Raw genomic sequence first — 127,500 nt, forward strand, 5'->3', positions numbered from 1 at the left:
TATATCTGTCAACATACACTCCACAGCTTACAGGAAACACTCGTGGCGTGTGTGTGTGTGTGTGTGTGTGTTAGATATATCTGTCACCAGTTTTACCCTCTCACATACTTGTCTCACCCACCAACACATTAAGAGTTCTGTCATCTGTCGTCATGCCAACCTGTGTTCACCATCCTGGTCTGTGTGATTCTGCAGCTCTGATTGGTCGAGACCTGTCAGAGGGCCAGTCTGGCTCCACCCACTGTTACCTGGATTTTTCCCCTCTCCCGGTTAGGGTTTTTTTTTCACAAGTGTGTGAATCTGAGACTTGTTTGTGTTGAAAGACATGTTCGTGTTCTTCATCAGCGTCACACACACACTTGTGGCCTCTCCTCACGTCAGGGCTGCTGTTCCTCACCGCAGAGCTCCCACATGTTCTGGTCAGCATCAGCATCACCTCAGGAGGGTTTCTATCAGCTCACACATTCCTGCAGCTTCAGCACACAGACCCACATCAGAAGGTGGGCGGTGACATCACACTCAGGGGGAGGAGCTTAATCAATCACAACCCTGGTTCTATTTAAATGTCAGGGGGATCTGATAATAGTCCTCACACATGCACTCACACATGCATTCACACAAACGCCCTTACAATTGTGCTCACTCATGCTGTTTGTCACTGTTTTAATTTGAGGGGTCACCACTAGTCCAATAGTTTTTATAGTCTGAGAGTGACGTCAAACCTCTGAATTATTAACTGTTTGATAAAAACTGTGGTTGAATTATCTGACAACGTGCTTCTGTTTCTGTCTGCTCCTAGTTCTGGAACTTGACCCTGGCTTTGTGACCTCCCGACCCCACACGTTCCACTGATGTTTTTGTGTGTCTCGGTGTGTGTGTCTATGTCTGTGTTTTTGTGGGACATTCTAAAGAGAGAAGGTGGGTGTGGGAAAGACCTGGTCAGCCATCTCCAACCCTCCAGGACACACGCGGTCAGCTGATATCTAACTCCCCCAACTCTCCCAGCACTTCAGCTTTATCTGTATGTGAGCGTGTGTGTGTGTGCGTGTGTGTATGCACGCGTGTGTGTTTTACAATATTTACAGTTTAGCTGTAGCTCTGCGAACTACGGGGGATTATTCCTCCCTTGTTCCCAGGCTGGCTCTCCCAGGACGTTTGACCTGACATCATGCCCTCTTTTGCCCTCCTTCTGCCCCTCTTGATGCTTCCTGCCCCCTTCAGAAGTTACAACAGACTCCTATTGTGATGGAGCCTATGCCTCACACACACACACACACACACACACACACACACACACACACACACACACACACACACACACACACACACTCATATAGGGCACAAAGTAATCTTTTGATCAGAGTCATTTTGGCAGGTGAGTGCAGGTGTTTCACAGACATTCTTTTTGATTTAGTGGTCCTGTAACAATGAAAGTGGGGGAGAAGCACAAAAAAGGAAGTTGGACAAAAGGAGGAAGAGAATGAAGGAAAGAAACACAAAAAAGTGAGATTTAAGGATGATGGATGACCAAGGCAGAGAAAAGAAGGAAGGAAAGAAGTGTGTGTGCATTCATTTACACGAACAAGCTGGCTGGTTCAGAGAGAGTGAAGGAAGAAAGAGTGTTAGGCCAGTGCTAATGGAGGAGATGGAGAAGTTGAGGAGCGACCAAGACGGACAGGATCAGAATCAGTTGGACATTAGAGGAGGAAAAGCCAGAACTGCCAGTCATACGTGGGTAGAGAGGCCATAAATTCGAGAAGAGGATTGATAACATCTGCAACATCAGGATTGATAACATCTGCAACATCAGGATTGATAACATCTGCAACATCAGGAAGAAATCAAAAGTCATCCTTCAATACATTTTGTAACTGACAAAAGTTTTTGAACGGAGAAACGTTCTTTTTTATCAGCTGCAGCTTGCAGGACCCTAGAAAAGAATTGGCGGCGAGCGCCCCCTGTCGACACGCTCTGAGCCCTGCAGTGCCGCTGCCGTCCATTCCTGTCTACCATCCAAGAGGCAGGCTCAGCTTGGCTGCTTTTCACCGGAAGCGGAAGTGCCTTCTGAGTTCGCCGTTGTTTTCCGGAGCGATTGTTTTCCTCTGTTTTAACATGGAGTACAGGCTCATCACGGCGGTCTCCGGGTTCCCGTGTCTGTACGACCGCAGCTCGCCGACGTACCGAGACCTGAACATGCGGGGCGACGCCTGGAGGGAGGTTTCCCAGCTGGTCGGAGTCAACGGTGAGCGGATCGCTGCTGCTCGCAGCCCGGCCGTGTGGTTCCGATCGCTCCAAAAGCGAATATTAAACACGCCTGGCCTTTCATTCACTGCTGAATCCCCTTTTAATTGTATAAAACACTCTTTTTAACGGTGCTGCTGCGTTCGTTTATACGTGGTCTGTACATGGTATGTGGTATATACACGGTATAAACACGGTATATACGTGGTGTAGGCATGGTATATATGTGGTGTATATATAGTAAACACACAGTATATATGTAGTATATACGTGTTATAAACACGGTACATATGTGATATATACATGGTGTATATGTGGTGTATGTGTGGTATATACAGTATGTGTGTGTGTCCACCGAGTATATGCCATGTTTAAACACTGTATATACACAGGTATATATGTGTTAGAGAGTCCACTTGACTGTCTGCTGGACCTTAATGGATTACTATGACTCGGTTGGACAAGAACGTACATGCACTTTGTGTACGTGCATTAAACAGATTGTGTCAATTGAAATTCCTATAGAAATCTAACCACAGGATATTGTCGCTCCTTTGTATTTTTATAATGAAAATAAATGTGCTATATGACACCGTTGGCTTGATTAAAGTGGCGTCCGTTTTCTGTTCAGAGACGGACTGCAGGAGGAAGTGGAAGATGCTTCGGGACCAGCACCGCCGCGAACGCTACAGGGAGCGAGAGCGACGTGAGAGTGGCGTGGGTCTCCTGAACTATCGTCCATGGAGATACGCAGCCATCTTGTCCTTCCTGAACCCCTTCATTGATGCCAGGGCAGCTGGAACCAACGGCTGGGCTCTGGATCCGCGAACTCCTCAGCAGGACATGGTGGGCTGCAGCATGAACATGGAGATGCGCAGCGACGATGACGACAGCTATGGTGGGACAGGATCCAGCTGTGTTATATTCACAAGCTTCCTCTGGGATCTCAGTTTAAACGCTTCTCTTTTTTGTTGTAGAACATTTGTTTTAGAGGATATGTTAAAACCGGCTCCAGATTCTGAGATTCTGGCTCATTTCCATTACTCTCCTCTCTGCAGGGATTGCAGTCGCCGATGCTACAACCACGACAGCGTCGTGCTCGCCGGGGTCGATGTCAGAGTTTGTGCAGAGGAAGCGTTCATCATCTGTTGGTGCTGAAGATGCCAGACAGAAAGAAGCCCGGTTGGATCAGGGCGCCGTGGCCCCTGTGGTACAGCACATGCAGCAGGTTAATGTGAGGGAGCTGTGTGAGACCATGATGCAGGCGGTGACATCTCTCGCCACATCATTAGCCTCGTCACAATCAGATACGACTGCACTCCACCCCTCGCAGCTGCTTAAGACCGAAGAGCTGGAGGTCACAGATGCCGAGCTGTTGGACCCGACCGATGACGAATACGAGTCGCCCAGGTCAGTTCGATACGGCAGGAAGAACACTGAGGGTCTGCTGGAGGACTGTCCGAAGAGGGGGGACGCCCAGAGGGAGCAGGATGTGGAGCAGAGGGATCACGTGACCCTGTTCTTATTGAGCCTGGCGCCGGCCATCAGGAGGCTTCCTGCTGAGAAACAGTCATGGGTCAAAACCAAGGTTCAGCAGATTGTTCATGAGGCCGAGTTTGGACCCACCAGCTTCCAGTGAGATGCTGTTATGCAGAATTAGTAGAGTCACGCAGAATTTCAAGTTTAGATCATTTAGTTTGTTTGTAAACTATGTGCATACACTTTAGTTTAAAAAGCTTTTTTCTGGTTTACTGACCTGTACCTGAGTAATGGAAGTTGGGGAACAAACATCTGTATTGAACGGCACCAAAGCCTATTTTTAATGGGTCTTAAAGAAGCCCTGTTCCCCCTTTAATTTTGATGTGGAAGAGATGTTACCATATATGTAAGTTACCATAGTGACAAGATTTATGCTGTTTAATGGTGAACTACAGTTATTACAGTCAATGCTTAAATCACTCTTTAACTTCTTTTTACTGTATGTATAAAAAAATAAAAATATTCCATACAGTGTAAGCTTTTTTCTTTGTGTACAGAAGAACACTGACGTGGTCTGAGCAGTACCTCTTTGTATAAGTATGAAATGTTTTTATCAAGTCTATAGATATGCCATTTCTTTTGGGACATCTTTTGGGACAATCTTTTCCTCCCGGCAAAGATTTTGAAGCTGACTTCATTTAAATTTCGCTGTAAAGATGTATAATAAAGAATAATCAAAAGCGAATCTCTGCCTCCTGCTGTACTCGCGCAGTGGTGCAGCTCAACATCCGGGTCATGTTGGTCAGCTGATGAAAACACGGAAGTGTTTGGGTTGAAGTGGTCCGCGGGATGCTGGGGCTGCTGGAGCAGACTGGAACCACCTGTGTCAACTGTGAGTTCGTGGACCGAGTCAGAACCTTTGTGACATCACCGTGACAGTGACGTTTGACGCACAGTCGTCAGCTGTGAGTCCTCTTATCTCACTTTTAGTCAGTTCTGTCTCTCTGTTCGTCCGTCCAACCTTTAGAGCAGTCTACACTTGATTAACGCAAATGAGCAGAAGTTACAGAGAATTCTGGAAATGTAGTCAGGAGATGGTTGGGAAACGGGCCACTCGGGAGATAGGCCATCGAGGCATATACAGTATACCTGCACAGGCCCTGAGCACCAGAGCAATAGAGGCCAGGGTCTACCATACCAGACCAGACCCCAGGTGCAGACTGGGTGGAGATGCCCCTGAGACAGTCCAGCACATCACAGCAGGGTGCAAGATGCTAGCAGGCAAGGCGTACATGGAGCGGCAGAACCAGGTGGCATAGTGTACAGGAACATCTGCACTGAGTATGGACTGGAGGTCCCAGGGTCCAGGTGGGAGACACCCCCGAAAGTGATGGAGAACAAGCAAGATCCTGTGGGACTTCCAGATCCAGACTGACAAGATGGTGGTGGCCAACCAGCCTGACATAGTGGTGGTGATAGATGTAGCAATCCCAAGTGATAGCAACATCAGGAAGAAGGAACACGAGAAGCTGGAGAAGTACCAAGGGCTGAAGGAGGAGATGGAGAGAATGTGGGGCATGAAGGCAACAGTGGTCCCAGTGGTGATCGGGACACTAGGGGCAGTAACACCCAACCTGAGTAGATGGCTCCAACAGATACCAGGAACCACATCAGAGATCTCTGTCCAGAAGAGCGCAGTCCTAGGAACAGCTAAGATCCTGCGTAGGACCCTCAGACTCCCAGGCCTCTGGTAGAGGACCCGAGTCTGAAGGAAGGAGGCACCGCCCAGGAGGGCGAAGAGGATTTAAAAAAAAAAAAAATTGTATTATGTTATTGAATAATAGCATAAAAGTATTGTGAAGCTAGTTGACTTTATAACTTCTGAATAAGGTCATTCTGAATTTGGTTTTTACTTTCAGACTTAAACAGACTTCATTATCGATCATAACTTGAATATTGATCATCATGGATGATTACTTTTGATTAAAGAAAAATACCTCGTTACAATTAGAGTGGAGCATTTATCCGTTTATTTATTTACTGATTTTACTTGTGTTGGCCCAGAGGTTCAGTTGACCGAGTCCTGTCCTGTTACTGTCCAACTGTTGTAGTGACTCTATATTTCCAGCAGGCGGCGCTGCAGCCCGCTGACCATGGTGAAGGTTTTCCGCTGTCCAGCACGTCACGGCTACGCTGTGGAAGTTTCTCCATTCATTGCTAACAGGCTGGCCTGCTCTGCCTCACAGTACTACGGCATCGTAGGTGAGGAAGAGAATGGAATAATCCGGATTAAATTAGATTAGAACTTTTCGCCATAATAAACAGAATGAATGTGGATTTTTAGGCTGCGGCTCCTTGTTGGTTCTTGACGTGACAGAAACAGACATTCATCTGTTGAGACGGTACGATTCTATTATTTCCTCTGATCTGTCATTTGATCTCTTTTCCTCCTTTTCATCACTGTTGCCTCAGATGAGTGTGTTTCGTTGTCTTTGTTAAAGATTTCACTGAGCGTGTGTGTGTGTTTGTGTGTGCGTGTGCACACCTTAGCTGGGAATGGGGCGACGGTCTCTTCGATGTATCTTGGAGTGAAACCAATGAGCACGTTTTGGTGGCTGGGGGCGGAGACGGAAGTCTGCAGCTGTGGGACACAACCAATCAGAACGCTCCGCTGAGGGTCGTCAAAGAACACACTCAAGAGGTGCATCTCACACACACACACACACACACACAGGATGTAGAGACTATGTGTGTGTGTGTGTGTGTGTGCAGGTGTATTCTGTGGACTGGAGTCAGACCAGAGGAGAAAACTTGATTGTTTCAGGATCATGGGATCAAACCATTAAAGTGGTGAGTATAGTTTATATGGTTTATTTAGGTGTTGGCGGTGTCTTCCATTGGTTTATTATTTTAATTTTTAATTGTTTTGTGTGTTTGGCCGTCTGACGCCATGGTGGTTGGTGGTGGGGACCAGGAGGTGGCCCTGGTGACCCATGTCCAATTAGTCCTTGAATTTGGCCGCCCGGATGAACATTGTTTTGTTTGTGGCGAAGGCAGAGCAGGTGAACCGGCTGGTGGAGGCCGGTGTCAGTGTTGGTGGAAGGTTTGAGGCGGTGCTGCCTCTGAGCCAGCCGGCCACCAAAGTCTCCCTGTCCAACGTGCCCCCGTTCATCATGGACGGGCTTCTGTGTGGGGAGTTGTCCAGACATGGCAGGATCGTTTCTCATGTCTGGATGTAAATCTCCACTACTGAAACACAGCTTACATGATCCTGAATAACAATGAGGATCTAAATGTGTGTTTCAAAATGTGTGTTTGATTATGTCCTGTTCGCCTCATCGATGAACGAGAAGTGTTTTGGCTGTGGTGAAGCGGGACATTTAAATAAAATGTCTCCGTATGGAGCCAAATCGGCTGCGTAGGGCTTGGGAGAGCGGCCCGGGGCCACTGCTGATGGACCTGTCACCAGAGCCGAGGGTCCGTGGGTAGACAGGGCAGCCCCGGTGAATAGTGACAGGTGAGGGTGAACAGGTGGGGGAGACAAGGGAGGTGGGGGAGACTGGTGGTGTGTGTGTGTGTGTGTACAGGTGGGTGAGATACAGTAAGTGGCGTACCTGGCAGGTCCGTGGTAGACAATGTCTGCCTCATTCGGGATGTTTTGGTCTCCGGTTCAGTGTGTGGGGGGGTGAGTGTTGGTCTACTTTCTTTAGATCAAGAAAAGGCTTTTGACCGTGTTGAACACAGCTTCCTGTGGAGAACTATGGACAGGTTTGGGTTCAGAGCTGGTCTGATAGCCAAGATCCAGGTGCTGTACAGTGACATTGAGAATGTGCTGAAGGTCAATGGCAGCGTGTGCGCTCCTTTTAGAGCAGGGGTCGGCAACCTAAAATGTTGGAAGAGCCATACTGGACCAAAAAAACAAGAAACAAATCTGTCTGGAGCCGCAAAAAATTAAAAGCCTTATACAGGGCTTATAATAAAGGCAACACATGCTGTAAGTGTCTATATTAGCTGTATTAGCCTACTTTCCAAATGATAAGTGGGCTACAAATACATAATGAGCATTCATGATGAAATGTTTATTTTCCCTGCAGCGCATCCTGGAGAGAATGACGCACCACGTAGCCACTCTGCTGTACGATGACGCTTTAAGTTTAACTTCCGTTATAATGAGATGTTGAAATTAAATATTTACTATACACATTTATACAGCATTGGAAAACTTTAAGAATGTTTGTCACGTTTTTCCTCCTACAGAAATTATATTAAAACAATTACCATTTTCATATTTTTGAAAAAGCTCCAGGGAGCCACTAGGGCGGCGCCAAAGAGCCGCATGCGGCTCCAGAGCCGCGGGTTGCCGACCCGTTTTAGAGTGTGTAGAGGTGTCCGACATGCTCTGTGCGCTCTCCCTGGAACCCCTCCTCCATAAACTACATTTGAGTGTTGTTTTTACCTCTTTTTAATAGTGATGTGGTTTTATCTGCCTACGTTGATGATAGAAGAACTGGGAGAATGTTGTTGACAAGGTTGAGGAAAAATGAAAGAAATGGAGCTGGCTGCACTCGGAGATGTCGTACAGAGGAAGGGTGCTGGTTATAAACAGCCTGGCAGGCTCGCTGCTGTGGCTCCGTTTGGCCTGCTTAGAGCTGCCACCAGGCCGGCTGTCCCAGATCCAGGCTGGGACAGCTACCACTGGGTGGACCCTGGGTTCCATGCTGGGACTACGATCGCTGGTGGAGAGAAGTCAGGAGCTCTGTGGAGGCTCTCTGTGAACCGAGTTCGACCCCAGGGACACCTTCCCTGACCTCCAGCGGAGCCCTGGCCCCGTGGCCCTTTCCTGAACGTCTGCTACAAGTATAAACTGGGCCCCCGTGGAGCAGACAACAAGACTTTTTACTTGAATTAATGTCTGGGGCTGCTCAGCAGAGCTGCCCCTGGGTGGACAGACAGACTCGGGGGGACCCAGTAGCGGGCTCTGTACCAACCCCCCATCAAAAAAAAGACTGGAGACCTTCAGTGGAGGATCCTGAATGCTTTCATCTGTTTTAAACCGCAGCGTCTCCAACGTGTGTCCGTTCCTGGTCTGTCTGAGACAGGTTTTCAAGTTTTTACAGAGTGTAGCCGACTCAGGTTTTTTTTTGTGTGTGTTTTAAACGCACCAGGTGTCAGGTCCTAAAGTTTGTAATTGGACAGGCTAAACTCTTACCTGACACATAGGGACCAGATACAGGACGAGTGACGTGGTGGCCATGCGGAGGCAGAACATTAGAGCCAGACTGAGCCCGAGTTCTGCTTCTACAAGGCCACCATGAACCTGGAGGTGTCCCAGCAGCTGTCATGAAGGTGTCCTGTGTTCAGAGAGAACTGGAACTCACAACCTACACTGATTGAGTGATTCTTATGATACGTGTTTTATTCTGTTCATTATTGTAAATAAAAGTGGCGTCATAAGTCACAAAGTCACTCTCTGTCTCTCTAATCATCTTCCTGCTCCTCTCTCAGTGGGACGCTGCACTCGGCCAATCGCTGACCACGCTCAGAGGTCACGAAGGGGTCGTGTACAGCACCATTTGGTCCCCTCATATCCCAGGATGCTTTGCTTCAGTCTCAGGTGAGCCAATACCCAGACTGAGAGTTCACTCATACCTCTGGACACTTGGTGGCGCTGTTGGTGTGTTTCATTGCTGCAGCAGGAGCTCAGAGGGACTTTGAGCATCAGGTTGAGTCTCAGTAAACTTCAGTGTTTGTTTCAGTTTCATGTTAATAAGTAAACAAATCAGATAAAATATCTGATGTTTGTTCATTTATGTGCACAAAGTCTAATTTTCAGGGGGTCTTGGTAGATTTGCAGATGTATTTTCAGTTTAAATGATGCTTTTTAGAATATATTTCCAAATGTGAATTTTTAAAAAGCATGTGTAGCATCAGTGTTATAACAGTAAAATCAATCAGAACTTTAAACGCTGCTCAGAACACTGAAGGTGGGGATAAAAATCTGACTAAAGAGCTCATTGGGTCGAAATCCTGATGTGATTATTACTGCACTCGAGCTGCTAACATGGTAACATGCTAACTGTTAGCTTGCGGTTCACCTTCATCGTCTCACTCATCATCTGGAATAGTTCTGGAGATCATCCATCATCCACATTCATTCCTCCTCCACTAATTCTCTACAACTCTGATGTGCATCATTTCATTAAACTGTTTTCAATCCATCATTTCCCACCATTCTTCAGTGGACCGTCATTGTGCCTTTGAGCAAAAGGAGACAGAATGATGGCGTTTGGAGAAGGTGTTGGTGATGATCGATTGGTCCCGTCTCACATCTGATTGCTGCTGAAGGCAGAGAAGATGATCAATAATTCTGCTGTGATTGAAGTTTCCTGTGGTGTCAACAGCAAAGTTACACCTACATGCCTGTGTTGGCCGTGGATGGAGCTGGGTTTGAGCTGAGAGGTCAGCTGTTGGCCATGGGGGGGGTCTGCTATACTGAACTCAACCACCAGGGGGTGAAAACTAGAGAGCAGAGAACCCATCCCTGAGGAGCACCTTTAGACCTTTCTTCTCTGCAAAAGCTGTGTTTTAACATATGAAGCAGCTTTGCCAGAGGAAAAAAAGGTGTGTGTGTTTGTGTGTGTGTGTGTGAGTGTGTGAGAGAGAGAGAGAGAGAGAGAGAGAGAGTGAGTAAAGGCTCTTTGCAACACCTGCTGCCGTCAGCAAGTTTAGCTGGTGCACACACACACACACACACACACACACACACACACACACACACACACACACACTCCTCCACACTTGGCTGGGAAGTCAAGTGTGCGGGTAAAAGAACGAGTGAGGAGGAGGATGAATGAGAGAAGCGGAGGAGGAGGCAGGGTGAATGAACGAAGCAGGAGAATCTGCTGCAGACAGATTCAGATGTGTTCTCAGATGTTGACACGATTTCACCCTTTCACAGTTCCTGCTGCTCAGAGAGGATTTTAATCCTGTTAATCTCACCGAGGTTGGAGTTCCCCTCACCTTCATCTCATCTTTAGAACGCACAAAATGTTACCGTAAAAACTGCTGAGTTTCTGAAATGAGACGTTTGCCTGAAGACTCAACCCGTCTGCCTCTTTCTCCACTCTCATTTTGATATTAGTACATTTAATTTTTGTGTGCGTTCTTCTCTTCCTGGTTTGGGTCCAGACTTCTGAAAGAGGTGATGGATAGTTGGGAGGAAAGCGGTGGAAAAACTGCTGCCAGTGGAATAAAAGAGGAGAGAAGGAGGAGAGAGTGAAGGTTCTGTTTGTCGCAGTGTTGGCACAACCTCAAACATCATCCACGAACACACACTGACTCCAATATCTCCATCTTTACGGGGACTCTGCACCTTTTTCTGAAGGCATGAAAAAGTTGAAAAAAGCTTAAATGTTTCTAACACGATTTACATAAATTTACTGTAAAAATGTGCAAATCTTATCTGCAGGTCGGCTAATGTTAGCATGCTAAGCAGCTAGCTGTGTGTATGTGGTCCTGTCGCAGCATTTTGTGTGTGTGTGTTCCTCTCTTCTCTCTCTTTCTTCCCCTCCACTCAGCTCTCCACCAGCTGGAGGCTCCATCCAGTTGAGCCTTAAAAAACCTCTAAAATTTACCGAAGCTAATCGTTAAACTGGTCACCACTGGCGGTCCAGTTGGTTCTAGCTGTGGTTACAGGGTGGAACAGGATTATATTATATCTGTAGAACTGTCTCCATAGCTAATGGTTGCCATGACTACAAGATAAGACAGAACAAAAAGCAGCACTTTTCACCTCTGTAGAACCTCTGGACAGTCATTAATTTGGTTTCTATTTTTTTAGGTGACGGAACGCTCAGAGTTTGGGACGTGAAGAGAGCCGCGTGTCGATTGGCCGTCCCTGCGCACCAAGCTGAAATACTAACCTGTGATTGGTGCAAATATGACCAGGTAACGTCACCGTGAGCAACTGATATGGATTATTCTAATCTCAGAAAATTCGCATAATTCTCTAGAAGTGTGTGTGTGTGTGTGTGTGTGTGTGTGTGTGTGTGTGTGTGTGTGTGTGTTCAGAATATTATCGCCACAGGATCAGTGGACTGCAGTGTGTATATCTGGGACCTGAGGAACGTTCGACATCCTGTCAATCAACTGCTTGGCCACACCTACGCCATCCGCAGACTCAAGGTATACGCACACTCACACACACTCACACACTCACACACACACACACACTTACACACAAACAATACTATAAAGGACACTTTCTTCCTGGAATTTAGCTCAGACAGTGTGTTGCAGGGTTGACAGCATCAAAACACCCACTGAAATGGTTCTAATAAGATTTTACACACACACACACACACACACACACACACAAACCCTCATAGATTTATTGTTTGTGTTTAAGGTCAGTGATCAGATATCTGTCCCAGTCTAACCATCACATGTCTCTCCTGTCCCTTTATAACCATCACATGTCTCTCCTGTCCCAGTCTAACCATCACATGTCTCTCCTGTCCCAGTCTAACCATCACATGTCTCCCTGTCCCAGTCTAACCATCACATGTCTCTCCTGTCCCAGTCTAACCATCACATGTCTCTCCTCGTCCCAGTCTAACCATCACATGTCTCTCCTGTCCCAGTCTAACCATCACATGTCTCTCCTGTCCCAGTCTAACCATCACATGTCTCTCCTGTCCCAGTCTATCATCACATGTCTCTCCTGTCCCAGTCTAACCATCACATGTCTCTCCTGTCCCAGTCTAACCATCACATGTCTCTCCTGTCCCTTTATAACCATCACATGTCTCTCCCGTCCCAGTCTAACCATCACATGTCTCTCCCGTCCCAGTCTAACCATCACATGTCTCTCCTGTCCCAGTCTAACCATCACATGTCTCTCCTGTCCCAGTCTAACCATCACATGTCTCTCCTGTCCCAGTCTAACCATCACATGTCTCTCCTGTCCCAGTCTATCATCACATGTCTCTCCTGTCCCAGTCTAACCATCACATGTCTCTCCTGTCCCAGTCTAACCATCACATGTCTCTCCTGTCCCAGTCTATCATCACATGTCTCTCCTGTCCCAGTCTAACCATCACATGTCTCTCCTGTCCCAGTCTAACCAGCGCTCTGATTGTTTCCTGTCTTTTGAGCTGTACTGATTATTGATCAGCTGCTGTCCTCAGTTCTGTCCCTTCAGCAGGTCTCTGGTGGCCTCCTGCTCCTACGACTTCACTGTCAGGTGAGTCCAGACTCTGATCAGACCTTCAGGTCATTCCTTTGCTGACTGCAGATTGAAGTCATCAACAGGATTAAATTTGTTTTCTTACTCAACTTCAAAGATAAATGAGAATTATTTTCATATTATTGAGCCTTGACTCTTCAGTGAGTTTTTAATGTCGAGAACAAACACTCTTCTGATATTCTGTCATCACACTCACACAGGAGGTAAATAAGGGATGGCTGATGGACAGATGGCTGGATGGTGGACAGTTGGATGGATGGTGGACAGTTGGATGGAAGGCTGGTGGACAGATATATGGATGGATGGATGGATGGTGGACAGATAGATGGATGGATGGTGGACAGATAGATGGATGGATGGTGGACAGATAGATGGATGGATGGTGGACAGATAGATGGATGGATGGTGGACAGATAGATGGATGGATGGAAGGCTGGTGGACAGATAGATGGATGGATGGTGGACAGATAGATGGATGGATGGTGGACAGATGGATGGATGGATGGATGGAAGGCTGGTGGACAGATAGATGGATGGATGGTGGACAGATGGATGGATGGATGGAAGGCTGGTGGACAGATAGATGGATGGATGGTGGACAGTTGGATGGGTGGAAGGCTGGTGGACAGTTGGATGGATGGATGGTGGACAGATAGATGGATGGATGGCTGGTGGACAGATAGATGGATGGATGGCTGGTGGACAGATAGATGGATGGATGGCTGGTGGACAGATAGATGGATGGATGGCTGGTGGACAGATAGATGGATGGATGGCTGGTGGACAGATAGATGGATGGATGGCTGGTGGACAGATAGATGGATGGATGGATGGTGGACAGATGAACAGTGCAGTGGTGCTTGTGAGAAACTTCTTGCTCCATTGATCTTAATTGACCCGTCCTGTTAATAACAGGATGGTGCTGAGGGGGTCCTGCTTCATTTCTAATCTCTGAAACTGCTGATCAGGCTGTTGTTCACCATCACTTGGTAATGAGGGAGGGATGATGGAGGGAGGGATGATGGAGGGAATAATGATGGAGGGAGGATGGTGGAGGGATGAGGGAGGGAGGGAGGATGGAGGGAGAGATGGTTGAGGGAGGGAGAGATGATGGAGGGATGAGGGAGGGAAGGATGATGGAGGGAATAATGATGGAGGGAATAATGATGGAGGGATTAATGGTGGAGGGAATAATGGTGGAGGGAATACTGATGGAGGGAATAATGATGGAGGGATTAATGGTGGAGGGAATAATGGTAGAGGGAATAATGATGGAGGGAATAATGATGGAGGGAATAATGGTGGAGGGGATGTGCTGCCTGTCTCACCCTGAATCAGATCTGCTCCAGACTTGAACCAGTCACATGATGATCAGGTGACCTGGGTGGGTTTGATATGTGACTCTTGTCCTCTCTGATGGGCGGTGCTGTCAGTCATAAACATTCCCACCGGCTAAGCTAATGCTGCTATTTAAGTCATCAAACCAGCCAATAATACCAGAGCGGTGAACATACGGCAGCGCCATGGCGACCAGGCCGAGCAGAACAGTTTGAAAACAGCAGCTTTACCGATAATTTCTTCTCCTGAGAATTCTTCAGAAATCACTTTTCAGCTAATTTAAAGATAACGTGATGCTCGTGGAATCTTTAATTTAATCTCACGTTTCCTTTATTGGCTGCTTTACTGTCCAAGATAATCCTTAATCCGTTATTGCCAGGGCGATAAGACCGTTTCAGTGGATTTACTTAGAATGAGCTTGTCTTAAACACCTATTGTGGTGTGTGTGTGTGTGTGTGTGTGTGTGTGTGTGTGTGTGTGTGTGCCATTGATCATCACTGACAGCAGCTCTAATAACGTTATTAGCTGGAGTCTCGGGTCGTTAACGTTAGCATCTTTTCACTCCGTTGATCAGCAGCTTCTCTCCAACTCGTCGTCTCGGCGACTCGGGCGATCCAGATTTGTCTGGATGCACCTGTGGGTGTGGAAACACACCTGCTGCCGTCGGTCACAGGTCCACATTCAGCTGGAATCCACCTGCACACACAAAGAACATGACTCTTATGCAAATGTGTGTGTGTTCTAGCTGTCAGTGACGCACATTAATCCCTTTCATTCCCCATTTCCGCTCACGGCTGTGGTCATAATCTCTTGCGAGACCAGCTCTTTGAACTCTTCATGTCTTTGTCCTGGTGGAGCAGCAGTCCTCTCCACACTTCCGTGTGACCTTTGACCTTTCCTGGGCCCGCTGCAGGGACGTATCCCCTCAGCCCCTGGTGATGCCACCACCTCAATCATGTGTGTTCTGGTGCCCTCTGGTGGCAGTTTTCATAAAGCGAGGAAGAACCAGTGCAACAGCTCTTATCTGGGGAGCCTTCCGCTCCTTCACAGCTGTCCCAGGTGTCTTGTTGGCCTCCCTCTTCTTCTGAAGGGACCTTCAGAGACGCTTCATCATCAAGTAACTGTGACTGAATTAGAATTCAGCTTCAAAGGTCCAAATGTTCCAGCGGCGCCTCCGTTTCCATGATGGAAGAACAGCCTTTGTTATCAGCTCCGTGTTCATGTTTGAACTGTGGAGGCTGAAGGTGCACCCAGACCCGTGTTTCCTGTGTGAACCAGCAGCCTTCGTGCGCCGTGTTTGCTTTAGATACGATGTTCTTCCCTCCACACGGTCGTGTTTGTGAGTCTTCACACTCATTTCCTGTGAAGATTAGAACCATCAGTGACGTCCAATCACAGCAGGTCACATCTCTGCACGCCTCTTTATGTTCTCTTCTGTCACTATTCTGCAGCTCCGACTGTCTCCCACTCCTTTATCACACACACACACACACACACACACACACACACACACAGCTGACAGGTGAATGGACCGTTCCACAGAATGAAACACAATAGAACTAAATAATTACCTACCATGGAAACTCCAGACAAAAGAGTGCAGCCTTCATTTCTAGAAATAATGTGGTGTGTTTGTCTAACTGGGACACTCATCACCCCCCCCCCCCCCCCCACTACACACACACACACTCATTCACACACACATACTCATTAAAGTGTAATCAGAGTCACACAGACGTTCGCTCCTTCATGTACACGTTTTTTTGAATTTGTCTAAATTAAACCTGTGACGTTCTGATCGGCTAACGTTCATCACGCTAATCCACATGTTATTGGAGTGGGTCAGTGTTGTTGCCGCTACTCTCCAGCGTGACTGGAAGAACATTCTTTCCTTGCTGAATGTTTTTATTTTTTATTTCGTTGCTTCTGAAGCAGCAACTGGTTTTAAAAACGGCTGCGAGACGATTTCAGCCAAAGCAGCCTGAGCGTGTCGGCAGTAAATCACCTCGTGAAGCTAATCAAGGCTAGCAGCTCGTAGCTGCGGGATTATTGCTGCAGCCTTTCAATGCATCGATGTGACGCGACGCAGATGCCTTCGTTCCAGACGAGACTTTTTATCACTGCTGCATTTCATTAGCTGAGACGCTGCAGGAGAACGATCAGTCCCTTCAGGTGTCACAAACATCCTGAGAGCTTTGGCTTCTGTTATCTTTGGAACATTTGAAATCAAGTTGGCCCCCCCAGAATCAGTGTGTCCAAAATAAAACCTAATGAATGAGCTGATTTGGTAACTTTTATGTCGAGCAAGCAGCCGCCTTCGTTAGCCAGTTACAGCAACGCTGCAAAGAAAACTACAGTAAAACTGTAATTACATCCACTAACAGTTATTACACAGCAGTGTGTGTTTAGGCTGTTATTGTCTTCTGCCGGGTCTAATCAGTCCTGCCAGGATATTAATATTTAAGTCCACAGCTCCAACGTTAATGAAGCTTCTCCCCACAGAGTTCAGCTAGTTTGAAAACACGTTGGTTTCCCTCTCAAACGTCTCGGCAGAAGTTAAGGAATCAAATTAAACCGGTTCTGCTAATTAAAATAAACACACACTGAATATGAGCAGTTATTTACTCTAACAACTCGCTCAATACACAATCTCTCGCGATGCATGTCTCTCCCATAACTCACTCCTTGAGTGTGTGCATGCGTGCGTGTGTGCGTGTGTGTGTGCAAGAGTCAGAGTCTGCGGTGTTCTCTTCGAAAGTGATTTAATTACTTTTGTAAAGTGGATGAAACTGGTGGGAGTGTTTGCTGCGTCAGGACGTCACACACACGCACACACACACACACACACACACACACACACAGGTCTCCGTCAGGAGCAGGAAAAGAAACAGTCATTCAATTAGTCTGATTGGCTGCTGCTGCCTGAAGTCTGCAGGCTTTTATTTTATTGGTTCATTCTGTCTCTCTCTCTCTCCCTCGCTCTCCTCTCTCTCTCTCTCCCTCTCTCTCCCTCACTTTCTCTCTCCCTCACTCTCTCTCTCTCTCTCTCCCTCACTTTCTCTCTCCCCGCTCTCTCTCTCTCTCCCTCGCTCTCTCTCTCTCTCTCTCATTTCATCCAAATCTCTTTCTGCCGGTTCTCATCCCTCCATCCTTAAACATTTCTCATCTCTCTGGTGTTAAATGGTTTGAGATCATGTGATGCAGTAGATTTGATGTCTTTGAAGGTTTCTTTTATCTGCTAATCTCGTTAGCGTGTAACGAGGGGGCGTTCCTCAGATCAGAGCTAGAATAAAATCCACTCAGGTGTTTTTAAGGTCTGAATGAGATTATTAACAGCTCAGGTTTCAGATGATTGATTATTTTATTCTCTTTGATCAACATGTTCTCAGAGAAACCGTCTCAGGACATCTGGAATAGTGCTACACCTTTTTTGTTAAATCTTACAGAGGTGTGTGTGTGTGTGTGTGTGTGCGTGTGCGTGTGTGTGTGTGTGGTGTGTGTGTGTGTGTGTGTGTGTGTGTGTGTGTGTGTGTCTGCAGGTTCTGGGACTACAGCAGGGATCCACCTCTCCTGGACACTGTGGAACATCACTCAGAGTTCGTCTGTGGACTCGACTTTAACCTGCACATCCCCAACCAGGTAACACACACACCTGCATGTTTGTACTTCTATCTTTGTGAGGACTCATTTTCAGAACGAGTTCTTCAGCTCCTCCCCCTCTCACGCGTTGTGAGGCCCAGATGAAGCGTCCTTTCATGTTATCTCTCATGAAAATATAAAACTAACTGGTTAATTAGTCTTTTGACCCGGGGAACGACCCCTCCCGACGCCAATCGCCTCCATCTTCTTCTGCACTTCTTGAAATGAGGCCATCCGTCAATCCGTCTGCAGGCCGACCCACGCGGCCGCGGCGCTGTCCACGCTGACGAAGCGGCGAGCAGAAAAGGGCACTCATCTCTAATTTCTTTAATTCTGCTGATTGTGGACGGGAAGGAACAGGAAGTGTCGACCACGCCGGTCAGGCAGAGTTCAGCTGAATGTCATCAGACCAACGCGTGGGGGACGAGGGACGAAAACATCAGGACACTAGATCAGAAGGAGGAGACGTCCCGGTCGTCCAGGATGTCTCTTCAGGACGTTACCTCTGGTTTGAGCTGTCTTTGGAGGAGGACCGAGAACAGAGCCCTGTGGGACGCCACTCCAGGCTGAATGCAGAGTGGAGGACATCACGTCCCCATGGCTGTCCTGTACGTCACATGTTATTTCTCACGTAAACGCTGCAGAACAAGGGAATCAGCTGTTCTCATCCTCGATCTTTCCATCATTTAAACGGCCGAACAGAACCAGACGTACGCTTGCTGCGCTACGACTTTTCGCCCGCGGTGCCAGAGCGTGTTTCCAGGACGCTGATAATGGCGAGGTGGAAATGTGTACGTGATAACGTCCACGCGCTCGCGGCGTCGCGACAAACACGACAGCAACCAATCAGGCTGATGCAGTAGTGACCTGCAGCTGTGTGTGGGTGTGGTGTGTGTGTGGGGGGGGGGGGGGGGGGGGGGCTCTAACATATCTGATAAAGACAAACACTGACAATACAGCTCATTACCACTGCACACACACGTTCGGGACATTTCCTGTGATGTCACAGATCAGATCTCTCAGTTTCATCTCCACATCATCAGCCGTTTGAGTCAGGACAGTTTTGTCTGCGTGCGTACGTGTGTGTGTGTGTGTGTGTGTGTGTGTGCGCATGTGTGTGCGGGCGGGCGGACGACTGACAGCTGTGATCTACGGTTACTTTCTCATTGCCGTGATTGGCCGATTCAGCTCTTTCTTCTCCATGGAGACCTCTGGGCCGTGTCAGTGGGCGGTCACACGTGTGCACGAGGCGTGCGTGTGTTGAGTTTAAGTTGCTATTGCTGGTTTTTGTTTCACTTGCAGCTGTGTTACCACGGTAACAGTGATAACGGCACTTGAAGGCCATCCCGTCTGGTGACAGACAGTATTAATGTTCAGTCCCTTCCTCCTCCTCTTCCTCCTTCTCCTCCTCCTCTTCTTCATCTTCTCATCATCTTTCTGGCTCTTTGCACTTTACTGCAGTCTTGGCTGCTGTTCGCCATTTTCCATTAAAGTTCGGCTGTTAAAGTTAATCAAAGGCACGTTCGTCGTCTGGGACGCTGACGCACTTTCTCAACGATTTGCTGACTCATCCTGAAGTTCTGTTTGGCTCAAAGGTCCAATCAGCAGTCCAGAATCAGGCTAACACATTTGTGTACGACGTTCCTCGCGTCACCTGTGTGTCCATGGACACCTGTGACAATGCTAACGCTAAACCCTGGAGCAGATGGAGGCAGTGTGTCCTTCAGGTGGGAGCCAGGGCTCCTTCAGCCACCTGACCTGTGGCATGTAGATGGAGCCCCAGCTGGACGTGAGCTTCTGTTCTCTGCTGAAACCCATCAGACCTCTAATCTCAGGGAGGTGACGAAACCATCAGGAGCACCACGTTCTCACCTTCCAGCCTGAAAGTCCCGCAGAGGAAAAAGAAGAAAAACAGAAATAAAACTGAGGAGCAGGTTGCTGCTTTTACGACTGGTGGATCGGAGGCTTTTACCTGGATGGGCGGTGAGAGATGAAAGCTGGAGGTCAGATTGCAGAAAATGACGCTCTCCATCTCCCAGTCAACAGTCATCTTCTGTTCTTGTTCCTGAAATCTGCCGTAAAAAGCAGAAACTGGGCAGTTGGCAGTAATTGAAGTCAAACTCTTTGATCCCCGTCTGGAATGGGACGCCCTGTCTCACCGCCCAGTGTCAGCACTTCACCGCCGGTGACCGTTGGCATGGGAACCGTAGAGAACATCTGGGTGGCTGGTGGAGACCAGAGCTCCAGCTCTGTGAGAAAGGGATAATCCCAGAGTCCTGGGTTATTGCAGTACACAACTGGAACCTCGCTGTAGGGGGCAGCACCAAGTTCAGTCTATATAAACTAGTTTCCATGACAACCAGACATTCTAGAATGCAAGATGCAATACTCTTAAGGAACAAGGTAACAATGGTTAGGGGATCCACTTTCTGGTGGTGTGAGAACACGTTTAGAACGTATGAAGAACCTGGTTCTGGTTAAGGTCTTTGTCTTTGTCCTGCAGGTGGTTGACTGTTCGTGGGACGAGACGGTGAAGATCTACACGCCGCCATGTTTGTCTGCTGCCACGCCGTAGAGGCGCTCCCTCATCAAAGCGCTTCCAATGGCGACGCGAGGACCATCCGCAACCTTCACGGGACACACGCCGAGGCTTTTGTTTTGAAGGATGGCGGGACTTCCTGTTTCACTGTCAAGCTAACATTTAAATAAAGTTATTTTCATTGTGTTTCAAAAATTGGTTGACTTAAATTTGGGAGTAAACACACACACACACACACACACACACACACATACTAAACTGAAACATGAGGGGAAATAACTCATCTGTCAGTTCTGTTCATCACTGTCTCCTCATGGAATTCTACAAATGAACCCGAATCCCAGTCTGGTCCATAAATTACCAGTTTAATCTATAGAAGCTATATAATGGACGCATGCGTTCGTGTCTTCCTGCCTTCCCTCCTGCTGCTGGTTTAATTCCTCCGCTCTTAATCTGCCATGTTAATTGGAAGCTAACGGTCTGAGCTGGATAAGACCTGATCATCGTCCCTGCAGGCCTGGAAACTGATTTCCTGACGAACATTTCAATTAAAATGTTGTTGAGCCATTTTCACGGCCATTAGTGCAGATTCTGAAGTCCCCGATAAGAGACCCCAAAGGAAAAAAAGGGAGGAAGCAGATTTATTTTCACAAACATCTTAAAATAACGACTGGTTAGCCCAGGGGTGGGCAAACATTTTGATTCGTGGGCCACAATGGGTTCTAACATTTGACAAAGGGGCCGGACCAGGAGCAGATGGATGGATGGAGTGCTTTGGTAACCTCACCTCATTGGAGAAAAAATACACATCTTGGGATATGGAGAAAACATGTGCTTTAATTTCAAATGAAAATGAAGAAAATGTGCCTTTTTAAAAAAAATTAAAATGAATAACCATTTCTATTTTAAAGCACTGAAAGTTCTGTTATCCTTCAGGATATTACCATCACTCTCCTCCTGACTGTCTTTTTTCTAGTGGGAAAACACCAGAATTGCAGTGAAAATTTAACATTAACAAGGTTTATTCATTTAATTTTTCAAGTTTGGCGGGCCGGATTAAAACGTTTAACGGGCCGCATGTGGCCCCCGGTCCTTAGTTTGCCCATGCCTGGGTTAGCCAGTCAGGACTGTTGTTGATATTTACAGAGACAAATAAAATCAGTGGGTTTAATCGGGTTGTTTGTTTTACAATCTGATTACAGCTAATCTGGTCACACATTGCAGGAGATGCAGCTGAGTATCATCTGAGGTACAGATGAGAGGAGACTTGTGGGAGGCCTAAAGTGGAGCTCAGAACCTTCCGGATCAGAACCATCAGCCAATGAACAGCTTCGTTCCTCACAGATAGGATGAGGAACAAACCAGCTGAGTGGCTTTAACTTCCTGTCAACAGAAAATGGAACTTTAACATTTTAACGGTGAAAATCAGAGCAACAAAAAACCTCCCCCTCTCCTCCTTCTCTCTCCCTCCCTCCCCCCTCTCCCCTGCCCCCCTCTCTCCTCCCCCTCTCCCCCCTCTCCCCCCTCTCCTCCCCCTCTCCCCCCTCTCCCCCCCTCCTCCCTCTCCTTCCCCCCTCTCCTCCCTCTCTCTCGTCCCTCTCCTCCCCCTCTCCCTCCCCCCTCTCCTCCCTCCATCTCTCTCGTCCCTCTCCTCCCTCCCCTCTCCTCCCTCCCTCTCTCTCATCCCTCTCCTCCCTCCCTCTCTCTCCTCCCTCTCTCTCTCTCCCTCTCCCCCCTCTCCTCCTCCCTCTCCTCCCTCTCTCCTCCTCTCCCTCCCCCCTCTCCTCCCTCCCCCCTCTCCTCCTCCCTCTCTCTCGTCCCTCTCCTCCCTCCCCCCTCTCCCCCTCCCTCCCCCCTCTCCTCCCTCTCCTCCCCCCTCTCCTCCCCCTCCCTCCCCCCTCTCTCCTGCCTCTCTCCCTCCTGCAGCAGACTCACAGTCTCTTCTGGAGCTCCCTCAGAGGTCGACTTCTCTCTCTTCTTCTCTCTCTTCTTCTTCTTCTCTTTTATCTTTACATTATAATAAAAGTTAGGTCTGAACTCAGTGAGACAGTGAGATATTTTCTTTATTTTGCCCAGCTCATTCGATTTTTTCTCCCCGTGGGGAGCTGAAGTCCCGGGACTCTTCTCTCTGCTTTGTCCGGTTTGTGGAGCTCGTTTCCCGGCCACGGACCTCCGTCCCCGGCGTCCCCTCCTCTCGGACCCTCCGGCCGGAGCCCAACGACCCTCTGTGCCTGAACTGCCGGCTGCTGGAGGCGTGCCGCGGCGGCATGGACGTGTTCCGGAGCCGCCTGTTGGGGATCTCCGTGGCCGTGGCGCACGGGGTCTTCTCCGGGTCCCTGAACATCCTGCTGAAGTTCCTCATCACTAATTATCACTTTAACTTCCTGACTCTGATCCAGCTGCTCACCAGCAGCACCGCCGCCATCAGCCTGGAGATCCTGCGGAGGGTCGGAAAGATCCAGGTCCCGGCGTTCAGCGTGCAGCTGTGCAAGGTTGAGACACTTTGACTCTTTTCTCTGTTCTGATCTCATCTCTCCTTTAAAATATACGTTTAATGCAGAAAATATGTTTGGGTCAACTTTACATTTAGTTTTGATCCGTTTAGAATATTCAACATACACGTCTCTCTCTCCCCCAGTATAACCAGTCATTTACCCCCACTGTCCCAGTATAACCAGTCATTTACCCCCACTGTCCCAGTATAACCAGTCATTTACTCTCTCTGTCCCAGTAAACCAGTCATTTACCCCTCTGTCCCAGTATACCAGTCATTTACCCCCACTGTCCCAGTATAACCAGTCATTTACCCCCACTGTCCCAGTATAACCAGTCATTTACTCTCTCTGTCCCAGTATAACCAGTCATTTACCCTCTCTGTCCCAGTATAACCAGTAATTCACCCTCTCTGTCCCAGTGTAACCAGACATTTACTCTCTCTGTCCCAGTATAACCAGTCATTTACCCTCTCTGTCCCAGTATAACCAGTCATTTACTCTCTCTGTCCCAGTGTAACCAGACATTTACCCTCTCTGTCCCAGTATAACCAGTCATTTACTCTCTCTGTCCCAGTGTAACCAGACATTTACTCTCTCTGTCCCAGTGTAACCAGACATTTACTCTCTCTGTCCCAGTATAACCAGTCATTTACGCTCTCTGTCCCAGTATAACCAGTCATTTACCCTCTCTGTCCCAGTGTAACCAGTCATTTACTCTCTCTGTCCCAGTATAACCAGTCATTTACGCTCTCTGTCCCAGTATAACAGTCATTTACCTCTCTCTGTCCCAGTATAACCAGTCATTAACCCTCTCTGTCCCAGTGTAACCAGTCATTTACCCTCTCTGTCCCAGTGTAACCAGTCATTTACCCCCTCTGTCCCAGTATAACCAGTCATTTACCCTGTATGTCCCAGTGTAACCAGTCATTTACCCTCTCTGTTCCAGTGTAACCAGTCATTTACCCTCTCTGTCCCAGTATAACCAGTCATTTACCCCCTCTGTCCCAGTATAACCAGTCATTTACCCCCCTGTCCCAGTATAACCAGTCATTTACCCTCTCTGTCCCAGTATAACCAATCATTACCCTCTCTGTCCCAGTATAACCAGTCATTTACCCTCTCTGTCCCAGTATAACCAGTCATTAACCCTCTCTGTCCCAGTATAACCAGTCATTAACCCCCTCTGTCCCAGTATAACCAGTCATTAACCCCCTCTGTCCCAGTATAACCTGTCATCCACCCCTCTCCCAGTATAACCAGTCATTTACTCTCTCTGTCCCAGTATAACCAGTCATTTACCCTCTATGTCCCAGTATAACCAGTCATTTACCCTCTCTGTCCCAGTATAACCAGTCATTCACCCTCTCTGCCCCAGTATAACAGTCATTTACCCCCACTGTCCCAGTATAACCAGTCATTAACCCTCTCTGTCCCAGTATAACCAGTCATTTACCCTCTCTGTCCCAGTATAACCAGTCATTTACCCTCTCCCAGTATAACCAGTATAATTATGTGTCCCCAGGAGTTCGCTCCCGTCTGCATCTTGTCCACTCTCCAGTCCACCTTGACGCTCTGGTCCCTGCGGGGTCTCAGCCTGCCCATGTACGTGGTCTTCAAGCGCTGCCTGCCGCTCTTCACGCTCAGCATCGGCGTCTGCGTGCTCAGGAACGGCATGCCCTCCATCGGCGTGGTCATCGCCGTGGCGATCACCTCTGCTGGAGCAGCGCTGGCAGGTAAAGATCACCATCATCATCACCATCACCATCATCATCATTGTTCTGTTTAATCCTGGTGTTCCCCTCCTCCATTAATCCGTCAGTCATTCAGACTAAAATCTAATCATCTGAAGTTCAGTTTGGGAATTCTGATGTTCCAGAATGTTTCTGGATCAAAGCTGGTGTCCCATGTGGTTCCTCAGCCAGATTATCAGTGCAGATCTAATGTGATCTGACAGATCTGGATCAGGTGAAAGCTCACAGGTTCATCAGCAGGTACCAGCTCGTTGGGCTCACCTGGGCAGGTGATAAAAGGGGGCGGGGTTAAACTTCATCTGGGAGTTTGTGGTTGGAACCTTTTGTTGTTTCTCTGCTTCTCTTTTGTGAAGAGAAATATTCAGAAATATTCTAAAGGTTGAACATATTCACATTCATCTGAATGAAACAGGTTTTAAAAGACTTGCTGGCCCCGCCCACCAATGCCGAGAGGGCGGGGCCACTGAGGGTCACCTGGTCTCTGGGGGTCTTCAAACACCTCTGATGTGTTGCAAAATTCAACAGCGTCACAGCAACAGATGAGACACTTGACACTGCTGCTGTTTAAAACTACAGGTGGAGCACTGCACTCTGGGAAATGTAGGCCGGGCAGAACAGTGAAGCATGGTGGGAAATGACAGGCAGAAGGGTCATAAATGAGACAGAAGTGACGCCAGCAGATAATAATCAGGTTGTTGGTCCTGTTCCAGGTGCTGGTGACCTCACAGGGGATCCGTTTGGTTACGTCACCGGCGTGTTGGCGGTCATCATCCACGCCTCCTACCTGGTCCTGATCCAGAAGAGCAGTCTGGACAGCGAACACGGACCGCTGACGGCGCAGTACGCCATCGCCACCATGGCCTCGCCGGTCTGGATCAGTGCAGGTGATCAGAGGGGGATGTTGGAGGAACGGTTCTAACCAGTTCTGACGTTGTTCCTTCAGGTTCTCCTGGTGTGCTCCTTCATCTCCATGGACACCATCACCATGTGGTCCTATGAGGGGTGGAAGGACCCCCACATCACCGTCATCTTCGTCTGCTGCATCCTCATCGGCTGCGCCATGAACTTCACCACGCTGCACTGCACCTACATCAACTCCGCTGTCACCACCAGCTTTGTGGGCGTGGTCAAGAGCATCGCCACCATCACGGTGGGGATGCTGGCGTTCAACGACGTAGCGCCGACGGGGCTGTTTATCGGTGGGGTGGTGGTCAACACGGTGGGCTCCATCACCTACTGCGTGGTCAAATACCACGAGATGAAGAAGAAGAGCTTGTATGAAGACCTGGAGGAGGTGGGGAAGGACGGAGCGCTACCTGGTGAGCCCTACACAGAGAAGCCTCCTCTGCCCCAGGATGGACCGTCTCCAGGCAAAAGCGGCGAGTTGAGCGCCGACGGGAACCGGACGGCGCTCGCTGACGGAGACGTTTGGACAGGAGACCCTGGGGTCAGCTCTCAGGTTATGACAGAACAGGAAGTCCTGGAGATGCAGAGGGAACACCTGCAGAAGGAGAACTGCGCCTCCGCTCAGTCCGCCAGCGACAGCTACGTGGGCGTGTGGAGGTCCATCAGACACCTGCAGTTCCTGAAGAAGGAGCCCCTGATCGACAACATGGAGCAGCAGAGTCCGTAGGGACGCTAGAGGAGCCAGCAGGACCAGAACACGGGCAGCATGAAACCAGGCCGGCGCTCCGGGTTCTTTCCTTAGTTATGCTTTGATTTCGGACGCATTAACGCGGAACAGCGCTCTGTTCCCGATGAGACTAAAAGAGGAGAAAACGGGATGAAGGGTTTGTGAGAACCTGCCTCCCACCACAAACTCTGCCTCATGGCGTCCAGCGGGGATGAAACCAAGCTCCATTTGTTCCGGTCTGCATCCCAGCTGATTAGCCAGCTATCACAGGGAAGCAGAGCCCGCGGACAAACGCTGGGGCCCGTGTGACCTCAGCAGCCAATCAGGGAAGAGCGTTTATTCCTGCGTGAAGGTGGGGCTGGAGGGAACGTGGAGGCTCTGGTTAAGTATCCTTCCCAACTGGTGGCCGAACTGGTTTCTGCTCCTCTGAGCTTAAACGTGTGATTAGCATGATACAACGGTGGGATTTAAGAATAGCAGCTCTTGAAAAACGGAGGCTGCAATTACAGGTCCTGACCCACAGGGGGCAGTCACACGACATGACCTTTGACCCCGCGACCCCCACCTCCATGCTCACATTCGTCTTTGCTCTTTAATGGTTTCTTTCCTAGACTGGCTGTTTGGGATGGGGTCAAAGTTCAATGGGGTCAATTTGATGTCAAACAAGTAAATGTGTCTGACTGTGACAGAATCGGTCAAAGTTTCAGTGTCAGAGTAGAAACTATGCGGGGATTCAGATGGGCAATTTACTTTCTGATTAAATCGACCATCTGCGGACTTCCTGTTTAAACACGTTAACGTTTGCTGAAGTTGAAATGTTGCTTTTCTGAACAGAAAACTGTTGTGATTGGAAGAAAGGTTTGTGGTTAGCATGCTAGCTGTCCTGGTAGCTCGCTGTGGAAGCGCTGCCTTTCATTCACATGTAAAATGTAAAGCTTTTCAGTTTTCCACCCCTAATCTCATGACTTTGCTTAGCCAGTGTTAGCTTAGCTTGTGTCTGCCTCCTCTGTCTCGCTCCCCCACCCGTGTCTCCCCCCACCTGTGCCTTGTCTCCGCCCCTTCCAGGTGTATTTACCTGTGTTTGAGGGTTTATTCTACTGATCTGGTTGTTTGTTCTCATAAATGTGTTAAAGATTAAAAGAGAGAAACTCCGAATATCTGAGGAAGATGAAGCAAATCAGCTCTTCCTCTTCAGAAGCTTCAGGCGGTCCCACTGAGGAGGAGGAGCTGTCAACAGGTGATATCGATGACTATTGATTTTTCTTCTCGCCCTCAAAACTTCATTTAACGCTGCAAAGATCTGACGTCGCCTCAGGAAACCAGAGCTGAGCCGTCGTTAGCTGGGTCGGTTAAAGCGTGAGGTGAGGTCACCAGATGAAAGCACGTTTCTGGAAAACGGGACAAACGTGTCGACGTTTAGGTCCAACTTGGCCATTTCTGGCTGTTGATTGATGCCAAATGTGCATGATTGTGTTTGAATCTATATCTTTTGTGCTTGTTAAGAACCTCTGAGTGAAAAAGGTGGCTTTGATGTTTAACGGCAGCTGACAAAATTTGCTTTGATTTTTTTACCGGCACTAACAGGCGACTTTTTACAGATTTCCACACAAACACAATAATGTCCATAAATGTTCAGTGTGTGTGTTTAATGTGAGGTGTCGTCTGAATCATGTCAATAAAACTGTTTTCATTTCTACTTCCTGTGTTTTTACCTGTGTGACTCGTGTTGATTCTCAGGTTATTTTGTGTGTGTGTGTGTGTGTGTGTGTGTGTGTGTGTGTGTGTGTGTGTGTGTGTGTGTGTGAGAGTTCAGTTAACGCCATCACAGTCGCGCAAAAAATAAAACCAAAACGATGATGCACTTCAACAAAACTAAATGATATTTTGATTTAAAGATTCAGAAATCAAAACAAGGCAACAATATTCACGCATGCTGACATCAAAGGTGTTCAACAAGCCCAGACGTGCTAAAAATGAACCGTATAACGATGGTAACCTTTAAATGGGGTGGTCGCTCAGCCTGTTGGGCGCTGGGCTGTTCTGGTAGGTGCCAGAACGCCTTCAGAGCACTGCCAAGGCACCCTTGAGCAAGGTACCACACCCACAGTTGCTAATATAAGGCCCTGCGAGGACCTGGCGGCTCATCCAGGTGTGGACCAGCCTTCGTCCACTGTGTACCCTCCCTTTTAATTTTTAAACATTCCTTAATTAATCTGTCACAGATTCAAGAAGAAATATATCTCTTCAATCATCAAATTATTAGTATTAATATACACTAAGTATTAATAAACACTCCCCCAATGTGAAATTTTTGACCTGTCAATCATCAAATAACATTTTAATCAACGTGACAACAATGTACCTTTATCTTAATGTTTTTAAAAGTGCAGCATTCTGTGATCGTGTGAAGATGTATTCTGCCATCTAGTGGACACCTGTAGTACTGCATACACGAAAATGTTTGGTGGGCAGCGACACCATGTGGACAATATTTGTAATGTCCTCAGAAACGACTTCTGTGGACACGAATGATTAAGAAAATTGTTAAAAATTTGTCAAAACGAGCTATTATTTAGTTTTACAAATTTATTACCGGTTTAATGTCTTATTCTATTCACCTTAAAGAAAATAGAAAAATAAACTTGTGCCGTTGATGATAATTAAAGGTCACATTCTTATGTTTAGGACAGAAGAACTGAATTTTCTTTACACGTAAGCAGCAGAGATGTGATGAAAATCTAAACATAAAGAAGAAAAATACTCTAAGTCCAAATTAACTTGATCTCTCCACGAAATCTTCACGAAAAAACTTTATTTGGTTTTTATCTGGATCAAAGCTTCACTAGAAAGTCTCTCTCTCTCTCTCTCTCTCTCTCTCTCTCACACACACACACACAGGCTCTAGCTAACGTTCTTGGTGTTTCTCTTCTTCTTCTTCTTGGACGTTTGCTTCTTAGCGGAGGTGTCAGTGGGCGGAGCCACAGTTACGTTTCCCTCTCTTGGCTCTGCTGCTTCCGGGACCTGAACTGGGTCACTGTTCTGGATGGAGACCTCAGGTCCTGCCTCTGGTTTCATGTCAGCTGAGGGATCGGAGGCTGGTTCTGGCTCTACAGGGGGCTGCTGGGTCGCTGCCTTGTCGTCGAGACCTTTTCCCTCCTCAGGCGGGTTCTCCACCTTCTCCGGAACCGAGTCCGTCCTGGTCTGGGTTCTGGTTTTGAACTGCATGAATGCAGAGGAGACCTCATCTTCTTCCAGATCCAGTGTTTCTTCCCGCTCCTCCTCGTGGGCAGGCGTGGAGAACAGGGAGGCAGCGAACTCCTGCAGCTTGGTCTGCTCCTCCCTCAGGCGGCTCATGTCCTCGGTCAGGACCGGGTCCTCCTCCTGGATCTCCTGGATCTCTGTGGGCGTCAGCAGGGCGGACTGGTCGGGCTCAGCGCTGCCCAGAACCTTGGCGTGGGCGTCAGTGTTAGCTTTGCGGACGTCTTTGATTTTTTCGTAGAGGACGACTCTCTCCTCCTGCAGCACCCGACACAACTTCTCCAGCTTCTGGATCTTCAGCACGAACAGGTCGAACTCCTTCCCCTTCTCCGTCCTCTGGAACACAACAAACCCATCAAACGGGTTGTCCCTCTACCGGAGAGGATCCCAGATCCCCCGATCTGGATCGTACCTCCTCCATCATGTCGGTCAGAGCTTTGTTGCAGTTCTCGAACCTGCTCTTCCACAGATTCGTCTCTTTTTCCATTTTCTTCATCTTCTCGGTCATCTGAAACGGGAGCAGAACGTGAGTCTCCAGAGGGAACACTGCCCCCCCAGGCCTCCGCACCCACCTGGTCCATCTCCGCCTTGAAGCGGGCGTAGATCTCGTTGCTCTTCGCTAGCGTCCCCTGAAACTCGTCGAACTTCTGAGCGTAGAGCGTCAGCTGTGGCGAAGAAGGCAGCGATATCAGGAGCGAAACAGGAAGTGGATGTCGACACGCTGCAGTTAGCCGCTGGAGTTAGCATGCTGCGCTAACAACAAACAAGCAGCTGCTGTATTGAATTGTTGACGTCATTATTAAAGATCCGATTCTCTAATTTCGCAGTCGGCCATTTTGTATAAAATGTGACGATGCAGCACTTTGATCTTCCCCAACAGCCGCACAACAGTAGCAACGAGCTAACGTGTGCGCGATAAAACCATCGATAATTTCACCCAAGTCCGAGATTGTCATCATTTCATCTCAGGAACGTTTGTTTTTTCCCCCACATTTGCTTGGAAACCGACATTTTCCAGAAGCGTCCGCCGGCGCTAGCACTAGCCGCAGGCGTTAGCCGCTGAGTATTCACCTGTGCCTGCATGACAGCGGCCTGATCTCTGAGAGTCTGAGCCTGCAGCTTCCACTCTGCGGCCTGAAGCAGTAACTGGTTAAAGAGACACACAGACAGTCGTTAGCCACGCCACAGCGCCGTTACCTTCTTCTTCATGGACAGCTCCTGCTCCTTCATAGCGCAGCATTTCTTTGTTTTCTCAATGGCCTCCCTAAGCAGCTACGGCAACAGAGACAGAGGCGATCAGACACAATCTGACGGGGTCTCAGGGTTTGGCTGGATGTAAGGGTCATGTTTCTGCTTCTCTCTCCACATCTGGAGGTCAGAGGTCGGCGCTCGGCCCCGGTGGGGACGGCGGACTCACGTATTCCTTCTCCCTCTTGTGCTTCTCCTGGGCCTCCGTCAGCAGGGCGTCGGCCTGCTGCAGTTTGGCCTCCGACAGCTTCAGCTGGAGCTCGTGATGCCTGTTGATCTTCTCCAAGCTCTGCAGACACACCGAGACGCTGGTTGGCGCTGCTCGCTCAGACACAAAGGGTCCGAGTTCGCCAAACCTCTGCGGACGCGGCCCCCGTCGTCCTGGCTCCTCCCACGCGCCCTCTCGCCCCTCCCCCCTCACCTCGTCTCTCACTTCGCACTGGTTGACCAGCAGCTCCAGTTTGTCGGTCAGGTTGGCGTTCTCGCGGCACAGTTTGTCGTTCCGGGCGCTGTGCTGCTCGATCTGAGCCTGGATGTCCGTCAGCTTGGCCTGGAAGTGGCTCGCCATCTCCGTCCGCCGCTCCTCGTCCTCCCTGCAGCGCTGCACCGTCTCCTCCTGCGGGCAGGGGGCGCTAGCTCACGTCGCCTTTGTGTCATGTGATCGCGCGGGCGTGTCCGTACTCACCCACAGACGTCTGCTGTGCGTCTGCACGTCTTTGCACAGAGTCTCCAGCTTAGAGAGGGTGGCGGCGCCGCGGCGAGTTTCAGCCTGAAGGACGAAGATCTGCTGCTGGTCACGGCGGCGCACAACTACCTGAAAACCACACACACACACACAGGGTGTGACCTGGCGTTCCTCAGGGCACTGTTCCCAGGCCCTTCGTTAAGGGAACGTTAATTAAACTATTAATGTCCCACCAGTTCAGCGTGTCTCTGGACCAGTTCCTCCAGTTTGTCCTGTGGTGAAGGGAACCGGTCCAGACTCTCTTTGATCTGGCTGGTTTCTGTGGAGAAACGGGAACTTTAACATCTTCAGCTCAGCTTTTTGATTGGGAGGTTAATGATGACGCTCACCCGTCTCCATGGCAACTGCCAGGTCACCTGGTGCCCCCTGCTGGTTCTCCATCTCCAGGTTCTGAGGTGAGAACAGGTGAATGACTACATGGCGACTGACTGAGGCTGCGTCTGGTTGTCCTCCCCCTCACCTGGACGCCGGCGTTGCCGTGCGCGCCGATGATGTCACTCAGCCGTGAGCTGAACTCCTCCAGGTGAACCAGGGAACCAGGGGTCGGGGGAGGGGAGGCCGCGGTCTCCGCCTCGGCGCCGTCTTCCTCGCTGGCGGAGGAGGCGGATGCCGCGGCGGGCTGGGCGAGCACCATCACATCAGCTGACGTGTCCATGGTCAGGGCTCTGGAGAACCAGGAAGTGATCTTTACAGTGACCACATCTGATCATGTGACCGTGTTGCTAACAGTTAGCAGGGGCAGAAACATGGCCGACGGGCCACAGGGGCAGATGTTAGCAGCCCTTTAGAGAAGTAATGTCAAAGTAGTTTAGTAGCTTTTATGTCAGAAAGGAATGTGTGTGTTGTGTGTGTGTGTGTGTGTTCGTGTGTGTGTGTGTGTGTGTGTGTGTGTGTGTGTGTGTGTGTCCTAAAGCTGTTTCTGCTCTCTACAGCAACATGGCAACTGTTGTGACAAAGTTAAAAATATCATGGAAGCACTCTCTCTCTCTCTCTCTCTCTCTCTCTCACACACACACACACACACACACACACACACACACACACACACACACACACACACACACACCTGTTATCACCATTTCTATTCTGAAGACATCCAAATATGGCCACTGTCTCTCTGACTCCACCCACAAATGTACCCCCAACAGCCACACAAGAAATAAACAACAACAATAATAATAATAAGAATAACATGATTGTGACAAGTACTAGTCCTGAAGCAGTAGACCTGTAGCCCAGTACCAGTACCAGTACCAGTACCAGTACCAGTACCAGTACCAGTACCAGTAGTACAGCAGGTCAGTCAGGCAATAAAATGTCACATGAAATGGAAACGAGCTAAAGTTAAGCTAACCTTTTACTTTACATCAAGAATGTGAGTGAAAACAAACATTTTTAAGTTCTTTGTCTTTCGGGTTGATTTTAACTTCTGGAACCGACTTAAAACACGTTGCTTTGATCTGTTGAAGGAATCAAAGCAGCCAGTGAGGGAACGTATGAGGAGGCCTCGAGGAGCTCAAATCAGAGTAGAAACGTCCTCGAAATAAAAGAAGTTTCATGGTTTAGTGAAGGAAGAGAGGAAGAATCTTACCAGGACGAGTGGAGAGGAGGTGAAGAAGGGACACCAGCAAAAAGTAGAGAGGAGGAGGAGGAGGAGGAGGAGGAGGAAGAGGAGGAGGAGGAAGGTCCAGTGACAGCTGACCCTCAAAATAACCTGTGACTGTGTGTGTGTGTGTGTGTGTGTGTGTGTGTGTGTGTGTGTGATTGAAATGATAAAGTGCTGATCATGTGTTGTTGAACACAATAGGAAACAGATTTGATCAGAATCAAACTTTCCAACACTTTAAATCTGTTCAACAAATAATCAATAAAATAAAATCAGAGTTTGACTGAAAACAAATAGAGAAACAAAGTTTCATGAGCATAAACAGCCTGAGGGGGGCAGCAGAGAGCCGCCAAAGTATCCGACGTGTGTGTGTGTGCGTGTGTGTGTGTGTGTGTGTGTGTGTGTGCGCGTGTGTTTGTTTTCTATCCCTTCAGGTACCAACGATGGTTCCACGCAGCAGAAAATGTTGCTGCAACATTTATGGTCCTGGTCTGGAACCAAGAGTTCTAAAAGTCGACAGAGCAATCTTTCAACCTTGACGTTAGCCAAATATCTTCCGTCATTGCTTTTGTTAGCATCTACTGCAAGAGGCTAATGGACATATTGGTAGATTAATGAGCACAATGAGCTATCAAGCTAATTAAAAGCACTTGGTGAAAGATGGTGCATTGATGATCCACAAAATTCTGCTTAGTAAGTCAAGTGCTATAACATGCTAGCTGTGCACGTGGCTTAGCATTGCAATGTTTGAGGCTATTAAGAGCACTAGCTGACTGTGCCAGTCCGTGCTTATCAACCAGAGTAGCTCGTAGCTTAGCTGATCTACGTAAGTTTTTTGGAGCGATGTTACTTTTTTGCTCTCCAACGACAGCCTCGGCAATAAGCTAACATTTTTTGGTTGGCTAATTCCCTCTAGCACTATTCGCTCTGAGAGCAACAGAACTTGCTAACAGATTTCCTGTAGACTGATGAAAAGCTAATTAAATACATTCCAAATGTTACGGAACAATTGTGTCTGGTTTAGCCTAATGCTAACATCAGACGGATGAAGATAATAAGTCTTGTTTGACACTTACAACACAAACGAGGGTAAACTGAGTTTTTTTTAATGACATCATTTGTCTCGCTGTAGATTAGCTGTGTTGCTAACATTTCTCACTGTCGGTTAGTCTCAGAAGAGAATCTGCGAAAGAAAACCTCGTAAATAAATCCTTAAAGACAGACAAATATCGTGAGCTAGGTTTTATAATGACGGATGAGCCGCGGCGGTGTCGCAGCATGCAGGAATATTCCGGCAACTGAAATAAAGCTCATTTTCCTCCGGTAATAGCGGATCGGGAGGCAGTTGCAGGTTCTGACTCAGGTCGACTCAAGGGCTCTCCCAGATGAGGCCGCAGGGCGGGAAGAGGAAGGGAAACAAAAACCATCTCGGCTCAATCACACCTCTCCCCTCCTCTGACATCCTTCGCTCTCCTCCCTCCACATGCTACGAGCCCCCAGCTACAGTCGTATCCATCATTACTGTAGATTAACTCAGCTAAGCATTAGCGGTGGCTGTCTCTGCAGGCTAACAAGCCACGTTCACGTCTTTATCTCCCACCAGCAGATGCTGCCGCGCCAGCGTCAACTGGGCTAAATAAAGCGCGGGCAGAACGAGTGCGAACGCCGATACTGAAAATTAGCACTTAGCATTTAAAGTGTTTATTAGGAACAAGCGTGCTCCCTGCAGAAATGGATGTTCTCATTCAAAATAAGCAGGTCTGCCATGTGGAAAAGTGCACACGTGCGACGGAACTCAGGCCTGGTGCGGTACCACAGGTGGCCACTGGGGGCGACAGCGAGTCAATATGTAAACCAGTTTGTGGATTTGATGTAGCTAGCAGTTGCTTTTGTCTGCGACCTTTAGCATCAGGGAGGGTTGATGACATGTTATTGATGGTTCCGTCTCTTGCTTCTCTTCAGAGGTCATGAAAAAACTGTCCGAATCTCCCGCCTTAAATAAAGATGATGGATGTTGACGTGGCGCCGCGGCGGCCGAGCAAATCCGGTTAAAACTGGAGCTTGAGCTCTAAAATGTGATTGATTGGAAAGTAAATCGTTGATGAGTCAGGAGGAGGAACCATAAATCAGAGCTGGCCCGCGGCGACAAACAGGAAGTTAAATGGTCAGCGCGACATCTACCAGGTAATTGATTAGCAGCGTTAGCAATGTTAGCTGATTGATTGTGATGGACACTGAACCTCAAAAAGGCCCAAAAAACGACCGCCGACTGACCACGTTTGCTTTGATGGCGACGTTTTCATGGGTTTAACTGGTCTTTGATGTTCAGCCACTAAACTGTGTTGGAGCTCAGACGCTCTTTAGTTGCTGTGATGCCATCAAAGACGTTTGGTTGTCGAGGCAACCGCGGTGTTTCTGTTCTGTCAACAGGCCTTGATGACCCTGACATGTTGTTCTGACCAGAACTCGGCGCCTCGCTCTGATCTGCTAAATGTGGCGTTGATGTGAAGAGAGTAATGACGGTGGAGCGTCTGATTGCTTCAGCAAATCAAAGCGAGTGGTTGCTCCTGATTAGCTCCGCCCACTGCAGGTCGTCCTGGGGTCCAACAGAGCAGAAATAACAGATCAGACAAAAAGAGTGATGTCATGAGAGATGTGCCCCCCCCAGCGTCCGACTGGTTCCAGGTGTGAAGAACAAACTCACTCGTTTCTTCTCCTCTGTGAGAACAAAGAGGTTGAGGTGGGAAGCTGACCTGTGACCTTTGACCCCAGAACAGACAGATGTGACTCAGGTGACTCTTCAGGTGACCCCTCCTCCCCTCAGGTGACCCCTCCTCCCTTCAGGTGACTCCTCCTCCCTTCAGATGACCCCTCCTCCCCTCAAACAGCTCCTCCCCTCAGGTGACCCCTCCTCCCCTCAGATGACCCCTCCTCCCCTCAGGTGACAGCCCCTCCCCTCAGATGACACCTCCTCCCCTCAGGTGACAGCCCCTCCCCTCAGATGACCCCTCCTCCCCTCAGATGACCCTCCTCCCCTCAGGTGACAGCCCCTCCCCTCAGATGACCCCTCCTCCCCTCAGATGACCCCTCCTCCCCTCAGGTGACAGCTCCTCCCCTCAGGTGACAGCAACTTCCCTCAGGTGACAGCTCCTCCCCACAGGTGACAGCTCCTCCCCTCAGGTGACCCCTCCTCCCCTCAGATGACCCCTCCTCCCCTCAGGTGACAGCTCCTCCCCTCAGATGACCACTCCTCCCCTCAGGTGATGGCAACTCCCCTCAGGTGACCCCTCCTCCCCTCAGATGACCCCTCCTCCCCTCAGGTGACAGCTCCTCCCCTCAGGTGACCCCTCCTCCCTCAGATGACAGCTCCTCCCCTCAGGTGACCCCCTCCCCTCAGATGACAGCTCCTCCCCTCAGATGACAGCCCCTCCCCTCTGGTGACAGCCCCTCCCCTCCGGTGACAGCCCCTCCCCTCAGGTGACCACTCCCTCTCAGATGACAGCTCCTCCCCTCAGGTGACAGCCCCTCCCCTCAGGTGACAGCTCCCCTCCGATGACAGCCCCTCCCCTCTGGTGACAGCCCCTCCCCTCCGGTGACAGCCCCTCCCCTCAGGTGACCACTCCCTCTCAGGTGACCCCTCCTCCCCTCTGCATTATTCCTTCCACCTTCTTGTCGGAGCGGCGCTGCATATTGAAGCGTCTCTTCCTGCCGTTTCCGAACACCTGTAGAATTCATCTGTTTTCCATCAACGTGAAACATGAAACATGAACCATGACGAGGAAATGCTGCATTTATTCACAACAAACGCTGAGTCATGGTCACGAACATGGACGTGGAGCTCCGCCCATTTTCTGATGTGCTGTCTGAGGGTCGTCTGAAGGACCCTCAGAGGTGACACACACACACACACAACACACACACACACACACACACTGCTACATCTTCAACCCTCTCAAGATCCCTGAGAGGCACCAAAGCACTTTTCACCAGGCAGCGTGAAGAGCGTCAGGAAACCGAGGTCTGGTCCCAGTGTGACGCCTCAGCTAGCAGATGCTACTGAAGCTGTTTAGCATGCTAAGGTCATCAGCTCAAATAGATGAAGAGTCGTTGAGTCGCTGGTTGAATCCTGATTGACAGCTGTGACCTCCAGACTGATGAGCAAGGCAGCAGGAGGGTGGAGCGTCTCCTCCGGATTTTCTCCTTTAAATGTTCATATTTTACAAGGTTGGCTGCTGCAGCAGAAGCTAACGCTGCTCTGATGCTAATGAGGGATCTGTTACCATGGTGACCAAACAAGTCATGAAGGTCTCCAAACACTAGAGGATTTAGTCTGTCGCCACGTCACAAAAAGAGAACCTCAGAGAACGGAACACTGCTTAGGAACTGAGAAGGTTCTACAACCCAGAACACATGAGAACCCAGGAGAACATGTAAGAACCCAGGAGAACACATGAGAACCCAGGAGAACATGTGAGAACCCAGGAGAACACATGAGAACCCAGGAGAACATGTGAGAACCCAGGAGAACACATGAGAACCCAGGAGAACATGTGAGAACCCACTCAGACGTGTTAATTGGAGGATTAAACTTATCTGAGATCCAGTTTCACAGAGGTGTTGATCCCAATTTTCCTGGTTCTGATCCCAGACTGGCAGGAGCAGGACGCCGTGAGCCTTTAGTCATCGCGCTGACTCTGAAGGCTACAGCGGCGTTCATTAGCGTTTAACACCATTTCAGTCAGGCAGCCATGTGGACCAGCAGGGGTCCTGAGGCTCTGGTCCAGGGGCGCCAGCACTCCGCCCAGCACGCCTCCCGTAATTGCTCGTGAAGGAACACATTCCGGTCTTACATGGCTTTAATGATGTAAACGTGTCTTCAGTGGACCCATGAACATCTCAAGTTCTTTAACTGGGACCAGTAACTGGTCCGGTATTGGTACCGTTTGTCTTTTAGCTCGTCAAAGGCTGAAACATGTAAACAACAGGTAAACTGGGGCGTATGTTAGCTTGGCTGCTAGCATTAGCAAAGGCAGCCAACAGGAACCTCCCCTGTGGGGTCGGACTTGGGTCACGTTTGGAACATCGTTGTAACATTAACGGGCCCGGGTTCCCTGAGCGCTCCCTGGTCCGGACAGCTGATGCTAACACGAGTTAGCTGGAAACATCCGAAAACAGGAGTTGAGTGGCTCCGGCGTTGACATCTCCTCCCGAGTGAGTGTGACGCATCTGAGCCGAGGCCAGCGTGAAACATCTCGTTAGGTTCTGGTTCTGTTCTGAAGGTGTGAGGCGCGTCGTAGCCATTAGCCCAGCGGCAATCCTCCTCCCCACGGCGGAGCCTCTGATGGAGCTCCAGCTCCACTCTGAAGCTTTAATCTTCACATACGTGCAGCTACACGCGTGTTCACGTGTTGCTTCCTGGTTCTTCTGCCGGATTTGGTTTTCCTTTCAAGTATCCACCTGAGACTCGGCAGAACCCTGACAGCTGTCCAACTAATGGATCCTGACGTCCTCTGGGTACCGGCGGCAGATTTAAACGTGACATTTAGAGATGCAAACATTCATTAGGAACATCATTTGGAGGGGGAATAAACATCAGCAGCCTGTGGGGAGCTGAGAGGAACTACGCATTATCTTCAGAGATGAGACCAGCTGCCGCCACCGTTAAACTGGTGCTGATCCAGAGTCAGCAGGAGGAGCCCAGTCTGACATCTGGATCATCTAATTTCATTGGTGGACACCCCCTAAAGGGATCAATAAAGTACTCTTGAATCTTGAATCTTGAATCTTGAATCTCAGCGCCGCCACGTTTCTAACGGATGTTTGGTTCATGCTAAACACGCTGGAACCCCGGAGAACGAGAGGAGGAACAAAAGGGAGACGGGACCGTTTTCACGCCTCTCATGTGATCCGACACATCGGGACCCCAGATTTTCCGATTATGTGTCTGGATCGGCCAAAGCGGCTCCGTCAGAACCTGTCAGAACTTGTTGAAAGGATGAACCGACAGCTGAGGTTAGCTGGAGCTCTTAGCATTAGCGGTGAAGCTGCTGGCCCCAAACGCAGAGGGAACCATCTCCAATAAACCAAACCAAAGGTCACATGACCGAGGATCACATGACTGATTCAACAGTAACCCCGACGTCCACGAGAGGTTCTTTAAATGCTCTCAATGATCCAATTAACCTGTTTTTTTTTAGCAGAAGTTAGCAGAAATGTAGCAGAGAACATCCTGGACGAGTCCATCAGCAGGAGATCAGCTTCCAGCTTTGTCTCCTCCTCCTCTTCCTCCTCCTCCTCTTCCTCACTGCAACATGAGTGATTTTCTCTACTTGTTGTTCTTCTATCTTTGTGAGGACCCCCCCTACTGCTGACCCTGACCTCAACATTCAAACCGAGTCCGACCCTCAGAGGACGGACGTCTCAGGTGAGACGGAGCGCCTGGCGAGCTGAGAACATCCGTCCATAAACATCGTCAGGAGAGGACGCGTCCAGAAACTGGAGAAGGTGGAACGAAATCCTTCAGCTTCCGTTGCTGAATATTCACAGAAAACCACCTCAGAAGGAGAAGACCCACACACACACACACACACACACACACACACACACACACACACACACACATACACACACACACATACACACACACAGTGCTCTTTTAGATGCTTTGGTTCTAATGAGAAATTCATGAATAAATTAGCATGTCAATGATGAGAGAAGCAACAAAAATCTTTGCTATGGATTCTGAAAATGACGTGTGTGTGTGTGTGTGTGTGTGTGTGTGTGTGTGTGTGTGTGTGATACCAGATTTAATTTCGAGCTTCTCAACACCAGGTTTAATTCATAGGGATGCGTTTGTGTGGTCTGATTGATCTGGTCGTAACAAACGTCATTACGGGAGAAAACGAGCTGCCTCCATTTTTAAACTGATGGATCCAAGCTGGAAAATCGGCTGATTCCTGATCGAGGCCTCAGGAGCCAGATTTGTCCTCGGTGGACGCCAACGACGAAGGTGTGGACACGTGTGAAGGGCCGGTTGGGCTCAATCATGCTTCATACGCATGGCTGCAGATCAATAGCGTTCCATCTGCACGTAATGGTCATCATCTTCCTCGCCGACGTTCCTAAACGCCTCATCAGTGACATTCTGGCCTGATCTCCAGGAAAATCTCATCTCTGGGAGATCTCCAGCAGGAAAGCGTCTCTGCCCACAGATGCCACTTAACTGCATAGATGGGGAGCAGATTGGTTCTCTCTCTCTCTCTCTCTCTCTCTCTCTCTCTCTCTCTCTCTCTCTCTCTCTCTCTCTCTCTCCTCTCTCTCTCTCTCTCTCTCTCACACACACACACACACACACACACACACACACACATTCCATTAACGTATTTCACTTCTGCCGGCTGCTTGAGCGAGCATGAAGATGTGGAGGAGCAGCTTTATTAGGCTGCTGCTGATGGAAACATGAATCAGACGGAAAAGAACATCCTTTATCTTTATTGAAGATCATAAAAATATAATCAGCGGTGACGTCGACCAATCATAACAAAGGTCCAAAACAAGAGAGCTGCTTTCCCGTGAATCCTCCAAGGGCGACATAACGATGCTAGCGCTGATGCTAACGTCGGCTTTCTCAATCAATGCTGACCCAAGTCGGTCATTTTTCGTCTCACGTGTTGATTTGCACCCACAATTATGGGGTGGATGTTAGAGAGGACAGGAAGTCGCGCTGGAGGCGTTAGCATAAATGTTGTTACGTTGCAGCTGCGCACCGCAGTGACAGAAAGTCGTTAGTTACGTTCATATTTGATGCATTTCAGGACAGTGAAGTGAAGGACGCGGCGACCGTGCTAGCTGCTGGGTGCGACAGCGTGCAATATTAACACAGATCTGTGTACATAATAGAGCAACTCAGGCAAATATCACACCCTCCTCGTGACAGCAGTTTCATGGATATTAGTGAGCTATGTGGCTAAACTGTCCACCTTGGATGTCCTGAGGTGGTAGCTGCCTGCTGGGGGGGACTGGTTGTACATCAGCATGCTAACAGCTAACATTTGAATGTAGAGGATCCTCCGGGATGGACATTTCTGCAATTTTAATCTCATTATTCCATAACTTCAGTGAAAGGAACCAAAGTGATGTCATCAGCAAACGTTCTCTTAAGTGTCGGCCGTGCTGGCGGCACCGTTTCTCCTGCTGACAGGTTCAACCTCCTACAGATTAGCTGAGATGCTTTCAGTCTTTCAAGCCACGGATCATTTTGGCTGCAGTTATGCTCAATTACCTCTGAAGAGTGTTGAAAAGGAGACAGCCAGCGATTAGCCTGATCACAAATATCCACACATCAACACGTGTTCAGCAAACATGTGCAAAAACATGAATCATGAAGCAAAAACACCCAACATGGACCCGCTGAGAAGGTCCACGTGACCAGAACATCACAACAATCACAGGAACACCGAGAAACAAGTGGCAACAAGCAAGAAAGTGAAGCAGCATCGGGACTGCCGGGGAGGGGAGGACTCTTCCTGCTGACCGGGCTCCGCCCACTCACCTCCAGGTCAACAACCATCGCCTCCGTTGAGGCAACACAAACGTTAACGTTAGCGTGCAGCACACCATGTCTGACGCTACAGGAGTGGCGTGAACGTTGACAAACGTGACATTTACAGACGTCTGTGCTCAGACCAGGTGGACAAATAAAACAGTCCCACGTGTTTTGTTAAAGTTTCTCGAAAATGGCGCGACCCCTGCTGACCTTTAGTCTGAGCGAGCTTCTTCTTGGGTTGGCAGGTTGAAACTGATTTGAGGGGACAGGAGAGCAACAGTCATTCAATCGGCAGAGGCGTAGCCGACCCCCTCCGGCCGCTCCCTGTGCACCTTCATAAAGCCACTTCCTGCCTGGTGGTGCTACCGTTGGCCGCCGAAGCCACGATGGCGGCGGTGGGCGTGGCCTTCTTGATAGACGTGAGGCGGATGTGGGAGGTGCTGTGCAGGTAGCTGGCCTGGCGCTCTTTGCGAGCGCCCCGGCCGCATCGCAGCTGACTGGGAAAGAAGGAAGCCCCACGTTAGCCATCCCATAATCTGCTGTTAAAGACCATCAGGCAGAAAACGAGAGCATCGACAACAGAAAAAAGCCAACAAAAGCCTCTCTGCATTCAAGCTAACGAGCTAACGTGGGATTTACAGGGAGTCCCGACCTGTTGAAGTGGCGCCGGAAACTCTCGCTGAGCAGGTAAAGAGCGAAGGGGTTGACACAGGAGGAGGAGAAGCTGAGGACCCGGGCCAGCAGGGTGATGACCAGGTGGGCCAGCGACAGGTCCATCTGGTGGTAGTGGAAGGAACGGTACATGTAGAGAACGTGGTTGGGGAACCAGCACAGGGCAAAGAGACCCACGAACACCAGGACGATCTTGGCCAGACGCTTCCTGGTCTCGATCTGGAGGAGAGAAAGGGGATCGGGATCAGGGTTTGGAGCTGTCCTCGGCCGCTCCAGACATCCTCTGGAGGAACCATTAGATGAGCTTCTTGTTCCAGCAAAGAACAGCTGTTCTGACAGGAATGGTCACGGGCGCTCGGGTACCTCAGCTACAAGCTAAAAGGTTCCTCTGATGGACGGATGCTCGTCCTCATCAGGAGGATGAATAAGGTCGCAAACACCAGTGGAAACGTCAGCCATGTTCCGCAGAGTGTTTCTCCATGTCCACAACGGCACAGCTTTGACCTTTTGACGTGCGTTTGGACGGATGGAGGCTCCTGGAGGAACCGTGTGATGCAGCCAGCAGAACCAGTGAGGCGGAACAAACGTGTTTGTGTCTCCGTGGACCCGACTTCTCCAAACTAAACACACAGTGACGTTACAAACCCTCGTTTATCTCATGTGAACCTTCTTTTAAGCTAAACATGGAACAGCACGGAACGTAGTCAGAGAACAGCATGGAACATAGTTAGAGAACAGAACGAACGAGTAGTCAGAGAACAGCACGGAACGTAGTCAGAGAACAGAACGGAACGTAGTCAGAGAACAGCACGGAACGTAGTCAGAGAACAGCACAGAACGTAGTCAGAGAACAGCACAGAACGTAGTCAAAGAACAGCACGGACGTAGTCAGAGAACAGCACGGAACGTAGTCAGAGAACAGCACAGAACGTAGTCAAAGAACAGCACAGAACGAACTAGTCAGAGAACAGCACAGAACGTAGTCAAAGAACAGAACGGAACGTAGTCAGAGAACAGCATGGAACGTAGTCAAAGAACAGAACGGAACGTAGTCAGAGAACAGCACGGAACGTAGTCAGAGAACAGAACGGAACGTAGTCAAAGAACAGAACGGAACGTAGTCAGAGAACAGCACGAACGTAGTCAGAGAACAGCACGGAACGTAGTCAAAGAACAGAACGGAACGTAGTCAAAGAACAGACGGAACGTAGTCAGAGAACAGCACAGAACGTAGTCAGAGAACAGCACGGAACGTAGTCAGAGAACAGCACGGAACGTTGTCTGACTGCACAAACAGACCAGCCAAAGAGGTCCGGTGATCCTGCTCTCTGATTGGCTGCCAGGCTCTGGTGTTTTTCTGAGGACACCGCTCCAGGCTACAGTCTGTGTGTGTGTGTGGTGTGTGTGTGTGAGCTGCTGACTACAGCAAAGCCTCCTGGGAGTTGGAGGCAGCCAGAGACCGTTGAGGTGTCACAGGTGCTGGACCTCCCGGGTCTTTGCTGTCCTTCATTTACAAACGATGTTTTATTTTAATAAACATAAAAACAAATCAGCTGGTCTCATGAGGATCGTGGTCTCCACCCGTGTGTCGGCACGTCTGACTGTTGCCGCGGTTCCACGTGGCGGCGGCCCGACCTGTGTGGAGATTATGTGATCTACTGCTGGGCTGCTGATTGGTGGACGGCTGCTGCAGCCCTGATGCAGGTTCTGTGGGGGGGTTCTGCTCTGGTGTCACGGGTTCGCTCCATAAACAGGGACTCGGGATTCTGCTGCTGTCCCTCCCTGGCTGTGGTCTGATTTCCACTGCAGCAGCATTCATCACCTAAACGTGGGAGAAGAACGTCTCTTTCTGACGTCGGCAGCGAGCGTTGGACCGGCTGAACGTCAGCACACCGTCGCCGTGGCAGCAGAGGGACGAGGAGCAGATGTCAATTACCATCATTTGATTTGTTCTGTTGAATTTTTCTTTCTTGAGCAGATAAAACAGGATGAGATGGGTTTGAGCCTCAGGACAGAGAAATCCTGGTCTCCATAAACGGATCAAGCGGCCCACTGGGTCGTGGTGCATCTGATCCCTCTTCTTTCCTCTTTGATCCTTTGATCTTTAGGATGTTTGTGATTTAAAGCAGAAAATGAGCAGGAATGCTTATTTCTGCCGCTCCCCTCCATCATTTCCACATTTGACCTCTTCCCGCCCTCGTTTCTTTAAATGCTTCTGAAATCGGGACCATTTTGAGTCCTTTTGCGTTGCAGTTCCTCCCGTCACATCTGATTACGGATCATCTTCTAATCTGACTGTGAGTGCAGCAGATGTTGACGGCGTTCCCGGTGGGACATTTTCCCTCCCTCAGCAGGAGGAATCAGCCGATCTCCGCAGGCGCATCGATGCCGCGCCTGCAGCCGCTGCAATAATTGACTTCTGACCTTCGATGTCATGACAGTTTGATTCTGTGTTGAGAAGGCAGGAACACGGAGCAGGAAGAGGAAGCTGATCCAGGCTGCTCATCACAGACCCTGCTTATTGATCATTTATTGATTTGTCCTCTGCTGATTAACCTGGAAAAGTCAAATCAATTAGCTGGTGATAACTTGCTAATGGCGTTAGCACGTTTTCGCAGATGAAGATGTTAACACTCCTCAGAAGAACTTATAAGTGACGCTCAATAACGGCGGGGTCGGCGCTGTTATCCTGCTATCGGCTCTGACTGTTCTGATGGAGATCTCTGAGATCAGGAAGTGCTTCCTAGCTCTTCCCCTATGGGATGAGAACAACAATCAGTCCAGGGGGCGACGCCGGCTCACCTGTCTCCTGGTGTGCTCCTGGACTTCACCTGGCATGTCGTGGGCGCTCTTCATGAGCGTTCGAGCGATGTGGTAATAATACACCGAGATGATGACCAGAGGAATCAGGAAGTAAACCAGGAAGATCATGACTGAGTGGATCTTTGGGTGCATCTGATTGGACATAGGATACGGCACACAGTTCATGAAGGTGGCGTTAGCGCCGTGACCCTGAGAGGGGAGAAGAAAGAAGGTTAACGACTCCTCTGTGGAGGTAGCGAATCACGATTAACCAGGCTAAACTAGGAGAGAAACGCTTCACCTGCATGGAGACAACCTGAGAGAAAACGGCCTCGGGGATGGCGAGCAGGACCGACAGCAGCCAGATGGAAACGGCCTTCAAGCAAGTCCAAAAAACAGCGCTGGAGGTCTGGATGTCCATCGGGTTCACAATGGCCTTGTACCTGATGGACAAACGGAGACAGAAGACCAGACGAGTCACAGAAGAACAGCTGGATCAAGTATCAAACTGTCCAACATTATTTCAAAGGTTAAACTGTGGAATCTGCAATGCATCATGGGTCCATGAACGAAGATGAAGATGAAGATGAGAGGTCTTCTTGTCCTGCAGGTTCTCTCCATGACAAACAGGAAACAGACGGAGTCTTCATGGAGGCATCAAAGCAGGACTGAAGGTCCCTAGAACAGCGTTCTGATTGAATTCGTCCCTGTGATGAAGCGGAAAAAGTGTCCAACGACGTTGTTATTGAAACATTTTCTCTCTTTTCCTTAATGTCCTCAGGACAAAAATAGGGTGACCTCCTTTTTTCTTTCAGAACCTTTGAGGTTCTCCTTCAGGCGATGCTTCTGCGGCCAAGAGCTGAAAAGAAAATCAATGTTGGGTGAAAAGCTCCATTCTTCTGCTCCGCCTCTGCTTTGATTACTACTTTTGCTATTTGGAGACATCTGATCCTCAGCATTCGAGTGGATCTCAGACTGGAAGATCCTTCTGGTTTCTTGTTACGTCCCTGATCCGTTCTTCATGACGAGACGTCTGAGGATTATTCGTCAGTAGTTTGTTTTCACATCACGTGAAGACAGACGGTCTGGTTCTGACCCGAACCTCCAGTTTTCATCAGAATCTTGGCTCAGACATTTGAAAAAAGTTCCCCTTTTAGTGATTATGACAAAAGAACCTTCAGCTCTTTGTCCTGATGGAACATTCATCCTCTCCAGCTGACTGAATCACACTGATTGCAGGATCTGTTTACTTTCATCCCCACCTTGTGTGTGTGTGTGTGTGTGTGTGTGTGTGTGTGTGTGGTGTGTGTGTGTGTGTGTGTGTGTGCGTGCTGCTCTTTCCGCGTGTGTTTTAGTGCCCTCTGGTGGAGATGTCCCTTCTCTTCATGTCCCGCCACAAACTGATGAAGACCCACTGAGGCTGAAACCAAATTTTAACCCTTTTTTGAAAACACCCCCTAAGAAACAAGACACCGCACTCATCACCCGACGCTGTCAGCCAGCTGCTACGTCAAAGAGTCAACAGCTGTCGTCAGTAGCGATAGTTGCCATGGTTCTGGTGTTATTCCTGGACCCGTGGCATTCATAAAACGCAGGGTTGTGTAATAATTTTAGCTACGGATGAATTAAATTCTTGTCACGAACAATTTTAAATACCCCTGATGATCCCAATCATGGCTAAATGTTGGCGTGTCGTTGCCGATGATTTAATATATTTGATATTTGATATTTTCAACGGCGTTCCAGAATAACTCGCTGACATGAGAAAGATTGAAAAGTTTCTCTACCCCTTTGGCTTAAGCGAGGTCCTGGTTTGCCTTCATTCCAAGGGCTGTGTGGCCCCGCCCCCCAACCTGAGGGAGAATTATGAACATCAAGAACGTGCAAAACCAGGATCTGACTGGTAGAACTGGGATCAGTCTCAGCCGCTGAAGCTCTCAGCACAGTTGTTTCCCTCACTCAGCTCCTCCAACTCATCCTGGACTGAGGAGAACTCCAGAGGATCTTCAGTCACTCTCAGATGTTTCTGCATCAATCCTTCATGTTGTCTGTCTCACACACACACACACACACACGCACGCACACACACACACACACACACACAACACACACACACACACACACACACACACACACACACACACACACACACACCTGCTCACTGCTCAGATCAATACTTCAGCCATTATAAGGTCATCAATATTTGCCAAACCACCTCTCAGGCACAGTGACAACAAGGATCTTTTAACACAACAGATCCTTTTGGACCCAAACACAAACTGAATCAAGCTCAGGTGACCTGATCACCAATCAGCACCTGGACTCTTCTGATGAACAGCTGAAGGTCAGAAGATCCATGTGGGGGTTTGATGGGCTGAAGTCTTCCTTCGTGCTGTGGTGCTTTGCATTAGCTAAGGTTTGTGCTCAGGTTCCTTCCTGCTGCCTCCAGAGTGAAGCTGCTTCTCCGTTAGTAAAGTCTTTCCTGAGAAAATCCCAACTGTCTGCTCTGCTCAGTCAGACTGAGAAACTCCAACATTTCTCCCTCGTCTTGACTCTCAGGATTGATGAGCTCTGTCTGTTGGGCTCACCAGGAGGCTCAATACTTCACGGAGAATTAGCCCGTTAATTGCTAATTAAAGCGCCATTTTGTGCCTCAGTAGAGAGTTTGAATGGACGGGACGGACAGGTTTCCTGTCTCCACGGCAATGGACACGAGACGATGGCTGGTTCATTAGCATTATGACAGGTTGGACAAACAAACAGCACGTCAGGACCTCAGACCTCCACATCCACCTCAGGTCCTCTGTGTCAGTGTTTTTGATTAAGTCCCCTGTAGGCAATAAAGATGAGCGTAGTGACACACTTGACTGGTCTGACCTTCTGATCATCTTCACGGTTAGATCAGCTCCTGATGGCTCGCGTCCCACCCAGGAAGAGCTAATACATTCATTCTGATCTCCTCAGCTACAATTCTTCTTCTTCTTACAAGATAAAAGAAAATTGAAGATGATGTTTGACTTATTCCTTTGGAGAAGGTCTGACATCAGGCTCCAGCTGAGAACAGATTTATTGCTGATCCAGCACCTTCAGACACAGTAATAACCCACAGAGACGATCGACGCCTCAGGCACCAACTACCGCTGCTCACGCTGACCTTTGACCCCGACCCAGACGACTCTGCCCACATTCTTACCTCAATCAAGGTGACCTCAACACTCGCCTGATGGAGCCAACAACCAACGCTGGTCACACTTACTGATTGAGCGATTTATACCTGTTCTAAACAGGAGGGGGCGCTGTTGCGGAGGTGCTCATTAACGCACAATTGATGCATTAATTAAAATTCACCGATTTAAATGATTGTGCTTTGAACTAATTCAATCAGATGCAGAATAATTCACATTTATATGTTTTGTAAATTAAATTAAATGTTTTCCTGAATTGTTAGAAATTAAACTCAAATTTGAAAGTCACAAAAAAATTAAAATAATACTTTTTTCGGGTGAAATGATTATTTTTCTGGTTTCTTTCTGTAGCTCGTTATTTAATTGAATTTTATCTCGTCTGCAGTAATTTACATATGAAATGTTTGCTGTCATCACACCCTAAAATGTCCGATGATTTATTGATTAAATAGCTCCATATATACTTTCGAAACTCAAAACTGGAGTTGTCCCAACTCCAACATTAATATGAATGTTCTGCTGATTAACAGGGACGCGCGTACCTGTCCGCGCTGAGCGCCGTGAGCGTGAACACCGACACGCCGACCGAGGTGAGCTGAATGACGGGGATGAGTTTGCACGCCGCCTCGCCGAACACCCACTCCTCGGAGAAGTAGCGGAAGGCGTCCACGGGGACGCAGGTGACGAGCAGCAGCAGGTCCCCCACCGCCAGGCTGGAGATGAAGATGTTGGGCACGCTGCGCATGGCGCTGTTGGTGATGAAGATCTTCACCAGCGTGATGTTGCCCAGCAGACCCACGGTGATGATCAGGATGTACACCGAGGTCATGACGCAGCGCACCACCAGGTGCACCGTTTCCGTGCCGTCCGAGGTCGCCCACCAGCCGGGATCCTCCGTGGAGTTCCCCGGGTCCCCGCTCAGGAATGGAGATAAGTCGGACAGCAGCTCGTCGTCCATCGCGGCGCAGCGAAGAGCGGAGCTCCGTGCGTAAAGACGCAGAGAGAGCGGAGGGTTTCAGAGAGGGGCACGGAAAGTTCCTGTGACTGCTGAGACTGTCTGTCTGTCTGTCTGTCTGTCTGTCTGTCTGTCTGTCTGTCTGCCTGCCTGTCTGTCTGTCTCTCTGCCTGCCTGCCTGTCTACCTGTCTGCCTGCCTGCCTGCCTGTCTGTCTGTCTCTCTGCCTGCCTGCCTGTCTACCTGTCTGCCTGCCTGCCTGCCTGCCTGCCTGCCTGCCTGCCTGCCTGTCCGTCCGTCCGAGTGTCTGTCTGTTGCCTGACCCACTGTTATCTGTTTATGAGCCTGACTGAGACTGACGCTCAAAAAAGCAAAGAGGCTCTGGTAATGCTACGGTGTGTGTGTGCGCGCGCGTGTGTGTAAGAGAGAGAGAGAGAGAGTGATAGAGAGAAAAAGAATATTGACACAGTAACTGATTTAAAATTATTCTGAACTGTGATAACGGATGGATAGGTGGATGATGGATGGATGATGGATGGATGGATTGATGGGTGGATGATGGATGGATGGATGGATGGATGGATGGATGGATGGATGGATGGATGGATGGATGGATGGACGGACGGATAGATGGGTAGATGGTGTTCAAACATATTTAGCTGTATATGGGGGACAGACAGACAGGCAGACAGACAGACAGACAGACAGACAGACAGACAGGCAGGCAGAGAGAGAGACAGACAGACAGACAGACAGGCAGGCAGAGAGAGAGACAGACAGGCAGAGAGGCAGGCAGAAAGACAGGCAGGCAGAGAGAGAGACAGACAGGCAGGCAGGCAGGCAGGCAGACAGACAGGCAGACAGACATTGGTTGATGGGGGCTGATGTTGGAGCTGAATAAAAACTTGTCACTATTATTGTCAAATGTGAGCATTAAATGAAATGAGTGTGTTTTTGTTTACCTGATTGTTTGTGTTCTTCTACAGTTCCAGACATCTGTTAAATGTGTTTAAATAAAACACAGTTCTGATCTGTATTTTTTGAGTTTCCTCATTTTCAGAACTTTTGACACCTGTCAGGACGAGACCTTTGGGGGCGTGGCTACAACCCCTGCCGACCAATCAGAACAAACAGATCCTGACCTGGGGGTGGAGCCCTATAGTGGTTAGAAACAATTAATCGTAACGATGACAGGGTTTCCATGGGTGGATACTGTAGACGGTCACCATGGTACCATACCGGGCGTTAATCACCCGCCACGTGGAAGGAAATGACCCTTGTGTTCTTGGTCTTTGGTGCGTTTCTCCAACAGCTGTTTCCAGATGAAAGCAGATGTTCTGAAACCGTTCTGCTTGTCATTTTTTCACTGACTTAACATTCTGGGATGGAGCCATCTGGAGCTCGTGGTTCTGCTGGTCCAGGAAGAGAAGCAGCCTTCGGAGCCTGACTGATCCGATGGACTTGTGCCTATTCTTCAGTAGCATTTCCTGTTTCATCCAGCTGGAACATGATCAGCAACTTCTGAGTTAAATAAAATCACATCCGAATGTTTTTTTTTTTACTACAGAAAAACTAAAGTTGGAGATTCAGTTGTGGTTGCAAGTTCGTCAGTCATTTATTCAAACAGGAGACCTCCCCAAGGTGCCCACCAGGGGGCGTGTCCGGGCATTTACAGAACAGAACAGTAATAAAAGGGTCGGAAACATTCTCTGGGGAACATCAAAGTGCTGAACTAATGAAACAAAATGGTGGTCACAGACTTTTCCCTCCTTTAATCTTTAAAATCAAAGTCAGAGCAAGAGCAGAGATGCCAGAGCTCGGTTCTGATGGTCAGAAACACCTTCATGTTCTGTAAATGTCAATAAATAAAACAGTCAAAGGAACACCGAAAGAGTTAGTTTTATCCATCGCAACAAACCAGTTAAACAGGAAAATCAAAACTGGATTCTAGAAATGCAACGTTGATTTTTATTGTTGGACTTTTCTCAGACCGTCCCAGTGACGCCTCATCCTGGGAAACCTCTTGGACGCAGCTCCAGTTTGGGATTTAATTCTTAAAACATGGCGCAGAGCTAACTCACCATAGTCTTCCAACCTGATTACAGAGAAGCACTTTTGCATACACAATTTCTCTTTATCTTTTTAAAAACGGAACCCCCCTAGTGACTCAAATTGACATCAAATGTTATAACCACATAAAGCACCAACTTAACCCTTAGTTGACAGTGTAGCAAGAAAAACTGGGGATGTGGTGACACATTTTAAATGCAAAGATCTAAATATGCAGTTTATTATCCACAGATTGCTATTACTAACCTGTAAACGGTGATCAGTGACAAAAGCTCCGCAGGCCTGGTCACTAAGCTAACACAAATACTAGCTAGTTTATGTGATGACCCTGAGGAGCTGGTGGGCTATGGATCATGCTATTCTGATGGTAAAATCACAAAGGATTCCTCAGATTATTGTTTTGAATCGACTGAACTCAATTAAATTAGCATCGACTTGAGAGCTTCTATGGTTTCTGCGTGCGCAAGGAATAAAGTACACAACAAATTGCATCAGAGCAGGAAAACAGGAGGTAATCAGCGACAGTTGATGTATTTCACCAGCAGAAAGTAAAGTTTTGCATTTTTATTCTATAAACGAGACAAAACAGTTGCAGGAAAAGTTAAAACGACAGTATCAGAACACAAAGTCCAAGCACAGGAGTCACACACCTATCTCAGACCTTCTGAAGGCCTTCAACGGTCTTTCTTTGCCTCTGAGATCAGAAGGTCTACAGAAAAACCTTAAAGTCTCCGAGGATCTGAAATAAGGTTTTGATCCACTTTTGTCTGCAATGTATGCATTTTAGTACCTGAGATGATAAACACATTGCTGAAAACTTGGTAACAAAAGTTGGATGGATGTCTGATAAGAAGTACAACTTCACAAACATGAGAGGTAATCTTCGTTAACCACGGTGACATTTTGTGTATCGCGTGTGAAGCTACGAGCTAACATGCTAACGCCCTGATGAAGGACCCGACGTGGACAAAAACTCATGTTAAAAGCAAAGTGAATGTTTCCAGACTCAATCAGCAGCTATGGTTACTGTTCATCCACAAAAGAATAGCTAGAAAATAAACCGAACTGGGCTCCGAAATGAAAAAAAACTATCAGATTTTTCATCCATCTGTTAAAATAATCAATAACGAAGCGATCTTGCTAGCCTGACCTCTGAATAACATGCTACAATCGTTGATAGTTGGTACTTATCGACAGTTTTCCTCAACGTTCCCTTCGTTAAGTATTAGTCCTGATTCCACCAGTTTTATTGATTGGTTGATTTTGGATCTCCTCCCTCAAAGTCACAGACGATACCTGAACCTTCACAAGCTTATCGCCTCCTTCTCGAGGCTCTGACCCAGTTGGGCTCTGACCCGGTCGGGTTCGACCCCGGGGGCCGGCGCCAGCGAGGGCCAGCGGCGGAGAGCAGGACGTTGTGTTTGGAGGCAGCAGCACACGCAGATCAGGAGCGTCAGGAGCAGGTCACGCGTGCTCGGGTCCAGTTTGTGGGTCACATGTGAGTAGCACCTGTACAGAGTCTGGGGTCCACCTGTACCTCACACACCACCATGTGATCATACTGCACTGATGAAATCACGTGTTAAAACTCCAGTTCTTCCAGAAGATTATCCCATCACGGGACGAAGGTCAACCTCCAGGAACATGGATTTGATAAACCATCTAAGAACCAGACTTACCTGAACTCTAAATCATCATAGTTACAATAAGTCTTTCAGCCGTATTGTAGAAAAAAATCTGATTAAACTTTGTCCACCATGTTCATACAACACTTGCTGACACGGCCAATTAAGACCTTCTGACACCTGAAATACAACCAGAGATGATCCGTCAGGAATATTTCAGACTGTTAGCTGGAGCCACAGACTCATGGTGGACCAAAGGTGAAGTTCTGCTCTGATGTTAGCCTCCTCTTTGGTAAAAGTTCAGCGTTAGCTAACCGTGAGCCGAGTAAAGTGTCATGTTTTCACCTTTTTCGCACGTGTCCGTTTGTGTTGTCACTGGTTGTTGAGATAACCGAGCCGCCGACAGAGTATCTCAAAGATCTCAGCGACACAGAGAAGTATGGTGATGACAGTGAAGGTGTACATGGCACTGAGGAAGATGGTCTTCTCAAAGTGTTCAGGAACCATGCACTTGGTCACATTAAAGGTCTTTTCCAGAGCACTCGCGTCACACATGTACAGAGGGTGGACCTGGTGGAGAAAACACAGGCGCAGGGGTGAAGGCACGTCTCAACAATGGTGAGGTTTGGATGGAACCAAAGTGAAGGTTCTTTAAGTCTAAGTCAGGACAGCTGCTGCCTCCTGGAATCTCTACCAACCTGGAAGCCAAAAAGGTGGCTCTGCAGCCAGAAGGCAATGACTTCCAGAATGATACGCAGAAGAACAGAAATTATGTAGAAGACGGTGTAGATGGGCCGTTCCAGGATCTCCTCCTGGTCAATGTTCTTACAGGCTGCATAGAGGTGAAACACAGCTCCAGGAACTAATACTGTCACTAACTGTAGAGCCCAGAACACCTGGAGAAGGAGAAGAAAGACTGGAGTTATGACGGAATAAAATGGAACATTTACAGATGATTAAGAGCAACGGGGTCTGAAAACAGCAGATCTTCTCAGTGGACATCTTCCCCAACACTGAGAGGGACTCATCTGCCTCCAAGCATCCACATATATATCTTTTTCTGGGTGGAGCTTTAGGGTTCTTTGCTGTATCTTGACAGTTCCCGGAGCTGGACTCTCCTGGGTCTAGATCTTTGTTCCCGGGTTCTGCTGGAGCCACTCGTCCAGCTTGGGGGTAACAGCGCCAAGTGTCACTGACTGTCTTCACAGCTCTTTCAGGTTCTCCAGTTTCCTCCAGGTTGTTCCATCTTCCTGATGGTGGTGTCCTTCAGGACGACCACCTCTATCCCTGCAGCCATGTTCTCCTCGTTCTCCACCACTACGATGTTCACCTGGATCACCATCACCAGTTTGTCTGTATCTGGAAGTCCCACCAGGATCTTAACACCCTTGTTCTCCACCGTTTCCAGTCCAAATTCGTCATTTCTGTTTCACCCATCTCTGGTGAACGTTAGGGTCCGACTCTTTATTTTCCTGTAATTCTGTCGCTGAAAATTCTGCCAAGTTCTGCCGTTTCCTCACAGAGTTCTAAAGCAGAGCGACACTTTAACGTTCTTTTAATGACCTCCTTCTTCTCTGCTTCTTTATCATTTAGCAGCGAGCAGCTCATTACTGCCCCCTGACGACTGTCAGCTGCCGTTAAAGAGCATTTTCTGGCTCCCGAAACACAAAAAGCTGATTCCAGAACCGGCCCCCGGGCCCAGGGGTGCTGCGTACCTGAGGCGTGATGGGTCTGAACTGGTTGTAGCAGTACAAGTTGAGTTCTCGGCGGTCGGGGTCACAGCTGAAGTGCAGCGCCTCATTCCCGTAGACGGCAAAGCCGAGAACGCCCAGGAAGAACATCCGTACTGAGCCGAAGAACAAGGTGTGGAACTGGCCTATCACAGTAGGAGGCCTGAGCTGGAACACACACACACACACACACACACACACACACACACACACACACACACACACAGAGAAAACAGCTTTTGTCAGTCAGATAAATGCAGCAGCTCTGAGCTCCAAAGCAAAACCCCATCAGGTGAAACATCTCCGTGTTTTCCGCTCCCCGCCGACACCGACCAAAGCTCCAGACTCTCCCGACTGTCCCGAGTGGAAACAGATCACACTCGTTTGCGTTGACGCCGCCGGACTGTCAGGAAAGTCTGAAGGTCAAACAGGGTCAGCAACGGCGAGCGTCTCCGCTCAGGTCTACTCACGCATCCTTCATAGAAGTTTTTGATGTAGTTTAAGGACATGTTTGGCTTCTCGCTGTCCCCTGTTTAATTCCGGGGCTGTTCTGGGCCCTCATGGCTGGTCGGCTGCTGGCACCAGTTAAAGGCCACCGACGGGAGAGCTACTGGATCTCCAGTTGACCCCCCCGCCCCCCTCCCCTCCCCTCTCCATCTATCCTCAAAGCCTGTGTCAATGCATATTTTTGCCTTTTATCCCTCCATCAATTGACGTGCTCAGTAGAAAAAGGACAACAGAGCTGTCTCTGGGCGGCAACAATGGCCTGGTGGGGGACATGTGGTCAGTGCATTATAATCCCTGTAGAACTGTGTCAGCAAAAAAAACAACCTCCAGTTACACACAATGCAGAGAGGGAGATCACAAACATGCAACAAAATACAATGCTGCCAGCCGGGTTAGGGAGGACTATCGGTTTCTCCGCTCTGTTGGCTGAACTTGAGAGATTTTATTGTCAACAGAATCCATCAAATCCAATCAAATCACCTGTTTGTCAAGGTAAATAGAATCGCAGTTTCGAGCTCACACTTTGTTCACACATGAATAAATAAATAAAAAAGAAACGTGAAAAGTGGAAAAGAGTGATGACAACACACCCTGCACTGCAAATACTTCTGGAAGAGCATTGACGGAGCTGCTGTTGTCCCAAAATACAGTCAGTCCCGTTGGCCAGCAACACAGACAGAAAGCCCGAGAGTAACGAGTCAAACTCCAACAGCCAAAAATCGGACAAAGTCAAAGAAAATCAAGTCCACACACCAACCGTAATCCAGGCGGCGTGTTGTTCATTCCCCCCTCTTTTTCCACTCAGGGATCCTAAACTCATGCCAGTTTGCGGTACCTTGCGGGACAGAGTGCAGCGATTAAGATACAGAAAATGCAACTGGATCACCTCCTGTCGCACCTTTCAAAATAAACCCAGAGAGGAGCTGAGGGCAGAATGAACCTGTTTCTGAGAGGCTGTCAGCACACAGACAAAAAGTGAAAATGACCTCAGAGGACCTCGTAAAAGTGTAAAACAGATAGTAAAAATAGACTTTAAACAATGGGTGACATCATCGCCTCTCATCACAGACAAACCCTCCGACAGCAATTTGGAAAGCTCTCGTCTCGTTGTCGGACTCCGCTGCTTTTATTTTGAAGGCTCGGTGCCGGAGCTTCCTGTGTCAGTGGTGTGGAACTCCTCTTACTTGACGAAACCTGATGGCAATGCGTGTCCTGGGAATGTCAGTGTTCGTCTTATTCAAACGTCAGTCACACACACACGCACACGCACGCACACACACACACACACACACACACACACACACACACACACAGTGTGCATGCATACATGCATTCGAGATGAAGCCAATTTACCAAACCAAAGCAAAACTTTAAATTGGAAGGATTTTGTGAAAACAGTTTTGTAATAAAAAGAATAAAAACGTTAAATCAGCTTCTCATTTCTACTGCTACAACAAAAATAAACTTTGCTAATAAATAATGTGCTTGGATTATTTTAAACATAACAACATATGAATATCAATTTCAAAGCTTGATGTAACCACGAGGAAGGGCCGTGACGTCACCCGCACGTATATCCGGCCACCTCTATTGGCTGCTAATGCGGAAGTGGAGAGAAAGACTCGCTAACAACAACAGTGTAGTTTTAGCCGGTGTGTTTTTTGGTTACCTGTAGAATTGTTGAGGCCGACATGTCTTTACCGCCTCAGCTCAAACCCATACAGCACCACCTGCGAACGGCCCAGGAACACGAAACGCGTGACCCGGTGGTCGCGTACTACTGTAAGTATCAATGCTCTTGGCAGTGTTAGCCGCGGCTAGCATGTAGCGTTAGCTTTGTTTACCTGAGCTTGTTAACTTGTGAGTTCAAGTTAAATCGCTCCAGCAGTGAACTGCTTTAGGTTGACACCAGTCAGCCCACTGCTGTTATCTCTCTGTGGTTAGCTCTGGCTACCTTTAGAATACTCAGGAATTTGGTGACTTTAGTTTGGGCACATGTTCACATGTCCTGATGGTTTGCCAGCAGAAGCAGATGTGCTTAAGTAACTTCAGTATCATTGTTACTGGGGTGACACGGTGGTCCAGCCTGTTCTTCAGGATCTTGAAGTCATTGATCAGTCAGACTGACTCAGCCGTGAAGGAATGAGCTCCACCCTGCTGCCCTCTCCCAGCCTCTGATGTCACCGTATCCATGGCTACGTCATAAACCATGACGACACAGCTCACAATATCGGGTAGACTTGGTGATTAGGACTTTGGACCAGGACCAACAGCTGCAAAGAACAATTAATGTTTAATAATTGTGTTGTGTTGATGATGTTTGACACCCTTTGGTGGTTTTGTGTTACCGAGCTAGAAGCTTTGCGGTTTTGCTGTCTTTACTATTTTTAAACTGGTGCTATAATCTTTCATCAAAAACTGTAATAAAAACTGCATGGTACAAGTCAAAGTTGGAAGATGGAGTCTGAAGTCAGACACTTGTCGCCTATAGATGAATAACTATAAAACAGTGGACATTTGTTTGTCACTAAATACCGTAGTAATTAATAACGACCGTCTTGCTTCTCGACTGCAACTGCAAAGCATGATGGGATACATTGCTTAGTTAGGGGCATGGGTTGAAGCACCTTGCAGAGTGCATCATGGGATGCATCGAGTACATTAGAGGTTATAGGAACGCAGTTGTGGATTAAAGAAACAAACCTCTGACAAATTCTGTATCTGTGAAGACACACGGACAGAGATGGGGGACAGATGTCCGGCTGTGGGAGCAGACCAGTGTGTGTGTGTGTGTGGGGGGGGGGACACATGCTAGGACAGGATACAAAATTATTACGACTCCACAATAGTAAAACTGGTTTCATTGTGCTTTCGTGCACTGACCCCACAGAATCTGGCTTTATAAGCCATCTGTTGCCTTTTGCCCGTATTTCCTGGTTTTTCCAGGCATATACATGCAGCCCTGTGTGAATGTGAAGTGGAGCTGTGGGACTTGAGCGCAGCAGGGCGGACGTAGTGACCCAGTTGAGGTCTGACATTGTGGATCCACATAAAGAGACAAACCTGTCAAATCCAACCATCCAACCTGGTTTCAAAGGGACCCGACAGCCGACTGGGACTTTGATTCCAGGCAACGCTGGAAGAAAGGCGGCCACCACATCTCTGCTGACAGCATACGGCCTCACCCGGCTGCTGTCGAGGCCTGTTGTCAACCCTGACGTTAGTGGGTCGTTAGTGGGTTTCTTCTCAGGGAGGAATCCAAGAGCCAGGTCCAGACTCCACACCTGAGTTTTCAGCCAATTCACGAGAGAGGGACCTCAGTCCTTCTAGAGCTTTAGTTCCGGAGTCGTCCGGAGCCGTATTGCTGTGAATAAGAGTGCAGCACATTTGCCCAAACATGTAACACACGCCCCCTTTCTCAGCCAGCAGCATGTCTAAGGCCGTTCTATTCTGCATCGCTACCATAGAGGCTGCTGACAGTTGCTCAGCAGGTCCTTCTACCGCATCCCTGGTCAGATTTGCTAATCTTTGAACATTATATTGCACATAATTTATCCGGTCCACATTCGGTGGCATTGGGAAGAGCATTGCAATGATTGGAAGATTTTCAAACCCAGCCACCACTTGATTAGCTAATTTATACTCCTCTGGAACTCCCCTAGGGACTCTTATTGCATCTATATACGTGGACAGATGAACGCAGATGAGCTCCTCCTCTGTAGGACGTGTCGTCGGCGTTAGGCCTGCTGATGTTGGTCTATTCGTACTCATTGTTTGGTTGCATCAATCCTCCGCAATCTCCCCATATTTCCCCAACTTTCCTGTGAAATTAAAGCAAACATACCGGTTTGGTGCGCCCCTCCGTGGTTTGAAAAGTCCTGCAGTGGATTTGTTGCTAATTGGTGGGTAAATAGTAGCCAATTATGTCCAGTTTATGGGAGTTTTCTCTAGTTAATGCCATCATGCACTGACATCAAAATGCAGAGGAGCCGGCTCGGTGAAAAAATGTGCTCTCCGCTAATTTTATCCTTTGCCTCCCTCACCAACCAATCTAGCCAAATATTGTCAGTCCCCGTTCCCGTGCTCAGTTGTATCATGTCTATTGGTTTTAGAGCCGAATAGTCAAGAGTTCTTACCTGCTGGGAGGAGTTACCCGATAGAGTACTCCTTCTTTTCTGGTATTGTGGTGGTGACATTAAGTGTATTTTGATCAACCCCATTGTGCGAGCATGAGAATTGAATAGGACCAGGTTCATAACGCAAGTAGACATCATACCTTCTCCACGACAGTCGATGACGTCACGTAAATCGAATTGAAAAGAGGTAGAGACCCCCATCGTGTATTTCAATGTGATCGCTGCGGGGCATTCTCGTGGTGCGTCTCGCCTGGCTCGTGGATGACCCCAGAGGTTACTAGCACTTCCCCTGTTGCATGTTGGGGGTTTCTGACCTCGCAGACCCCTTGCTGCTCCCTTTCATGTCTGCGGTTTTCGGTACCTTGGCCCACTGCGAGAGGTGGTACCAAGTGTCGCCCTTCCTTCAAACCGGACAGCTGTGTCAGTGCGCGTTGTCACTCCATGTGGGCCCGTCCACCTCGGTTCCTGCCACTTCCTCTCACGGACCTTCAATGGCAGGTACTCCTCCCCTGTGAGGTCTGGTCTCTCCTGCGGTTCTGGTGGGATCTGGAGGGAAAAACTTGAACACATATAGTTAAGTATTTTAAACAACACCTTGTTTGTTCTTAAAACGAGATCCATTATCGGACTGGATTGTTTTGCCCATTCTGCCTGCGCTTGCGCGTGCCCCCACTCTTGGAGTGTGCGGGGTCTTAAGTCCTCTATTTGTTCAGTCTCCACTGTGTTCACTATGTACATCCCCAGCAGATCCAGTCCTGCTGCCTCTTTTGCAGCGTTATCTGCAGCCGCATTTCCCCTGGAGTGAATGGTCCCATCACACTTTAATTACTGCCTAGTTAGAGGGGATCCGATCCACAGATTTTCATCTATTTCCTCATGTCTAGGTGGGACCCCTGTTACTGTTTGCCATCCGTTTCTCTTCCATGAACCCAGATCTCTATGTACAACGAAATAACCAAAAGCAGAATCAGAATAAGTATTTACCGGTCTGCCTGGCGCCGCTGCCAGTGCCTTTTGCAACGCCACCACCTCCGCTCGCTGTGCGGATGCCGGCTCAACTTTCCCTGAGACCATCTTGATAACGCTCTCGCCTTCTCTCATCACAACTGCAAATCCTGCTCACAATCCCTCGTCCGCTTTGTGACAGCTTCCATCTCTGTACAAGTCTCCGGCACCTTGGATTGGACTTGCTTTTGGGTCCGGCCTTGCTTTCGCCACTTGGGTCAAGAATGATGCTGTAATAACCTGGTACCATCCTTTCCCCCTGTTCAGCAGTGGACGTCAGATGTAGCTTATTTCTAGGAACAAACATCACTTTTTGGCTTTCAAGACATGCTTTCTATTACAGGGGAGCATTAAAATATGGCAGGTGATGGAATATTTAAAAAAAAAACAGTAAAAGTGGTGACGCGGTGACGCTGGTGATTGATCACACACAGCATCGTCGGGGGACCTGTTCCACTGGAACATCAAGAAGGTCAGACTCTTGTTTGTGTTCTCATACTTAGTTCCTTATTAAGACGTGTCCTGGGAAGGGGCGATGAAAGAAACCGAAGATAGCCACAGGCAGGACAGGAAGTAAACACACACATAAACACAAAAGCTCCACAGGAAAACACGCGTTGCTACTGGGCCCTGCTCAGATTTTCCTTCTATAGCTATCAGAGATGATCACAAGGGTCTGACGTGAACGATGTTGTCATGACAGCCTTGCTCACGTACTTGACTACAGCAGCTAAAATATTCAGTTATGATCACCATGTAATGCAACACCACTTCACCACTGACCCACCATTGTTCTGATGACTACATCCGGACCAATCGGTCCAGAACCAAGACAATAGTCTACCACATCCGGACCAATCTGTCCAGAACCAAGACAATAGTCTACCACATCCGGACCAATCTCTCCAGAACCAAGACAATAGCCTACCACATCCGGACCAATCTGTCCAGAACCAAGACAATAGTCTATTACATCCGGACCAATCGGTCCAGAACCAAGACAATAGCCTACCACATCCGGACCAATCTGTCCAGAACCAAGACAATAGCCTACCACATCCGGACCAATCTGTCCAGAACCAAGACAATAGTCTACCACATCCGGACCAATCTGTCCAGAACCAAGACAATAGCCTACCACATCCGGACCAATCTGTCCAGAACCAAGACAATAGCCTACCACATCCGGACCAATCTGTCCAGAACCAAGACAATAGCCTACCACATCCGGACCAATCGTCCAGAACCAAGACAATAGTCTACCACATCCGGACCAATCTGTCCAGAACCAAGACAATAGTCTACCACATCCGGACCAATCTGTCCAGAACCAAGACAATAGCCTACCACATCCGGACCAATCTGTCCAGAACCAAGACAATAGCCTACCACATCCGGACCAATCTGTCCAGAACCAAGACAATAGCCTACCACATCCGGACCAATCTGTCCAGAACCAAGACAATAGTCTACCACATCCGGACCAATCTGTCCAGAACCACGACAAAAGTCTACCACATTCGTCAACTTGTGGTCACTTCTCGGTCATAACGGCCAAACGCCTCTCTTTACTCGTTTTTTCAAATTTAACGATCAACACGGTTCACTTGACATCATTCAGCACTTTCGATTTAACAGGCAGCGCTCCCCTCTTTAGTCAGGCGCGCCTTTTCCGGATGATGCCAAGGACCGGTCGATCTGGACCTTCGACGTGCGCGCCTGTCCTACTCTCCTCTGGAGCAGATCACGTCGGGGTCACCAAATTGTCCGTTACAGACACGCCTGCTGTCGCGCTGTCCCGGGGGCTCCCTCCCCACCCCAGAGTTGTCTCTTTTATTGAAACCGGCATGATTACATGGCAGGAGGCGTTTCTTTAGTTCCATAGTTTGCATCAGCCGAGTCACATTGCCCATATTTGACCATATTGAAGCGGCTCTCGGCCTGCGCACAGGTGCACAGCCGTGAGAACCCTAACCCAAGCAGATATCACACATTATTGTTTTGTCCTCCTCACAAACACGCTCACATACAGTTCCCCCAGTCCACTTTACCCCAGTTAATCCTTCTCACATTATCCATGAAACTCCTCTACTTTTATTAAAATAGCTATAGCATAAAATGCTATTTCACAACAGGAAACATCAAGGCCACTGGAGGTCAGCATCATCATGGGTTTAGACCGTGTCTGTGTGAGTGAGTGTGTACCTGGTGTGTGTACCTCCCAGCAGCAGCTGGCACACACAGAACTTTATTGATCGTTGTTGGATCTTCAGTAGCCACTCTGGGATTTTGGTAAACTGGGGCTCATGTTGAATTAAAACAATTCCAGATTATTCCCTCATGTCGGATGCAGATGAATTTATTAAAACTGAACATACGAGTGGGGATGATGGGGGGGCTCTCTCTGGGAGGTTTTCTCATACACAAGGACTGAGGGTTATTACCCATGATGCCTGGGTGACTGAGACGGTCTGCTGGATTAATGTTTCAGCCCGTGTTCCGTTTCAGACTAAATAACAGGAACGTTTGATTTGGATCTGCTTGTCAACCTTCTATTGGGGGCTGGTGGGGTCGAGCTGTTCGAGGGGTCTGCAGCCTGCAGTACCACTGTTGGACAGAAGGGGGCCCGTGTTGTCCTCTCTGCCCCCAATGCTTGTGTGTTGCAGTTTATTGTGCCAAAAAACACAACCGCTCTTTGTCTGTGGGCTCACTGACCGACTGTTTTACTGGTTTGGCTGCGTACGTGTTCACATGTGTGTGACGCCAAGTTGCCTGTGTTGTGTTGATCGTTTTAGTCGGTCAAACTGTGAGCTGCAAACACTCAGTAAACAGCTTTCGAAACAACCTGGATTTAAATGGAACACAAACCTGTCCCCGGGGTGCCTGCATTACCCGGATCACATTAGTGGAGACGCCCCAGGAAGAGTCACAATCTGCTCCTTTGATAAACTCACCAGGACCTTCCAAACTCAGGGCTTCTCCTCCAATTCTGATTAATAATGCAGACGTGAGTCGCACCTGTAACCTGCTGGTCTGTTGTGTCAGAGTGCTGAAGGAACTAAGTGATCAGTGAGGGATTGTGGGAGTTGGAGTTCATCAGAATCCTGGCTTTTATTACATCTCAGAGACTACCGTATTTTCTGGACTATATGTCGCTCCGGAGTTTAAGTCGCACTAGCCAAAAAATGCATAATAAAGAAGAAAAATAGAAATAGAAGTCGCACTGGACTATAAGTCGCATTTTGGGGGGAAATTTATTTGATAATATCCGAGACCAAGAACATACATTTCATCTTCAAAGGCAATTAGCATGGATTAGCAATAGGGTTATGGTAACGTAACAAATTCAGCTACATGACCCACAACGAACTGAGTACGTGTCTGCTTTGTTAACATAACATATTAACAGTTATTCAGATAACTAGTATAGCATTAAGAACATCCGAGCAAGTTTACCAAACAATCAAGTCTAACTCCACAGACGAAGCACCGCTTCTTCTTCTGCGTCGCTAGAGGAACTCGTTCCTCAGGTACACACGCCTAGAGCGCCTTCCTGTGGTTGTCAGTGTGAAAATAACGAACATGTGAAATTCTGTAATAACGTATTTATTTAAGTCGCTCTGGAGTACAAGTCGCACCCCCTGACAAACTATGAAAAAAAGTGCAACTTATAGTCCGGAAAATACGGTAATTGATGAGGATTTTTGTAGAATGAAGGTGTTAATGTCAAGCTCTGCCCCCCCCCGGCAGGTCGACTCTATGCCATGCAGGCGGGCATGAAGCTGGACAGCAAAAGTCCAGAGTGCCGCAAGTTCTTGGTGAAACTCATGGACCAGCTGGAGTCGGTGAGTGAACGGCAGCCGTGAGGCCGTCTTTGTGTTTCCCACTTCATGACCCTCCTCTGTTTGATGATGATGATGATGATGATGGTCGAACATGTTACACGTTGAGGAGTCGGAGTTTACTGTTTACTGTTTTGATCTGTTATTTCAATCTCGACTGGACAAGCACACCACCCTGTTACACACTGTTACATGACGGGAGCTGCTTGTCAACAGGAGCCAAACTAATGAGCTTTTATGGAGTTGTTATGATGGGGAGGGGGGGGCAGCGTCTCAGTGGGGGTCACATAATGAGCTGGACATCACTGTCCAATCACAGTCCTTCAAAGTGTTCTCAGGTGAAAACAAGCAGGGATGCTTAATGAATTGACCTGAGATCAGTTTGACATGGTGACGACAACACACACACACACACACACACACACACACACACACACAGAGCTGTGGTTTTAACAGTAGCTTCAGGGATCTTCATTACTGTCACACACTCGTATCCGCTGCTTTGAAGTGTGTGTTCCTGTCATTTACACACACACCCCACACACACTCTTCATGTTACTGTTGCTGACTTTTAACCCACATGTTTTTTTGTCTTTGCTAATTTGAAGTCATCAACCCACCGACCAACCAACCGACGTCTAATGAACATAATGAATCTCACTGTTGTGATGATTTCTGGAAATGTTTGCTTTATTTATTCTTTGTTCCTGCAGAATTTATACCGCAGTAAATCTGTGGTTGGGACTATAAACAAGCTTTAGGGGAATTTTCGGACACGTTTCAAGATGTTTTGGGGGAGGGTCACCTTCCTGCGCTGCTGTCTTCATCAGCCCAGGTTGACATGTGAAGGAAAGTATAATATTTAAATGTTTTCACGTGATTAGACGGGAGCTTTTATTCCCCGATGAGACAGAAAAGAGTATTTCTGTTGAACCTTGAGGTTTCCGTCCTGTTTCTTTATGAACTGCTGCTGTGACTCATTTCCACTGATCGAGCGAGTCAGCACACAAACCACAGCAGATTCTCTCTCTCTCCCTGATGACCTGGCTCGTACACATCGTGCATGTTGGACTCATTAATTCTATTTTCCAGCGCTGGCTCTGCTCTCTGAGGCTTCCCTCTCTCTGGGATGGTGGAAAATCTCTGCTTTAAAAGCAGTCGCAGGAGACCAGCAGCTCCACGAGCCGCTGCTCCGCTCAGCTCAGACGTTCTTTAATGAACTGGATTTTTGACATTCCTGTTTTAGCTTCTGTCACAAACCTGCACGCTGTTTCCTGAAGGTCATCTTTTTACCCGCCGTCATCATGTCTCGTTTTGTTGCCATGTGTGTAAGCAGGTTTGGGTTTGAAAATTCAGTTTTTCCAAATCCTTCAAAGGTCGACGTTCAAACTTGAAAACAAGACAACATAAATCAATAAAACCAGTAAATCAAGAAAACAAACATGTACTTCAACATTTCTAAAGTAATAAGCAACAACATCAGCTATAGTTTCTCAGGATCTCATCATGTTTCCATAGTTTGACTTTGGTTAAAATCACTTTTCTTTTGGTTATGTTGAAAGTCATTAAAAGTCATTAAAAGTTTGGGCTTAAGTCAGACGGAGATTCGTTTTGATCCCAGATTCTTTTTATTCCCTCTGTACATGTGATTCTGTGGTTTTACATTACACACACACACACACACACACACACACACCACACACCACACACAGTGAACAGTGTGTCTATTCAGTTTGGTCAGTTTCCACCTGTTGGAGGTAACCACGTGTTTGCTTTAGTGGGTTTTTACCAGAAACCTGAATCCCTGTAATAGACACACACACACACACACACACACACACACACACACACACACACACACACACACACACACACACACACACACACACACACAGAGTTGTCATCTTCGCTGTCGTGGTGAAACCGCCGTCCTGCAGTAAACACAGATGGATGTTGCTTCTTTCCATTGTCTGATAAATGGAGCCAAAATAAGCTGAAATTAGGTTTTTGTCATCCAGATGACCCTCCGCTGACCGGCTGCGGCGGAGTTCAGAAGCTCCGCCCACTCTATTAGAATAGCCAGCATAAAACCTGAAAGTACATTCGATTAACCTTTTACCATTCTCCCCCCAAACAGAGCCAAAGTTTTTATTCTCTTGAACGGGACGTACGGCGACCATCTTTGTCTGACGGCCATATTTAAACATTGTGTTAAAGATTTGGTCACGTTTGCTTTGCAGATGAAGAAAGAGATGTCTGACAACGAGTCCATCACCCAGGAGGTGGTTGGCAACGCCCACATCGAAAACTACGCCATCAAGATGTTTCTGTACGCCGACAACGAGGACCGTTCGGGACGCTTCCACAAGTAAGAGTCTCTGCTCTCTTTATTCTCCTCCATCCGCTCCTGAAGCACCTGATCTGGTCTGTGGTGCTCCTGTACCAACATCTTCTATACATGTTGCTACAGGATCTTCTCTTAGCAACAGGTGATGAGCAACTGTTGCTAAATCTGAGCGACAGAAGCTCTGATGTTCTTTAAAACGTGACAGCGATTAACTTGAGACAGAGACAACGCCACGGTCACGTGTCACACGTCTGTGGAGCCTTTCCAAAGCCGTCTGTGTCACCTCTGTGTGCTTCAGCGTTACCATAGAAGCAGGTTCAGACAGCATGATGGACAGAAGTGGACAGTTGGCTCTCTGACCAAGGTTGCTGTCAGGGTTCTGCTTCTTCTGTCCCATGACTGTGTTACTGAGCCTGAGGTCTGCAGACGTCCTGCTGCCTTTAAACGGACTCATCTGGAAAAGTTGGCAGGTTCCAGGTCAACGTCGGTCCGTGTTTTTCCCGTCTTCAGCAGCTCGGAGCCTCCTCCACAGGCGTCCTCATATCGTCAACATGTGATCCGACCGTATTCTGGAATGTTCCCCCTCTAGACTGGGTGTGGATTTAATCCTGTTGAGGACTTTCGTTTAGTGATCCAGACTTCATTAAGCTGAATGTTTGAGTGTGAACGTCACAGCCAGAGGCACAACACAAAACACATTTTCATGTTTCATGCAGCTGAACTCCTGACTCATCACACCTCAGGAATAAACAGGAGTGAATGTGTCTGTCTGTGTGTGCATGTGTGTGTCTGTGTGTGCATGTGTGTGTCTGTGTGTGCATGAGAGCAAGAAAATAACCAGCCTGAAGATAAACAAATCTGCATTTTTCCAGTAGCTTCATAAAACTGAAAGTAAACAATTAGCATGGCTAAACACCTATAAATACACATTAAATACACACATGCACACAAAGGTACACACAAGTATGCGCAGGTACTTAGAAGTATCCATTTGTACACAGAAGGTCCCATGTGTATACAAGTGCACACACCTACCTAAGTGTGTGTTTGTTGGAATAAGAAACTTCCTCCAACATGTGGAGGCTCCTGCTGACACATTGTGCAACAAGGAGCCTATTCATCATCCTTACGTGTGTGTGTGCGCGCGTGTGTGTGTGTGTGGGTGTGGGTGTGGGTGGGTGTGTGTGTGTGTGTGAGAATCTGGACTGTGTCTTTTGGTTCTCATTTGCGCCCAGGTTTGTTTATTTATTTACTTGTGTAACCTTTATTTATGTTCATTTACACTGACCCTGCCTGGCACAGAGGCATTACAGGTCGTCAGTAAGGACACGGAGACAGTGGGACCCCTACGACGTGTCCTCCGCTCCTGGACACACTAACAGTGACATATGTTGATACTGTTGATTACTGAAGCAGAAAGCAGGACTAACGGCAGTAAGGAGACACTCGTCTGTCAGAGCCAACTAATAACAATGTTTTCCTCTCCTCCTCCTCCTCCTCCTCCTCCCCTTCTTCTCCATCCAGGAACATGATCAAGTCCTTCTACACGGCCAGTCTTCTGATGGATGTGCTGTCAGTGTTTGGAGAGTTATCAGAGGAGGTAAGATCAGCTCTGTCAACACCTCTGACACTGCAGTCAGTCAGTCAGTCGCTCTCTCTCCTGGTGTGTGTGTGTGAGTGTGTGTGAGTGTGTGTGTGTGTGTGTGTGTGGTTGGAAACAACCTCGGCAGTCTTGTCTGGTTCAGACAGAAGATGGAGAAACACTGGTGGACCCGCGCAGCTCAAGGTTCTGCTGAAAACACCAAACTGGTCCGAACAGAGTCGAGTCTTGACCCGACCAAACATCTGCTGCATCATGGCTGATCCACATCCCCTGGAGCCCCGCCCCTTTTCACCTGCTCAACACGTTTATTAGATGCTGTTTCCTGTTTACTTGGTTAACTGGGAGTTCAGTGTGTGTGTTGGGGGGGGTATTATCACCAAAATGTTTCAACCCCAGCTCTAGGGTGAAATTTACATTAGTCCTAACACTGAACTGACCTTTGTCCTGGACAATTAACAGCAGAGTTGAGGAGGGAAATGCTCTCACAGAGACGCCGTTTATCTCAATAAGCTGGAGCTGGTCAATAGTGCTATTGATCAGAGCCCTCAGTGTCGTGTGTGTGTGTGTTAATAAAGTTGTAAAGCCTCTTTTTGTGTCTGCAGAACATCCAGCACAGGAAGTACGCCCGCTGGAAGGCCACCTACATCCACAACTGCCTGAAGAACGGCGAGACGCCGGAGTCCGGGCCCATCGGCATGGAGCTGGACATGGAAGCAGGTGGGGCGCGCTGATACGGCCCCGCTGCCGTCTGCTTCCTCTGTTGCCATGGTTTCTTTGTCCACCTGTAGCTGCCAGTGTGAGAAGTCTGCATTGTTTCTTATCGGCTGTGCTGGTGTCGCAGGAAGAGCTGGAGGAGCGGCGCCAATAATGTTATTGATGTTCGATCGGGTTCAGCTACACCAGGGCAGAACTTTATTGATCAGTAGTTTGAAATGATCTTTCCAATGTCCTCCTCAGCTGGTTGGAGGGAAATGATTGGTGAAGGATTTGGTATTTGAGTCTCCTGGTGGTGGTGTCACCTCTACGTCTCTGACCTTTTCCACATCGCGCAGCTCCCACTTCTCGCCGGCGTCCAGCCATAAAACACTAACCTTTGGAGAAAGAAAGCAGGAGGAAGTTCTTCAGAGCCTGAACGACCCAGATGTTTAAAGTTCAGCCCGAACAGGAAACAACCTTTTTGTTCGGTGTTTCATCCCGGGGTTCAGGGTTTAGCCGCCCGCCGCCAGCTTTTGTGACGGCTGCTGACCTTCTGAGGGCTCGTTTCTGCCCGAGTGGTCCGTAAAGAGCTTCAATCTGGATGATTTCAGAGGGTGAGGCACTTCTTCTGACAGGCGCTTCTTGATTTTGATGTTTGCCTCCCTCCATGATGGCTTTATAATCGTAGGAGTCACTTTTTCTGTTCCCGAGAGGCTGAAGAACAGATCTCCTGATGTGCGGAGCTCTTCCTGCCTGCACTGTTTTGTTGTCTATATTTCTGAGCAATACACAGAGATCTGACACCCATTTTACTGCCTCCTGCGGCTCCCAAGGGCGACGCCTCACGATCTTTGGTGGTTTTACATTTGAGCCTCACCCACCAGAGGGAATCAGCTCAGGTCCGATCATTATCAGAAACAACAACAGATTGATCTGAGGTGATCCTGACGGGTGATCGGCCTAAACTGTATTGATCGTATCTGCTGACGTCCTGGCGTCTGTCAGGACCGGCAGAGCCAGATGGATCTCTATGCTCGCCAAACGCTGTAATAACATCCAGCTGTTGGCCACACCCACTCACACACATCTGGGCGTGTCTTTGACCCAAATGTCACCCAGCGCACGCACGCACGCACAGTGTGACTCTGGCGGTGATGACCTCATCAGGGATTATCCCCATGAATGGAAGGAAGCACCAGCAGATATCGCTCACTCAGCGTGTGTGTGTGTGTGTGTGTGTGTGTGTGTGTGTGTGTGTGTGTGTGTGTGTGGGAGATATTGCAGGTGTTTGTTTTTGGAGGCGTTATCACTCTGGCGGAGAACGTTTCTCTCCGATACGATCGTTGAAGCTCGATTTTGTCACTTGTGTTGACACAACATGATTACTGAAGCTGGAGACAAAGATTGGATTTTCCCACCTCTGTGGCGTCCGCGGCTTTACCGCCACGGTGGACACACAATCGTCCGGCGGCACACTGGTCTGCCGTTAATCTTAATCTGACAGCAGAAAAACCGCCAAACCACTAAGAGAACCTTTGTCGTCCAGCTGATGTTTACATCTGGGCGAGATGTGATTGAATGAAGCCGTGTTCCCTGAACGCATCATCCAAGTAAACCAGACTGGTTTCACACCAGTTAGCTGCGGCAGGTCTGAGGCCAAAGGTCACGTGATACCAGCATTTGTTATTCCGCAGAAGGGAAATTAGACTTGATTCATTACAGTAATGGACCATCCTGCCCTCAGTAGCACTCCCCTCAGGCCTGAAGTCTGGCTTCACTTTTTATTTAGAGTACACACACACACACACACACACACACACACACACACACACACACACAGCAGCGCAGAAAGCTAGACATGGAACATACAGAAGAGCATTGTCTGGCAGCGCTGCGGTCTGATTTTCCATTGGTCAGGAGGAGACGCGTTTAGCGAAAGGAAAGGTGTGGGGGCGGGGCTTAGAGAGGAGAGGGCGAGCCCATCCAGCATCGGTGTTTGATGGCAAGTCAATTGGATCCTCGGACGTATTTCTACAGCGTAAATCAAAGGCGCTAGAGAGGACATCAAAGCAGAATGGACTGTAAATGCTCAGAAACACTAGCAGACTCCAGCTAGAGCTGGTTTGAGCAACTGGGATGTTTTAGTCAGTAAATGTCACCACTGATGTAGCGAACCAACAAAGCTGATGCAATTTATCTTCTCTTTGATAAGATAAGCTCCATATTTGGATGAGACAGGCTGCTGACAGCGGCTCTGGAGCGTGTCGGGTCAGAACCGGCAGACACGTTGTGAGGCGATCCAGGGTAGGAAGACGGCAACGGCCCAGGCAGAACAATGTGTTGGAGCGGGTCGGGGAGCACCGAGTGTTTAACATGTGTCCCAGTCACATGACGTAAGGGGGGAGGAGCCTCCAGTTCAGAACCGAGAACATTCCACCGTCGTCTCAGCAGAACCGTCTTTACATCTGGTTTGAATGTAGAATTCAGCTGTGTGTAACCTGACCCGCTTTTATTCGCTTTCCTCTGAGGTAAACTGTGTTTCTCTGAGATTCTGCTGTTTACTGGTTCCTTTTAGTGCAGGTGGTGCCGGAAGGTCCAGTTTCAGTGCAGGTTCTGGTTGAGTCTGGGTGAGAGTGAAGCTGAGCTGTACCGTCTGAATGTCTGTGCAGATGTGGAGGGAGCTGAAGGTTACTCAGGTCTCGCTCATGGAGGCTCCTTCAGAGCTGGGCCGGACTTGTACACTCACCAGGACCAGGGTCAGAACCCCGCCCCGGGAATCGGCTTCACACCCGGTCCAGAATCAGGACCATCAGGTGCTCCGCCCACTACCAACTTCAACAACATCCACATCCCACCAGGGGCTCACGCGCCGGCCAACACCCCTGCCGAGCTGGCTCCGCCCACAGGTACTGACCCAGGTGGTCCCGATCAATAATCTCTTCAATAGTTAACGTCTGTGTCATTATTAGGTCATGATCAATCAGAATATTTGAGTTCTTCTTCAAATCCGCTTTATATTGATGCTGTGTTGACCTGTGTTCTCTCGGACCTCTGTAACCAGCAGAACCAGTGAAACCAGTGCCTCTGCCCCGCTCGGCGCCCACCGTGGACCCGTCACTGCTCAGCGCTCAGCAGCAGGGTGAGTCTCATCCTGACCTTGGTTCTGACCCGCGAAGAAGCTTCTCCTTCACTAATAAAGTTATGGAGTCGGGGTGTTTGGATAGAAGCGATTTGATTAGCGGAACCAGTCCGTTTGGATCTTCACATCTGCCTCAGGGGGAGCTGCTGAGCAAACGGTTGAAGGACCACAGGTTCTGACCGCGTTTGGTCCTCGGTCCGGCTAATGTGCTGCTCTTACCCCAGCTCCTCCTGGTTCCTGGGGCTCCTGCTCCCCCCTCTCTTCCTGCCTCTCCTCTCAGCTTTGGACATTCTGTCACTTCTGCCTCTGTGGAACCAAACGGGTTTGATAGGGGGTGAAGTCCTGGTGGAGCGAGGAAGACGATGGACCAACACCGAGAAGAAGAGTCGCATCAGTGTTTCATTACTGGCGAAGAACGGACACGGATAAAAAACAGGAAGTGAGAAGTCTTTGGCTTCCTCCAGGAAATGCTTCAGTTGAATGTCAGAGGTCCGTAATGACCTGATGGACAGATAGAAGAACGAGTGGAAAACAGCGGAATGTAAATGAGCCCGGAGGGTTTGACCCACGGCCATCTGAGAAGATGTTGGACTTCCTCCGGGGAGCTGGACGGCTGGACACCACAAACAATGACTCGGCGGTTTAGAGGGATTCTCAACGTAAAGGTGTTGCTGGGGCAGGTCTGGAGAACAGATGTTTGACGTGTCACATGACTTTTTTCCCACCGTGTGACCGTAACCGTGGTGATTTCCCTCTTGGTTCAGATCATTTTGATGACCGTCTTCTTCTGTCCTCGCCGCAGGTGGCGTGCAACTCTCAGCAGAGGACTTCACTAAGGCGCAGAAGTTCTGCAAGTACGCCGGCAGCGCCCTGCAGTACGAAGACGTAGGCACGGCCATCCAGAACCTCCAGAAAGCCCTGAAGCTCCTCACCACCGGCAAAGAATGAAGCCTTTTGTCCCCTGGCCCTTCCCCCTCCTTCCTCCTCAGCACCGACAACAATGGCCGCCTCTGTCCAAGGAACCGGCCAATTCTTCATATTAAAGGAACGCTTCACCACAAGTGACAATCCAGTCATCATCTGCTCGTGTCGACGGAAAGTCCAGGCCGACCTTTCTCTGTTGCTAACACTGCTAACGCCGCTAATGCTGTGCTCTCTGAGGCTACAGTGAAACTTGTTTGAATTCACGTTAAATAAAATTCCTTAAAATCTCTGTGTTGGTCAAAGCCACAAAGTTTTTTTTGAACGTTTTTAAACTTTCCCTGGTGAAAGTTCGTCATCAGAACTTTTGCTCTTTTGAGACGACACTCCGCTGGGGGGTCAACAGGGGGCGCTACTGTATCTCTGGCACGACACGTCACTTTCTTTAGCGGGATTCTTAATTTCTCGTTTCTCACAATTTGTTTCACTGGAAATTTTTAATGCAAATTCTGTCACTGATTAAACAGTTTGAATAAAATATGTGAAATAACATCTGTTTCATCCGTATGTTTTGTTTTTTAAGCTAATGTAAATGACCTGATACACCTGATGTCTGCTAGCGCTGACGTCGTTAGCTGCACCCGAAGCTACATTTTAGCACCTGTTTAAGCTGCTGCCGTGTCATTGTTTCCTCCTGCTGTCTCATCACAGCCGATCTTCACGATGCAAATCCGACCGCTATTCTCGGAACGTCAGTCCATGTTCCTGCTGATAAAGCAAATGAGACGCCCAGCATTCATCAGGAAGTTGAGGAACATCTCACCTCTCGTGGTGAGATGTTCCAGTTAACACGTGGTCCTTCTCATGTTCCTCCCATAGCTGTTAGCCTGTGATCATTCCTCATTTCTGCCAGTTTACCACCATCTTTCCTTTATAGGTGTTTGGGACGGTTTTCCTGACAACAGGCCCGTCTTCGAGGTGCCAATCAGGACGGGTTCTGTTAGGAATAAACTTTATTTTGGGGTTGGTGGGGCAAATGTTTCAGGGGCGGGGCTCTAACTTTTAACAATTTATGACCAGAAAGTGTTGAATTATGGCCAAAAGAGGGAGGTGGTAAAACAAACACGCCCCTGCTCCTCTCTCTCTCTTTCTTACTCCCTCTCTTCTTCCTCTCTCTCCCTCTGTCCTCTTGTCTTTCTCTCTCTCTCTCTCTCTCTCTCTTCTCTCTGCCCCCCCCCCCCCCCCCCCATCTCTCTGTCTCTCCTCTCTCCCTTTCTCTCCTCCCCTCTCTCCCCCTCCCTCTTCCCCCCTCTTTCCAAACTTTGGGCCACTTCCGGCCCGCAGTCACTCGTCTTTAGTCGGAACTTTAGCTCGGGACTCTGGCCGGACCGTCGAGGACCTGACCCAGCGGGGGGTCCGACCGCGGCTCCACTGAGACATGTGAGTGCTCTTGCTGAAGATGTTGATGATGATGATGAAGGTTTTATCTCTCCTTTACTCCCTGAAGTCAACTTTCATCAACTTTAAACTTGTTCCTTCTTTTATTGACTAACATCGCAGTCTCGTGAGGATCCAGTGCGCTTAAATAAAAGTAACGAATTGGCCTGTGACGTCATCGGGAGAGAAGGCTAACTCAAACTTCTAATTCTAAAATCATTCTGTATAATCAATGCTGCAGAAGTGTGCGCGCGTGGGTGCGCGCGTCGCTGCTGATTTCAATGGAACAAGTTTTGTGGGGTTTTTTCAGATTTTTTTCTTCTGATTAAGAGTTTTTTATTTACATGACGTCATCTCACAGATATATGATTCGATTACCGATAAGGTTAACTGGTTAAGACGGAAGATATTCATACGCAATCACTAAAATGATCAGTTTAACGTTCACCAGGAGACTGAATGTACCGGTAATTGGTCAGATTTGTCTGGATAATGACTATTTTAGGAATATTTCTCCGTGTTTCTTGAGTAGTTTTAGGAACAAAAGTTTTATTGACAGAAATTAATATATTCTTTCGTATAGAACCAAAACTTTTGCAAAACAGTTGAAACGTTTTATCAAAGTGAACGGACAGAAAGTAAATGAAAAAGTTCTCATCATTTGTTACTGTTAAATTATTTATTCTAATTGTTTTTAACACAAAAAAGTGAGTCATGATCGTGGAACAAGTGTAATGATTAGATTTAGTAGACATTTTTTATTGTATTTAACGTAATATTAGCAGTAAACTCGAGCTTATCGTTAATAAATAACCACATTTAATTTTATACGCATTTGTTTATTGAAACTTAGCGCCGCTTACAGGAGTCCGGGTGGAACCGAACCTTTACGTTATGAAAAGTCCCACGTTCTTCCAGAACAAACAAAAATCTTTTTTCCATCCTGTTTCTCTGCTGCTGTAGGAGTTTGTTTCCAGCAGAAATTTAATATTTCATGGCTCCGCATTTTCCACCGAAAGCTTCGGGTTCTTTAATGGAAAGACTCCCTGCAGAGCGAAACGTTCCTGTAAACAGAAACAGACTCCCCATTCCAGATAGAACAAAAAATACCAACTGATCCCAGTTCTGATGGAAGAAGCGCTGTTGAGCAATACTGCAGCCAGCCACTGGGGCAGACGGGAGAGGTTTGCTCATTTGGGCAATCACCTGTGTGACTGATGCTCCGCCCCCTCGTTCCTGCAGGGACTCCAACACCGACGGATCAGGAGGAGGGTGGAGACACCTTCACATCGTCTCTGTGGTTCTGCTGTGGACAAGTGTGCAGAGGAACGGTGAGATGCTAAAAACAGTCTTAAAACGGAAGCAGATTAAAGTAAAATCATCTCAGATCCTTCAGGGGAACCAGAAGGTTCCACCTGCAACCTCAAATAGATCATCTGGAATAGCCGAGTATTTCAGAGTTTTAATAAAACAAAACGGGAGCAACCCGAGTTTTCAGCACATCTTGTTTTTAAACTTCATTCAAAGGTGACGTTAAAATAAACATTACAGAAAACAAACATCTGACTTCAGACTGGCTCATTGTTAGCTCTGCAGCTAACCTCACCTTTAAATGAAAGTCTTTGTTCATCTTTGATTCCTTTCATGTCTCATCCTTCTCCTGTCTTCATCTGCCCATTAACATGAACATCATGCAGCAGAAAAAGTCTCATCAAAGCTCTTTCATCATTTTCATCCATTTTGATTCAATTGTTCATTTTGCTTTGATGATTTGATGCTTTGATCTGGGAATTCTTTTCTTTTGCTTTGATTAATGTCGATTGACTTCGTAATGAAGCTACGATCAAAATTTCCAAAAAACTCCAATATTTGTTTGCGGCGTCATATCTGTATGTGTAAAAGTGATGGAATATTTCTGTTCAAATTGAAAAATATTGTTGCGCTGAGACGTCATCGGGCAGATTTGGGGTCAGAGGTCACAGCTTTGAACAGACCAGAGGGGGTCTAACTGGTCAACTGGTCAAGTTTCCGGAACCGGTTTTGTTGGGTCACACAAGAATCTGATGGGAGACAGGCCAAAGTCCCATAAAACTGAAGACTGTGTGTGTGTGTGTGTGTGTGTGTGTGTGTGTGTGTGTGTGTGGTTTCATACCGCTGTCAACTTTACGAGCATGTGTGGACCGCTAGCTTTGGCCTGAGGCTGCTGGTAGGGTATGGAAAATGCATTAACCCCCCCAACACACACACACACATACACACACATTCTGCTAACACGCACACACATGCACGCACACACACAAACACACTGCTAACAGTGAATGTGATGGGTTTGAGTTTTTGCTTCGGTCCAGCTGCTAACATGCAGTGGGCGGAGCTTCTTTGTCCAGATGTTTGTGTTGTCCTCATGGCGGCCATCTTAAATTCAGAGAGTCTCAAACCTCAGGAGGACGACGGAGATTTTAGTGATATCATCGGGGTGTGTCCTAGCTGGCCTATCTCTGCACAGACTAATGATGTCATAAGTCAGTATTGATATATTGAACCTGGTCTGAAGCGTTTAACCGTTCAATGTGGTTGAATGTAGGGAGAAGAAAAATTGTTAAAAAAAACCCCAGCATCTAACATTTTCATCACCTGATGCTTTCCTCATTCCTTCATTCACATACCAACATCATTAATCTGTTGGTGACAGACACAGAGAGGGAGGGGCTTAAACACCTGCGTGATCACCTGGGGGCGGGGGGGGGGGGGGGGGGTGGTTGAATCAAATGTCTGAGCTGTTTATTACCTTCAGTTATGTTTATGTGACAATCTGTGTTTGTTTGCAAAATAACTAAAAGAAATAAAGTAGTTTTAATGAAATTGTTGACGTGAAGGAAGCTCCCATTAAATTCAGTGATGTTCTGAAATCCAGGACTTGGAAGATCAAAGAACAACCTCCATTTTGTTCAAGACAAAGATAGATGATAAACAGGAACTCTGGATCTTATCAGTCAAACCTTGATACCAAAGCAGCAGCTGGTGATTCGTGTGTGACTGATCCTCAAACTTCTGGTTCTTGTTGATGTTTTTCGTTGTCACAAACTTGAATAATAAATGTGAAAAAGTCAGTTTGCTGCAGTTGAATGTTGGAATTATTTTGCCAATTCTGAACAAACATTCGCTGTAAACAAACAATAAAGCAGCTGATTAAGAAACTCCTATTTCCCTTTGATGGGAATCTGTCTCTGGGCTGTGAGGACTTTCTCTACAGTGGAGATGATGCTAAGCCAGATGTGAATTCAGTCACATTTTACGATGGAAGAATCACAGAATTTCTTCGAGAATGCGTCTTTGTCCTCACACAGGCCACAAAGAAATTCTTCCATCTCATCGAAAGCAGAGAAAAAACTGTTTATTCCCTCAGAGAAAGGAAAAACAAACAAGGATGAAGAGAGTGGTGGAGATAAGGACAGTTGAGTGAGAGGAAGAGAAGAAGTCATCATGTTTCACTTTAAACCTTGAATCAATTCGCTAACACAAAATATGGTTTACCTTCTCAAACGCAACCAACAAATGTTCTCATTTTCTCATATAGAATAAAGATTTTTGTCGTTTTCTTAATCAAAGTTTGGTTTAGAGACCTTTTAGCTTTACGCTAAGACTTTAGCTACATTGTGGCAACCAAATGTTGCTGTTGGACCCCCTAAATGGGTTTTAAATCCATTTTCACTGAATCATCTCACAAAACATGCAAGAATCAAGGAAGGCTAGCCTGAAGGTCTTGTTGATCGCCACCTGCTGGTGTGGAGGATAAATAAATGAAGGCCTGAGGTCTGTTTTGTGGAGTCAGAAAGTCAGCAGAAACACGTTGGGATGGGATGGTGGGAGCCTCAGCTCGCTCTTTAAGCGTTGCTGCTGCATTTTAAACCTGACGCTGTGGCTGACGCGCTGCGAGCTCCCACGTCAGCTGAGCACAAAGAGCTTCTGTTTCCCCTCAATGGCACAAACGCACGTCTGGCCCGTTGCCGCTGCATCAGCATGTTGACGTTCTGAACCTCTGCTGCAGAAGCAAACGTCTGCTGCTCTTCTTCACGAGCTGCACATATAGAACGTCTGCCATGGTCCACTCACTCCTCTTTAGATCCTCCGTTTGCTTCAAATCCAGGTCGGACGTGTCAGAGGTCAGGAGAAGTACGAGTGTGTGACCGTTCCTCATCCAGGAAACTGACCTTTCACTTCCTGTCTACCTACAAGGGGTCAGAGTTTGAGGAGCCCACCGAAGATCCTCCTCAGATTGGTCCTTTGACCTCTGAGGTCACAAGCAGAAGTTTTGATGTTTGCTGTGAATCTGTCACTGTTGGATCGTCAGGTTGAGGCTGGAGATTAGATGTTGTGCCGTTGTTGTCAGGACCGTCCAGTAGGGGGCGCTGTTGGCAGCTCCGTTTCTGCTGGTTTGCTGTGGTCCAGCTAATGTTGGGTCATTGTGAGTTTCACTTCTTGACGTTCCGTGTTTGTGGGACAAGGTTCTGTTCACATACATCCGCTAAAATATCGTCCTCTCTGTCTTCTTTTATTCGGCGTTGTCTTCACGTTCTAGCTTCATGACCCAGAATGCAGCTGTGGGGGAATATAAATACACGTTAATAAACACGTTTCATTAGCGTGCTGTAATTCGACACCTCATAAAAATAATTAACTTTAATTAAATTCAATTTGACTCGGCTTCGATTTCCACTGAAATCCGATTAAGGAGCAGGAGACGAGTTCCTGTCCTGGGAGGAAACGCACAAATTCCGCCGCTGCTAATCGACAGGATCCAGGAGCTGCGAGCTAATGAATTAGCACAGTGCTGCTGCTCAGGGCAGAGGGGGATTGTGGGTAATGTTGTCGGGTGAAGCTGATCTGCTGCTGGACTCTGTGTTCTGTTGATTGTTATGAGGGTTGTGTGTAAAATTCTGTGAGACCAGAACATCATGAGTGGGACCTTTGAGATCTAACAGGGAACCTCTGAGTTCTGCTGGAGAACCTTCAGGTTCTGCTGATGGGTGTGGGAAAATACTGAGGTTCTTGTGGGAAATGTTGATGTTTCTAGGCTGGTTCTGGTGGAGGCGGAGCCTCGGATGAACACGGGCCATTGTTGCTGGGAGAACCGCCATTTGTTCCGCTTTTCATTCAGCTGTTGTCTGTTCATCTTTAGCAAATTTAGTTCTTTTTGACAAAAAATGGGACAGAACCATAAAACAAAAAGCATTCCTTTCATCCATTCAGCCAAAATCAAAGAACTTCGGGGTTTCACCTCCTAAAAATCGAAACTTTCCTCCACGACTTTTTCTGCTGAGCACATGATCTCTGAAACTTTGTTCACCTTCGGTTCTGGTGACACCAGCCCCACCAACGTGGGCCCACATCAGTCGTAACAAACCAATCGCCTCTTTCTGACTGGCTGACTGGGTCTTGGGCTAACTGCATGACTTGTCCTGTCCTGGAGTGCTTCTAAACTTCTTGCATTCTTCTTCCAATTAAACCTCTTCTGAAATTCCTCTGTTCCTCAGAACTTTCTGTGTTCTGTAAATCCTCTGCTGGTCTCCAGGGGCCAGCAGCCATCTTGGATGCTCTTATTGTGAACAGAATCTTCTTGTCCTCTTTAAAGTTCTTTTGTCTCCATCTTTTGCTTCCTTGGTCCTTGTCTCTCAGACCTGCTGAGCTCCTGGTTCTGACCTTGTCTGGTATCCAGCCCCTTTTTCGTGGGCTGGGTCTCCTCAGCTGCTCTGCACTGTCCCCTCACATCCTGGTCCTCCCTTTAACAAGCTTCTCGTCCTGCCGTCACATTCAGCTCTGGCCTGCAGCTTCTCCAGCTGTGACCTGGTGCTGACGGAGGCCCAGGGTAGCTTCACGTCGCCCTGTTACCCGCAGTTGTACCCCAACTCCCAGTCCTGCACGTGGATCTTGCAGGCTCCAGCTGGCTTCATCATCCAGCTCACCTTTCTGGACTTTTACCTGGAGGAGGCTCAGGGATGCATCTACGACCGGGTGGTGGTGAACACCGGCAGCGCCGACGTTAAGTTCTGCGGCCCGACGGCTAAGGGGCTGACCCTGAACTCGACGGGGAACGTGATGGAGCTGCTCTTTACCTCCGACTTCAGCGTGCAGAAGAAAGGGTTCTCTGTTAGCTTCAAGCACGGTAGGTCTAGGCCGACTGTGGCTTTAACCGGCTCTCCACAGGTTCCTCCTCAAACATCAGCCTGGGCTTGAGCTCGTTCCCGTTAAACTGATAACGAACGAGTTTTCTGGTTAATCAGTTATTGATACATGAGCAATAACAGGACAGTGGTGCGGAGCTTCTGCTCCTGTGTGGGACCTCTGCTTCCTGGAGCTCCCAGGCCTGGATCTGTCCTGTGGTCCCTGTTCTGGGCATGGTCAGGGAACCGGAGGAGAACCTCCTTACTGGGCAGCCACAGATGGAGCAGCTGAACTTGCTCCTGTGATCTGGGTTTGGGTTCAGGCGAAGTTTCAGTGACGTGTGAAAGACAAAATCCATCTTTTTCGTCCATTTCTTTGCTTTTCCATCTTTTATCACCTCTGCTTCATTTGCTCATTTTAAAATCTCTGACTTTTCTTTCTTTCTCTTTATTTTCTCAAGTCGAGTCCGATTTCCTCTTTTTCCTGTTGTTCCAGTGGCTGTAGCTCTCAGGAACCAGAAGGTCCTCATCAGCGGAGGGAGCAGTCACATCACCGAGGTTTCAGACTCTGTTTCCTTGCCGACGCTCAGCCAGTTTACGTTGTGTTTTGAGGTGGAACGTATCACCCAGAAACAGGTGAGAGCTCTGAGGAACCATCCACACCTCCTGGTTCTTGTGCTGTTACTCACCACCGTTCCCTGGGTTCGCCATCAGAAAGAGTGGATCTTCACATACTACGACAGCGGCAACAACGAGGCGTTAAGCTTTGGCGCCGATAAGAGCGGGATGCAAATGATCATTGATGGCGTTTCCTGTTCCATTGACTCCATCATCTCCACCGCTGACATCACTTCCTCCATGAAGCTGTTGTGCTTCCTCTGGACTTCAGCTGACGGTCAGGTGGCCGTTTACAGTGACGGGAGCTACGAGGCCAAGACCTGCTCCACCTCTACCGGTCACACGGTGCCCCCTGGTGGACGGTTCAGGTTAGGAGGTCAGTGTCACATCACGGAACAACCTCCTTTAAATGGCATTTCCTGTTATAAGATAAAGGTTTATCAGATTAAACCGGATTCACATTTGATCTGAACTTTGAGGCAACTTTGTTGCTGCGCCTAACAGCTAATTTCACCAAACTGATGTGGAATCAGGACCTGTGTTGGTTTGTGTGTTGCGTTCAGGCCAGCACAGCTTTGACGGGAACATCTACAACCTGCGGCTGTGGGACTACGCCATGACGGTGCAGCAGCTCAGTGCCTTGAGCTGCGACTCGGTGGGAAACGTCATCGACTGGGACAACGGCCATTGGGACATTCCCAGCAGTCTGGCCCAGACTGATGCCACGCTCAGCTGCAGTGAGAAAAGTTTAACCCAGAGGCGATTTTTGAACGTAAAAAATGAGCCAACGTTGACATTACGATTTTTTTTACATGCTATTGTTATGTCATTGCATGCTAACAGACTTTTTAGGTAACGTTCTGTTCCTATAAGTTGTTGGTTTGTATCTATAACTTGTGGACGAACCAGCGACAAATGACAGCTAAAGTTGTTTTGCCATAGCCGATGTTAGCTAGTTGTGGCTAATGATGATCCTTAATGCAAACGGTAGCTTTGAGATCAAGATGCCAACAGTGCTAAGCTAACCCTCAAAAACTCCTGACTACTATAACAGTTTTGTTGGATTTCAGCTCTGAAAGTTTCTCAGGGTGGAAATTTGTCTCTAGTTTCATCACATTTTGGCTGCAGCTGCTGAAACTGAGCTTTGTGATTAAATCCCTGCAGGAAAACACACAAACACACAACACACACACAAACACACTCAGGGCACACAAATACACACTAACACTCAACACTTTATAGCTCATTTGTGCAAAACATCTGAAATATATTAAATGACCACAGACTCTGTGTGAGTGTGTGTGTGCGCGCACACGAGCGTGCACACGTGCATATGTCTGTTCAGACACTAGTTCTGCTGTACTTTTTTTTTTTCAAGAAAAGCTCTAAATCATTGTGTGACCACAGGAGGGCCACAGTGGTTTCACTGAAAACTCTTGCCAATGCCACACACACACACACACACACACACACACACACACACACACACACACACACACAACACACACACACACACACACACGTGCTCACACTCAGACACAGACACCACACATGCTCACACATTCACACACTCACAGACACACGAACACACATGCATCCTTCCATCTTCGTGAGGACATAAGCCAGTCCTAACTATCCCAACCAATACTATGGCGCCGACCTTGTGTTAAACGCAGCTTCCACGTTAACTCACGCAGGGGTTGTCAGGACCAGACAGAATCCCCTCAAATGAAAATCAAACCTTAAACTTTCATGTTTTCCGACATTTGTTGCTTTACCATATTTTTGCTTAAATGCCTGGAGCTGCGCTGATGAATGTATTTCTGTGGCTAACTTGTCCTTCTCTTCACAGTCTGCTCCCCTCATTGCATTCGCTTTACTACTGCTGCGCCATCTAGTGGTGAGTGCTGCTAACAGCCGGCTGAACTTTAGCTTCCGCTAACAACGCATGAACTCTGACGTGTTGGTCAGACTGTCCAGCCGGTTGTCTACCCGCGACCTCACCTGCCAATTGCGACATTTTAGCTGGTTCATGAAGCTAAACTCATCGTTTATTTGCTGCTTTAAGTTTGTCCAAAACATTAATTTCACATTTGCTAACATGTTAGCTCACCGCCGCACATGTTGACTTTTGCTAATCGGAAGATAAAACCGCATGTAAAGAGAAACGACATAAACGGCTGAAGCCTCTTTTCTTCCGACGGTGGTTGTTTTCATCCATGCGTCTCCACAAGGTCACCAAAGTTTTTATAGTCGGCTCTAATAGCCTCGCTGCCTGTGTGATTGAGGGCTTAGCTGGGGGAACTGATTGGTGGCTACATCTTTAAACGAATGCTGCACTCATTTTTTAATTCAGCCCCTCTTTGTCACTGAAACTGGTCTTTGTTTTCAACTGTGGTCACAGCGTTCCCAAGGCAACGCTGTCATGCACACGTGAAATATGGAACGGGTCCTTTCATTTACATTGAAAACTCATAAAGGTGGCAAGTGATGGAGGACGGAGGGATGGAGGGAGTGAAGGAGGGGAGGAGCGATGGAGGATGGAGGGATGGAGGGAGTAAAGGAGGGGAGGAGTGATGGAGGACGAAGGGATGGAGGGAGTAAAGGAGGGGAGGAGTGATGGAGGGAGGAGGGATGGAGGAGTGAAGGAGGGGAGGAGTGATGAGGACGGAGGGATGGAGGGAGTAAAGGAGGGAGGAGTGATGGAGGGCGGAGGGATGGAGGGAGTGAAGGAGGGGAGGAGTGATGGAGGACGGAGGGATGGAGGAGTGAAGGAGGGGAGGAGTGATGGAGGGCGGAGGGATGGAGGAGTGATGGAGGGGAGGAGTGATGGAGGGAGGAGGGATGGAGGGGAGGAGTGATGGAGGGGAGGAGTGATGGAGGGCGGAGGGATGGAGGGAGTGAAGGAGGGGAGGAGGTGAAAGATGGTCTTGTTTTTTTCATCTGCTTTTATCTTCCTGCCAGCTGGTATCACTCACCTGATCACCATCACAAACATTCCTTACTCTGTGTGTGTGTGTGTGTGTGTGTGTGTGTGTGTGTGTGTGTGTGTGTGTGTGTGAGAGAGAGAGAGAGAGAGAGAGAGAGAGAGAGAGAGAGAGAGAGGAGAGAGAGAGAGAGAGAGAGAGAGAGAGAGAGTGGTTGTAGAAATCAAGCTTGGGTCATTTTGACCGAGCGGCATCAGAAACATATGATCTATCTATCTATCTATCTATCTATCTATCTATCTATCTATCTATCTATCTATCTATCTATCATCTATCAATCTATCATCTATCTATCTATCAATCTATCTATCATCTATCTATCTATCTATCTATCTATCTATCTATCTATCTATCTATCATCCGTCAGCCACAGTAGCTGAATAAGCCCCGCCTCCTGTGGTGGAACGTCATGATTGACAGCTGGAATTATTAACTTCCTGCTCCCGACTGTGTTTCATCCTCATTTCTTACTGACGTTAGCATCCATCTGAGTAATTAGCATAGCTGTAGCAGACTTTTACACAATAATTATTTTTATTTTACGCCATGTGCACGCTGCCCAGATGCTGACATGCTGAATTCAGAATTACAAAAGATTCCGATAGTAAACCAAAACGTTTGGCTCTTTTTTAAGCTCTAAAAAGTCTTTACATTGTTCGGAGACTTTGTTGATTTTTTTTATATAACAAAGAGTCCATGCTAACCGACCCATTAATGAAGCCCCGCCCCCTGATCATCTAACCTAATGACTCCATCTTTAACTCTTCCCTCCTGAAGGTGTCTCCCCACCCACCAACACTCCAGTACCCACCAGCTGTGACCCCCCCGGAGTGGGTTGTCCAGGTAGGAACAATAACACGTCGTCTGTCCGCTGGTCAGCTGTCGGGAACGTTCAGACTAGCTTCCGTCGACACGTCTGAAAAAAGGGTGGTGTTGACCTTGTGTTCCGATTCCTTTGATCTTCTGTATGGGAACATGACAGTTGTAGATCAAAGCAGCTATCCAAAAAGCTAACACCCAATTGGTCCTCTAGCTAGCCAAATAGGTTAGGATATTGGAGTCTCCGACCACTTCTGCTTAGCTGATTGTCCCAACTGTCCCAGTACTGTCATCCTACCCGCTGAGTCATGTCTCCCGGAACCAGAGGTTGCATTGTGATAATGGTAAGACTGTGGCTCCGCCCCCTTTAAAGGTCAGAAGCCCCAGAATGACATTCTTCTAAAGGTCATCGTTGTAGAACTAAATCTGCCTCAGCATGTTAGTCAGAATATAAAGTAGGAATATGGTGGTCATAGGCCCCTCCCACATGCCCAGAGCCCCCTCCCACAGGCCCACAGGCCCCTCCCACAGCGGTGGATCTATGCTTGGATTTGATTGGTTGATCTGAAGCCCAGAGTGAAGCAGCTCTGATGCTGTGGTGCACACCTTTGAAGATCTGTGGAGATCAGGGTGTTTTACTGTGTGGAAACATTGGTCCACTGAAGACGCTTCATCATAACAGTCATCCTCATCTTCATCCTTGTCTCCCATCCCTCTATCCACCCTGCAGCTGCTTCATCCGCTGCTCCCACTAACACCATCCATGCTACTAACACCAGTAGCCACGGTAAGAAGCCTCCTCATCATCATCCTCCACCTTCATTCCTCCAAATTCCACCCTTCCTTCTACTCATCTGTCCTCGTACCCTTACTTTCTTCCCTCCTTCCTGCCATTGAGCTTTAGAAGTTCATTTAATTATATTCTATTTTTAAGCTCAGGTTGCTTCTCTAAACAACAAATAAACCAGCAAAAGTTTCCATCTCATGATGCTAAAACACAACTTTCTTAGCTCATCGTGTTTTTCCATCTCCATCTTTGATTTGTCTTCAGTCCATCCCTCTCTCATGTCTCCTATCACCTCCACCATGTCACTAACCTCATTCATCAGCACCAGCATCACCAGCACAACCAGTAGCACAACCAGCTCACTAGCCTCCCCGCTATGAGCTCGGAGCTTTTCCCAGCCCTTCCTCTGTGGTTGTGTTTGTGTTACTGACACGCTAACATTGTGCTCATCAGTCGTGCCTCTCATTACCACCGCCAGCAGCACTGCTTCCTCCACCCCCCTCGCCGCTAACGCTTCTCCATTCAGCTTTTCTGGTAAGATTCATGTTTGTTGCGCTAAAATTCCAGTTAGCAGTCAAAATGTTAGTGATTTGGCCACCCCAGCCGTTCGCTCTCAATGCTCCGGTTTAAACTTCTCCATGTGTTGAGAGGCTGTTTGTCTTTCCTGCTGTTTAATCTGACACCCGTTAATCCATCATCTGTGATTGTTTAACCCTCTTTTAGCTCCGCAGACGTCCGGCTGCTGCACGGCTCCATCCAACACTACTGACCTCGCTACTAACCTCAGCACGCATGGTAAAGCCAGCAGCATCTAACGTCCACATCACCCATCCATCCATCATCCATCCATCATACATCCATCCATCCATCCATCCATCCATCCATCCATCCATCCATCCATCCATCATCCACCATCCATCCACCCATCCATCCATCCATCCATCCATCCATCCACCCATCCATCCATCCTCCATCCATCCATCCATCCATCCACCCATCCATCATCCACCCATCCATCCACCCATCCATCATCCACCCATCCATCCATCCATCCATCCACCCATCCATCCACCCATCCATCATCCACCCATCCATCCATCCATCCACCCATCCATCCATCCATCCATCCATCCATCCATCCATCCATCCATCCATCCATCCATCCATCCATCCATCCATCCTCTTCTTGTTGTGGTCTCATTACAAACATCTTTCTACTATCTCGGCTGTCTGCCGTGAAGAACCCAATTCATCTGAAACTTGATTTAATTCCTTATTATTTCTACCAATCAGAACAGATCAAATTGGATTAGATCCGATTAGATTGGATTAAAAAGTGTCTGCGTCCAGTGAAATGATCCTTTAATGATGTTAAACCTTTAACACGAGACGGGACTGAACACTAATGACATTTTAATCTTTTCATTAAATCTCAGGTTTCATCTGTATTTTACTTTTTTTAATCAAATCTGTTTTACCCAAAATGGCGTCTGTGTGGATGTGGGCGGGGCCATCAACAGCGATAGGCCATATTCCTGAGACACGAAGGACTCTTCAGAAATCTGCGTCCAAACCCGCAGGCGCTGATCCAGTTGCAGTGACCTCGAAACCTTGGGATACTCCTGTATCTCCAAATATTTGGATGTCCAGACCTGTAGCCACCATCAGAACAACCAGGACAAAATTCCTGCCTGTAAAATCCTCACGGCACACAGGCTTCTCACCCAAGGACCCTGGATCCAAACCCAGACCCCTTGCTCCAGATTCCCCAGGTCCTCCAGTACCTCTCCTTGACCCTCTCCTTGGGTCCTCGAGCTCTCGTAGCACCAAGTCCTCATTAGGATTCATCTCCACCCCGTTGATCTGGCCGGGGAGGAAAAGGCCGAGTAGAGGGAGTCACCTGTTGACCACCAGAGTACCGGTCAGGCAGGTGGACAACATCACTAAACCCACCAGAAAGCCAACCGTCGCACCACATAAACACTTGGCTGTCCTTGCTATGCAGGGGTTTGCATATACCCCTCAAACCACTGAAGACCCCTCGGTCTCAGGTCAGGGGTTCGAGCAGGCGGCACCACCTCTACCATCATCATCTGCAGTCAGCAACCGAAAGAACAAACCGGCTCTACCAAAGTGGCTCCTTGAGAACCAAACAGTTGACGGCGGGATTGTGGATGATGATTACTCGTCTCTGCTGGAGCAGTTGGTCCACAACATGAGCAGGTTCAGCGATGGGGAGTTCAGCACCACCTTCTCTACAGAAGAACCCGCCAGTGTGAGCTCAGGATATACCGACCCAGGAACCAGTAGGCTGCCCTTCAGCAGACCAAACGAAGGAACCCGACACATCCTCCATGGTTTGGGGGTCCTCTTTCTGGACTCTGGTGTAGTTAGTCAGAACCTTGCATCCGTCATGGAGATGTCTATGTCCTCAGATCTTCAAAATACCTTTGAGGTGACAGGAGATGCCGGGGTGTTACTTGCTGTGTCCATGACTCAATCACACGCGTCCGTTGTTGACAGGCTGCTGTCTTCTGACGGGTCCTCTGACACCAACACGGAACTGCAGATGTTCTCAAGAACTGTTGAGCACCTTCAGATCTCCTCAGAACCCCCTGTCTACTCAGAGGCCGTGTCAGACACTTTGTTTGAGGGATTGCCAGCAGAGTCAGTCAACATCAGCATTGGCGATGGGACCAAAGACCCGTTGCCTTTGGTAGGTGAAACCACAGTGAGCTCTTTTGCAGGTGAGGCCTCTGAGGTCCTCTCAGAAACTCCAGCAGTCTCAGCTGTGGGCGTGACCCCGACTCTGACGAGGTTTGACCGCCCTGACACTTCAGGCTGGGATCCTTCCTTTATGTCGACATGGTTTCACACAGGTGGCCCCCAGCCTTCCACGGGTGTGCACCCATCAGAGCGGACCCTTCCTGATCATGTGATCCAGACCCACCCAGTTCCTCTGTGTCCAGGTTCTTTCTGTCTCCCTCAGATGCTCCTCACTCCTTCCATTGAGCCTTCTTTTCCCCTCCCTCTCTCCGTCCCGCCTCTCTTGTCTTTCATCCCTTCTCTCCATCTCACTCATCATCACATGTCTCTGGATGCCCCCAATGGTACTCCATCCCTTCCTGACGTCCGTTCCTCCGCCCCTGCGTTTCCTTCAAACCAAATTTCTGGCCTGGATTTATCTCCTCCCACTCCAAGATCCAGATTCTCCTGTAGCTCCACAACCCGTGATTTTTTTGTGGTTAAGCTCCTCCCACCTGCTGAGAGCACCAAGCAATCCACTGACACTGTGGACTTTAAAAAGGTCCCCGTGTCCAACAGAACTAGCTGGACAACCTTCAAAGACTTGACAAAAGCTAAAAACGCTACCGCAGAAGCTGCACATATGGAGGAGCCTCCGGTGGCCACGAGAGAGAGCGAAGCAGCGGTACATCCCGCCATGAACGTGGGAACAGCTGAGCGTCCAACACCATCCAGACTGGACTCAAGACCTGGTCAAAGTCAGGACTCATGGACCGGGTCTACAGACCCACCTGATGGTCTTGTCAGAGACCTTTTCCTGACCTTAGCGGCACTTTTTGACGAGCCCCATTTTACCGCCACAACAAAATCCAGGTTCCCAGCGGTTCCTATCAAAACAGTTGGTGATGATAGCGGCTCCATAAAGGACACGGCACCCCCTGTGCCTGGATCTGGAACAGCTAAGCACTCGCTGAAGTGCCCATGTAAACAACGCTCTCAGTGTCAATGCGGGCTGTCGCCAGGCAACAGTACGTGTGACAAGCCACCAAAATAACCAGTAGAATGGTAGAAGTAGAGTCAGCCGTCTGTTAGCATGCACTGTAAAAAATCATTCAGCTTAAATCTGGCCTAAAGTATGTGGACACCCTCCTCGCCATCGCCATGGTTTACAAATAGCGTCAGATGTATTGAGGTTGTACCCACAGAAGGTGGATACGGGCGGAACCCTTTACCAGAAAGCCTCTCGGTTTCAGTGTCCTCAGACTTTTGGCCACATGGATTTTGACTCGCTTATCTGAGGTCTGAGATGATTCTCATGGTTCTGTGGTGATCACGTGCCCGTGGTGGTGGTTTTAGCGTTCAGAGTTGTAAATACTATAGCTGTAGGTATCGTCTGTCAATCACGTTGGTAGTGTGGTTCTAGAGGGTTCTGGAAGTATGATGCTGATTTTTCTTTCTTCTCTCCATCATTAGAGGATCTGCTCTAAATGTTTCATGTGGACTGTCTTCTTAATCATGGTTTTCGGTGGAGATTCTTTGGTGTTCTGGACTTGCAGGGTCGAAACGACTGGAGCCCATCAGAAGGCACCTGACTGACATCTAGTGGTCAGTCTGATGTAGTGCAGGAGAACTGAGAGCCCCTGACTGCTGCAGGACCCCAGAAACCAGAACTCTGTCACATTGTGACCAAAATTCCCATTTTACCCAGAATTCAGCAGAAAACACTCAAATTCTCCTGTTTCAGATGTACAAAGGTCATTTTTGGTGCATCTGAGGAGGAAATGTGAGGTTTCTGTCCGCAGACGCTCAGAACCGGCTCAGTGTTCCTCCTGCCCTGGTTCTGACCTCAACACTGACTATTTCCTCTTCCCCTGCAGAGGGGTTTTTCTACCGCATATTCTTCATGATGGATGAGGTCAGCGCGGCGCTGACCCATGCTAATGTGGAGCGAGCCGCGGCCGTCTGGGTGAGAAGAACTGACAGGTTTAATATAAAGATGAGAAAAGAAGAGAAGAACCTTCCATGATCCGACTTTTAACCTGAGATTTCTGGAATTCTGCTTCCAGCTGAATCAAACCTTCCAGAACTGGACTCATGCCGTCACCCTGGACCACATCAGGTAACACCAGGAGTCTGTCTTACTTGTTATTGCTGTGTTATAACAGCTTGTTTAGGTGTGTTTTGACGTGTGTGTTTTGTCCTGGTGTCACTGACGTTTTTGACTCCTCAGGGTCCAGTTGGCGTCACAGAATCCGACCCGGTAAGTTTGTTTTCCAATGTTTTCGTCTCTCTTTTATTGTCTGACCTCTGACCTCTGTCTGGTCTCCAGTTATCGCTGCCAGGCTCTACTGGTTTATTACTACACCACCAATCAGACTCTGAGCGCCACCGCTGTTTCCGCCAGAATGGCCGCCAGCGAGGGGCAGATGGGGTCCGGTCTGCAGGTTCAGCCCGCCTCCACTGATGTCACGCTGATTGGTGAGAACCTGGTACAAAGCAAACATCTCAAAATCTGAGGCGCCCCCTGCAGGCCAGAGCCCCGCAGCACAGGAGCTTCACATGTTCTCCTCACCTTGTTGACGACCGAAGCAGAAATCCAGACAACTTTAGCGGGATTTTAAACCCTTCTGGTTTTTAACTGGGTTTTTTTTGTTGTTGTTCTGAACAGAAAATTGTCCAGAGGAGAATCCGCTGCATTACCGCTGGCCAGAGAGTCGACCCACAGTCACTCAGAACCTGCCCTGTTTCCCCAACAAGGATCAGAGTGCCTCCAGAACCTGGTAACCAACTCCTACCAGAACCAGCACCATCCACCGGCATCTAAGATGTTTCCAGTTTGAGCCAATTAATCAGCTGACTGAATACTAACAAAGCCAGCTAATGTCTGCTATTGCAAACGTTAGCATTCGGAGTTCGCTAATTACCAGCCATTTCCTGTTGTGCCATGTGCCAGTGCTAGCAAACTTCTCCTACTTCAAGCTAATGTCTTTACGTTTGTCTTTATTATTGCTACAGTTTGATCGACTCCCTGAATCTGTCATCCTATTGGTCGCCAGCAGACCTCAGTAACTGCACAGACATTGACACCATCAAGGTGTCCGCAGGTATGTTCCATCAGCAGCCAATCAGGCGCTGCGGTTCATCCCAGCTGACGTGAGAGTGAAAACGATGCTGACTGGTTGTTTCCATGTGTAGAAAACGCAGCTGAAGTGGCCGATCAGCTCGCTGACATCACCAATAATGAGCTGACCAATGAGGAGGTTTGGACACGAGAATGTGTACGTGTTCGTCTGTGGTGCTGAAGGTAACTCCTCGCCCTCATCTTCCTCCCTCACAGGTCTCGAAAGTGGTGATGAAGGTGAAGCAGCTGGTGAACGTTGCTAACATTAGCAGCTCGTTAGCCTCCACGGTGGTCACCATCATCTCCAACGTGCTGAGCAGCTCTGAGACGGCGCTGGCCCCCACCTCAGAGACGTACGTTCCTCTCTGCTTGGTTCTGGTTCTGTTGGAGGTTCTTGGTTGCTGATGCTGCTCGTGTGTTCCTCCTGTCACCCTCAGTGCTCTGAAGACCGTTGACGAGCTGGTCCAGAAACTGGAGTTCGAAGGTCCGTCCATCAGCATCACATCCAGACACCTGTCGGTGGGCGTGTCCTCCTTCAACACCTCCACCTTCAACGGATCGTCCTTCAGTGCCTTTTTGGTGCCCAACACCTCTGAGCCTCAGGTACCAGCAGGTTTCCTCTCCAGGCAAAGAACGTTAGCTGGGTCTGGGTCCACCTGAACCCATCTTCTCGTCCCTGCAGATCCATTTTGAGTCGGACCAGATGAACCCGCTGGCCCAGGTCACCCTGCCAGCCTCTCTGCTGTCTGCCTTCACCCTGACAGAAGCTGAGCTCTCCTCTATGTCCAGGATCAACTTCATGTTCTTCAGCAGCACCAACCTGTTCCAGGTGGGTCCACGCGTCCCTGCAGAACCAGGTCCTGATGAGGACCCAGACTATACTGACTGTCTCTTGCTTTCAGAGCGAGCAGGCTGGACTCCCATTGATCAGCTATGTGGTTGCGAGCAGCGTGGGGAACATCTCCATCAGTGACCTGACAGAACCGGTCCAGATTGAGATCGCTCACCTGTCTGACCAGGTGGACGCTCGCCTCCAGTCTTTGGTTCTCATTTGATCAAGTATGGGTCATTTTATAAACCGGGATTTGTTTTTGTCTGACAGGCGGTTCTGAGTCCAGTCTGCGTGTTCTGGGACTTCAGTCTGAGTGGTGAGTCTCTTCATCTGCTTTTAGAGGTCAATTATTGATGAGCGACTTTATGTTTTTAAACTGTCCTCAAATCGTGAACGCGAAATTCGAATGTTTCACCGCTAGATGGAGCCGGTGGCTGGAACGGAGCCGGCTGCCGCGTCTCCAAGGAGTCCAGTTCCAACAGAACCATCTGCTTGTGTGACCACCTAACCCACTTTGGGATCCTCTTGGTACGGCGTCACAATGATGTCTTCTCGCTCTTCTAGACAAAAATTTTAGATGTTTCAGAAACTTAAACATTAGCCTGAGTGAACCAGACGGCCAGAAGAGGGCGCCAGATGTTCAGTCTTGATGTTGTTTAGCTTGATATACTGGAACATCTGGGTGTTGCTCTGGTTCACCAGCTCCTGGACCTGCAGGTCAATGAAGGTTCTATTTCTCCATCTGTTCAGGACGTTTCTGGGGCTTCTACCCACTTCGACCCAAAGAACAACAAGATTCTCACCTTCATCACGTACATCGGTTGTGGGATCTCCTCCATCTTCTCCGCCGCGACGCTGCTCACCTACATCGCCTTCGAGTGAGTCTGCGATCTTCATCGTGTCAACGATATCAACGTCCGGTCCCAGTTGAAGGTCTCTCTGATCCGTCCCACAGGAAGCTGCGGCGTGACTACCCATCCAAGATCCTGATGAACCTGAGCACATCGCTGCTGTTCCTCAACATGGTGTTCCTGCTGGACGGATGGTTGGCCAGCCTGGACCTCAACTGGCTGTGCCTGGCCGTGGCCGTGCTGCTGCACTACTTCCTGTTGACCTCCTTCACCTGGATGGGCCTGGAGTCCATCCACATGTACATCGCTCTGGTCAAGGTCTTCAACACCTACATACGCAGATACATCCTCAAGTTCTGCATCGTCGGCTGGGGTAAAACCGCCGCGTTGAAGCTACCGTCAACAAAATTCTCCCGTTTGTTTAATGCTGAACACGAATAAGTGAACATCTGAAGGTTGAGCAGAAGTGAAGAAGGATGTTTGTTCCAGGACTTCCTGCCGTGCTGGTCGGGATCGTGGTGGCTTCGGATAAAAACTCCTACGGTCTTCAGAAATACGGCACAGCGCCATCTGCAGCCTCGGAGTTGTAAGTACAACCAGCATGTTGATGTTTCTGCCACATGTATTACAATCTCTTCACCCATCTGAGGTTGAGTTGCTAATCTGCTAATCAGATTATAATCTGGTGTCCGTCTGCAGCTGCTGGATCCAGGCGCCGCTGGTCTTCTACACCACCTGCGTCGGTTACTTCTGCCTGGTGTTCCTCCTCAACGTTGCCATGTTTATCGTGGTGATGCTGCAGATCTGCGGGCGCAACGGCAAACGCAGCAACCGCACGCTGCGCGAGGAGGTCAGAGCCTTCGTATTCCGGAAGCGTGTATATACTTTAGTTTAGCTACCGTGTCTCACACACAGCAGCGGTCGTGGCGTTCCTCCTTGTAGACAGGTTCTTCTCTGGCTCCTCTACCGCTGCTGAACCTACTGCTGAACGGATCAAAAACAGGTTTCACGCATTCTGACAGAGGCTAACTAATGTTAGCGTTGATGCTAAACTGTGACAGGTGCTGCGGAACCTTCGGAGCGTCGTCAGCCTGACCTTCCTCCTGGGGATGACGTGGGGCTTCGCTCTGTTTGCCTGGGGGCCCGTCAGCCTCGCCTTCATGTACCTGTTCACCATCTTTAACTCACTGCAGGGTAAGCCCACCTCTCAGGAGCAAAACCTCTGTGAGCGGAGGAAAGATCAAAGGTGTCTCTTTGATCTTCCTGTGCAGGTCTCTTCATCTTCATCTTCCACTGTGCCCTGAAGGAGAACGTGCAGAAGCAGTGGAGGAGGTTCCTCTGCTGTGGACGCTTCCGTCTGTCGGAGAACTCAGGTAGGGTCCTGCTGCCTCCCGTCCGGTCCACAGGCTTGGAGCACAACAGCAAACTGGTTCCAGTTTGTCTGCGGGAATCCGGCCAGGTTCCCACATCAGCAGAAAAAAAGCTTTATTAAAACATAAACCGCGGAAATCTCCGCTTACTGCTTCATAAACTTAATTGTCTCTGATTGGCCGGAGAGCCCGTGTGCTGTTCATTCCTGGCGTTCCAGGTAAAAGCGGGTTCCAGTTCTTCAGTACAGACCTGTGGAACATCTGTGAGGTGGATTCCTATGTGAACCGTTCTGGATCACGTTCCGAACGCTCCCCCTGTAATCACACGTGATGCAGGTTGGATTGGATTTAATTCAGGGAAAATTCCGTCAGCGCTGAGGTAGAATCTGTCCGACCCTCATTTGGGATTATTGATGACCTTCTGGAATTTATTGATAAATTCTGGAACTCCTGAAGAACAGTGGTGTGTGACCTGAGTCAGAGGCCCCGCCCCCTTTTCCCTGCCAGATACCTTCCCAGTTTTCCACATCATTAAACTGGGCCTTGTTGCGTGGGAAGACGAGGGTGTTCATGTCCAGCTGGAGCCTCACGGGAACAGAGAACCAACAGAACATCAGGAACAGCTTCTCCAGGTCGCACCGGAGGTCAGAGTTTCCATCAGGAGACCCCGACATGAAACGGATTCCGTGCGGCTGAACGAACGGCCAAATTGTGTTGGAGCTGCGGCAGGTATCAGATTACAGTTCAAACACACCTGCGTCTCCGCAGACCTCCTGGATTATAATTGATTTAATCCCAGCAGCGTTCCCACACACGTCTGTGTCCACCACACTTCCACAGAGAAAAATAAAGTTTGACCTGTTGGAACCTCAGTTTATCCACCCCAGAACAATAAGCTCCTGAGCGGCGCCGCCAAGGCTGATCTGGATCTGCAGCTGGGCACAGGAGCAGGCCAGGTCTTCTCTGGCAGCGGCTCCCTCAGGAAAACAAGCTGCAGGGAAGAATCTGGGAGAGGAGACGGGAGGTGAGTGGGAACTGGTGCCACCAGGAGCACCAGCTGGAGAGGTGAGAAGAAGGGACACCAAGAGGAAACAAACGCTCAGAACATCTGAGGAGCAATGACCTGGTCTGGTTCTGGATCTGGTTCTGGATCTGGTTCTGGTTCTGGTTCTGGTTCTGGTTCTGAGAGATCCAAAAAGGATTCAAAACAGGTGAATCGCTGGGACTGAGGAAACCCAACGATTGGAAACTGGCTGGTTATACTGGGACAGACGGGATTAACTGATTATTGATCCAACCATTTTGTTTTAAGGAATTCCACAAGAAGTTCATAACATTTTAATTATTAATGTCAAATTAAATAATTCCGTTTCTGAGCCTTTGATTGATCAGCCTGCTGACTGGCTGTTGCTGTGTTGCAGACTGGAGTAAAACAGCCACCAACAACACCAAGAAAGTCAGCTCTGACAACCTGGGCAAGTCGGTGTCCTCCAGCTCCTGTGGGTCCAGCGCCACCAACTGGACCAGCAAAGCCAAAGCAACCCTCAACCCGTTCAGCAAGAGACACAGCACCACAGGTGAGGAGGTGGAGCTTCCCGTCTGTCACATGACTCTGCCATTAGTTGGAAAAACTGGATATAGAGATGGCTGACATGAAGCGAACCCTGGCCCTCTAGTGGCGGGTTACTGCATGTGTCGATGCCCCTCCCCCGTATCTGTACTGTCCTTCGCACGGCCTCGGTTTGTCAAAGAAATACATAATTGATAATGTCTTTGTAAATATGTTTATAGTATCTTTATTACCCGGTTTATTACTGGCCACACTTCATATATCTACCTCTTTGTTTGATGTGTAGAGAACTCCTCCAACCAATAGCAAGAGGGGACACCTGACGGAGGTAATGCTGACTGGGTGCTTTAGCGTCGTGTGTTCCTCTCTGTTTTTCCCAACATGTCTGCAACAAACTAAAATCCTTCAAACCAAAAGCTAAACTAAAGATTTCACAATTAAAAAAATTTCCAGCAGACATTTTGGGAGAACAGCCGCTGCGTGTTGTGATCGGCCGGGTCACTATGGCGTACAACATTCACACCCTGCGCAGCCTGAAGCCCGCTGAGTGGGCGGAGCATCCCTATTCAACCATTGGCGTGACTAAATCTGTGTCTCCACCCACTCAGCAAACAGCAGCACAGCAGCACCCAAGCTAACATGTAACGGCTAAGCTAACGCTGATCCATTCCTCATTCATGAAGGCTGGAGCTCTCGCAGCCTCCATCTACCGAACACTGAATATTTATGCCTCCAGCTCCAGTGAGGAATAATCATCTGGAATTGTATCTCCTGGTCCATTAACTTCTAAAGGAAAACATGTGTGCAAAAGCTCCTCCAGATTTCTGATGTCATTGTGTTGTTTGGGACATGTGGGTCCAGTTGGGAAAGCTATAAGCCTGACACTCCTCTCCTGTGACCACCAATATTCATTTTTCTAGGCCCCTTGCTTTTCTTTTCTGCAACTTTGTGGAAGCAGTTTTTCAGTTCTGAAAGTATCTGAACATTCAGGCAGGTTGAATCCCGCATGGTCGAGGGAAGAGAGCCAAGGATCCCATCTTTTGAACAGTCAGAATTATACCACAGTTCCTAAAAAAGACGTGACGGAATGTTGGGCTGAGCCGTGAGCCTCAGGTCAAAGACACCTGAGATGAACTATGACTTTTGAGAAGAAGGCATCATCTGATGTTAAACATCTGGAAGTGATTCCACGAGATCCCAATAATGTTCCTGACTGATGGGAAGAGAATGAATTCCTTTTTGTGGGAAGTATCCGTCCAACAATATATATATATATATATATTTACACACACACACACACACAGAGTTTGCAGGGATCCTCAGGGGGGGCGCTTACAGGATTAAATAAGATTAGATCTGGTCTGTGATGTTCTGGGCAGGAACATCGTAAACAGCCAGAACTGCAACAACGTCCTCAAAATTCAGCCTGTTCAAACAGGGAATAGAATCTCCATGATTCCAAATTCTCTTCCTGCCTGGTTTCCTCTCTAGAGGGTCGATTTGGCTGCTAGCATGACTGAGCTCTGTGGCTAACTCCCTATAGCGTTCTGATTTACTGTTACATGGCGCCGCCATGGCTCAGTGGTCCACACCGTAGTCTCATAACAGCTGACTTTGATTTCCTTTGGAGGTGTTCTGGAGTTCCTATATTCTCCACGTGCCTGTGAGTGTTTGTGGAGCTGGTTGGCAGAACTCCTCCAGAAAGTGGCAGTGTTGTTTTTTACCGATAAACTGTTCTGATTAATCCACCTGAACACACCTCAGATCATCATCCTCACCGTCCTCGCCGTTGAATCCAGAGCCAGTAAACATCTGAGAAGCTCAACATCAAACTGGCCAAGCTAGCATTAAAACTGGAGACCAGGTGAAACTCTCCCGTGGGCAGAAACTCTGGAGCTGATGGTCAGGAAAGGTCATGTTGCTAGCATCAGCTAGCTTTATTGATAAGCGTGGACCTAGGACCAGGAAGCTACTGAAAGGATTTTTAGATATGCTTGTTGTTCCAGCTTTCATCCTCTGAGGAATGATTCCAGGATCTGGAAGCTTTTATTTAAGCGTTCCTGAGTGTATATTATATTATATTGTTGCTATTCTTTGATCTCTTCCAACTTCTGCTTTTGGCGCTTTCTCGCCATTCCAGGGATAATTCTGTTCTTTCCTCATTGGCAGATCAGAACCTTCCAAAGAAAACTGATCAGAAAACATGAGGATTGAATATTTTTGATTGATTTCCGCTGTCATTTGGGCTTAATGGATGGCAACAATTGAAGTCAATGCTTTGAAATTGTCATTGTTATGGCCAGTTCTCATGACAACAGGGCGGTAACTCTGATGGTTGCAAAAGTACCCATGATGCACTTATACACCCTCCCACCGTCGATGCTTCAGGATTAGAAACAAACTTCTTTAAAGAGATGTTTTTGCATTTTTCTTTTTGATTAATTTTGTCTCTTTGATTTGTTTGATCTTTCCTTTTAAATCCGAGAAGATGCAGATCAAAGGTTTATATTGCAGCACCTCTGATGAGTCCAGGAGGAGATGGAGAGCCTGGAGATTAGAGGCTAGCTGAGTCAATGCTAGTTAACTAGCTGATTCTGCTGATGTAACCGTTCTTCTCTGTCTGTTGCCTGGTTACAGATAAACGGTTTTCCAGCCAAACAAACCCGAAATCCTCGTCCACGTCCTCTGAGGTCCAGCCCAACTCCTCCTCCTCCTCCATCCTTCCTGTCAGCCAGATGATTGACAAGGTGAAGGATTACTGTTCCACTCGCTCTGACAACTTCTACAAGAACATCATCATGTCTGACAGCTTCACCCACAGCACCAAGTTCTAGAACTTGTCATGAACGCTTGCATTTATGGAACTTCAGCCAGTCATTTTTCTCCTTGAACTGAACCGAATGATGGAGAACCCTTCCAGAACCCGACTTTCACACCAGAGAACCAAAGTTATGCTTCATCACTGTTCCTTTAACATTTTAGAACATCTAGAAAGGAGAACCTTCCAATCTGCGATTATGTTTTTGCTCAACAGTAGACACTGTTGTTGTTCCGGATCTTTCCCAGCTGGGAACGGTAATTCCGCCACATTCCGCCTTGTGGCTCCTGTTGGAATTCCAGACGGCAGAATCCAGGCGGCACTGAATCATCTCTTGGACTAAAGAAACAGGAAGTGGGACGGAGAAGGGAATGATTCTGAGGCATTTTGAACTTTCCTGAAACTGTGATGTGCGTGTAACGGTGTGTCCGGCAGTTTCCTGTGTAAATATCGTCTGTACTCTCACGTGTGGTTTTCTGGACCGTCTTCAGAAGCTCTGCAAACACTCCAGCACAGGTTCACTGAAACGCTACGGATCCAATCTACAGTCTCCCAGTTGAAAATCCTGCTTAAACTCAAAAAGAGGAATGAAATCTAATGGTTCTTGAAAGACGAAGAGTTCCTGACAATCTGGAAAATATGGAATTATTAGCACAGAAACTGAGGCTAGGTTTTGGGGTTTTCTTGGGTTTTTCCGAACGCTCTTGTCTGCCTTTCCATAAAGCTGCTGCAGACCTTCCTTTAATCTGCGGAAATCTGGATTTGACTTTTACAGGTTTGGTGTCCGTGTTGCACGTTTGCAGCATGGATGTAAATGATCCCAAAACAGATCGACGAGCGCGCCCAGATTCTGAACTGTAACTATTTTATCAGTTTCTTTAGTTTAGACTCAAATGTTTAATCTTATTTAATAAAGTGGATGTTTGTTGTCAATAATCTGCTGTTTCCGGCTGGTTGTTGCATCATCACAGCTGACTCACCTGTCAGCAGGTATCAGCTACTCACACCTCAAACGTGTCGGGGACTTAACACCCCCCAAGCATCTGGTCATGCCTTTGGTTAAACCATTTCCAGGTCAACATTGTGCTGCGATACTCAATAGTTCCTCTTTGCGTACAGCGATATTCTCATCTTTTCCGAAAAGGCGAGAGGAACGCATTCACCAGCTCCGACTGGTTCTCCAACAATTGCTAGAGAACAAGCTCAGACCTCATCAGTCACTTGTCTCGGCTTCATCATTCAGCAGGGAAAACTGTCTCTGGCCCACTTCTTCCTCCCGGAAGCAGCTTCAGTGTTTCCTTGACTTTGCAAACTTCCTCCAAGACTACTGCAAGGTGATATCCCCTCCTACCAGTCTGACATCCCCTCTCAAGCCTGGTCTGAGGAGGTCGAGGCAGCATTCAGATGTCTGAAGTCCCTGTTCACCCCCGCCCCCATCCTGTCCCATCCTGATCCCAGTCGCAGTTCATTATGGAGCTAGATGCCCCTGTCATTGGGGTCAGTGCCTTTCTTTCTCACCTGTGTCTTGTTCAATCGGTGCCTGGCACCGGCCGAGGTAAATTACCACGTGGGAAATCAAGAACTTCTCGCTGTTGTTCTGGCCTTTCAGGACTGGAGACCCAGCCTCACCCTCACCTACCAACCAGGCTTGTCCTGTCAGTTCTCTCCCAACCCTTCCTGTCCAGAACCTGGTCTCATCCTGCCTTCTTTCTGTATTGCTGGTGCTGCCTCTTCACTGGTCAAGAAGAAGGTCTGAAAGGCGCAGTTGACTGAACCGAGTCCACCGGGAGTGAACAGATTTTTTCTGCCCTAACTGGACTACACTCACGATTCACTGGTGTCAGCCTCCAGCAGGATGTCCCCTTTTATGGCCTGCCTTGGATATCAGCCTCCTTTATTTGATTTCAAGGAGGATGAGGGGGTGGGGCCTTGTGTGAAGGCTAATCAATGGCGCTGCAGAAGTCACGCCAGGTTCAGAGGCAGGCCAATTGGTGCAGAACTCCAACTCCATCCTATTGGCCAGGCCAAAGGGTGTGGCTGTCCTCAATGGACCGTCCTCTCCAAATGAATTTTCGACAGCGTGCACTGTCTGACACATCCTGGATGTCCGTTGGCTGGTTCCTGGTTGACTGGGGGGACCCTTTGAGGGGTAGGTACTGTCATAATTCTGTATTAGGGGATGTCCAGATCACCACTGCACGTCTAAGCCACACCTGGACTTCTTGCTTCAGAGAGGGGGTGGGTGGTCTAGTTACACCCGGACAAAGGGGGAGATAACTGGTTATACTGGTGCAGAGGTGGTAGTTAGACTGGTTTTACTGGGAGAGAGGGTAGGTGGTCTAGTTATATCTGGACAAATGGGGAGATAACTGGTTATACTGGTGCAGAGGGGGTAGATGGTCCTGCCACTCATGCCTACATCTTAGGACATGAATAACTGGTTTATAGAGCCTGCATACTTCCTTTTCTTCCTCTGGATCAGCTATCCTGAGGATGGAGGCTCATCTGATCTAAGGTCAGTGAGAACAGATGTCTGAGATGACGTTTTTTGGAAGCAGCAGTTCCAAAAAGATGTAAATTACTCTTCTATTTCCATCCAGAGCTTGAACAGACGTGTAACATTCCTCCTCAGGTTGTTCTTCCCACAGTTTGATCAGCTTCATCCTGCCTTCACGTCTCCTAAAACAAATCCCAAAGAAAACAATCATCGAGGAAACATCAGTCTGGGATCATCAGCAGCCGTTACTCTTCTGCTCTCAACCAGAATAAAATCAGCTGAACTCTTCACCCTGACTGTGGATCCCCCAAAATCCCCAAATTGTAAGAGCGGAGTTCCTAATCTTTAATAAAGGATTGGGATTACAGACGGGATATTTGTCTGGACCCCTTTTGATCCGATGAATCATGGACCAATGTGGGTAGTTGAGGTTGATCAAACCGGTGCCATCTCACAGAGGTCTGGAGCCGTCAGGGTCACATGACAAAAGTTTCATTTCCTTCAGAGGGAAATCACTAAGCAAATTCACAGAGAAGATCTGAAATATCCTGACTGGAGCCTCCGACATCTCCCTAACTTCTGACCAGCTGCTTCATCTCCTAATTTGAAGCCTAAAGCTAATTAGCTTAGCTCAGACCCTGACAGTGAATGTTTGCCTGGTTTGTCTGGACTTGGGTTGACGGGTTGCAGATCGATGCCATGTGGCTTCTCCACATTAGGAATGAAGATTTTCCGTCTTTGCATAATAAAAGTCAGATTTAAGGTTTGTTGGTCTGAGCAGCCATTCGATATCCTAGCGTGATCAGGCCTGCCAATGTTCAGGATGTATAAGTGAAGTTACCGACCAGTTTTTTGCTGCCTCTCATCAAAACTTTCAAAGATCCTTCAGCCCCCAGAAACAGCATAATTCAGTGAGAGAACCTGTGAACCCGATGATATGACCTGATAGGAGAACAATGTGCAAGAGCGGAGCATCTGTGGATGGCAGCTGCCTGACCGATGCTGGAAGGAAGACACATAAAGACTTCGTAAAGACAAAAGAAAAGAAGATGAGAAGAGAAGAGAAGAGAGAAAAACAGATGCAAATGAAAATTAACTGTCCAAAACCTTTGATCTGTAACATTGGCTAAGAATTCTGGGTTGTTCCTTTGATGTGTAGAATCCTCTCTCCTCCCAAGACAGAGAGCTCAGCTTTTCAAGCTGATGGTCAAACAGGTGATGTCGGGATCAGACGGTCATGTGACACCCCTGCTTTTCCCTCTGTGTTCTTTATTTTCAACTCCTCTGTGTCAGTGTTCAAACCGACACTGAGGTGCCATAAAAGAGGGAGGAAGGGTGAGGTTCAGAGAACGCCACACTCATAAAACCTAAAACCTGTGGTCGGAAGGAAGCGGATCCACGTGGAGCTGAGGCCGAGGGGCCACGGGAGGTGACGGAAGTCTACGGGACAAAGATCTGGTAAAACTTTTCAGTTCAACTCTTGCACGGTGCTGCTGTGCACCCCTTCGGTTAGCAGCTTCCTTTAGCTTTAGCAGACATTAGAATGCAGCTTTTGGAGTTCAGCTGTGAACCTTCCTCATGGAACAAACACACGTGTCGACCTCGACAACAAACAAGGTGCTATGGGGATGCTGGAGGAACAAAATACTTTCAATTTAGTCTGAAATAGCTTAAATACAGATGTCTAACATCAAAGTTATTTACACAATAACAGCACACTTTAAATGGAGGTCCCAGCAGCTGCTTGTCGCTCTTGTTTGGGGAAGTCTGTTTTTGTGGGATTGTGACTTCAGACCAGCAGCCATCGTGTGATGTGGTGGCTTCTCCGGCGGAATCCCCTCGCCTCAAAACACCAGTAGCCAGAAAACGGGAAGGAGCACTTCCTGGATCAGCACGGGATCATTCGAATGCTTGAGGCTAATTACAAAATTCCAGATGGAACGAGACGACCGCAGATCTGTTTTGAATTTTTGCTAACATGTGTTGCAGATGTGATCTGCACACTGCTGGGTGAGAAAAGGCTGTGAGGACCTTCAGTGAAGAGACCTGAGTCCCTGGACCTCCATGTCACCTGGAACACCTGGTGATCCATGCCGAACTGCTCTTGTATGCATCTATGAGATCTGTTTCCTACAGGTTTTCATGAATGAATAAGAGGTGGTTTTGTTTATCATATGTGAAGTAAAAGATTTCACGTCTTCATCAGAGGGGCTCAGGAACGCTGGTCCAGACTGGACAGTAAATTTGGGTGGACTTATGGAGGACTGAGCATACTTGGCAGTGCTTCCCTACTTTATTAGAAAAGTATTTCTGCAACATATAGCGTTAAGAGCCTTAAAGATAAAAGAAGAGGTCATCAGTGAATATATACCGTATTTTCACGACTATAAGGCGCACCTAAAACACTGAGATTTTCTCAAAAATCGACGGTGCGCCTTATAATATGGAGCGCCTTGTGTGTGGACTGAGTTCCAAAATCTGCTGTGCACCTTTGGTGGGTGCACTACGGTAAACGCTCCGCCAATCGATTAGCGACACATCTATGTGTAAGGATCCCCTAAAATGGCGCCGGTCAAGCGAGACGCGTATGAATGAGGCTTATTTTAAACTGCAGGCCATCGAATATGCGGCTGAAAATGGCGATCGAGCAATCTTAGCGTTTTTGCTTTATGAGGAGGTGGCATCTCTCCATACGCGCGAGGACAACTGTTTTACCAGGAGAGGGCGGCCATCTTCCCTAACCCCAACCAGGAGAGGGCGGCCATCTTCCGCACCTACTGCCGCGACAAGATAACCGCGCCCAGCCACATCACCAACATGGATGAGATCCCTCTGACTATTGACATCCCTTTGACCCACCAAGTGGAGAAAAAGGGACCAGCACGGTGGCGATACGCACAACGGGGCACGAGAAGTCGTCGTTCACCGTGGTTCTCAGCTGCCACGGAAACGGACAGAGCGCTGGATGAAGGAAGGCAAATACTCCTTCACAAAGACTATGAGGCAGCGGCGGGCAAGTTATGCCACCATATGCGGGTGGATTGTAGACGCATGGGCTATGATACCGTCTTCATGTATTGTAAGAGCTTTCACAAAATCAATGCTGAAGCGGAACCGGTCGGTGAGTCCGATTCAGATGATTAAGAAGAGGAATTCGGGATGTTGGACATTGAAATAGTGCAGCTCTTTAATTTAGATACAGAAGATGAAAACTTTGATGGTTTTGTGGCAGAAGAATGAATATTTTGTTCAATAAATGTGTCGAAACACACTGTTTAACTTCCGTTGTCATTTTTTACTGTATGTTTCAGCATGCGCCTAATAATACGGTGCGCCTTATGGATGTTTTAAATACAGAAATAGCACCCATAACTGAGACTGCGCCTTTTAATACAGTGCACCTTATGGTCGTGAAAATACGGTAGTTTGTTTGTTTATTTGCACAGATTTTATCAAGACAAGAAGAATCTATAAAAACACCAAATATTTGAGCCCTAAAAGTAAGAAGCCAGATATTTTATTTGGAATTATTTTAGGATTTATTATATTTATTTTGGATTTAAATGTCTCCCTAAATAGGCAAACGTGACTTTACTGTTGCATATAAAGGGTTCCACATTAGCAAGACGGAGGCCTGAGTCAATCAGGGTCCCTCCCTGGATCCCCCCAGGATCCCCTCCATCACTGGGCTCCCTTTAGTTAAGTCAATTGCTAGCTGCTTTGCTGGGGTCAGGTCCTGGTCAAAATTAATGAGACCAGAAAGGAAACCAACACGTCCAACAGTCAACAAAGGTTGCAGTTTGTGTTTAAACACCTGAAGTGATGAAGATGGAAGTTTAAGGGACTTCCTGCCTGGGACCAGGGGCAAAGCAGATGGGTGGTGGAGAATATCCAGTCTAAGGGCACATTTGGAGGATATTTTATAGATGACGTAACCATAATCAAGGATATAGAACATGGTCGTCTTCAGACTGTGTTTGGCAGAGAATGAAAGAGGCCTTATCATGGTGGAGAAACCCCAGTCTGGCCTTAACTGGTTATTAATGTGAAACTTCAGAGAAACCACAGAGCACAAGTGGTCCAACCAGAGACCCCGAGTGGTCCAACCAGAGTCCCTAAATGGTCCAACCAGAGACCCTGAGTGATTCAACCAGAGACCCCGAGTGGTCCAACCAGAGACCCGGAGTGGTCTAACCAGAGACCCCGAGTGGTCCAACCAGAGACCCGGAGTGGTCCAACCAGAGACCCCGAGTGGTCTAACCAGAGACCCGGAGTGGTCCAACCAGAGACCCCGAGTGGTCCAACCAGAGACCCGGAGTGGTCCAACCAGAGACCCAGGTCTTTTTATGAGCTGACCAACTCCAGGTCTGAGCCGTCAGGACTGGTAAACTTGGGGGGGCGTGTCAGTCAGAGTGATGGGCTACAGCTAATATGGTGGCTGTGATGATCTGCATAGACCTGACCTGCTACGTTAAATGATTAAGTAACTCCACTTCCAAACACGTCACCTGGTCGTCCAAGTCTGACAAAGAGAAATTAGATTGTGTGCTCCACCTGACCTGGTCTGGTCCTCCTGATGATTTAACGGGTTTGTTGTGGGCTTCTGGTCACTTGAGTCTTCTAAGGGATGTTGGAGGAAGTTTCTGTTAAGACTCAAACCTGAGGGAACGGTCACGTGTAAACCAGCTAGCAGGTGTGGGAGTGTTGACATCAGTTCATCATGGAGGAAGTGGTGATGGTTTCATGATGCAGGAATCTGCTCAGGTTGATTCAGTGTTGGGATCAAATCCAGGTTCAGACAGATTGTGTAGGTCCAAAGGAGGCCTTCTGGCAGCCAGTCAGTCATTCCTGTCTGGACCTCCTGACATCCGTTAGCATTTGCTTTTCTTCCTTTGGGTCCTATCATGACACCTTTAAAAACACCAGATGGTTTTGCTGTCCTTGTGAGGTCTCTGCAATGTCTCACTGGACTGAGTGACTAATGTGAACAAGACACCATCTTCTTCAGACACTTTACCAGGCGATCAAAGACCTTTTTAGTGCTCATAACGTGAGAAAGCGCCACAAAGAGGGTGACGAACAAATAAAACACAAACATGTCAACAGGTCCAGTCAGGGTTCTTTTGTCAGGTTGGGACTGAGTGCTAGAACGTTGGTCATGAGGCACCTGGTCGAGGAACAGGTCAGTTAAAATGGTCAACCTGTTCAACCTCTTCAGTTGACTTTGTTGATGGTACAAGATGAGAACAATTAGCTTAATCCCAACTGTAGCCATAGCAACAGTTGTTGAAAATCATTTTGAAGAGGTGGAGGAAAATTGGGACTAAGAGCCTGAGTACAAATTGAGGTTTGACTTCCAACAAGTCAATACGTGTAACTGTAAAATCTGCTCCACGTCCCCTTTAGCAGTGTGTGCGTGTGTGTGCGTGTGTGTGCGTGTGAGTGTGTGTGAGTGTGTGTGTGTGTGTGTGTGTGTGTGGGGGGGGGGGGGGCAGTTTGTTTTCCTGAGCTCACATTCTATAATTCAGCAGTCATGCATTCCACAGATTTGGAGCGTCTCAACCACTTGACGGTGTCCAATTCCCTCGTCCGCTGCCGAACCTGCCAGTGTTCACACAGCCTCCTGTGTGCCCGGCCCATCGCCATGGATACGATGAATGGATCTTCCTCCACAAACCTGCCTCTCCTCGTCTTGTCTGACCTCCGTCTGTGCTTCTGTGTGTTCCTTTTCCCAGTCAGATGTGTTTCTGCCCCCTCGACGGAGCGTCGCTCATCGCCTGACTCCAGATTCCATCCAGGTTCCAACATCCCTCCCGTTATTTAACGTTCAAGGCTTTTCCATAACTCAGCAGCAACATTTCACCTCGGATCTGTAGCTTGTGCTTCAATGTTAAATTTGATGTCTGTGAAAACTTCAGTTCACGTCCAACTTTGGATCCAGAGAAGAACCAGATGGATGAGATCAAAGGACAGATCAAAGCACAAGATGCCAAAGTGTGGAAGGTCGGAGCGCCTTCACTGTCTCATTGCCAGCGTTCTCCTCACCCTCCCCAACATTACAACAACCTTGCTATATTTCTGGGGATCAGCAGGATAGGTTTTCTTTTCCTTTTTTATGTCCTCCGTCCATGCCCATCCATTATAGATGTTATAGGATTAAGTCTCAGTTGCCACGTGTTTCCTAATTTCCCAGAATGCACTCTGCTGCAGATGTTCCCTGTGGAACTTCTAAAACCAGCCTTGTTCCTGTGAAAGGGAACCTCTGCTGCTCCTGGAGGGTCTCCTGGTGGAGCCCCAGCTCAACCATCATTTCCTCTTTTCTTCCACTATTTCTCCATTCATTCGTGTGTGTGTGTGGTGTGTGTGTGTGTGTGTGTGTGTGTGTTGTGTGTGTGTGTGTGTGTGTGTGTGTGTGTGTGTGTGTGTGTGTTTATGTGTGAACGTGACTTTTAATCCTCCGTTGACTTTTCACCTAATTGCATCAACTAATTGATTAGGGAATAATTGATTAGGTCTATTGGGGGAGGCTGATGAAGGATCTCCATCCAGGTTCCTTCAGCACTGGGATCCAACTGGACTCTCATCTTTCAGGAGTTTTTTGTACTGGTTCAGACGGGACATCTGGGTCAGGGCAGTCCTTCCATTCTGGGCCTCCCTGATATCAGCAAACATTCCCGTCTTCCTCCAGGTCCTATTTTATAAAGACCAGATGGTTCAGCTGTTCTTGTGAGGTCTCTGCAGGGTCCGACTGGGCTGTGCGACTAATGTAAACAGGACAACATCTCCTGAGTCTCGCTGCACCAGAGGATCCGACACGAGGCCTCCGGTTCCACAGCAGCGTCCCCTCCAGCAGGTGACCTCTGAGGAATGTTTCCTGTCTTTCACACATGTTTTGGCAGATCTCAGTACTTTGTGTCAGACGCCCCAAATGGAAATTCCAGAGACGAATCTGGAACCAGCAGCACCAGGACAGTACTCCACCACCGGTGCACGTGGACGATTACTTAATCAACAACAATAATGACCAAAACCCTCTTCAGAGTCAGACCGGAAGGTGGTGAAGGTTTGCCAGGGTTTAGTTTGTAGCGGAGGAGGCGTGATGCGGTGTCCCCCCGTGTCCTCCTCCGCTGGCTCCGCCCTCGCTCTGCGCTGCTCACCGCGTTCTCCAGCCGCGCTCGGCGCACTCTCCCCGGACACGGACTCTGCACCTGCCGGCCTGGACCATGAGCTGCTGAGCTCATCCGGATCGCAGCCAAAGAGTTTTTGACTTTCGAACCGCTCACCAGGACGCCAGGATGGACGCCAACCACGTTTGCTTCCTCGCCGCGACTCTCTTGTTAATCCATCTGCATCAAGGTAATCCGACTAGAACTGCCGGTACAGGCGGATTACATCTAGATTTAAAAAGCTTTCATAAAGAAACGAGTTAGAAATATATTTGAATAGCGACATGTCAAAGAAAAAGTCAATATCAAATAACGAAAATGTGGGGTTTTTTTTATTTCAACATTTATTTCCTAATCAATCAATTAGTCGATCAGGTGAAAAGTCAGGAGAGGATTAAAAGTCATGGCTGGCACACACACGCACACATGCACACAAGTTGGGGGTTATGTTGGTTTTAATGTCCCTTAAAATTGAATTATCTGTCCAACTTTGAGTTTAGTTTGGTCCTGGTCGGTTTCACATGTTTTTCCTTAATAAGGTTGATTAAACTGCGCTTTGATCATTTCCAACATTCTTTATCCAAAAATAGGACAAATTAACAGCAATGGGACATTTTTCATCAGGCTGCATCAACTGTGAGTTTTGATCCTTTGGTTATTAAGAGGAAACTGTTTCGGTAATCCCACCTGCGTTTAGTGCCCCCTACTGGCAGAACTGAGCCTGCCAGTTCTCCCACTTTCACCAGTCCAAAACCCACATGTGTCCAAAAAGAGAGAAGATCCAAACATTTTCATGACTAAAACTGCGTTATTTTCCTTCTGCTCCTCCTCCTCTTCCTCTCTTAGGCCTCTTTATTAGACCACACCCAGTACAGGACCAGTACAGTCCAGTACAGGACCAGTACAGTCCAGTACAAGACCAGTACAGGACCAGTACAGTCCAGTACAGGACCAGTTCAGGACCAGTACAGGACCAGTTCAGGACTACTAAGCACATTCAAACTGTTGGTGAAAAGTATCTGCATGTTGTGATTGCAGAAGTTCGGAAATTTGCGATCTCTTTTCGCGGCTAATCCGTCTGAGCTAACAGGAGCCATTCTTCATTTTATGTCGTCCAGTCCCAGTCTCACATCTGAAGACTATTAGCGCTCGCGCTGAAGACAACATCACATTATCTTTCCCCAAACAACCCCAAATAAAAGCTAATAGCCTGTGGAATTACAGGAACGGCTCACTGGGCTGGAAATGTGGCTACAAACATGCCTGTTTTCTCGATCTCATCCTCTTCTTTAAACAACAGACATCAAAGCACTTCGTCCCCTGGAGATCAAAGCAACCACGCCTGCACCTCATGAAACCTTAAGAAGCATCACCTCATTTTTCTGACCTAACTGAGCAGCGCTGTCAGTTATTAAATATCCTTGTTTCCAACCATTTTTTGGCTTTTCCCCCTGTGTCACAAAGTCTTTAAAAGATGAAATTGTGATCCAACAGTGATGAATCCACTTTCTCGCCGCTCTTTTCACGGCTCTGAATTTGCATAACTGTATGTGACAGACTGCCAGCTAGCTGTGGGAGGTATTAGCTAGCTCGGACCTTCGTTGGCTAGCAGGGACGGAATGTGCTTGTAAGCTTCCAAGCTGAAGTATTGAAAAAACCTTTAAGGGAATTATTATTGAGAAAGTTTTCTGAGCTGTCTGTGATGTCCCCCAGTCCCAGAGAGCCCTAGCTTGGCTGCTGAGGCGCTGAAATTCAACAAACCCCACCGGAATCTGAGAAATGATTGAAAAGGGTTCTTGAACGGCGATTTGAGCCTGCTCAGATTTACTCCTTGTTTGTATGGTGAAACTCTTCATCGTCCCCAGTTTGGTTTGACCAGTTTCCCGCTCCTCCTCATCGGGGCGATGGTTAGCGCTACAGTTTGGGATTAGCATAAGCACGAGAATTCCGGCTGGATCTGGTCTGCTGCTGTGAAAAAAAAGAATTAAAAACAAACTCCAGCTCGGATTAATGTGTTTTTGAGTTGGAGCGCCACCGAGATGCTCAGGACGTCACAGGGAACTCAAACAACCAACAAAAGTAGAGTTTGAGGAAACGGTCCTCCTGTTCTGGATCCCATCAGGACCAGGCAGGGCCGTTGGGATGTGGGCGTGGCCAAGCGCGTGACCTGTGACATGCTGAAGGTGAACTTCTCCGTTCTGTCACGCTCCCGATGTGTTTGTCTTGTCCTGCGCTGACGTCTCGACCAACTACACAAGAACTGGACCCACAAATCAGAACTGGACCCGGTCAGGATCCTAAATCCTGTCGTGACGGTAACATGAGCGGGCCTCCGGGGTTAATGTGCGTGTTGGGAAAACACACGTGAGGGAGGCAGGATTCTGCAGAACCCCCGACCGGAGCGACTCCCTGATCCAGGTCCTGACCGCACAGGAATTAATTATCGATTATTTTAGGTTAACATTTAGCAGATGACTCTTCTGGCGGTGACCTTCTCCCTCAGAGGTCAGCAGAAGATCTCACGGAACAGTCTGGATCTACCTGCTCGCTGACACGGACCAACCCAAACAGCAGCTCAGCGTTCCTCAACTGGTCCAGGACAACCGATCAGGCCTGAGCCGGAGTCTCCAAACATCTCTTCTTTGGCTCTTCTGGCACCCAGAGTCACCTCCATCGTGTGTGTGTGTGTGTGTGTGTGTGGTGTGTGTGTGTGTGTGTGTGTGTGTGTGTGTGTGTGTGTGTGTGTGTGCGTGTGTGTGTGTGTACGTATCAACATAAAGCAAATCCAAGGAATTCTGGGAGTCAAGAAGTTGGAATATTGCCGTAAAAACCTGTTTTTGGCATCTGAGCGGTCCATTTTGTGCCAAGTTCTCTGTGGTGTGTTTCAGTTTGGGTCTGATATTTTTCACTCTCATCTCTGGACGCTCTGGACTCGCCTGTCTGTGGATTATGGATGTTCATACCTCCTGTCCCCCCGTGAACACCGGAGCACCACAGGGTTGTGTGTCGAGCTCCATCCACATTCACACCTCCGACTCGGTCTCAAACATTCGTACATGAGCCGTCCCCTTCTGGGACCAGCTTGATTACACTCGTAAGAATTTCCTCAGGAGGAGGACTCCCTTCAACATCTGGGCCTGCTGTCAGTGAGATGATGTTTGTTCTCCTGAGGGACCTCCTTCCAGACCTGCAGCAGGACGTCAGTCATCACCTGGTCATGCATCATAGTCCCAGTTGTGGATGTCAGGCACTCGGGGAGTCTGTGTCCTACAAAGGTCACAGGTCAGATCCAGCCTGGGACCGTCAACCTTCTCTAGTGGATCAGTTCTCCAGGCCAGATGAACAATTATCGTACATGATTGATCCCGAACAGCTGAGCTCTTCGCGGTCTCGTCGCCTCCAAACACAGAAGCAACCTGTCAAACGTTGTTTGAGGGTCCACAATGCTCTCCTGGCTTCAGCTTTGACAAATGCTTCCACGAGTGAATTTCCAGGATCACATCAGAGGAGTCGTGTTGCGTTAGTTCCACGGGTGAAGCGTTAAGATCTCACTCATATTCATGCGTGTTCAGCTGTGGCACGTTAGCATGGTTGTTCAGCTGTGGCGCATTAGCATGGTTGTTTAGCTGTGGCGCATTAGCATGGTTGTTTAGCTGTGGCGCGTTAGCATGGTTGTTCAGCTGTGGCGCGTTAGCATGGTTGTTCAGCTGTGGCGCGTTAGCATGGTTGTTCAGCTGTGGCGCGTTAGCATGGTTGTTCAGCCATCCACAGGTTCGGCTGAAGCACGTGAGGTCAAAAACCAGGTTCAGATCAGGAAGTCACCAGACTGCATGAATCGCAGCACCAACGCTGCCCCCTGGTGGTGGTTGCAGTTTGCCTCCCAGGCTTCGCCCCTTTGGCGTGTTTTTATTGTTTTAAATAAATGTTTCTTCTTCTGTCTCCAGCCCCCTGCGTCTCCATTATGAGTCCCACAGCGAGGGATGACCGACCAGAGCTGGCCCACGTGGGCCAGCGGCGAGAGAAGCGCTGCTCCTGTGAAAACCAGAAGGACAAAGAGTGTATTTTCTTCTGCCACATCGGCATCGTCTGGGTCAACACGCCGAGGTTTGTCCCCCCCCAAAAACCTGCGTTTACAGGAAAAAGCACGAACGAGAAATAGAGCGAAAAGCTTATCTTTGATTTTCTGTGATTCAGGACTTCCTGCTTGCACCTTCATTCACAATGGAGGAGCCCAGTTAGCATACCCGGGTTTTAACTGGGTTTGGGTTATTTTGGTTTGTGGTGGCGCTAATAAGAAAGAGCACCTTTCCTAACGAGGGGTAATTTCTGCCACCTTTGCTGCAAATTCCTCTTTTAACCCTTTAAAAAAGCCAGAATGACTGTGGTTCCCCACAGAATCTGAGTCTAGTTCTGCTGGATCCAACCAGGAAGACGAACCCACGTGAACTTCTGTTATTAAATATTCACCAGGACCAAAATCTGTTCCTGAACACCTCGTCAACGTTTCTTCATGATCACAGATATTTCTGCTAAATCTGGAAACTTGGGGGTGATTCTGAAATTGATTCCAGGCATGAACTAAAAATATCTCCTGTGGTTCTGGAAGTGTCTCACCTACCTCCAGATTGTTGGTTTAGTCTAAAGTTAGCAGTCTGGTCCTGCCTCCATCGTAAAAACTGCTTCCCGCCATCAGCACCAACCGCAGCAACAACGCAGCGGGTGCCTAAATGCTGTGGGTTCCTGAACGCGTCTGGTCCCTCGTACACTGTGGGTTCCTGAACGCATCATGCCCCTCGTAGGCTGTGGGTTCCTGAACGCATCATGCCCCTCGTAGGCTGTGGGTTCTTGAACGCATAAGGCCCCTGGTACACTGTGGGTTCCTGAACGCATCAGGTCCCTCGTACGCTGTGGGTTCCTGAACGCATCAGACCCCTCGTACGCTGTGGGTTCCTGAACGCATCAGGCCCCAAATGATATGGGTTCCTGAACGCATCAGACCCCTCGTACGCTGTGGGTTCCTGAACGCATCAGGCCCCAAATGATATGGGTTCCTGAACGCATCAGGCCCCTGTATGCTGTGGGACCCCCTGAATGCTGAAAGCGTTCACAATAAAATCTGAACAACTGAAAGTATTTTATCGGTCAGAAATCAAACTTCTGAATTAAAATGTATTTTAATGCAAATATAATAACAACTGCTGCCTGCTGGTGTCACAGTGGTCAGATTTTATCAGCAGATAAGTTCCAGATGTTTCACCTTTCAGTGAGGTCTTTAAACAATTCATCACGTTAAGCCGAGACAAAGTCAACACGGGGCTCTGACAGTGGCCCCTGGGGGCCCGTTACTTTGAAATGTGCCTTAAAAAAGATCCTTCACCGAAAAACTGTCGACTTCTGAAATCTAAAAACCCTGATTTCAAACATTCCTGTGTTCAGCCACTTGGTTCCTTATGGCTTTGGTTCGGTCCGACTCAGGAGGAACCTCAGCCGCTGCCTGTGCACACAGACCGAGGACGCCAAGTGTTTGAGCTTCTGCTCCTTCCAGTCAGAGTGAGGACATGCGCACGCACACACACACACACACACACACACACACACACACACACACACACACACACACACACACACACACACACACTTACCTGAGGACGACAGACTATTGTCCTATGTTTTATTGGGTTATTCTCATTTGTAATTTAGTATTTTATCTTTATAGTTTGTTTTTATTGTGCCTATTTTACTGGAAAGCACTTTGGACACCTTAAAATTGTGCTTTATTAATAAAGTTTAAACATTGGTCAATCAAACTGGATCAAACCGGATCCGATTCTTTTTCTTCTCAGTGGAGAAAACGATGCGGTGAAGAAGAGGACGGCCGACAGGTGGAAGAGGAGGTACCGAGGTGCATTCTGGGAAAAGGGAGCTGGGACAAGCTGAAAGTGAGGAGCTGAGGCCGAGGGAGAGGAGCAACGTGTAGGGCCATGATGGACGGTGTTCACCTGAGGATGCAGCCCATCAGAGGCCTGGTCACAGCTTTTTGCTCTTTTAATTCCAGAATGTTCCAGTTCACTGTCGCTCAGCTCAGAACCGAAGATGCTGGGCCACATTTGAGTCACTAAACAAAAGAAAACCTCTGAAGCTGTAACTCCACAACAGACGAGAACAAATGTGACGTGAGATGAGTTTACCTCAGACAAGCAGACAGTTAATGCTTCAAACTGAAGTTTAGCTCCACAGCATTAAAAAGACCTTTAGCACTGTCCTTTATCTGCTACAAACAAAAGATTTTAGAACTTATTTGATGCTCCACCATCTAATCTGAGACCTAAACAAAGAAGGGAGCTGCATCCCCGCTTCCTCTGCAGAACGGAAGCTCAAGCTTGTTGGGTTGATGAAGATGATGACGATCAACATGTCGATCCATAAAAGCAGATCTTTATTTCCTCCAGAAAAGTTTGGGTGGAACAAAAATCTCAGTTTGGCCACGAAAAGCAATTTACTCGCAAAAGTAATGACGAATCTAAGATATTATTTTAACTTTGACCTGCGCTGATGGAAAAATCACAGTTGTTCGCCAAAAGTGATCATTTATGTAAGTTTAAACTTTCCAGTTTAAACTTTCCAGTTTTAAAGTCTCATTGGATATATTTTGAATGTCTACAGCCCAGATCAGATGTGTCACGGTTTGGATCGTCTCATGCAGCAATAAATCCCCGTTTAGCTTGTTCACACCGCACTTCAGTTTCACTCACACAGATGTATAGCAACGTGTATTTTATTGTATTTATTTTATTAAATATTTTAATTACCCGAACAGCTCAGCGTGTGTTTTATTGCGTTATTGTTGGCTTAGTGTTTTATTTCACAACTTTAATTTTTATTTTGTTTCTCTTCTAGTCCAAGGTAGTTTTCTATGTCAACTGGACTGGGTTTCTTCTCTTGAAGACATTTCGCCTTCTATCCAGAAGGCTTCTTCAGTTCTGGATAGAAGGTGAAACGTCTTCAAGAGAAGAAACCCAGTCCAGTTGACATAGAAAACTACCTTGGATACAATGACCTGGATGATTGAGAATCTACACAGACTTCTCTTCAAGTCGTAACTGATGTCAAGATGAGCAATCATTTTCCAACACTGCCCCCTGGTGGAACAACTGCATTACCAGTTCATATCATTTAAAAAAAAAATTACTTTAATTCTTCTTTGTTCAATTTCTCCTGTACAGGTTCTAATGTTGTAACTTTATAAACTGTACATGTACTTGAATATTTATCTGTACTGTGAATACTAATGGTTAGACGTTAGTGAAGCTACAAAAACGTCAAAAGGATGAAGTTAAAGTAGATGGTCAGCAATCGCTTTAGAATTGTGATATAATCTAGATTACATTTTAAATACTATGTTTTCACAACTTTTTATAGCGACATCTATGGCGTATTACAAGTAACATTTCGCGCCAAACCAGCTCTTTCACATTTGCACTTCCGGGGCACAAACATGTATTTCCGGTATGAACTTCCCGTGTAAACAATGCGCCTAATTAGCGTTAGGATAAACACGCACGAACACATTGGTGTGCGGGGCTGTTCCACGTTGTAAACGCTGGTTTATAGCGATGGTAACAAATTAGTCCGAACACGCGAAACCTTTTCTCGTTATCCGAAGACGAAGCTGGAGTCTCGGAACCAGAGGGTAAAGAGTGTTTAGATTCCCTAAAGATCCAGACAGAGTTCTGCAAATAATAATGCTTGGATGGTCTATACAGGCAGTGTTTTTAACGTTATTTCAGCAGACAGTTATATAACAGGTATCTAATTCTCCATGACTCTTCCTGATGGATCATTGGTTGCTCAGGTGTTGCTGGCTGTGCAGAGGGAGATGGACAGAGGTGAATCCCAGTTTATCGGGGACTGCTTCTTGCCAGTGGACATCTCTGATGGTCAAGTCCGTCCTGATGCCACTCCTGTCATCAGGTTTGAGTCCACTGATGAAGAGGAGGACAATGATATCAAAGACGAAGAGGGCATGTCATCTGAACCAGAGGTTTGTGTTTTCCCACAAGTCTATCTTTGATAACAGGCGTCACACACATGGGTACTGTTCTCTGCTGAGAACCCAGAAATGTTCGGGCGAATGTCAGGGAGGAAAAAACAAGCCAAAGTGTTTTGTTTGTCTCCTTCAGGGTCTCAGCAAAGCCCCAAGAAAAGGGTAAGAAACAGCGCCACGTGGAAGACGTCCACGTCTGTCCTGCTAATCTGTGTTTTTAATCTCAGTTTTCCTCTGACTGACAGGACTACGATCAAGCGGTACTCCAGATCAAGTGAGAACATTAACAGTGGAGTCAGTTTCAGACGCGTCAGCATGCTTCAAATCTTCTTTTTATACCAAAGTGTTGCCTCATCGTTCACTCATGTGCTTGGATGTCACCGTTGGCCAATCACAAGCTCCCAATTCTCAATTTAGCTTTACTACACATTGTTGTGTCAAATATGCTGTGAAGGTTTTGCTGACTATAAAATCCAAACGCTAACTTGGTTGTCCAGAAATGTCTCTGCACCTGCTGACCCGCCGGTTCCTGCAGCTGATGCAGGAGGCCCCCGGTTGCTCTGTGGATCTCACCCACGTGACCACAAGGCTTCAGACCCACCGCCGAAGACTTTATGACATCACCAGTACGCTGTACGGCATTCAGGTCATCGAGAAAGAGTCCAAAAACAGGGTCCGCTGGATGTACGTCAGGGAAAAGGGCGTTTCTGTGTGCATGTTGAGCCGCCTGTTACTTGTTCATTGTGTTAGCAGAGATGTTGGTTTGAAGCTGTTCTGATTCTCCTTCTTTTGCCTCCACAGAGGAAAACATCCAATCTCAGTGTTCCTCTCAAACAAGTGTACAGAGCTGCAAAGGCTAAAGCAGGTGGAGTCCACCTTAGATGGCCTCATCAAGCGTTGTGCCCAGCAGCTGTTTGACATGACGGATAACTTGAAATACTCCACATATCCTTGGGGACGCTTGTCATCCCTCTTCATTCATTGGAAGAGCAGGAAAATTTTCCTTTACCTTTTATTCACGTGGGCCTACGTGACCCATGAGGACATCAGGCTCCTCCAGACCTTCCAGGAACAGACAGTGATAGCGGTCAGAGCTCCAGAGGAAAGCAAACTGGAGATCCCAGTTCCAACTGAGGTACGCAGCCCCACGCAGGCCACGAGAGCCCAACACATGCCCCGCCCCTTCCTGTAGCCCCCCTCCATGTTCTCTTGCGTCTGGGGCGTATTGTCTACGCTAATACTTGCTACGCTTGCTAGCACATCGATATTTGCTTGATCTCCTTCTATATGAAGTGATTTTATATCAGTTGAATTTGTGATGGCGCTAATGGAGGAAGTGACATCATTCCTCTGATGCTGTGCTGCAGGACAGCGTTCAGGTCCACCTGACGGCGAATCGGCAACCCTTCATTGTCCTGACCTGTGAGCTGGGTTCAGGTCATGACGCAGACGGCAGCGCCTGCTTCTTGGATCTGGAGGAGAGTCGGATCAGGACAAAAATACAGTCAACAGGTGTGAAACTGCTACTCTGGTTATTTAGCAACACCTTGCTAACTAAGCTAAAGTCTGCAATTGCCACTTCCTCTGGTGTCATCTTGAGTCTGGAGGTGGGCAGGAGTCGCCCCACAGTTTCAGTCCCCTCCTCACCTGTTCACATCAGTCTACTTTAATCTGATCTGAAACTATCAGATAACAATTAAAAAGCCCTCACAAAGTTAGTTTGAACAACTGTTGCCGTGGTGACGACACAAATCATCGTCTCTGCTGACTTCATGAGGACGCCGTTTATAACACGTGTTAATAAATGTGTTATTTCCTAGATTCTCGCGGGTCTACGCAGGATATGTTGCCACTCCGCCACCAGGAGGCCCCGCACATCCTCACTTAGAATCAGCAAACTGCGTGAGCTGCTTTGCAGGTATGGATCACATGACTGAAACAATGCGCCACATCCTGTCAGGATGGTCCTATTGGGAGGGGGTGATCCGCTCTCTGCCAACCTCCGGGTCTCCGGGTGAATTGCTCGGCCTGATGGGAAATGCCCGCACGAGCCTTCGCAGTGAGGCATGGAGAAACTTGTCTCCATCTTCACATCTCACAGAGGGAGGATCTAATGCTCTAAATCAATCTTTATTTATATAGCATCTTATACAATCAAAATTGTTTCAAGGCGCTTTCCAGAATCCCAGGGCCTGACCCCAGACAAGCAACAGTGGCAAGGAAAAACTCCCCTTTAACAGAAGAAACCTTGAGCAGGACCAGGGTCAGGTAGGGGGACCTCCTGCTGATGGGGGGGCTGGGTAGAGAGAGAGGAGAGGGGGAGGACAGGTAGAGAGAGGAGAGGAGAGGAGGGGAGAGGAGAGGAGAGGGGAGGGGAGGGGAGGGGAGAGGGAGGGTAGAGGGAGAGGAGAAGTAGAGTGAAGGGGAGGTAGAGGAGAGGAGATGGGAGGAGAGGAAAGGAGGGGAGGGGAGGGGAGAGGAGGAGGAGATGGGAGGAGAGGAGAGGCACAGAGCACAGAAACACACACAAAAAATACGGTGTACAATCACTTCAGCGGGGCCGGAGGTCATTATGCAGCTCCGAGGGCGGCGATACCTGTAAATAAATAGGAGGGGGGGGGGAGAAGCAGAAAAAACTACACAAGAACTAGTCTGCTTGATGAGGAGAGAAGGAGAGGAGAGGAGAGGAAACCATGACCCAGTGGGGTGACAGAGGCCTGTCAGGTGATCATGTTTCTGGACCCCGGCAGCCTTGGCCTATAACAGCATAGCTAAGATGTGACCTAACGATTAGACAACTCCCTAAGTGTGATAATTTGTCTGTCTATGATAGTAACTGGAACTACAGAATTAGTGATAATAAGCTTTTTCAAAGAGGTAGGTTTTAAGTCTGATCTTAAAAGTAGCGATGGAGTCAGCCTCCCGTACCTGGACAGGGAGCTGGTTCCATAGCAGGGGGGCCTGGTAGCTAAATGCTCGGCCCCCCATTCTACTCCTGGAACTCTGGGAACCACAAGTAGACCAGCATTCTGAGAGCGGAGCGGTCTATTGGGCTGGTAAGGTGTCACTAGCTCCTCCAGGTAGGATGGAGCTAGGCCTCTGAGGACCTTGTAGGTCAAAAGAAGGGTTTTAAAAATTATTCTAAATTTAACGGGCAGCCAATGAAGAGACGCCAGTACAGGAGTTATGTGATCTCTTTTGTCAATACCTGTCAGAACTCTGGCTGCAGCATTTTGGATCAGCTGGAGGCTTCTTAAAGAGTTGTTTGGACACCCTGATAATAAAGAGTTACAGTAGTCCAGCCTGGAAGTAACAAATGCATGGACTAACCTTTCAGCATCATGCCGCACCAGTAGTTTCCTGATCTTTGTGATGTTCCTCAAGTGAAAAAAGGCACTTCTAGAGACTAATTTTGTGTGAGTTGAAGGAGAGATTTTGATCTAGATTCCCTTCCCTTCAACAGTTGGACTCGGACCTGATACAGCCATCAAAGCTCAGATCCAGACCACAGGATTTGGACACGTGGTCCTGATTGAGTTTGGGGAAATTCCATTTTTGCCCTGAAGCCCAGCATTTATTGGCTGAATGTAAAGGGTTGAAGAACTGATCCCTGAAGAATGCCATCTTACAGCCACAGGACTGGATCTGAAGCTTCAGATGATCACAGCACCAGTTGAAGCTACTGACCTGTGTTGAATCTTCTGACATTTGAGTCGTTCCCAGGTGGGGTTTTTATTCTGGCTCTGTGGTTTCTGTCTGACATTGGTTTGAATTAGATTAAAAGATGTTTTTTAAGGATGTAGCGAGCGTTTGTGTTCCTGCTGATGCCCAGAGAGCAGGAGCTGCCGCTCTGGCTCCGCTCAGAGGTGCCGCCGAGCCACACCTGCATTCACCAGCGCCTCCTCTGTGCCCGTTCATCCACCTGGCAGGTGTTTCATCTCCAGATGCAGATTAAGCCTGATGAGACACGTGCACGTGCGCAGAACAAACACTCAACCGTGCAGTTTTATCTGTGGAGGCCCTGCGGCTGCACGCTCTCAGATAATCCTGCACGTTCTGCCGGTTTCATCCCCCTTTTTGTTTAATCAGAGCATTTAAATTCCCTCTAAAAAATGATGATTTCTCCAAATGTGAAATTAGTCTTTTATTCAGCTCCATGAAAAACAAAAGGAGGAAAAGAGAAAAGTGCCACCCAAAGAAAACAGTTCCACTAGTCCCTTCCTGAAGGTTCCCTTCTGAAACTCCAAAGTCTTAAACCCAGCACACACAGTAACTTAACTGTATAATTTAAGGTCATTCGATAGTATATGGTTGTATAGATTCTATAGGCACTCAGAACCAATATAATGATGAGTTTCCCAGTGTGAGACGACTGGCAGCAGGACATCAGGTTATTCATGGTCTCCACCTTCAGCCCCTGGTTGGGCAGGAGACCCCCGTCCCCTTCAGACCACAGTACCCACCAGGGTTTTTGTTCAGGTACTGCTGGTGATAATCCTCAGCGTAGTAGAACGGTTTGGCTTCTGCGATCTCGGTGGTGATGGGTCCGAAACCGCTCTCTGACAGAACCTGAGGGGAGAACAAAGTTCCGTTTATCTCAGCATGAGCTCAAATGAGCTGAGCAAACCCGGAGCGGCTGCTTTGTCTCTGCTCGTATATTCAGACGAAGCTTTAGGCTGCTGCACATGTTCTGGCGCCGCCGTCCTTGTTTAGAAGCTATTAAAGTTTCATGCCGCTTTATTTACTGCCTGCGCGGCTTCAATATTGAATGCGCCATGTAATTTTTATGACTGCGGCTCTGCAGGAGACGACGACCCAGAACAGGATGTAAAGACTCAGTCTTTCATTCTTCTTGCCTGCAGTGATACAATATTTATCCGTGCACGTATTTTGTGTTTGTGGCTCGCAGTTGTCCTTCTGCGCCCTCACACTCCACTGCACTGCGGTTTCCAGCCACCAGAGGGCGCTGCTACGGCCAGACCGGCTTAACGTTCAGTTTTCCATCTCATACAGAAGCAAAAAGAAGCCAGCAGCTCTTCCTCCTCTGACGTGGTGTCCATGGTGCCCAGTTAAGCTCCCAGCATCCCCGGCGCTACAGCGATGTCCAGGAGTTATGGATGTGTGTTATTGTGACGTTATCACCATCTTAAATGCTGCCTTTGTAGGTTCTTAAGGGGAATTTAAAAATGTCTGCACACTAAATGGGGCGACGGTTCTGTTTAAAGGTGCCTTCCAGTAAAATTAAAGTGGTGCTGATGTTAATTCAACCCATTCAATCAAATGTGAATCCATCTTTTTAATTTAAGCTGCGTTTACCGGCTGTTTCAGCTGCAGTCATGAACGCCGCTGACAGGTTCAGTACAAACTGCACATTAAGGGCAGAGCAGCACCGTTGAGATCCACGCGCTACCGTCAGCCGTGGTTATTAATATAGCTGCTGCTGCTGCTGCTGCTGCTGCGAACACATCCCCCGTTTGAGTTGAAATACAAGAAAGCTTTGGTTTATTTATAGAAAGACGAAGAGACCGGAGGTGGTGCTGTGTAATTTCACACACTGATGCCTCCAACAGTTAGAGGGGTAATTGTTGCCAAACCATTTTAACTTCATTGACGTTGGCGCTCGAAACTCGTTAAAGGAAATGTCAGCAAACAAACCTGATGAGTCAGAGATGCTGTGTAAGAAAACACAAGAGCAACATAAAACAGCTAATATTAGAGCCTTAATGGGCAGTGGTCTCTCACTCACACACACACACACACACACACACACCTAACGTCCTGTGTCAACATCACAAGGACAAGAATCCGATCCACCAAGAATTTTAAACCGGCGTTTGGACCCATGTTATGACCCCAACGACTCTTTCATTAAAGGTCAGTAAACTGGTGAAATCCTTCCAGAACCACCTTCAAAACATCCCAGATAATAAATGCTCCATATTTCTCCCAGATTTCACCCCAAACGGCTGGTTTTCCAGCATCTCCTCGGTCTTCCAGAGTGGCCACGTTAGCAGCCTGCTAAAAATGCATAATTTACATCCTTTCATTTGCATGTCAGAGACGGAGATTTCTCATTTGAAATGCAAAATACCTTGACTGCACTGGTAAAGCAAAGAAATGTGAACAATGCTGATAAGCTGCCATGAGAGGAGAGGAAATATTTAAACAGGGAAGAAACTGACACGTTCAGAAATACTGGAGCCAATGGTTCCAGACAGCAGAGACAGGAAACAGTAGACAGACATGAATGTTTGAAAAGAATGTTTATCAGGAAGAAAAGATGCCAGAGAAATGAGCACTCTCTCTCACACACACACACACACACACGCGCACAGTGTTTTACCTCCACCTGCCATTTTGATGCAGTGCTCATCCTAATGATGGGCCGAAGGCAAAAGAAGAGTAGGGTGGAAACCACCGACACCAACAAGATAATGTTCTGTTGTACCTTAGACACACACACACGCGCACACACACACCCTGAAGATCACTCTCTGTGTGAACAACACAATCAAGCCAGGCAGCTCAGTGAAGCTCATCAATACTCTGACACCACCTTAATCTCTCTCTCTCATCACTTCACCTCTTTCTCATCTGCTTTTTTAACATATCAAATTTGTCTGGAATGGAAAGAAAAACATAAACAGCGCGTTGACGCGACAACAAAGAAAAGCTACAGAGGAAGGTAATAAGAGTTGGTCCCAGAGGACAACGTCACAGTCCAGGCTGATGGTGAAGACAGCTTGGTGTAAGATCATCCATCCATCATCCCACCCACCCACCCACACACACACACACACACACGCAGAACCAGAGAAACGGACTCCAGTGAACACACTGACAGTTGCAGTGTGAAGACGTTAGCAGTACCGGACAGCTAACGTGCAGGAACAGAAAACCTTGTCTCCACAGGAAGGTTTATGGGAGCAGGTTTACACACGTTAAAGCTTCAGCGCAAACTGTTAGAAATGTGAGGGGACGGACGTTTAATCTGAACACCAGTGAGGCCCAGTTTGCAACTAAAGCGATTTCAGCAGAGGACAGATTTAAGGCCCAGATGGTTTGGCATGGATTGTGTTTGCTATAGGCCAATGGCACACACACACACACTCACACACACTCACACAGATGGGAGAGGGTGGGGAGAGACAATCTGGTGAGAAAAAAAAGATGACGAAGGAAAGCAAACCTAGAAAGATTGAAGGAAAGATAAAGAGAAACAGTATCGACTGTATCTGTTGAGCAGAAAAACACAGATTAAAGAGGCGAAGAGCAAAAACACACACACACTCACACACACTCACACAGCTACATGTCATCATCTCTGGGAGCAGAGCAGCTGCTCTGGTCTCAGTCAGGAGGCTTTGCTGCATCTCTGAGGTATCGAACATCTCATCAGAAATATCAGTTTGGCCTCATTTAAATCGGTGAGGTGAGACGTTGATTGTTGTCTTCCTGCATCCCACCACCGGGGGGCGGCTCACAGCCAACCTTTGGTTGCCTTAGGTGCCTAATTATAAATATTCAGATGATGAATGAACAGTTTTCAGATCAAGGAGATAAAGATGCTTCCCAAGCTGATGGTGTAACTTTTTTAAAATGGCTGTGTTAAATTATTAATTTCTATGCATTCTAATATATTTAAAATGTATAAAACCAAATAAATGTTTGTTCTATCCGATCATTTGTTCCAGTTTGAGGCTGAAGAAACGATGGATGTGAAATAGAGAGAGCGAGAGAGAGACTTCAGGATTCTGATAACAGGAACAAATATTTGGACGGATAAGGAGGGACGAACAAAGGGAAAAAACTGGAAACTAGAGAATAAAAGAGAAACCTCGTTCTCAGTTTCTATGGTAACGGCTCTGTTGGTGGGTTGGTGGTGCAGACGTCTCAGCAGGCGAGAAGTGAGCAGAGCGAACGTATGAACGTTTGTTTGCACGTGTGGACTTTTAAACATATGGGCAGACTGAGCAAAAGAGGCATGCTGGGAAACGTAGTCAAAGAAGGGAGGAAGGAAAGGAGAGCACCTTCTGGTATTGATCTTTGGAGGCCAGAGCTTCCTCCAGCTGCTGCTGCGTGTAGGTGTAGATGGCGGAGCGATATGAGGTCCCCATATCGTTGCCCTGCCGCATCCCTGAACACACACACACACACACACACACAAACAAAGGCTTCAGTCTTTTGCTGGCAGGAGAACATCTACAGCTGACGATGCTTCCAAACACATTCTGCATCTCTGTTGGCAGAACTGTGGCTGCATTTTCAGCAAGTGTCCTGGTGTTTTTATTATCCGTGTCTGCTCGTCAGCCTGTCGGCCACCATGTTTGCTAAACTCAAAGATCTGAGAGCCAAAATCTGCATCTGTTAATCCTTCTCTCGGGAGCTTATCTGCTTTTGATCACAGCCTCGGTGCTTCTGCTCACGGCTGCGTTTCAGCTTCAGCTTACATTCACTCCTGTCTCTTCTTCCCACACTTGCCCCCCCACCTGCCAGCTGATGCACGGTGGATACATGCTAACGTCATTCACCAATCGTGTTTTATACCTCACTGTTTTGGTCCGATATCCTGTAAACGTAGATCTGATACTGAGGGGTCAGAGGTCATTGTGGAGCCCCCCTCTCCTCTATCAGTGCAGGCTGACCTCTGACCCCTCAGTTTGGGATCAACATCCTCAGGGTAGTGGACCAATAACATGGGAGGGCCGTACCTTGAGTCGGGTCGTGACTCTCCCAGAAAACCTTCAGCAGGTTGGCAAAGCTGATCTTGTCGGGGTAGAAGACGACTCTGACCACCTCCGTGTGTCCTGTCATGCCTGCAACATACAACATCTGTGGGTTCTCCTGTGTCCGCCGGCGGTGGGTTTGTCGGTGAACCCCGCGGCAGCCACAGAGCTCGTCTGGGCCGCCGAGCGTCGGGACCAGAACATTTTTCTTTTCAGCTTCAGTTTTAACCATGAATCCAAACATCCGTCCTCAGTCAGCAAACAGTCTGCAGCAGGCCTCAGTAATGAGCGTGACCCGTTCCTTCACCTCGACGTCTCCCTCTGTGACTTATTCCTTTTTTAATATAAATAGTTCTGGATTCTTACAGCAGATATTGCTGAGCGGAGCCAAAGCTGCGCTCGATATTAAACAAATGCCTCAGTGAGCCAATCTCAGAGGAATAAATTGATCCAGGACAGGACGAGGCATGAAGACGATGCTGGAGGCAGAACAGAGACATGAAGACCTGCGACGTGTCAGCCAGAAGAACCTACTCAGAGGAGACTGTAAAGCTTTATATTTCATCTTGGAGTTCCTCCATCTTGTGTTGTGTGGAACGTTTAGCAGCTTTAGCTTTAGCATTGTTCGGCTCGCTGTGATGGCGTCCCTGCTAATCTAGGATCTTTCAGAGATGTTAAACGGGCGGCGCTGCAGGTAGGACAGCATCACTTTGTGCTGACCAGCTGGAGGAATCACTGGGAGGTCTGGACACTCATCACACCCCATCACACCATCAGGGCCTGCTCCATAGTCTTACAACAATAGGACCTGGGGGAAATTATTCAATCTCTTTATTAGGTCTTGATTTTCCACACTGTACCGGCTCTCTGTGGGCAACACGCAGCCAATATTACCCTTTTTTTAAAGCAGAAAAAAAAGTCTTAATTTATCCCACCGTGCAGAAATCTGCAGCATCAAACTGGCCTCCGGTAAAACGCATCACTAAATCGGTGATTTAAATTAAACACAATCAGCAGCTGCATTGTAACAGTTGCAGTTTTATAGACCTGGGTGGATCCGCAGCGTGAGGTATGCATGTTGTTACTTGCTGGTACCGCTCATGATCAGTGAATGAATAAATGCTAACAGCTTAGCTGACTATGTTACTCAGAGAAACATTGTGGCTCTCCAGGACAAATGATTCTCTACCAGCCCTGGAACTGCTAATGAACTGCATCCCTCTCATTACATATGCATGAATTCAGCATATTTCAGGTAATAAATCATTAAGGAGGAGCAGAAGTGGTGTGTAGTGTTGGCCTCACTATCTCACTACTGACTTGGTTTTTATGCTGCTGCCATAATCCAGAGTTGGTACTGTTCTGATCAAAGGAAACTGAAACAGCGTATAAAGTTAAAGCCATATTCAACAACCAGTTTACCTTTGTAGCTACAGCACCTACCTGTACAGACTTCTTTGTAGGTGGGATTAGGTGTGTACCCTCCTGAGTAGCCCACCTGGGTGGAATAAACTCCCTTCTCTCTCCAGAGTTTCCTCTCTGCACCCCAGAAACAGCCCATACCTTCAGAAACCATGAGAAGACTGTTTTTATAATGCACACACTGACACCAATCCAGAGCTTTCAAACGCGCTGATGTGCACGGGCTGTGGCCGCAGCATGCAGAAGGCCCAAACATGCACAGGAGGGAGAGTCCAACGTACCAAACATGACCATCTCTGTTCCCTCTGGGAAAGGCGGAAGAGTCTTGTTGCCGTTCACGTCATGTTTGGCTGCGAGGGGATGACAAACGAGGAGGAGAATTTAAGATCTGCAGTCAGTCATGAGAGACGACCCCCGATAGATCAGCTCACAGTTGAGGGCAGTCAAAGCTTCCGTATTTAGCTCCAAACATGAGCTTAATCACCCTGACACCAGGTGTAGATGAAGACAAGTATGTGTGTGTGTGTGTGT

The 127,500-nt window shown here is 48.1% G+C and overlaps 11 protein-coding genes and 1 long non-coding RNA gene across 38 annotated transcripts in view; 8 read left to right on the forward strand and 4 right to left on the reverse strand.

Annotated features, from left to right (window-relative positions):
- The first annotated feature begins 2,036 nt into the window (after positions 1–2,036).
- On the forward strand, positions 2,037–4,257 carry LOC130516378 (uncharacterized). Its single transcript, XM_057017425.1, has 3 exons — positions 2,037–2,242; positions 2,873–3,139; positions 3,300–4,257. The coding sequence occupies exons 1-3, from the start codon at positions 2,113–2,115 to the stop codon at positions 3,878–3,880; spliced, it is 978 nt and encodes a 325-aa protein (XP_056873405.1). The 5' UTR covers positions 2,037–2,112; the 3' UTR covers positions 3,881–4,257.
- Positions 4,258–4,526: 269 nt separating this feature from the next.
- Positions 4,527–20,678, forward strand: pex7 (peroxisomal biogenesis factor 7). 7 transcript variants are annotated; one of them, XM_057017016.1, is made up of 11 exons: positions 4,527–4,685; positions 5,849–5,982; positions 6,065–6,122; positions 6,271–6,421; positions 6,493–6,570; positions 9,226–9,334; positions 11,561–11,667; positions 11,791–11,904; positions 12,909–12,964; positions 17,845–17,944; positions 20,448–20,678. In XM_057017016.1, exons 2-11 carry the CDS (start codon positions 5,874–5,876, stop codon positions 20,517–20,519), a joined length of 954 nt encoding a protein of 317 aa, XP_056872996.1. In that variant the 5' UTR covers positions 4,527–4,685; positions 5,849–5,873; the 3' UTR covers positions 20,520–20,678. The 7 variants fall into 7 exon arrangements, with proteins under 7 accessions (XP_056872996.1, XP_056873003.1, XP_056872997.1 ...); XM_057017017.1 differs by having other exon boundaries at positions 4,528–4,685; positions 5,852–5,982; XM_057017019.1 differs by having other exon boundaries at positions 4,531–4,612.
- On the forward strand, positions 12,971–13,907 carry LOC130516170 (uncharacterized). Its single transcript, XR_008947376.1, has 3 exons — positions 12,971–13,449; positions 13,535–13,611; positions 13,786–13,907. It is a non-coding gene; the product is annotated as an uncharacterized LOC130516170 (long non-coding RNA).
- Positions 20,679–22,408: 1,730 nt separating the features above from the next.
- On the forward strand, positions 22,409–28,058 carry slc35d3 (solute carrier family 35 member D3). The gene is made up of 4 exons (XM_057017185.1): positions 22,409–22,975; positions 24,501–24,711; positions 25,440–25,597; positions 25,673–28,058. The coding sequence occupies exons 1-4, from the start codon at positions 22,751–22,753 to the stop codon at positions 26,360–26,362; spliced, it is 1,284 nt and encodes a 427-aa protein (XP_056873165.1). The 5' UTR covers positions 22,409–22,750; the 3' UTR covers positions 26,363–28,058.
- Positions 28,059–29,159: 1,101 nt separating this feature from the next.
- On the reverse strand, positions 29,160–33,334 carry txlnba (taxilin beta a). 2 transcript variants are annotated; one of them, XM_057017184.1, is made up of 11 exons: positions 33,205–33,334; positions 32,074–32,278; positions 31,943–32,003; positions 31,787–31,872; positions 31,554–31,682; positions 31,290–31,484; positions 31,038–31,157; positions 30,692–30,766; positions 30,193–30,285; positions 30,033–30,128; positions 29,160–29,956 (listed from the first exon to the last, which is right to left on the reverse strand). In XM_057017184.1, exons 2-11 carry the CDS (start codon positions 32,266–32,268, stop codon positions 29,264–29,266), a joined length of 1,743 nt encoding a protein of 580 aa, XP_056873164.1. In that variant the 5' UTR covers positions 32,269–32,278; positions 33,205–33,334; the 3' UTR covers positions 29,160–29,263. The 2 variants fall into 2 exon arrangements, with proteins under 2 accessions (XP_056873164.1, XP_056873163.1); XM_057017183.1 differs by lacking the exons at positions 30,692–30,766; positions 33,205–33,334 and adding an exon at positions 30,818–30,892.
- Positions 33,335–40,694: 7,360 nt separating this feature from the next.
- Positions 40,695–49,731, reverse strand: nmbr (neuromedin B receptor). The gene is made up of 5 exons (XM_057017469.1): positions 48,966–49,731; positions 45,540–45,681; positions 45,239–45,448; positions 42,417–42,655; positions 40,695–42,261 (listed from the first exon to the last, which is right to left on the reverse strand). The coding sequence occupies exons 1-5, from the start codon at positions 49,379–49,381 to the stop codon at positions 42,099–42,101; spliced, it is 1,170 nt and encodes a 389-aa protein (XP_056873449.1). The 5' UTR covers positions 49,382–49,731; the 3' UTR covers positions 40,695–42,098.
- A 2,265-nt stretch (positions 49,732–51,996) lies between these two features.
- On the reverse strand, positions 51,997–56,301 carry gje1a (gap junction protein epsilon 1a). 4 transcript variants are annotated; one of them, XM_057016878.1, is made up of 5 exons: positions 56,067–56,301; positions 54,788–54,970; positions 53,771–53,968; positions 53,418–53,642; positions 51,997–53,252 (listed from the first exon to the last, which is right to left on the reverse strand). In XM_057016878.1, the coding sequence occupies exons 1-4, from the start codon at positions 56,127–56,129 to the stop codon at positions 53,445–53,447; spliced, it is 642 nt and encodes a 213-aa protein (XP_056872858.1). In that variant the 5' UTR covers positions 56,130–56,301; the 3' UTR covers positions 51,997–53,252; positions 53,418–53,444. The 4 variants fall into 4 exon arrangements, with proteins under 4 accessions (XP_056872858.1, XP_056872857.1, XP_056872859.1 ...); XM_057016877.1 differs by having other exon boundaries at positions 51,997–53,642; positions 56,067–56,300; XM_057016879.1 differs by having other exon boundaries at positions 51,997–53,642; positions 56,063–56,295.
- Positions 56,302–56,893: 592 nt separating this feature from the next.
- On the forward strand, positions 56,894–73,548 carry vta1 (vesicle (multivesicular body) trafficking 1). Of its 2 annotated transcripts, none has more exons than XM_057016876.1 (8): positions 56,894–57,091; positions 64,201–64,295; positions 66,533–66,660; positions 68,164–68,239; positions 68,845–68,959; positions 71,608–71,844; positions 72,003–72,077; positions 72,880–73,548. In XM_057016876.1, exons 1-8 carry the CDS (start codon positions 57,001–57,003, stop codon positions 73,023–73,025), a joined length of 963 nt encoding a protein of 320 aa, XP_056872856.1. In that variant the 5' UTR covers positions 56,894–57,000; the 3' UTR covers positions 73,026–73,548. The 2 variants fall into 2 exon arrangements, with proteins under 2 accessions (XP_056872856.1, XP_056872855.1); XM_057016875.1 differs by having other exon boundaries at positions 56,895–57,091; positions 72,000–72,077.
- Positions 73,549–74,279: 731 nt separating this feature from the next.
- Positions 74,280–100,050, forward strand: adgrg6 (adhesion G protein-coupled receptor G6). Of its 11 annotated transcripts, XM_057016999.1 has the most exons (32): positions 74,280–74,438; positions 75,678–75,766; positions 80,251–80,598; positions 81,093–81,232; positions 81,311–81,590; positions 81,778–81,951; positions 83,067–83,114; positions 84,979–85,044; positions 85,751–85,807; positions 86,531–86,602; positions 90,430–90,518; positions 90,619–90,671; positions 90,783–90,812; positions 90,882–91,030; positions 91,221–91,332; positions 91,568–91,656; positions 91,748–91,812; positions 91,890–92,026; positions 92,111–92,276; positions 92,356–92,502; positions 92,576–92,692; positions 92,776–92,821; positions 92,927–93,033; positions 93,256–93,383; positions 93,461–93,729; positions 93,846–93,942; positions 94,056–94,206; positions 94,418–94,550; positions 94,628–94,729; positions 96,148–96,303; positions 96,583–96,624; positions 98,934–100,050. In XM_057016999.1, coding segments are annotated over exons 1-31 (3,639 nt in total). In that variant the 5' UTR covers positions 74,280–74,436; the 3' UTR covers positions 96,603–96,624; positions 98,934–100,050. The 11 variants fall into 11 exon arrangements, with proteins under 11 accessions (XP_056872979.1, XP_056872971.1, XP_056872974.1 ...); XM_057016991.1 differs by lacking the exon at positions 96,583–96,624; XM_057016994.1 differs by lacking the exons at positions 86,531–86,602; positions 96,583–96,624.
- Positions 100,051–108,664: 8,614 nt separating this feature from the next.
- On the forward strand, positions 108,665–115,591 carry si:ch211-202p1.5 (uncharacterized protein LOC103909337 homolog). Of its 2 annotated transcripts, none has more exons than XM_057017050.1 (5): positions 108,665–108,967; positions 112,722–112,881; positions 114,214–114,327; positions 114,621–114,716; positions 114,833–115,591. In XM_057017050.1, the coding sequence occupies exons 1-4, from the start codon at positions 108,907–108,909 to the stop codon at positions 114,712–114,714; spliced, it is 429 nt and encodes a 142-aa protein (XP_056873030.1). In that variant the 5' UTR covers positions 108,665–108,906; the 3' UTR covers positions 114,715–114,716; positions 114,833–115,591. The 2 variants fall into 2 exon arrangements, with proteins under 2 accessions (XP_056873030.1, XP_056873031.1); XM_057017051.1 differs by having other exon boundaries at positions 108,666–108,967; positions 114,621–114,750.
- Positions 115,592–116,268: 677 nt separating this feature from the next.
- Positions 116,269–122,102, forward strand: LOC130516175 (transcription factor E2F6-like). 4 transcript variants are annotated; one of them, XR_008947382.1, is made up of 11 exons: positions 116,269–116,467; positions 116,630–116,818; positions 116,958–116,983; positions 117,067–117,095; positions 117,319–117,505; positions 117,623–117,763; positions 117,839–117,956; positions 118,189–118,333; positions 118,642–118,739; positions 120,285–120,544; positions 121,731–122,102. XR_008947382.1 is itself a non-coding variant. In XM_057017036.1 (10 exons), the coding sequence occupies exons 2-9, from the start codon at positions 116,654–116,656 to the stop codon at positions 118,707–118,709; spliced, it is 879 nt and encodes a 292-aa protein (XP_056873016.1). In that variant the 5' UTR covers positions 116,269–116,467; positions 116,630–116,653; the 3' UTR covers positions 118,710–118,739; positions 121,835–122,102. The 4 variants fall into 4 exon arrangements, 2 of the variants coding, with proteins under 2 accessions (XP_056873016.1, XP_056873015.1); XR_008947381.1 differs by having other exon boundaries at positions 121,835–122,102; XM_057017036.1 differs by lacking the exon at positions 120,285–120,544 and having other exon boundaries at positions 121,835–122,102.
- msraa (methionine sulfoxide reductase Aa) overlaps positions 120,951–127,500 on the reverse strand; it is a 10,805-nt gene continuing 4,255 nt past the window's right edge. The window contains exons 2-6 of one of the 2 annotated variants that reach the window (XM_057017037.1): positions 127,251–127,319; positions 126,991–127,110; positions 125,533–125,637; positions 124,852–124,958; positions 120,951–121,390 (exon numbers count right to left, since the gene is read on the reverse strand). In XM_057017037.1, the coding sequence (XP_056873017.1) occupies positions 121,232–121,390; positions 124,852–124,958; positions 125,533–125,637; positions 126,991–127,110; positions 127,251–127,319 (560 nt within the window). In that variant the 3' untranslated portion in view covers positions 120,951–121,231. The remainder of the gene's footprint in view (positions 121,391–124,851; positions 124,959–125,532; positions 125,638–126,990; positions 127,111–127,250; positions 127,320–127,500) is intronic. The other variant, XM_057017038.1, reaches the window with a different exon arrangement.

The sequence above is a fragment of the Takifugu flavidus genome, chromosome 19 (genome assembly GCF_003711565.1).
Source record: "Takifugu flavidus isolate HTHZ2018 chromosome 19, ASM371156v2, whole genome shotgun sequence".
Taxonomy (NCBI): domain Eukaryota; kingdom Metazoa; phylum Chordata; class Actinopteri; order Tetraodontiformes; family Tetraodontidae; genus Takifugu; species Takifugu flavidus.

Coding starts and splice junctions, on each gene's coding strand:
- LOC130516175 (XM_057017036.1), top strand. CDS start 116,654: ATGGACAGAGGTGAATCCCAGTTTATCGGGGACTGCTTCTTGCCAGTG. Junction 117,506..117,622: donor AAAAACAGGGTCCGCTGGAT/GTACGTCAGGGA, acceptor TTGCCTCCACAG/AGGAAAACATCCAATCTCAG. Junction 117,957..118,188: donor AGATCCCAGTTCCAACTGAG/GTACGCAGCCCC, acceptor GCTGTGCTGCAG/GACAGCGTTCAGGTCCACCT.
- si:ch211-202p1.5 (XM_057017050.1), top strand. CDS start 108,907: ATGGACGCCAACCACGTTTGCTTCCTCGCCGCGACTCTCTTGTTAATC. Junction 112,882..114,213: donor GTCTGGGTCAACACGCCGAG/GTTTGTCCCCCC, acceptor TCCTGTGTTCAG/CCACTTGGTTCCTTATGGCT. Junction 114,328..114,620: donor TTCTGCTCCTTCCAGTCAGA/GTGAGGACATGC, acceptor TTTTCTTCTCAG/TGGAGAAAACGATGCGGTGA.
- gje1a (XM_057016878.1), bottom strand. CDS start 56,129: ATGAGTTTAGGATCCCTGAGTGGAAAAAGAGGGGGGAATGAACAACAC. Junction 53,969..54,787: donor TCAGACCCATCACGCCTCAG/GTACGCAGCACC, acceptor CTCCTTCTCCAG/GTGTTCTGGGCTCTACAGTT. Junction 53,643..53,770: donor GCCACCTTTTTGGCTTCCAG/GTTGGTAGAGAT, acceptor TTTCTCCACCAG/GTCCACCCTCTGTACATGTG.
- LOC130516378 (XM_057017425.1), top strand. CDS start 2,113: ATGGAGTACAGGCTCATCACGGCGGTCTCCGGGTTCCCGTGTCTGTAC. Junction 2,243..2,872: donor CCAGCTGGTCGGAGTCAACG/GTGAGCGGATCG, acceptor TTTTCTGTTCAG/AGACGGACTGCAGGAGGAAG. Junction 3,140..3,299: donor CGACGATGACGACAGCTATG/GTGGGACAGGAT, acceptor TCCTCTCTGCAG/GGATTGCAGTCGCCGATGCT.
- nmbr (XM_057017469.1), bottom strand. CDS start 49,381: ATGGACGACGAGCTGCTGTCCGACTTATCTCCATTCCTGAGCGGGGAC. Junction 45,682..48,965: donor ACGGCGCTCAGCGCGGACAG/GTACGCGCGTCC, acceptor TTTGTCCATCAG/GTACAAGGCCATTGTGAACC. Junction 42,656..45,238: donor AGGAGCACACCAGGAGACAG/GTGAGCCGGCGT, acceptor TCTCTCCTCCAG/ATCGAGACCAGGAAGCGTCT.
- adgrg6 (XM_057016991.1), top strand. Junction 92,027..92,110: donor CTGGCCCCCACCTCAGAGAC/GTACGTTCCTCT, acceptor TGTCACCCTCAG/TGCTCTGAAGACCGTTGACG. Junction 92,822..92,926: donor CTGGGACTTCAGTCTGAGTG/GTGAGTCTCTTC, acceptor TTTCACCGCTAG/ATGGAGCCGGTGGCTGGAAC.
- txlnba (XM_057017184.1), bottom strand. CDS start 32,268: ATGGACACGTCAGCTGATGTGATGGTGCTCGCCCAGCCCGCCGCGGCA. Junction 30,767..31,037: donor ACAAGAGGGAGAAGGAATAC/GTGAGTCCGCCG, acceptor CTCTTTAACCAG/TTACTGCTTCAGGCCGCAGA. Junction 30,286..30,691: donor CCGCTGTCATGCAGGCACAG/GTGAATACTCAG, acceptor TCTTCGCCACAG/CTGACGCTCTACGCTCAGAA.
- vta1 (XM_057016875.1), top strand. CDS start 57,001: ATGTCTTTACCGCCTCAGCTCAAACCCATACAGCACCACCTGCGAACG. Junction 68,960..71,607: donor GGAGCTGGACATGGAAGCAG/GTGGGGCGCGCT, acceptor ATGTCTGTGCAG/ATGTGGAGGGAGCTGAAGGT. Junction 72,078..72,879: donor GCTCAGCGCTCAGCAGCAGG/GTGAGTCTCATC, acceptor TCCTCGCCGCAG/GTGGCGTGCAACTCTCAGCA.
- pex7 (XM_057017016.1), top strand. CDS start 5,874: ATGGTGAAGGTTTTCCGCTGTCCAGCACGTCACGGCTACGCTGTGGAA. Junction 11,668..11,790: donor ATTGGTGCAAATATGACCAG/GTAACGTCACCG, acceptor GTGTGTGTTCAG/AATATTATCGCCACAGGATC. Junction 11,905..12,908: donor ACGCCATCCGCAGACTCAAG/GTATACGCACAC, acceptor TGCTGTCCTCAG/TTCTGTCCCTTCAGCAGGTC.
- slc35d3 (XM_057017185.1), top strand. CDS start 22,751: ATGGACGTGTTCCGGAGCCGCCTGTTGGGGATCTCCGTGGCCGTGGCG. Junction 22,976..24,500: donor TCAGCGTGCAGCTGTGCAAG/GTTGAGACACTT, acceptor ATGTGTCCCCAG/GAGTTCGCTCCCGTCTGCAT. Junction 25,598..25,672: donor TCGCCACCATGGCCTCGCCG/GTCTGGATCAGT, acceptor TTGTTCCTTCAG/GTTCTCCTGGTGTGCTCCTT.